The 140,281-nt window shown below is 55.0% G+C and overlaps 1 protein-coding gene across 1 annotated transcript; it reads left to right on the forward strand.

The window, feature by feature from the left end:
- Window positions 1-11,495: 11,495 nt before the first annotated feature.
- Window positions 11,496-62,620, forward strand: EFNB1 (ephrin B1). The gene is made up of 5 exons (XM_074147872.1): window positions 11,496-11,611; window positions 43,494-43,771; window positions 60,367-60,459; window positions 61,122-61,250; window positions 62,232-62,620. Exons 1-5 carry the CDS (start codon window positions 11,496-11,498, stop codon window positions 62,618-62,620), a joined length of 1,005 nt encoding a protein of 334 aa, XP_074003973.1.
- Window positions 62,621-140,281: the final 77,661 nt, after the last annotated feature.

A 140,281-nucleotide genomic window follows, 5' to 3' on the forward strand; every position in this document is an offset into this window, starting at 1 on the left:
CAGTGCCGGTGGGATGGCGGCTGTGGGAACCGCTGCCGGAGGCTGGCGGGGAGGGGGCTTCTCTGAACCGGGCCGGTACCTGCCGTAGATGCAGCTCGTTAAACGACTGGCTGGAGGCGAGACAGACAGATCGCTCGATAAAGATGTAAAGCGAAATAGAGGGTAAATACAGTAATCTCCAGAACTTCCCACCAGGGTGTTAGCATTGAGGTTGTAAATACACTGAAATCAAAGACTCATAAAACATGCAAATTGCTCTCTCTGTGTTTGTCTGTCTCCTTCCCATGTCTTTGCCCCTCACCCCTTTCCTCTGAATTTCTATCTTTCTATCTCTCTTCTTTCCATGTTCTCTTCTCCGCTCCTGATGAGCCTGTTAGGGCGAGGGAGGGAGCCTTTAAAAGACATTTTTGTGGTTCTGGGCAGCAAGTCAAAAAAAATCTGCTTTTTTTTTCCCCGCTACCCTGCCCCCTTCCCCGTTTCAGACTCAGGGACACGTCACCCCAAACCTACACAGCCATCAAAATAAACATTAATTAAGATATTTTCAGTGATGTTCGCTGTCACAAATTACCAGCCCCACAAAAGAAACGCTGCTGTGCAACTACTCATGATGTCAGTTTATCCCTTTTGCGATTGCTGAGATAAAGCATCATTTCTCTGCTTTCCTCTTCTGCTTTTTGCCCCGTCCTGCTCCGCGCCGGGAGCCAGCGTCTCAGCGTGGCTGGAAAAGCAACGCTGCTGCTGCTGCGGGGTCCCCGGGCTGCATCGGCAAACCCTGCAGTGGGGCACGGGGAGATGGTCCGAGCAGGCAGCACGACACCGCTATCTGCTTAAACGGGAGGATTTTATTGGCTTGGTGCCCCGTGGGAAACCGGGGTGTCCCCCCCAATGCCCAGGGCGGCTGGGGATGGGTTGTGGGGTGCAGGGGTGCTGGGGTGTGGGGATGCAGGGGTACGGGGATGCAGGGGTACAGGGATGCAGGGTGCAGGGGTGCAAGGACACAGGGATGTAGGGGCACAGGGATGCAGGGGCACAGGGGTAAAAGGGTGCAGGGTTGCAGGGACAGAGGGATGCAGGGGTGCAAGGATGCAGCAGGGATGTGGGAATGCAGGGGTGCAGGGTGAGGCGATTAAGGGGATACAGGGGTGTTGGGATGTGGTGATGCAGGGGATGCAGGGGTGCAAGGGTGGAAGGGTGCAGGGATGCCGGGATGCGGGGATGCGGGGATGCAGGGCTGCAGGGGTGCAGGGATGCAGGGGTGCAAGGGTGCGGTGATGCAGGGAATACAGGGATGCTTGGATGTGGGGATACAGGGGTGCTGGGATGAAGGGATAAAAGGGTGCAGGGGCACAGGGATGCAGGGGTGCAAAGATGCAGGAGTGCAAGGATGCAGGGATGCAGAAATGCAAGGGTATAAGGGTGCAGGGGTGCCGGAGCTCGCTGGCCCGGGGCAGTGGCTATGGTGCTGGTGTGGCTGAGCAGCCGCACGGGGAAGCAGCGTGGGCCGCCCGGCACAGGATGGTTGCCAGCGAGCCGGAGCTGGCAGGGCAGGGTGGGGAAGCAGGAAAGGGAGCCCCACTCCTCCTCCCCTCGGGGAGAGCCGTGGCTCTCAGCGGGAGGGTTGTGAGTACACACAGACTCTCTGGAGCCTCCCATGTAAATCCTGGCAGGACCCAGCCAGCTCTTAGCTCATTCACGTGAGATCACCGGCTTGTTCGGGGCACTTGCGCGGGTAGGTACGTGCTGGGATTTCTGTGGGGACCCTGCCCTGGGGGGCTACTTATGAGTTGGGAGCTGGGAGAAGAGTTCAGCCCGTCCAGCCCCTCTCCGTCCAGGTTCCTCCTGCAGCAGCATCGTGACCATGTGGCCATGCTCAGCAGTCCACCAGCCTCTTCCAGTCAGCTAGGAGAAACCCACTGTAGTGCCGATACACAGGCTCTGACCCTGGGGATGGAAGGTCTGACCCAGGGGACAGCAGATCTGACACTGGGGATGGCAGATCTGACACTGGGGGACAGCAGGATTTCACACTGGGGATGGCAGATCTCACACTGAGGACAGCAGATCTGATCCTGGGAACATCAACGCTTTTATTTGCTGTCTTGGCCAAGGGGCAGAGGCTGCGGCAAGTGGGAGAGCAGCCGCGGGAGCAGCTGAGGTGTGATGCTCCGGGCTCTTCCACTGGCAGCCGCGTGCCCCGGCACGACGCCGGCATGGTGCGAAGCACGGCCTCCGGGCTCCCAGCAGTTTCCCCTTGGGTAGGATACGGCCCGAGGTCGCCTTCTGTTCTTCTGCCACCCTCAATCATTTTTCCTTTGGTGTTAAAACCTTGTGGGATATTTGCATGCAGTTGTGACTTCCCCTAGCCGCTACCGCTCCAAAGAAAACAGATCCATGTGTTTTAAAATCTCGGCTTACATACCATTCCTCCAGCTTCTGCTCCTTTTTGGGGCTTTTCCTTCTTTCGGTGGATCAGTGACCTGAAAATGCACTTTATGTTTTCCCTGGGAGAGGTAGATGAGGAGAGCTCCGGCATAGCTGCATATTAAACCCGACCTGCCACCGCTGCCGTCCCCAGCAGCCTTTGCTGAGCTGCCGCTCTCCCCCCTCCGACAAGTTTTTAATCACTTGCTCCAGATAGATCCTATTAGATTTCCCCCCGTCCCCCCCCCCCAAACAAAATCATTAAGTTTCCAGCGCGTATTTCCAGCCATTTAGGCCCCTTTCATGTTTCCCTGACTCTGGAAGTATGCACAGCCCTGCACATCGGGGTATCCGCGGGAATTTCATTGACAAGCTGCTTATCTTCTCTGCCAGGTCATTAACATGCTGTTTACGCGTTCTGCCAGGTCATTAAGGAAGATGTTAATGAATGACCTCCGCAGTACCCCATTAGATACTCCACCTCCTGCCTCCTCCAGCAAGCTCTGCACAAGCAAATAGGTTGCTACCTTATACATATATATATATTTTCCCACCATATTGCTGTTGGGATATATTGTCGTGCAGTTTAGGGCTGCTCACGCTCCAGCCAATTTCAGTCATTTTCATTATGCTTTCTACAATATTGTTCAAGGAGCTAAAAATAGCTCCCTACTGCTTCTCACCCATTGCCATTACTCTTCAGAAGCGCAAGGCAATCTACTCCTGGTGGGGACTTTTAGCATGCATAGCTTGGCTTTTAGTAAATTATGGATGCTCGGGACTTTTCTCCCCCTGGTTTTCCTCCTTTTGTGTTTTAGGGTGATGCCAGCCACTTGCCAGGGGCACAGTTTTTGGCATTGCTGCTCTCTCCCCCTTGGCTCCCACCAGCTCCCCCTTGTCGAGGGCACAGCCAAAGAAATGGATTTGCTCCTGACATGGTGAAATGGGGAAATCACAGAATGGTTTGGGTTGGAAGGGACCTTAAAGATCATCCAGTTCCAAACCCCTGCCCTGGGCAGGGACACCTCCCACCAGACCAGGTTGCTCAAAGCCCCATCCAGCCTGGCCTTGAACCCCTCCAGGGATGGGGCAGCCACAGCTTCTCTGGGCAACCTGTTCCAGCGTCTCACCACCCTCACAAGAAAGAATTTCTTCCTCATATCTAATCTAAATCTCCCTTCTTTCAGTTTATAACTGTTACCCCTCGTCCTATCGCTCCAATCCCTGATCAAGAGTCCCTCCCCATCTCTCTCGTAGCCCCTTTAGGTGCTGGAAGGGGCTCTAAGGTCTCCCCAGAGCCTTCTCTTCTCCAGGCTGAACCCCCCCAACTCTCTCAGCGTGTCCTCACAGCAGAGGTGCTCCAGCCCTCTGAGCATCAAGTGATTTGTCCTGCCCTGGGGAGGAGCACGAGGGATGCCTGGGATCCATCCTGCCCGTATCGTGCCACCCCGGCCGGCTGCGGAACCAGCAGCTGCTGCTTCTCTGCTCATTCCTCGCAGAAGGCAGAGCAAAGTGGTGAGTTCAGTCTCTCTCACCCATTTCTGAGGCCTCATTAATTTAAGCCAATATTCTTTCCTCCCCAGAGGTCCTGATGAAAGAGAGCAACTCCATTGAAGATGCTTAAGCATTAAGCCTGTGCTCAAGTTCCATTAAAGTGCCTGATTAAAGCGGTGAATGGCTGGACTCAGGACAATGCTAAGTGCTTTCCTGAATCAGGTTCCCTGACTTCCCAGTGCCTGCGGCTTCACACCGAGCTCCCGCTTTCTGCCACTCTTCTTCCCCGCAGCCCCTGGCCGGACCCTTCTTCAGTCGCTTTTTGCATTTTCTTTTTCTTGCAGGGATTCTTTCCTTTTTTTCTTTTCTTTTTTTTTTTTTTCCATTCTTCCTTTTTTTTTTTTTAAACCTCAAATCCATGAGTGGCCACTTCTGTAGCGATAAAAATCTTATTCCTTGCCTTTGGTGTTTTGGGTTTTTTTTCTTTTTTTTTTTTTTTTTTTTTTTTTTTTCCAGGCAATTGTAGCTTACAACACCTTAATTATCGCGTCTCTGAAAACTGGTTAAAGATTTTAATACTTCCTTCCCCGGACCATTATGCAGTAGACTTCTCAGCCCCATAAAATGTGCCTTCTGGAACCCCATCGCCTTGTGCTGCTGCATTTCCCTGCTCGGTCCTTGCCCCGACAGTTCAAGAAGTGCCTCCAGCCACCCCCCTTTTTCTTCTCCCCCCAGCTCCTCCCCGGCACCCCGGGCAGGTGGGAAGCGCCGGAGGCGATGGCAGGGCTGCAGGCAGCCGTAGCAGATTTTCAGTTAGAATACGGGCTTTTAATTTAAATCATATTACACAGCAAGCGAATGTGTTGCATCATTTTAATCAGGCAGCACATCTGCAGAAGGTGCAAGTTTCCAGGAGTCGGAGCGCAAGAATGATGGGATAAATCACGGCGAAGGCAAATCCTTGACATCAGCTTCATTTCCGAGCGCCATCCTCTGATTTAGCAGCGCGACGCTGGCTTTCTGGCACCCGTTTTGCCTCGCTGTTTGCTATTTAATAGGCACGAGGCTCGTCAGACATCTCCAGGCATCCCACGTCCTGGCGTTTCAAAAATCCCTGTGGGTTTTTTTTTGTTGTGTTTTTTGGTTTTGTTTTGTTTGTTTTTTGGGGTTTTTTTGGTTTTTTTTTAAGAGGGTTGGATTAATCATGAATTTTGGCCCTATTCTGCGCGGGGCTGATCTCCCTGGAAACGCTCTGCTCCCTGGAAAAGCTGCGCCTCTCGGCAAAGCCGTTTGGGATACACGTGCCGCCTGAGCTCGGCCCGGTGAGATCTCATCCCTTTCATCCCAGAAAATAGTTAGGGGGAAAAAAAAACCCGACCAGGTCCCACGGTGCCCGTGCCTTTGGGATGAGTGAAGTTTATTCCCCACCGATTTTTATTTAGGTGAGTTTTAAATAACTCAAGCGCTTCCCTGGAGGAACCATCCCACAGCCCAGCAGATTTCAGCACTAAGCAGTTTCGTGGTGGTTTTTTTTTTTTTTCCTGGTGTTCAGCCTAAATTTCCTTTTGCTCCGTTTTAGCCCGTTACTCTTCCGCTATAACGTTTCTCAGGCAGTTTAAATACGAGGTGGCTGTGGAATATATTTTGGGATGCAGAACTTTGTTTGATGAGGACGTGATCGGGCACGGCGAGAAATCGCAAGCCACGGCTGCTCGGGAGGAGTGTGTTGGGGGGGTGATGATGAGCTCCCGGAGAACCGCAGAGATCGGGGGGTACAACAACATCTTCCTCACCCTGTCCCTTTAGAATGAAGCGGGTGGGGGTGAATCCCCCACAACACCCCCCAAAATTACATTATCATTTCAAATTAGGTTTCAAGGGAGGTGGAAGAGGGAGGAGGAGGAAGCCAAGAGGCCAGAGTCTACATGGAGCGATGGCGTGGGAAGGGGATGGTGTGTTGTTCGGGCAGGGGGAGCACTGAGGTACGTGTGCGTGTGGCACAAAGCGACTGCCAGGCCCCAAAAATATGAAGAATGTGGGAATTAAGTGATGTCCTTTCTTCTCGCGCAGGGTCCCCCTGGTTGTAGGCAAGGAGCCTGGGAGAGCGCCAGGTCTGTGGGCTGCTGGAGACCCCTGCACCCCTCCCGGAAAGGAAGCCCAGCACAACGTTACCCTCCTGGGAGCCTGCGTGGGAGCTGAGTCCCCTGAAACTCGTGACACCTGCAGTCATTTAATACGTCGGGCAGCTGTCCCTGCTCAGGACATCAAAGGCAGCCAGAGCTGCCGGATCGGGGAGCGGGGGCTACGTCCTCCATCGCCTCTTCTGCATCCAGAGCTGCATCACGCTGCGCCTGAGCCTCGGACCGCTCCCCCGGGGCTTTGGGTGGCCACGCCGTGGGAGAATGCCTCGCACAGCTGGTTCCGGGGCCGCGCTGCATGTGTGGATGTACTCACACCCCTCCCGTGCACGCGTACGTGCCCCTGGCGTGGGATCATGTAAGCGCTGCTTGCCCTGATGTACGGCACGCGAGCCCTGCGGACAGGTGGGAGGGCTGGGGCCGGAGCAGCCGGAGCCCTCTGGTCTCTGAACTTTGGCCAGGGCTGCTGGCAAGTGTGCCCGAGCTGTGCACACTCGCTCCGTGCACGCTCGCTCTGTGCACACCCTCCATGAGTACTCTCTCTCTGTGCACGTTCTCTCCCTGCACGCTCGCTGTACGTGCTCTCTCTGGGCACGCTCGCTCCGTGCACACCCTCCATGCGTGCTCTTTCCATGCACACTCAGTCCGTACACGCTCGCTGCACGTGCTCTCTCTGGGCACGCTCGCTCTGTGGATGCTCACTGCGTGCACACCCTCCGTGTGTGCTTGTTCTGTGCACGCTCGCTCCGTGTGCGCTCTCTGAGGGCGCTCTCTCCACGCACACTCTCCACGTGCACACTCCACGCACGCTCACCCCATGTGCACTCTCCACGCACGATTGCTCTTCAGGCACACGCCATGCACACTCTCCCTGCACGCTCACCCTCTGTGCACACTCCCTGCACACTCACTTTCTGTACACACTCCATGCACACTCCCTGCACGCTCCATGCACACTCTCCATGTGCACACTCACCCTTTGTGCTCTCTCCAAGCATACTCTCCTTGCACGCTCACTCTCTGTGCACACTCCATGCACACTCTCCTTGCACACCCACCCTCTGTTCCCTCTCCATGCACTCTTCCTGCACGCTCACTCTCTGTGGACACTCCATGCACACTCTCCTTGCACACCCACCCTCTGTGCTCTCTCCATGCACGCTCCTTGCACACTCACCCTCCCTGCATGCTCCATGCACACTCTCCATGTGCACACTCACCCTCTGTGCTCTCTCCATGCATACTCTCCTTGCACGCTCACTCTCTGTGCACACTCCATGCACACTCTCCTTGCACACCTACCCTCTGTTCCCTCTCCATGCACACTCCCTGCACGCTTACCCTCTGTGCACACTCCATGCACACTCTCCACGTGCACACTCACCCTTTGTGCTCTCTCCAAGCATACTCTCCTTGCACGCTCACTCTCTGTACACACTCCATGCACACTCTCCTTGCACACCCACCCTCTGTTCCCTCTCCACGCACTCTCCCTGCACACTCACCCTCTGTGCACACTCCATGCACACTCTCCTTGCACGCTCCCCTGCCTCTCCGGGTACGGGGCTGGCTGAGGCTGTGCGCGCAGGGATGTCCGTGCCCACCCTGGGAAGGCGCTGGGGAAGGAGAAGGACAGACAAAGGGAAGGGAGACGTGGATCCCTATGTCTCCCAGGGCTCACATGCCGGCATGGGCAGGGTGGCAGCTTCTCTGGCCACTTCACTCCTTCGTCCAGCTCCTTGCGAGCGCACAAAGGGGGCTCACAAGGCCTGGGATTTTTGGAGAAGGTTGGGGTGTCGTTGCCCCCCTGTATCTGCCCCATAACTGCTTAGGGACCCTTGCCTCGGCTCTCCGGGACAGCAATCCCTTCCTGCTGCCACTCCCGCTGCTCCCGGACGGAGCCCAACCCCAGTTCCCCGGTGTCACCGGTGCAGTTTAGGACGGGAACCATTTTCCAATTAGTTTATCGGGTGTTTTTTTTTACCCAGAACCATCCAAGGAACGGCCCTGGTTTGGCACCAGCGATTTCCTTACCAGGGCCGGGTGGGAAAAGCAGGATCTAGTCCCCGAGTGACTTTACTGGGTGGGCATTCCCTACTATAGGAGCGACACTGGGAAGGGCTGGGAAGGGTTTTTTCCCGTTCTCCCAGAGCGGTGCCCACCTCTCCGAGGGGCACCCTGCCAGGAATGAGACCTCTCCCCGTGCCGTGGCACCTTTCCCACCCTGCCAGTGTTTGGTTTGGCACCCGCAGAGGCGTTCCCATATGGGCAGAGGCAATAAACTGGGTGTTCGCCGGTACCCGGCCCCCCCGGCGTGCTGGGGGTGGCCGTGCCACTTGAACCCACAATAAGGTGTCACGGGGTGACCTTTGGACGCTCCTTGGTGAGTCTGCATTTCTGCGCCGCTTCCCCTCATCCCGGGGACGCGCCAGCACCAAACTGGTGTCCACTGGTTCGAGGTGAAGGGGTCCGGTCCCGAAGCGGTCCCGAAGTGATCCCACCTCCTTCTCCCTCCCGCCCGTCGGGGTGGTTTGGGGACAAGGTGGGGGGACACGGGCACAGCATCCTCCTCCTGAAGGATTCTTGGGCTCTGGATCCCCACCTGAGTCTGTGCCGGGAGAGCTGGCATCGCCATGGCAACCGGTCGTGATGTCATCAGCAGAGACGATGGAGCAGGAGTAGGGAGAAAGGGACAGGCAGGACAGGGCCAGTACCACCTCCCTTCTCCCGGCCACGGGACCCAGCCGGGCCAGGGCAGGTGGCCCTCTCCATCCACCCTCCAAAAAATGACAACGATCATATATTTTTTTCCTCCTTCCTCAAGTATTTTCATCTGCGTTGGGTTGGGGTGTCTTCAGAGCAGCTCCGCACCCAGCACCCCACCTGGGGATCTGGTTTTCGATTGAAATGCAGAAAGGTGACAAATCTCCACCCCAAAACGCGACAGAGTTTTGCCATAATTTCATAATTTAAGGTGCCGGAGGAGAAAGGCGGAAAGAGATAAACAACAACAACAAGAAAAAAAAAAAAGCGATGGAGACAAATGTGTCTCGGGGCGTCGCAAAACGAGGGCGTTTCACATTTTCTGAGTTGAAAGGGAACCAATTCCAGAGGTTTTTTTTTTCCAGTTTTTGTGACAGAAAGTGAACTGACTTGAGGTTTTTGTGTGCTTGGTGGGGTTTTTTTGTTGTTTGTTTGTTGGTTTTTTTGTTTTTTTTTTTTAATTTTCTTAATAAAAAGCGAACTGATTCCAGAGTGGGTTTTTTGTGTTTGGGTTGGTTTTTTTTTTGGTTTCTTCTTTTTTTTTTTTTTTTAATTTTCATAATAGAAAGCAAACTGACTCTGGAGGGTCCTTTTAATTTTTTTAATAGAAATGGAACTGACTCTGAAGATTTACTTATTTTTTTTTTTTTTTTTTTTTAATTTTTGTAACAGAAAGCGAATTGACTCATGCTTTAATTTCAATTTTCTTAATAAAAACAGATCTGGCTCCAGAGGTGGTGTTTTTTTGTTTTTTTTGTTTTTTTTTTTTTTGTTTGTTTATTTTTGTAATAGAAAGCGAAGTGACTCCAGAGTTGTTTATTTTAAAAATTTCCTTAACACAAATTAAACTGACTCCAAAGGTTTGCTTTTTTTTATTTCTGTATTTCAGCAAAATGATTCGAGGTTTGGGTTGGGTTTTTTTTGTTTGGTTTTTTTTGGGGGGGGGGGTTGGTTTTTTTTTTTCCTAATTTTCTTAATAAAAAGCGAATTGTCTCTAGATTATTTTTTTTTTAATTTGATTTTATTAATAGAAATAGAACTAACACCAGAGAGGTTTTTTATTATTTTTGTGGTAGAAAGTGAACTGACCCCAGAGGTGCTTAAAAAATTTCCTTAATAGAAAGCGAACTGATTCTAGAATTTGGGTGGGTTTTTTTTCTCCCCAAACTCCTCCAAAACTCAAAAAAAAAAAACCCCAAAACCAAAAAACCCTTCAAAAAACCTCAAAGAATTTTTAAAAAACTCCTAAAAAACTCCCAAAAAGCACCAAAAGAGAAAAAAAATCCTCCCCAAAATAAAAAAAATCAAAAAACCTCAGAAAATTAAAAAAAAACCTCCCCCACACCACCAGAAACCTCCAAAAATCCTAAAAAAAAATCAAAAAACTCTCAAAAAAAAGCAGCAAAACTCCTAAAAACCTCCCCAAACCACTAAAAAAACCTGTAAAAAACCTTAAAAAAATAGAAAAACTCTCCCTAACCTCAAAAAAACCTCTGAAAATTAAAAACACTGCTAAAAAACAGGAGAAACCTCCAAGAAACCTCCAAAAATCCTAAAAAAAAGTAAATCAAAACCCCCTCAAAAAAACTCTCAAAAAAAAAATCAGCAAAACTCCTAAAAACCTCCTTGAAACACTAAAAAAAACCCTAAAAAAATTCAAAAAAAATAAAAAAACTCTCCCAAACCTCAAAAAAACCTCCTACAAACCACCAGAAACCTCCAAAAATCCTAAAAAAAATCAAAAAACTCTAAAAAAAAAATAAAAATCAGCAAAACTCCAAAAAACCTCCCCCTAAAACAACAAAAAACCCCCCCTAAAAACTTCAAAAAAATAAAAAAACTCTCCCAAACCTCAAAAAACCCTCAGAAAATTAAAAAAAAAACTCCTAGAAAACAACGAAAACCTCCAAGAAACCTCGAAACCTCCAAAAATCCTAAAAAAAAATATGAAAAATATAAAAAAACTCTAAAAAAAAAAAATAAATAAATCAGCAAAACTCCAAGAAACCTCCCCAAAACACCAAACAAACACACACACACACACAAAAAACCCACTTGAAAACATGATATATATATATAAAAAAAAAAAGTGAATTTGTTTAGCATTTAATGGTCAATCGGTCTAAACCGGAGCCGTTCCCCCCCCACCCCGTTCCCCCCCCAGGGCGGGCAGCGCCGCCCGCTTTAAGCAGGGCGCTGGGGGGCGCTGTTGGACCGCGGCTGAACGGCGGGTGAGGCGGGAGGGGGAACGGGGATGGGGACGGGCCGTCGGGGGCACCCCGACGGCCCGTCCCCATCCCCGTTCCCCCTCCCGCCTCACCCGGTCACGGCTTATTCCGGGTGGGAGATAAAAGTAGCGGGGGGGGGGCGTTAAAAAAAAAAAAAAAAGAAAAAGGTACGCGCGCCCTTTAAGAAGAGCAAGTGGGCGTGTCCCCGCCCCGCGAGGCCCCCCCCCCGCTCCGCTCTGCGATTGGCCGCCCGGCTCGGGGCTGCCCGTGGCGTTGCCTGCGCGGAGGAGTAGAGCCATCGTCGCGGCGGGCGGCGCCGCTGTGAGGGAGGGGACGGCGGCGGCGGCGGCGGCGAAGGAGGAGGAGGCGGCGGGACGGGAGACGGAGGAGGGCGGCGGGGAAGCGGTATGGGCGCCTGACGCCCGTCCCGTCCCGCCGCCGAGGGACGATGGCGCGGCCCCGCGGCGGGCGGTGGTTGCTGGGCGTCCTCCTCGCCCTGTGCCGCTTGGCCGCGCCGCTCGCCAAGAGCCTGGAACCGGTCTCCTGGAGCTCCGGGAACCCCAAGTACGTGCGGCGGAGGGGCGCGGGGGAACGGAGGAGGTGGTGGTGGTGGTGGTTTGGGGCGGAGGGGGGGGGGGAGAAGCTGCCTCGCACCCCCCTCCCCCGGCAAAAATACCAAAAACCGGGCAAAAATTAAAAAAAAAACACTATACGTATATAAATTTAACCCAAACGGCGAGATTTTTGAGGGAAAAAAATCCCGCCCCGGGCACCGCGAGGAGCGGCTGGAGGCTGCGGTCGACGGACGGAGAGGAGCGACCCCCGGCTGGAGTACGGACCCCGCTGCCGCTGCGGGCTTGTCTTAAACAAAAAAAAAAAAAACCAAAAAAATATACTTTTAATTTTTTTTTCCCAATTTTTAGAGTCTTTGGGCTTTTAAAGGTTTTCCTATCTTTAAAAATATTTTTGATTTTTTAAAATGTATTTTGTTTTTTTGATATTTTCTATTTTATTTTTTTTTTTTTAAATTTTTATCTTTTTTTTTTTTTTTTTTCTTTTTTTCCCCGCGATTTGGGGAGGAGGGTGCCGGGGGGGAGGAGGGGGGGGCCGCCACCGGGCCGGATCGCCGCTCCCCTGTACCACGCCGACGCTAGAGTTGGATTTATTATCATTTTTATTTTTTAATTTTTCTTCTCTATTGGTTTTTTTTTGCTGGGTTTTCTCTTTTAAAAGCAGGCCGTGGAGGAAGGCCGGGGGGGGAGCCAGATTGCAGTGGGACCCCCCCCCCCCCAACTCTGGGTCCGAGTCCGAACAAAGCCGGCGGCGGGGCTGTGGCTATATATACAGCTAAATTATATATATATATGTGCATATATATATATATATGTTGTATGCGTGCGTACGTGTCTCTGCCCTGGAACAATGAGAAGGGGCTCTCTCCCAGCTCGCCGGGATGAAGGGCGAGGAGGAGGAGGATGAGGATGAGTGGAAGGTGCTCGGCCGCGGTCACTGCTGGCCGGAGCTGGTGGCGTCAGGGTGGTTTTGGTAGCCCTTCTTGCTGGCCTTTATCTTGTCCATCGCTGGAGTGTTTGTTTTTCTTAGCCCTTTCTCGGTTTAAAAAAAAAAAAAAATATATATATATATATAATCCTGCTTTTAACCTGATTTCTTCCCCCTGCCACATTTCGGGGGGGGGGGGGGGGGGAAGGACTTTTTGATGATTGGAGAGAACTAAAACAATTTATTTGGACAACCTTCCCGCTTGGATACTTCTATTCCAACCAAATATTCAAATATTTATTTATTTATTTATTTTTCCGGGGGGGGGGGGGGGGAGCAACTTTGCCGGGACGAGGGCTCCCGTACGTGAATTTTCCCCCTTGGAAAGTGAATTTTCCTCTTTTCCTTCCTTTTGGAGTTGCGTCCCTTGGCTGGGAGCGGAAAAAGAGCCTCGGGAACCGATGGGTTGTGTGTGTTTGTGATGTCTCCGAGAGGGGAGGCAAGTCGCTTCCAGAAAATACCCTTTTGGGTTTTTTTTTTTTGGTTGGAAAAAGGGTGGCTGGGGATAGGAATGGCTTTGCGGGGAGTGGTGGGGGACACCGTGTCACCCCATCCCGCTTATATTAAATCCTCGAGGCCCGGAGTCGGGTGGAGGTGGTGGTGGCGGCGATGGAAGCCGGGGATGACATGGTGGTGGCTTTTCCAACTTGGCTCTGGGTGCGGTGGGATTCGGGGGGAGCTGGAGGGATGCTGGGGGGTGTCTTGGTTCTCCCCCGGTTTGGAGCTCGGTGGCTGTCTGCCCTCGGCGCAACTTTTCTGGTTGCGTGGGGATGGTTCCCGTGGGTGCAGCAGAGATCCCCACAGAGATGGGAGAAGGTGGGAAGTGCCCAAAATGTCGGCGTTCCCACCCAGAAACGGCTCGGCCGGGGCGGGATGGGTGCTGGGGAAGGATCCCAGGAGCCATGGTTGGGTTTTACCATGGAAGGGGCTGTGGGTGCCCGGCCGTGCTTCCGCTCGTGCCCCGTCCATCTGTGCCCATGTGGCCTGACCCCGGACCCCTCATCCTTGGTGTCCATCTTTGGGGTCCCTCACTCTCTTGTATCCCTTAGTGCTCCTGCTTCCCATCTTTCCAGGTTGGGTGATGTTGGGCAGAGCCTATTCCCGACCGTTCCTGCCTTGCGAAGGCTGTTGAGCAACCCCGTCTGGGGAACCTCCTGCTCTACAGAGCCCGGGTCCAGCTTGAGGAGAAGCCGTGCTCTTTGTTGGACCGGGCTTTCTCCTGGATGGATGCATCAAAATCCCCCTCCGCGCCCCATCGCCGCTGTTAATTTGGGCTTCCAAGCCCCTTCCGCGGGCGATGCCGTATCCGTGCCAACCCTCCGCCCCGCTCCGCCGAGCTTTAACTCTTGTTTTTAGAGTAAAGAGAGCTAAAGCCTTTAAAAATAACGCAGCTAAGTGGAATTTTCCAACAGATAGAAGGAGAAAGCGTCCTGCGTTGGGCCGCCTGGCCTTGGCGGTGTCACTGTAAATAAGGAAAATATTTTTTTTTTCCTGCTCTTTTCCTCCCCTGGGCGGCTCGGGGCCGCGCTGACAAAGCGTGGGCTTAGAACTTTGGCTGGGAACGTCACCGGCAGGTTCCTCTCCATCTCGCCGTGGTTATCGGAGGGGGACGCTGATAAGGAACCCGATGGAAGGGAACGATTTCCTAATCGAGTTAAGACCGGCTTAAAGTGTTGTTGTGCCGGGGAAACGCTTCCCTTCGGCTCCTCGGCTGCCTGTGGGAAAACCAGCGGTGAAATCGCCACCGTTTCCCTATTGTGGATAATTCCGTGTCTTTAAAGTAGGGGGAAAATAGGCCCAGAAATGCTTTCTCTGGATAAAAGGGGATAATTGTCACAAATCTGTGCTTGGGACAAGCTCAGGCTAAATTAGATTCCCCCCCCCCTCAAGTGAATTTTTCCCGGGATGTGTGTGTGGAGCCCCGTGGAAGGGGTCTCGTGGAGTCGATCTGGTTTTAATTTTATTCCATGGCGTCCGAAGGGGGTTTCATGGGGTGTGTGTGTGTGTGTGTGGTGTGTGTGGAAGGTGCTTTTGGGGATTTAATCGGCCCTTTTGCTGCTCGGCCGGGGGGGGGTTGGTGGGAGCGTGCTCGTGTTGGACAGCCGGGAATTGCAGGAGAAATCCTGGCTCGATCCTTTCTGAACTCCCTTGGCTGTAATTTTGGAGAAATATTGACCCTGGTGGGCTCCTGTGCCGACCGTTAAAAGGAAGCATTCCTAATAAAATATGGTTTGGAAAATTCATTTTGGGCTGGAATTCGCCTCTCCAGAAAGTATTTTAATAAGGAGGTGGGGGGAAATGGGACACATCATCCATGTGGCTCTGAAGAACGGGTCGTTTGGGCTCTGCTTTTCTCTCTTTCCCTTATATAAAGTTTCACTCGACTCCACTCGCTCGCCCCATGGAGCAACCCAGGAACTTTTTAAAAACAAGACATGTGCTATTTTATTTTTTTTTTTAAACAAATAAGCGTAGAGGAGGGGGGGGGGATAAAAAAACCCAACCAGACAAAAGTCTAATAATAATCCTTTGTGGTATTTTTATTCTGTCTTTAATGACATTATGGTGTCCTGTTGAATTCTGCGAGTCCTGAGTTTGAAGCCTGCTGTACCTTTGCCTTTTTTTTTTTCTTTTTTTTTTTTTAATGCCTTTTATGAGGGACAAAGTGCTTGCGGGAAGGCTGTTTCCGAGGGGAACGGCTGGCCCGGAGCTCTGCATCGGTGGGCTCGCACTTGTCGGAGCAGATGTAATTTAATTACCGTACCAGTGGGCACATGAGGCGCTTTGCAGTATAAGGAGTTGGGAAATAGTGAAAACACGCTGCTTATTTTTAATTAAAAGCTGCGTTTGGCTCATGGAGCCTTCAGGGACTCCCTCCTCCCAGGGAGCGTGTGGGGCTGGGAGGTGGGTGCTCCCCGGGGATGAGTGAAACAGGGGGTCCCATCTGCAATCTGATGGCCCCCGCTTCTGCCTCCCCGGGGCTTTGCTTCATCTCCAAAGTCCGGTTTGGATTAAGCGAGCCTGGATGTTCTGCATCCCGGTTGGAGTTTCCCTCTGGAATGGAGGAGCCCTTTCCAAGGGGGGACCCTTTGGTGGGTGCTGGGGGGGTTGTACCGGTGGATGGACCCCGGTGTGGGGCTGTCTGGTACCTTCCCAGCACGAAGGGCTCTTGCTCTCGCTCCCCCCAAGGCAGAAACCCCCGTGTCCGTCCCACGTTTCGGGTGCGAGGTTACCCTTCCTGCTGAGCCCTGGGGGAAAGGAGCACCCAGGGCTCCTTGCGTGTCGTTTGAGAATGACTTCATTAACTTTAAATTAAAAAAAAAAAAAAAAAATTAAAAAAAAGAATAAGTGTCGGCGGGGCTGCGGCTATTGCAGTAGCTGGGTAAATACCACTGGATTCTATAAAATGGATTTAACTGCTTCCTTTAAAAGAAAGGGAAAAAAAAGAGCCGTGATGGGGTGGCTGATTGATTGTAAAAGGAGCCGTAGCTCTCTCCGGAGCAAAGCAGCTGCTGCAGGTCCTGGGAACGGGGATGGGACGGGGTGTTGGTGATATTGGTGACCGTGGAGGCACGGGGGGGGGGGGGGACTGCTGGGGGGCTGCATCCCTCCACCACCGCACCTGGGTGACTTCAGCACTTTGGGTGTGAAGCTCCTCCTTGGATGCTGGGCCCAAAGAGGCTGCGTGTGGCCGGGGCTGGGATGTGCCCGTGCCCTGGTCGGGTGGGCAGGGGTCCCCCCTAGAACAGCTTTGCTGGGTGGGCAGGGATCCCCCCCCCTCAGCCCTGCACACGTTTGTCCGGGTCATGGGGACTGCAAAGAGCCGTGATGCACGTTCAGCCCCTTGCACAACACACATCGGGAGGCGTTTGGGTTGTCTCCTGGAAACTGGTGGCTTAGCAGTAAGGATGGCCCCTTCTTTCCATGTAGGATTTCTGGGTCCCCCTTGCCCCACGGTTTCCCGGTGGCTCTCCGGTCCCTGCCCTGCTGGCAGGGCACTCCATAATCAGCTGCTGGGAAGCCGCTCTGCCCGAGGAGCACTGGGGTCCGGTGGGAAAACATCTTGTACCGATCAGTAGCACATGCTACTTGGAGTCTGGCAGCTGAAACAGGGTGGGGAGAAACAAAGCTGAAATCCATTCTGTGTCTAATTAATGATTGCTTGTATCGGGAGAGCAGGAGGAGGACTCTGGGCTCGGCGCTATCGCGGCGTCACATCTGGGCAGGAATGCGGCGGCGGTGCTGTGGGGCTTTTGTTGTGCTCGCCTGGAAAGAGCCGGGGTCCTTTCTACTGCTTTTTGTGCTTTTTCTCCTTCCCGTCCCTCGCTCTGGGGCAGGTGGCGTGGCAGAGAACCCTCCTCCGGTGAGCAGGAGGGGTGGTGGTGGTGTTTCTCCTGCTCGTGGAGGGGTTCGGTGCCTCTCGGTGCCCACGTGGCATCATCTGGGGAGGTTTTTCTTGCCCCTTCTGTGTCATGTCTGGTTGGAGCACCCATGTTCTTCTCATGGCCATGCTGGAGCCTCGGGATCCCGGTGCTCCCGGCTCCACCAGCCTGTCCAGGCTTGGTCCCAGATGAGTCGGACAAGCCAGGGCTAAGCGTCCTCCTTGGTTAGGAGCCCACGGAGGCTGCGGGCGATGCCTGGAGGGGAGGTGGGGCTCGGGGGACCTCCAGCATCCTCCTCCCTGAAGATGAGGGGCAAGTCTTGGGGGGTTGCTCGTGGTGTTTCAGCGAGTGGTGGCCTCTCCCTGTGGGTGCCCCCGGGCAGGATCCGACCCGGCTCAGGTGCTGGCGTGGCAGTGCTGCCCTGCTCGAGCCGAGCAGCTGCACTTCAAAAAATGCCAGCTATTTATAACCCTGGCTCGGCTGCTCTGGAATAACCTTTTCCTACCCGCAGCCAGCCCTTCCCAGGTGGACTGCTCCCCCTTCCCCAGGCCATGGGACCCGGCTTTGCCAGCGAGGCTTGCACGGGGAGCAGGGGAGGCTTCTTAATGTCCCACCGTGAACTTCCTTCGGTGTTTTCCAAGGAATCCGTCCCGCTGTGACGCTGCGCCTGCGTGGACATCCACATGTGCCGTGTCTGCTGGCCTGGCTGCGGTGAAGGCTTCGTGCTAACGCGGTATGACATGGGATGGCTCTCGCTGGTGCCAACACAGAGGTGCTGGGGGGGAGAATGTCCAGGGGACATTGCTCGAGCTCTCTGTCCCTCCCTGCTCCTTCAGGACGGAGCTTCGAAAGAGCAATGCCGGGTCCCTTTCCCGTGCAGAGCCCTGGGGTGGATGCCCTCCCTGGGAGGAGGGTCCCGCCTGGATTTGGTGCCACCAGAGCCTGTCTCACGGCTCCGTGTACGGTGATGGGACACGGGTGTCCCGTTTCCTGGTGGTCCCTTGCCTTGTGCTGGGGTGGCCAGCAGCTTCCCAGCTGGTGGGGTGAGCCCAGCCTCGGGGACCATCTGCCCTGCCTGGCTTTCAGCATCCGGCGGCTTCTGAGTAGGTCCTTTAGAAAAAACCCAAAGTGCGTTTTCACAGCTTGTCAGCTATAAATACCTTTACACCGTTAATATTGATCACCAAGCGTTTGCATGTTTTCCTCCTCGTTAAGGCCGGGGGAAACGTCTGCGGTCGCACATGCATTAGCGGCGAGGCCGAGGCTCGACGCTTTCTTCTCTTTGCTCCCGATTTTAACGTTTTTAATGGGTTTCTGAAACGCGTGAGCACCGTCCGGTGTGCGGGTTTGCGCGCGGGGCCGGCAGCCTCAGATCGGGCGGCAGCGGGAGGTGATGCTGGGGGGATGCGGTGATGCTGGGGGGATGCGGTGATGCTGGGGGGATGCGGTGATGCTGGGGGATGTGATGGTGGTGTCTGGGCTCCGGTGTTCTTTGTCTGGGCTTGCTGTAATATCGCAGCCAAACGCGAGGGGGAGGTCCGCAGCCCCCCCCGCCCCAGCTCCCAGTGGGATTTTGGGGGCAAATTGTCGATGCGAGTTGGAAAGGGAGAATGGGTGCAAAGGTGCTTCCCTCCCCCTTAAAGCCAGGGCTTTTCCCGGGAGGGGAGGGGGTCAGGGCAGGCTCCCCTCCCTGTGCCGGCAGCGATGCCGGCGTACCCTGCCTGCAGCCGGGCGGGCAGCATATGGAAAGGATCTGGGTGTAATATCCCGGGCTGCAGCGCGGCTTTGCTGAAGAGGCCACTTCAGGAGGGGACGCGGCGTGGTTAGTCCTCCCGGCTGACACATCCCAGGCCTTCCTCAGACTTGAAAGAGCTGGAGTTCGCCTTTGAATCTGAGGATTTATAGCCCTTTTAGGCCTCTCCAATAAAAGCACGGCTCCCTCCTCAGACAGAGCCCACCGTCTCCCTCCTCCGGGCTCATTATCCTGGGGATTTGTGTTGCTCGCTCTCGCGCGCTCTCGGTCTGTTGTTCGCTACTGCCGCTTTCTTCAGATGTGCGGCCGAGAACTTCAGAGCAAAAAAGCTGAGCTGGAGGAGCTGCGGGTCCTGTGTCCCCTGCCACGATCCTGACCAAAGGCGGCTCCAGACCCATCGCTGTGCGGGGAGAGGATCCTTCATTTGATGATGCTGGGGATGTGCCGGCATCTCCTTCTGCGGTTGGGGAGCATCGGCTCCCCCTTACTCTGCGTGTTCCCGGTGATCCCCCTGCCATCCCTTGAGGACTATGAGCAAACTGGGATGATCTCCCATCCCTCTGGGCGAGCGTGTGGAGAGAGTTGGGTACCCGGCTTGTCTCGGTGCATGTGGGCACTTAAAGCATCCTCAGCCCTACGGATCGTGTCTGCTTTATACAGGCACGTCAAGCCCCTAACTGTTTAAAGAGAGGCTTAGGAAGGAGTCCAGAGAAACGACATAATAATTATTGTATTACAAATTGTTTCCTTTAATGGGCCCTGTCGGATCGCTCAGTCTGCTAAACACATTGTGCCCTCCCCCCCCACACCAGCCCCCAGCCCTGCGCTGCTGCGGCCCCTTTCCACCGCTCCAGCCTCCCTTCCCAAACCCAGCCCCGCTGGAAAATTCCTCCTGCCGAGGAGCCCGGGTGGTGGGGTGAGGGATGGGGGCTGCCTTGGGACCACCCTGGCCCGCGGGGGGCTTTGCAAGGCCAGGGAAGGATGGGTTCCTCTCCCTGAGGATGGATGGTGGTCCCTCCCCCTTCCCTTGCTCCGGACCATTGGAACGTCCTGAACTTTGCACATCCCAAGGGCTTTTGGGCCATGTCACCTCCGGCTGATGCTCGGGGCTCAAGAGCACCTACTCACCGGTCAAAAAAAACTTCTTGCCCTGCCTGCACCGGTGCTGCAGGCAGGGCAGGATGGGCAGAGCGAGGTTCCTGCCCTTCCCCGGCGTTCCGGTGTTGGCGTGGTGGTGGTGATGGTGGTGGACGGCTCCCAGGCAGCTTTTTGGCAGCTCCCCACCCCGAGGGTTGGCGGGGTGTAAGGAGAGGAGGCAGCACGAATTTTTTCGTTGCCCCCAAAGACTAAACGTGTTGGAATTAAGCAGCAGGTTACGTTTCTTCAAGGCCGAGCAGCAAATATGTTTTAAATTTGGCAGCCGGCAGCAGAGAGCGGGTGGGAGAAATTTTCCAGGTATTGCGTTACACTTTCCCCTAAAAGGGCTCTGCTTTGGGGCTGGGGATTAAAGGGAGGAGGATGGGATGGGGGGGGGGGGAGCAGCCCCGGACGTGGGGATGGGGGCTGCGTCCCCTGGGGGCGCGGACCCCCTCCCTCACAGATGCTCACAGCCCCACGCTCTCCCGCTGCCTCCCGGGGCGCGGGGGCAGTGATGCTCCCCCCCCGGCTGACTCAGGCCCTGCCCCGGGGCAGGGGTGCGCTGCGGGGGACGGCCGGGATTAATTTTTGGGCTTCCTCCCTCTGGGCGCGATGGGAAATTTCCACCTGGCTGTGGGCACCGCCCCGCTCCCCCCCGGCCTGCCGGGCTCTGCCTTGCCCTCCTCGCCTCCTCTGATGTCTCTAATAACCGCTTCATGCAAGAGCGAACCTGGGATCCCCTCCCAGCACGGAACTGGGGCTCGGCCAATTAGTCAATTATTTTAGAAGAAGAAATTTAAAAAAAAAAAAAAAATCTTTTGGTGGTTTTTTTTTTTAGGGGAAGGTCTGGCCAATGCATCAGCCAGCAGCTCCCCTCCTGTGGGGGCTGTCCCCCCCCCCCCCCCCCCCCCCAGCATGTCCCTTGTCCCTGGGCAGCCAAGCGGGTGGTCCATGAGCATCTCCTCTAGAGCTGGCACTGGTGCATCCCATTGTTCCCAGCTTCCTTCACAGTGGGAGGAGGAGGAGATGCTTCCCCAGGAGATGGGGAAGGGCCATTCCAGTGCCTTTGGGGGGTGCAGAGCCCCCCTTCCCTTTTGCTGGGCAGAGTCACTGTGTCCCATGGTCCCCACCAGCAGGGGAACGGGAGGGCTGGCCAGGTTGGGATTTCAGGAATGCACTCGGAGGTGCAAAGGGCTGGAGGTGGCTGGAATATCCCCTTCAGCTGTGTTTGGGTTTAAATTTGTATTACTCTTTCATGTAAATTCTGTGAGGACACTGCCTGGTTGCACGCCTCTGCCCGCACATCCGTGCCACCGTGCTCTCTGGTGGCACGGCTCCCCTTCCCTCCCCTGCGCCCCCTGTTAGCAGTGGCTTGGCTGTAGCTAATTACGGGCTAAATAATTGGGGCAGTAGCAGCCTGGCAAGGCAGTGGTGCTGGGCTGGGGTCAGCAGAGGGAGAGGAGAAGAGGGTCCATCGTGCTGCCATGGCTCCCGCCCCCCTCCAAACCCTCTCCCACCCCTCCCTCCTGCGCCGGCCTGGCTTCGTGTCGCTGCAGTTGGAGAATTTCTTCCTGTTTTCTTTTTTTTTTTTTTTTTTTCCACTTGCCTGAGCTACGTGAAAACTCGTTGGGGGTATGGGATGGAGGACAGCCTGCTCGTGGGATGCTGGGCATGTTGACACCACCTTGGCTTGGTGTTCTCTGTGAGCGATGGGCGCTGGGGCATGGGGACAGGCTCTGTGGGACCACCCCAATGAAGGCAGGGAGATGGGCACAGCCGCTGTGGCTTCGGAGGCTGACAGCGCTTGGGGTGGCACGTGAAACCCCCTGTGTACAAGCCAGCCTGCCACCTTCCTGTCTTGGGCTTCTCCTCTTGTTTTCCTCTGCAAAATTAAACTTTGTTCCCAAAAAGGGCTGGGGAAGGGGTGGCATCCCACCCTGAAGAAATGGTGGGGAGCAGCCAGCACCCTCCCAGGCTCCAGTGACCATCCCGTGTGGCCAGGGTGAGGGAATCCCATGCAAAGCCCCTTCCCAGGAGCGGTTCCCGATCCCAGGGAGGTTTAAGGCTTGACGATGCTTTTGATCTCTGCCCTGACTTGGTTAGCGATGGGTGCTGCTTTCCTAATTACCCCCTTCATGTGGGGCTCTGCTGGTTGTTTGTGCTTACCCGGTCTCTCTCTCTCTCTCTCTTAAGAAAGAGAAGAAGGGAAAAAAAAAAATAAAAAAAAAATACCCTGGAAGGGTGTGTGCGGGGTGGGGGAGCGCAGCGTGTTTTCCCATAGCACGCAGGAATCCTACAGCACTCTTCATATAGCCCTGGGTGCTCCCACCCACGGCAGGCAGTTTCATGCTCCTTGGCTGGTTTCATAACGTGCAGGAGAGGCACGAGAAGTCTTCCAAAAACCACCTCCCCTTTGCTGCGTGCAGAGCCCATGGGCTCGGGAAAGCGGGCATGGGTTGCTCCCTTTAGGGTGCCCACCCAGGGCTGGGGGGGTTGCTGGTTGTGCCCCCTGGCTGGGAGAGCACTGGTGCCTACCTGACATTGCTTCTGGGCTGTTTTACAACTCCTTTTGGGGCACTTTGTGTACGCTGTGGGATGTGGCAAGGAGAGTATGGGGATATCCAGGGGTGGGCTGCGGCATCCTCCTGGCTCCTGCTCTCCCAGGCAAGGACCTTTCCTCCCTCTTCTGCCTCTTTGAGGATGGAGGCGCATCATAGAATCATAGAATGGTTAAAGTTGGAAGCGACCTTAAAGATCATCGAGTTCCAACCCCCCTGCCACGGGCAGGGACACCTCCACTAGAGCAGGTTGCTCAAAGCCCCATCATGGACCATCTTGTTGTAGAGCTCTGAGTTCCTCCATGCCTGTAAAAGCAGTTGGAGGCTTGTGGGCCATCATACTTGTGAGTAGAGCATTAACGTGCTGCAGCATCGTACCAGTGCGCAGACAGAGCAGAGAAATCTTTGTGTTTCTTATCCGAGTGCTCTTTCTCCTTAAAGTACCTACAGGTGCCCATCCCTGGTGCACCCAGTTCACCCCGTGTGCCTGCAGCCTGGCAGGAGGGACCTTGCCCGCCCCGTGCCCTCTGTTGGGAAAGCCTCTGCTGCCAACTTCTTGTCGGGGAGTGAGAATCTCTTTCCTCGTTTATTAAAGATGAAGAGATTTGTTGATAGTACGAATGGTTTCCTTACACGAGGATGGGGAGCGGGTGACAGATACAAGAAGGGTGGGATAATTGCTTCCAGATGCTGCCGGTGCTGTGTGTGTTCCAGCGCCCTGCCAGCTCCCAGCAAAACCCAGGAATCAGCCTGAAAAGCGGGGCTGGCCCGAGTGGTTTCAAAGAGCTCAACTCATGATGGCAAAATTGATTTCACCGCATCTTCTGGTGGCAGGAGCCGTTCTGTGTGGACATGGGAGCTGTGGCTGGGGCTCCCCCCCGGTTCCGCCAGCCCCCGAGCTGGGGTTTTATGGAAAATGCCAAGTGCGGCGGGACTGGGGCTGCAATCCGGACTTGGCAGCGCCGGCCGCATTGTGCACGGCAGGCGGCTTTCCCGGATCCGCACCGGAGGAGGCTGCCTCCTCTGCGCCCGGTTCCCCACCGCCTGGGGATGCTTGTGCCGTAAACACCCTGTTTTTTTGGCATCTGGGCTTTCTTGCAGAGAGCATCGTTGTGCTAGCAATAGCATTAATGATTATTTATTGGTTCTTAATGCCAAATAATGTCAACATCTGGCTAACGCAGCGCACATGTGGCTCGTGCGGTGGGGCATCTCCGGGCGTTCGGCGTTGGCTTTACGTGCTCGGTGACTTAGAGGAGGCAGCAGCCGTTACCCTGCAAATGGTGGGTTGTTTTGATAAACTCCCCCGAAGGTAGAGATTCTTGAAGGGCTTTGCTGCTGACCTTCTTGTTAATTACTGCTCTGCAGCGCCGGGAGGACCAGCTGAAAGGGAGTAATGAAGCGTTGTCATCCGGCGTGCTCAGCCCGGCCAGGGCCCCGCGAGGAAAGACGCCTTCCTCCCTTCTGCACCGGGGATGTGTTCCTCTCTCTGCATTATTTATCCAGCCGGTTCCCCGTGCCTGGTAGATCAGAGCCTTGACTCATAAGACCTATTTTAAGGTTACGGTTCTGACCTTGATTTACACCGGCAGTGGGTGTCCATGCAGGATTTTTCCCAAGGTAACCTCAATAGAGGTAAATCCAGCGGATGATAAAGGGGCTGGGGAAGAAAAGGGAGCAAAACGGGTTGCTGTCGTGTTCTTTGCTGATCGACATGGGTTTTACTTCCCCACGGGTTTCCCTGCTTTTAGCCCCAGACAAAGCTCGGTGGGAAGGAGAAAGGAAAATGTGAATGGAGGGAAATTTACTACTCCCGTGATTTCTGTCGTGCTTCTGAAGGAGAGAGTTGAGTCAGTTTGCCTGGTACCAGCTAAGCAATTCCACCTCGTCCCCGGAGAACGTCTGAAGTCACGCAGGGAGAAATAATGCCTGGGGTTAAAAATAGATGCTGACAATAGGAAGGGAGGACTGGAAAAGCTCTGTGTCAGGGGAGGTGGACAAAGCCTGGCCAAAGGCATCGGGGTTGTGCTGTGCTGCTAGAGCTTGGCTTTAGTGGGTTAGACTGGAGTTAACTCCTTTGCGCTGGTCATAACCTGGAGTGGATTTCACTCTTGGGTTTGGATGTCAGTCCATCAACCCCAGGGAAAGCACCTCTGTTTTTAACGGTTTTGCAGAAGTTTGTTAGTGAGGATGCGGTGCCGGCGGGACCAGGGCTGGGAGGAGAAAGCAGCTCATTAAATCCTAATTGTTTGAGGAGGGCAGGTGGGACGTGGCTTTGGCAGAGGAGAGCCTGGCACGGGATGGAAATTTTTCAGCTCCCCTGGCATTTTTTTTAGGACTGATCTGGAGAGCGAAGGACTTAAACTCGACCTGCTTCGTTGCCAGCTGGGAGTTGTGCCCTGCCAAAGCGCTCTGCCAGGCTGTCCCAGTGCCACCAGTAGCCGCCTTGCTGGGAGCGGAGTGTGCAGGGTGCCGCTCGGCTGGGGACAGTGGCAGTGCCGAGGGGACGGTGCTGGGCGGTGCAGGATGGTTAATTCTGCAACCCTTGCCCGAGGCTTTTGTTAGAACTCATTAAAACCATCTGTGGGTACCAGAGCCTGACCAGAAAGCCTGGGCAGTAGCAGAGACTGGGGCAGCCCGAGTCCCCGTCCCCGTGGTGGGGACACGGCCAGTGCTGTCCCTTCGGGGTAGCTGCCAAGCAGTGGGTGGGAGGAGAAGGGGGGGTCACAGCTCCCGCTGGAGCAGGACCAGGAGCGATTCCGGCTTCTCCCTTACTTTAAAGCTTTTTTTTTTTTTTCTTTCCCTCCTGTTTCTTTCACTCTGGCAGCCTGCTCGGCCCTCTCCACCGCGCGAGATGCTGCGAGTACAATAGGGCTGCGAGGTGGGGCGGGAGGGTGGAAGGAGATGAAAGGGGAAAAGTAAAATTGGAGCATGTCTGGAAGGGCATTTTGATGTAAATGGGACTTTTTGATAGACTCTGAGAAACACCGGGAGAAAGGGCACCGGCCCCCTTCGGAGCGCTGAGCTCCGGGCTCGACTCATTCATTTGCTGGGGGAAAAGGGTGGTTTTTTTCATCTCCTGTTGGGTGCACCCACAGCTCCTACCGGTCTTCCCCATCCTCATAACCACCCGTGTCCTGGTGTTGGGCAGCCCCGTGGGGACGTCTTAACAAAATCCAACGAGCAGAGAGTCCTGTTCAAAATGTGAAAAGCAGTGGATGAGCCTTGGGAAAGGCAGATGGCTTCTTGCAGCCCAGGGCACGGCTCCATCCCACCTTCCTCCCCCGGCAGCTCCTGTAAACCTTTCCCCTTCCTGGGGAGGGTGTGTGTTTAATCCACTCTAGTCCTTTTGATCCCAACCCCTCGTCCTTGGCACCGTCTTGGCAGCTCTCCTGTGTTCGTGGAGACGTGGCCTTGCCATGAGTCATTCTCCTTCCTTTCTGCTGCTTTTTTATTTTTTTCCCTTTTCCCTCTCCTGAGAGAGCACTTATTAAAAGGAAGCAGCATATTCATCCAGGAAACAAGAGCACAATAAAGTATCAACGACGTTTATACTTTAAAAGGCATCTCCATCATGGTTGTTGCTGCTGCTTTGACAAGCTGGGGATGGGAGGCTGGTAGTGGGGGGCCGGGGATGCTCCCCGTGCGCATCACCCCTGGGGTCCCTGGTCCTGCGTGGCAGTGGGCAGCCCTTGGGGAGGGGGTCACCGGTCTCCTGTCACCTTCCCATGTGCTCACGTGCTTCTGCTCGGCAGCTACTGACCCTGGCCAAGGCGAGAGGAGGAGAAATGAGGACGTTGCTGCTTCCCGGAGAGAAGTCTGACAGGTTGGGGGGGCTGGGAGGGGAGAAGCGGGAAGGTCGGTCGGAGCTGGCGTCTGTGTCCCCTGCACCGTCGCAGGCGATGGTTAGCCCGGGAGGAGACCTGTCACTTCTCATCTGCCTGTTCCGGGCTGAGCCCCGTGGCTGGGCTCGGTTCCTCCCTGCGCTTCCCCGCTGCCGCGTTTCGCCTTCCTTGGGTCGTCGTCGTTGCACACCGAGCTGTCGACAGTCGGAAAATTTACTGCCAATATAAAACCATCAAAAAAAAACCCCAAAGTGTTAGTCGGTAAAAATGGCAAGGCAATTACAGGGGAACTTGTTTCTTCCTCTGACAAACTTCTGAATCAGTCCTTTAATCTCTAATCTAGGTTTATGGTCATCTTTATTGAAATGCTGGGCTCTGCGGAGAGTTGACATGTATGACCATCATAAAGCAGGAGTTATGGGAGTCCAGAATTGCCTTGATGGTCCAAGTGTCTGCAGGAAGCATTTTTAAAATCCGTAATCGGGATTTATTGACCATTGTGGCTGAAACTGTCAGTAGAAAATAAAATAATCAGCCCGGGACTTTTTTTTTTTTTTTTTCCCTCTTTGGCATTTGACTCCTTCCACATATTCTTAAATCATTTTGTGTCTTGCCTACACGCTCAATGCCTTTCTAACTGGGGGGCTGTGGGTGAGAGGAGTGGGTCCAGCCCCGGTTGGTACCAGATGCCGTGTCTCATCCCATCCAGGAATGGGCTCCCTGGTCCTGTCCCGTCCCTGAGTGCTCTCTTGCCTCCCTGTCCTCCTCACCTTGGGCAGACTGAACATCTTCTAGTTGGTTGTACCAAGGTGTGTGGTGTTCGTGGGCATGTCCGTGGCATTCCCGTGGAGGAGTTGGACATGGGGCAACATGCTTGCCTGGAGGAGGTATCTAGGCTGGTTTGCTGCCCTGGGGTAGCTGGGTCCTGCGAACATTATGTGCTTTTTGGGTTTGTTTTGTTGTTGTTGATGTACATAACAGGAAACATAGGCTGTGGGAAGGTGTCCTCCTTATCAGGGAGGGGACCAAAGTGGCTCCTTGTGTCCGCCCTGGTCTCCCATCGCTGGCCTGGCACCGGGTGTGGAGTCTGTCCCGCTCCTCCTCACTGCTTCTGGGAAATGGAGACTGCCAGGACCTTTATCACTCAAACTATCAATCTCCATCCAGTTAGGGCAGCACTGAGACCAGCGCACGAGGCCAACAACGCATTTTTCTACAAGACAACTAATCAATGCCAGAGCCGCAATGGAGCCTGCGCTCTCCCTGGGTGGCGTGGGCGATGCTGAGCTGCCCTCTCTCCGCGGCGGCTGCGTTGGCCACCCCAGCGTGCCCATGGCTCTGTTCCCTGTCACAGCAAACCTCAGTGCCCCGGAGCTTCTCCTTGCGAAGGACCTTGGTGTTAAATCTCTTTTTTTTTTTTTTATCTTTTTGGATAAGCTAAACCCACTCAACTTCCCCCCCGCCCCCCCCCCCCCCCCCCCCACTTTTTTCCAGCCTTCAAATCACTTCCCTGCTTTGTAGTCGTTCCCTGTCCGACAGGGGCTGTCCAGGCTGTGGATGCACGGTATGGATCTCACCGGTGCCCGGTGTTTCCCTGCTCATGGCTGCAGGATGCATCCCAGAGCTCCAGGAATCCAGAGGCAAAACTCTTCTCCAGCCCAGAGCATCCTCCTGGCCCATCCCCATCGTCTCCAACGGCCCGTTTGCTCCCCACTAACCTGGGACCATAAGAAACCACCCGACGGTGCCAGGTCTGGAGTTAGCCTAAAATAGTCTGCTCGGGTTGATAAATATCTCTGTTTCCGTTTTGTTTAACAAATATCTTCTTTTATGGCAAAGCTTTTTGTTAAGCTCTCTCATATTATCATTGCGCTTAATCATGCAGGGTGACTTCTAAAAGTACTTTTTTTTTTTAAAATGCCAGTTTTTATCCAGGTTTTAAAATTGAAATTCATTTTTTATCCAGAGGCAGGATATAAATGACTCTACTAAAATTAGATTAATCCTAATAAGAATGTCAGTTATCATTTCTGAATACATTAAATTTTTTTTTTTTTTAATTTTACATGCCTCTTTAGCTATAATTGCTAGTGTAATTTCTTACATAGACATGGTGTGTCCTCACGGTTGACAGAAATACTTAATGCAATGTCGACACTGCAGTAAGTTCCAAATTAGTGCGTCGCAGTCGCTGCAAACGTTTTGAACTTTCTCCTTAATAAGTTTAAAAAAAAAAAAAAAAAAAAAAAAGGCACCTTAAATGCCAAGCAAAAGACTAAAAATGTGTTTAGCTCCTTGGAGTAAAGCAGGATGGTTGGAGGCTGGAGCCCTTCGGAAGGACCTTTTACGAGCTGGGAGAGGGGGGCAGAGAGGGAAGGGGGATCTGAGGGTCCTAGGGGACCCCGGGGAGGCGAAAATCCCTGTTGCAATAAAAGAGTTGGCAGCATCGGCTCCCAGCATGGTGGCATCCTGGGGATGTGTCCCCGTCCCGGTGGCACAGCGTGCAGTTGGGCGAGGACCGCAGCCGGGAACGCCTGAGTTAGCGGGATTTTGGGGTAAGGCTCTGGGGAATCGCATCTGGCAGCAAAGCTGGGGGGGATGAGCGGTGGGGGGGGGGGGGGGAAAGGAAGTGGTTGGGGGGAGACTTTGGTCTCTCCTGCGGCATCTCGTCAGCTTTCTTCCATGCGCGTGGGTGGCAACTCGGAGGTTTTGGTCTCGGGGGGGTGGAGGAGGATTGTGAACGCTCCCCGTCTGTGAGCAATTGGAAACTGCTGCACGTTGGGCTGGTGGTGGAGCGGCTGTGAGGGCGGCAGGCTGGGTCCTCTTCCTCCTCTTCCTCCTCTTCCTCCTCTTCCTCCTCTTCCTCCTCTTCCTCCTCTTCCTCCTCTTCCTCCTCTTCCTCCTCTTCCTCCTCTTCCTCCTCTTCCTCCTCTTCCTCCTCTTCCTCCTCTTCCTCCTCTTCCTCCTCTTCCTCCTCTTCCTCCTCTTCCTCCTCTTCCTCCTCTTCCTCCTCTTCCTCCTCTTCCTCCTCTTCCTCCTCTTCCTCCTCTTCCTCCTCTTCCTCCTCTTCCTCCTCTTCCTCCTCTTCCTCCTCTTCCTCCTCTTCCTCCTCTTCCTCCTCTTCCTCCTCTTCCTCCTCTTCCTCCTCTTCCTCCTCTTCCTCCTCTTCCTCCTCTTCCTCCTCTTCCTCCTCTTCCTCCTCTTCCTCCTCTTCCTCCTCTTCCTCCTCTTCCTCCTCTTCCTCCTCTTCCTCCTCTTCCTCCTCTTCCTCCTCTTCCTCCTCTTCCTCCTCTTCCTCCTCTTCCTCCTCTTCCTCCTCTTCCTCCTCTTCCTCCTCTTCCTCCTCTTCCTCCTCTTCCTCCTCTTCCTCCTCTTCCTCCTCTTCCTCCTCTTCCTCCTCTTCCTCCTCTTCCTCCTCTTCCTCCTCTTCCTCCTCTTCCTCCTCTTCCTCCTCTTCCTCCTCTTCCTCCTCTTCCTCCTCTTCCTCCTCTTCCTCCTCTTCCTCCTCTTCCTCCTCTTCCTCCTCTTCCTCCTCTTCCTCCTCTTCCTCCTCTTCCTCCTCTTCCTCCTCTTCCTCCTCTTCCTCCTCTTCCTCCTCTTCCTCCTCTTCCTCCTCTTCCTCCTCTTCCTCCTCTTCCTCCTCTTCCTCCTCTTCCTCCTCTTCCTCCTCTTCCTCCTCTTCCTCCTCTTCCTCCTCTTCCTCCTCCCCGGGCCCGAGGACTGTTTTATTTTTAGGTTTAAATCCCCAGCTTTCCATAGCGCTTTGTTAAAGCTCCCGCTGGAAGCAAGGGCCATGTGTCCCGGCAGTATCTGGGGACATCCCTGGGGAAGGGGCTGGAGAGGAGCACCAGTCCCGAGATCTCCGTGTCTTGGCAGCATCCCTGACACCCGAGCTGGCACTGGGCTTTCTGGTTCCTCTCCTTCTCCTGTTCCCAGCAGGAGGTTGTACATTTTATTAAAAGTTCAGCCCTACGTGTATCTGGCCTAAAAATAAAAGCGAGTAACGAGCCAGATCTCTTTCGGCAGGAGGAGAGGTTTAAACCTGACACTCTGGTGTTGTGCTGGCCTCTCTCCCAGCCCGGCTCTCAGCTCCCGCTCTGCTGGCTAGCCCTCAACTGGGTAAACTGGGAGCAGTGGAGAGACAGGCAGGGGGGAGCAGAGGGAGTCCTAGCCCCTTCCAGTGGGGAAGCCGTTAGGAGGATCTTTCTCTTTGCTCTAGATAAGTAGAAAATCGGGGCTTTTACACCTGAACGGGACCTTTCAGTGAAGAGGGAATGTGGGTAACCCTAGGAGGAGGTTTTGGGGAGAAATGGGCGGTTTTCTTCCCCATTGAGCACGGTCTGAGGTAGAGGCTGGATTCACGCTTTCTGGCAGATCTTGCTCACCAGGCTGTGGTGATCACTCACAGTTTGTGTGCAGGCTGAAAAAGTGTGTGTGTGGGGGAATAATCTTTTGAGGTTTTATGACTCATCTTTAACTTTTTCTCCTAGACCTAAACCAGACCTGTCCACCCCGTGGTGTGGGGCTGAAGGTCCCAAGACCAGCGCGGCCACGATAGGGCTGACTCAGGGGTGAGGAGCACTGGTGTGACCTGGTTACTGGGGCTGTAGTGGACATCTGTTGGGGTGGTTGTACCCATGCCCTTCGTTATAATGGGGTGGTTAAGAAGGTCTGAAGTTAGAAGGCGGGCTGCAGTCGAGCGAGTTCCCGGTAATGACATGAGGGCTGAGGGATGGTGATTTGCAGCTGCCTGGGAAGATGGCACTTCCAGGCTGAGCCAGAAAGACAGAACTCGTTTGGCCACATCTGGGAGCCGGGAGATCAAAGGGCCCAGGCAGTGAGTCAGGGCGGCGCGGCGAGGGGTGACGCCGCTCCCCCGGGGGGGGGACACAAGGGCTGGCCAAACCCGGGAGACCTGTTGGTACAGGGCAGGGCATCCCGCAGCGGGGCTGTGGGTAACCATCCATCCACAGGGTTCTCTCCTCTCCCTGCCCAGTTCCTAATGTTGGGATTAATCCTTCAAACCACAGCATCGCATCCCCGGGGCGAGCCTGAGCCCCAGCCATCCCAGGGACCTGCGGCGTCCGTGGACGATGGCTGTCACCCAGCCTTTGGTGGGATCTCTGGGGATGGAGGTGCAAACCCTGGCGCACCCTGGGGGGATCTTGGGTGCCAGGGCAAGGGGCTTCCCAGGGACCTGGCCGAAGGCAGGAGGTCCCTACTGCTCCCCACACGTCTGGGCTTTATTTTTGAGGAAGTCTTCAGAAAAACGGGTGAGGCTGGTTGCCCCGGGACTAGTTGCCCCTCTCCCTTGCTTTGGAGGTGGCTGTATGGCCAGTGCAGTGGGGAACTGGGGAGCCAAGGGCCTTGGGGACCCCTCGTGTACCCCTGGGGATGCAGCACTCGGTGTTGGCCGGGTCGGGGTGCAGTAGCACACCCAGCCACGGTCCCACAGGGGAGGTGGCTGATTTTGGGGCTCCCAGCTCCAAACTGGGTTTGTGGGGTGCAGGGCTAGCCAAGGTGTCAGATCCTGGGGTGCAGGGCTGGGGCGCGCAGAGGGAAGGAGCTTCCTCTCTCCCAAGGACTAACCACAGGCTGTAACTTCATCTCTTGGCTGTTTGCTTTCAGTTCTTCGTTTTTCCAACCGAGTTGGAAAAGTGAGAGGTGGGAAAGGGGCGGGGGGGGGAAAGGGAGGGTCTTCGGAAAACACCAGGGTTGGTGTCAGGTCTGGTGGGCTAAGCTCGCTCCCCCCACCTTCCCCTGGACACCCCCCCCCCCCCCCCCAGCCCCACATTGTGGAGGGCTGCAGTTTGCCTCCTTTCTGTCCCGGCTGGGGGATTAATCTGCATGACAATTAGCGGGGCTTGGCAGGGGAGGTCTTGCTCTTGGGTTCCTTGGGCATATTCCTGCCGCTGCCGCTTTCCTTTCCAAGTGGGCGCCCAGCCGCCGCCATGTCCCCTGCCAAAGTAATTCTTTGCTTTGGAACCGGGAGATGAAATCTCCTCCGTCTTACTTCAGAAGAGGGGTCAGGGGAAGGAGTTGGGAACCCCGCTGATCCAACCGTGTTCCCTTTTAACCTGCCTCTCCCTCTCTTCCCCTCCCCGGCCTTCGGATGAGCGGGGCTGCAGCCAGGGCACGGCCGTCCAAACCGAAGCAAAGTCAAAAAGGAAAGAAGTTCTTAGGAATTAGGAAGAAATTCTTTCCTGCGAGGGTGGTGAGGCACTGGCCCAGGTTGCCCAGAGAAGCTGTGGCTGTCCCATCCCTGGAGGGGTTCAAGGCCAGGTTGGATGGGGCTTTGAGCAACCTGGTCTGGTGGGAGGTGTCCCTGCCCAGGGCAGGGGGTTGGAACTGGATGGTCTTTAAGGTCCCTTCCAACCCAACCCATTCTATGATTCTGTGAAAAACACATGGAAGTGAACGGGGAACCTGATCTCCTTCCATCAGATCATTTAATATCAATAGCATCCCGCGCTCAGGCTTTGGGTTTGTGCCGCTTCTGGTGCCGTCTGGCTTTTGCGATGGCCTGCTGGGGTGCTGGGCTCCGCTCCTTAGGGCTTTCCTGTTTCCTTGGGGTGGGGGTTTTTTTTTGGGGGGGGGGGGGGGGAGGGGATGGTGGTCATGGCTTACAGCATCCAGCTGCCAACCTCTGGAGGGGCGGCCGGGGGGGTACGGGCAGGCAGAAGGTGAGCCGCTGGCTTGCCCACTCCCCGGCCCCCGCCGCCGCTACCCGCGCCTCATTGTCTCACTTCTCTCTCCATTCCTACGCCAATTAAAGAGCCGTGTTGCCATTCATGGCCCTTATGGTTTTGTTCAGTTGTCTGTCAGCTCTTGTCAAGCCCTGTCCCCTTCCCCTCCCCCGTTTTCAAAAACAAAACCCCTGACAAACCCCCCTTTGAATCCCCTCTTACCTCACTCCCAGCGTGGGGCCCCCATTGACGGGAGATGCCGGCGGCGGCGACGGGGAGACCGCTCCCCACGCCGCCTTTGTGGGCCACCGGCAGCCCCCCCCCCCCAGCCCCCCGGCCTCCCCGCTTCTTGACAGCATTAATTAGATAACTCAGCTCGTCTTTATTTCTCCGAGGGGAGGTGCAGGACGATATTACTTGAGGGAGAAAAATATGGCTTTTTATATATATTTTTTTTTTTCTTCCCTTTTATTTTTTTGGCCGAGCCTTTGGTTCCGTCACTGGCGGAGCTGCTTATTGTGTCTGAAAAATAATGAGTTTGCAGGAGTGCGGGGGGAGCACAGGGGACCCCCGATGCTCCTTATTCTGCCCAAACGGTGTCTGCACCCCGGGCTAGTGCTGGCGGGAGCTCGTGGTCCCCGGAGCCGCAAGCCACCGGCTGCAGAGAGCGCTGCAGGTGGCAGCAGCAGCCTGCGCCAGCGCTCGGGCCCCAATTAAATCTCCTCCAAACTCCCTCAATTACCAGCTCTTTTTTTTTTTTTTATTTTATTTTTTTTCACTCCCCCCTCGCATGGTTTGGATGAGTAGCATTTGTTTGGACGGTCCGGGTGCAAGATCTGAACGCAGGGGATGCTGCGGGGAGGTGGAAAGATGGAACAGTAGGTGGCTGCCGACATCAGCCCCTGGCTCCTGCGAGGGCTGTGAGCCTTCCTCTTCCTCCTCCTCGGGGCATTGGGGTGGTCGGCAGCCACGCTCTAATTACCCGGAGAAAGCCCTTCCCGAAGCCCTGCCGTGGCACAGGAGGGCTCTGAGTCACCGGGGCCAGCCCGGGCTGCCGGCGGCTGTGGGGCTGGGGACGTCGCCGGCTGCGGTGGCAACCACTGGCCGTGGGCACCAAGGTGTGGCCAGCACCCCACAGTGCCTGGGCTTGCTTGCTTGAAGCCTGAAGCCTGGCTGCTGACCTGTTTTCTGCAGCATCCTTGGTGGCTGGAGTCTTCTTCTGATGGTGAGGACCGCGGTGGAACCACTGCTGGAACCGCCTGGTCTGAAGGCACCTGGGAGCAGAGCAGCCTCCTGAGCTCGACGGCAGAAGAGACCTGTGGGGGATTGTCCTTTTTGCCCAGTGACCTCTGTTAGTTCTCCCTCATCTGGACTCCCCTGCTGTGGCATCTGGTACAGGGACAATAAAAGCAGAATCTGTATGGAGGGGCTTCCTCGCTGCTCGGTGGGTGGCTTTTTTGGCTGAAGAGCACCTCCAGGAGTGGATAATGTACTGTGGGCAGTGGTAGCAGGTGAACTTTTGATTCAGCCCTTGCCTGGTGTTGATCTGGATTCCTTCTCTCCTAGGAGAGGGGTCTGCCCTAGAGGGGAGACCAGACCCTTCTCCAAGCTGCAAGTTTGCAGTTGGAACGTGGGTCCTCATCCTGGCTTCCCATTGTGGAAAGACACCGCGGTTGCATGTGTTTTCATGGTCAAATAGGTTCTCTCTGGTCTTTCTCCATTGGCTAATCAGGTACAACTGGGCCACCCCACTTTACGTTTTTTATGGGCTTGGTCTTCAGAGTTAGAGCAGCCACGGTCCAACTTCTGAACCAAGCTCCGAGAGCCGTGATGGGATCTCTCCCGCTTCCCAGCCAGGGTGGGCAGCTCTGTATGGGGTAAGCAAGATGCTCACTTGACCTTCAGTGGTTGAAGCTGGTTTGGAAGAGTTGTGGTACGAGGCTTTCAATATAAGGCTTATGGATATTAGTGGTATCTGTGAAGGGTTGGAGGAGCCTCCTGGCATTGCCAAGGCCACCAGCTTCCCTGTGGAGAGATGCGAGGAGCGAGTCGGGGCTGGGGCTTCAGCATGGACTTGTCACCTTGACCATCATAACTCTTTCTGGGCAGAGAGGGGTATTTTGGTTTCATTTTTGCCCTGCAGCTGGTGTTTCCCGGCCTTTTGTTTAATTTGAACCCCGGCTTGACTGTGACCTGGAGTCGGTCACGGTGCAGAGCTTTCCGGGGTGTCTGCGCCAAGGTGGGGGACACGCTGGTTTGAGCATCTTTTAGCTTCATCTCGAAAAATGGCATCCCTGGCAACTGGGAAGGGGTGACTTTTGGGTGGGATGGGTGTTTTTATCAGCCTGCGCCGAGCCTTACGGCTGGTCCTAAAGCGACAGGGGGGTTTTGGGGAGCAGTGGAGTTAGAAAATGGCATCCCCGTGCGGGGGGAGGTCGGGGTGCGGGTTGCCATGGCGACCCGTTTATGCCTCACTGATGCGTCGTGTAAATCCGTTTGGAAACGAGAAGGGCCTTTTGTCTTTGGGAGGGTTGAATGGGCCTCATTAAACCCGAGATGTGGAAAAAAAAAAAAAAGAAAAAAAAAAAAGAGCCTTAGAGTGTGTTCTGGGAGGGGGGGACGGGATGGAACGGCCCCGTGGGGCGGCCGTGGGGGCTCGGCAGAGGCGGTTCCCCCTGCCCGGGGATGGAAACTGGGGGGGCTGGAAGGTGCCGTTGTGAATAATCGAAAAAATATCTCTCTGAGCAGCGGAGGCCAAAGGAATAAAGGAGATACGAGGCTGTTTTCAGAAAGTTACCTGAAATTGCTGGGTTCTCTGCTGACCATCTCGGCACCAAAAGGACGCAGCAGAAATAGCAGAGGTCTGCAGAAGGACAGTGGAAATAATTATACATAGATTAGCGGGGGAAAAAAAAGAGATCGAAGGCCCTTTTTAAAGGAGACTAATAATAGAAGAGCACATAAAAGAAGAGGGATATAAAAGTGTGGGGATTCGCGTGCTCCTATTTACCCTCTCTCCCAGTGACGAAGAACTCGACTGAACAAGCGAGAAGGCGACAGATACAGATGGGAGGCAGAGGAGAGCAGGGAAGCTTTTTATTTTAAGTTTTAATTAACTTCCTTCCATGGGATATCTTTGCTCACAAGAATTTAAAGGGAGTCAAAAAGGAGAAAGGGTCCTGTGCCTCCGGGCGCGGTCACTGCTACTGGAAAGGGCTGTGGATGCTGCTGGTGTTACTGGGATGAGGTGGGCCATTGAGTTAAGTATGTAATTTCTGTGTTTTAATTGTCCTTGGCTCTCGAGAGGTGAAATGAGTTGGCTGGTGGGCTGTGGTGTCCCACTGGCTGGGGACCACCACTGATGTGGCAATGTCCGTGGGCAGCCCAGCCCTGCCTGGGGTATCTCCGGAAAACTTGCCCCATCCTCATGGACCGAGATATCTGATGCTCTTGTGGTTCAAGCTCAGAGGGGACCGTGTGGTTGTCCGTGTGTGGTTTGCTGTGATAATGCTGTTTGACTTCAGCCATGGCAGCGGTGCTGTGAAGGTACCACTGTGATGGTCCCGGTGTTTGCTGCCAACTCCTTGATGTCTCTTTGCTCGGTGAAAACCCGGGCTTTGGCAAACGCAGATGTGGCTGGGTGCCACCAGAGGAGCTCTGGAACGATGGCCAGAGCACGAGCTCTGGAGGGACCCTCTGATGGCTGGAGTGTGACCTGGCTGTGTGGCACTGGGGATTCTAGAGGCCTCCTCCGGGGACAGGACTGATTTCTTTTAGCTGGTAGCCGAGTCCTGGGTAGGAGAGTCCCCTGTGCCTGGGCAGCTGCTGTGAAACACTGGTGCTGTGTCCCAGAAAAGTGAGTAAGAATGGGACAGAGAGGCAGCTGTTTAATTTTCCATGCAGCTGGGCATCGGCAAAAGCCCTTGCAGGTTTTGGAGTGTTTTCCAGGAGAACACACCCTGTTTGTACATAGAGTTCTGGCTGCTTTTTACTGGATCTTTTTAGCTCGTGAAGCCGTTTCCCCATCCCTTTTCTGAGATGGTTGCCAGCTGGTATGAGCTGTGGTGGCTCGTGGGAGCCGTGGCCCTGCTGGGAGGACCCATATGCCGTGTTGGTACAGAGAGAGGTGCCAACGTGTTCTTCAGCTGCCCAGATACCAGGGAAACACAGCTCCTGCATGCTAGAAAATGCCATATATACCTCAGTTACTGCTGCTCTCTTCTCGCAGCGCCTCGCTCTGCCCGGCATCAGCAGCCTTCAGTGCCAGAAGTAGATGTCCTCCTTGTAAGATCCAGTTATTTTTGGATTTCTTTGAAGAAAACAGCGTTTAGCATATGTCATCTTGTATGTATGTCAGCATTAATGCTTTAGAGCATCCTCTCCAAGGAGGAGATTGTTGTTAAATGTTGTTCTGTTTTCTGCAAAGCCTGAAATAAGGTGAGGTGCATCGTGTTTCTTGGAAATGGAGAGAGGTGATGCTGCTCCAAAGATTTTGTAGTTCATATTGTTCAATAAGTGCCTGGGCTCTGGGGGCGAGAGATTGGTGGAAAGTGTATCAACCTGTTCTTCTAAAAAAAAAAATTATATTTTCAAGCAATTTACTGGCTGTGTTCTCCCTAAGGAAGAGCTGAAGGACTGCTAACATGTTTGTAAAGGTGCCAGATACCTTATCTGCAGGACAGTTGTGTTGCAGCTATTGCTGTGAACGTGTTAGCTCGTCCATGTTTGACCATGACCCAGTCTGCTCGCCTGGACATGCCCACACGGAGAAGAAGAGGAGCCTGCATGTCAGTGTGTGTGTGTGGAGGAGGGAGGTATCATGCCCAACGCGACTCCTGAGCTTGTTCTGGCCAAACTTGCATGGTTTTCCCTCTCACCCCGTGTTCCTGGGCTTGTTGAGCCTCTAGCAGCGGTGGGATGGAGCAGGTCATGCGGGTGTGATGCTGGTTGAGGTCTGCTGGTTGCAGGAGCCCTGCTGCTGGAGCTTCTTGGCATGACTGGTGTCCCATGGGCCAGCCCGGCAAGCCATGGGCTTGTGATCTGGCAGGAGGCTGGAGGCAGCTGGCACTGTGGGGCTGGTCTTTGCTCACCCGGGGACCACGATGGTGCCATGGTGTGGCTTCAGCTCCTGCCTGGGCACAGCCCGGTGACACGATGGCTGTGATCCATCCCTGGTCCCCAGGCAGCTCCACTGCGTATTTCAGGGCATTATCATCTCTTATCGCTCCGTTCCTCTTCCTCTCCCAGCAAATCATCTCCGTGATGCCAGGATGGCTTCCTCTGACACCGGGCACTGGCCGAGTCCATGGCCCCTCCAGCAAGTCCCACTTGTAGCCCTTGGGTCGCTCCGTCAAGTCCCACTGAAGTTTTTTTGAGCCTTGAGTGGGGTCTAGCCCTCCACCTGGTCTGCAGGGGATTCGGGGTCCCCGCCAGCAGCCCCCCAGCTTGGGGTAGAGGAGAGGCTGGTCTTGAATCCAGTCTCTCTGCTCCGGCATCCCGCTGCCAACAGAGCTCCCCTTGTTTACCCAACTCGGAGGAATCAATTTACAAGGCTCACAAATACCCTTTTCACCTTTCCCATCAGAAAACACCTCCCGAAACAATGAGGAAATTGGATGCCGCCACCTGATCGCTCCCAAGGAACCTGCGGGGCCAGGAGCTGGGGGCCGGGGGGCCTGGGAGCTGGGGGCCACGGGCTGGGAATGCCTGGCTGGGATTCTCCTTGGCTGCTGGCACGGCTCTGCAGGTGGGCAACCCGCAGAGGGGCTTTAAGTGATGAAGCTGGTGATGACCATTGTGGAGGCCAGGGCTCCTGCCTGGCACACTCTGCTCAGCTGGGTGCACTTTGCAGCACCTGCACAAAAAAAAAAATACCTTTTTTTTTAAAATTTAATGGCTGTAGTTAATCTTTCCCACCACCTTTGACACCAGGAGAAAGGATGCTGTGATGTTATCTGGGAGCTGCTAACTGGTGGTAGTACCAATGCTGAGTAAATAGAGCCAGAGCCCCCATTCTCCTCCCAGGTGAAGGGAGAGGAAGAGGAGGGAGTATGTGTGAAAGGACCCCCCCCCCGGGTGCTGGGGGTGGTTGGGGTGCCGGGTACCTGCTTATCACCTTCCACAGCAGGGCTCCAGCACATTCTGTGTATGATTAGCACCGAAAGCACTGGGCTGTCACTGGTGGGACACTGGTGGTGGGTCCATCTCCCTCCTATTGTAAGGGACATGCTGAGCTGGGACAGATCGTGAGCAGGCGTCTGCTCATGTCCCAGGAACGGGGTCGGAAACAGGGTTTTCAGGAGGTTATGGCTTCGAGCAGCAGCCATCCTCCCTCTCAGTGTCCTGTCCCTCTGCCGGACCCAAATTCAGGTTGTCTAATAGACTGTGTGTGTGTGGAGCTGTGTCCTGGAGCGTGTCATTGTGCAGTTGTCAGTCTTAGGCTCAGCATTTAGGATGAGTTGAATTTTGATTTTTTTTTTTTTTTTTTTTTTTTTCCCTCCCCACCTTAAAAACAGGGAAATCAAACTGCAGTGTATGGAGGATACAGCAGATCTCCCCCCCAAATTACTGTGCGTGCTCTGAGGGCATGCTGAATTTCCCTATTAATTTAAAAGATCTGTGCATTCTTCCCAGTTAAGATAAATTTGAAGATGTGTCCTTGTTAAGACAAGTCAGAAGTGTAATTCTTTCTTGCCTTCAGTGGTCCTTCTGAAGTAAAATTTCTCATACTCTGCTGTAACACTGCGTACAGGCGACTTTTGACAATTTTTTGGATGCTTTTTTCTCTGCTGTTCTCGTGACAAATGTTGCTTTTCACGTTCTGTGTTTTAAAGGAGAATTTCCTGGAGAACTGACCTCTTGGAGGACGGGAACCATTGTCAGTCTTCCCTAGGACAGCTGTCACAAGCCGTTGCTTGTGACAAAATAACATATTTTTGGGGAAAAAAAAGAAAAAAAAAAAAATCTCACTGTAGGGTTAAGAGCTCGAAGAGCAATGAGGGAGGTGTTCCACTTCAGGGGTTTCTCATCACCGCTCGTGCTGCCCGGCCTGCTTTTAGAGAAGAGAGGGAGGACACTAAGGGGGAAATGGAGGAGAAAAAATCAGGGAAATTGGAGGACAAAGGGTAAAACGTGTGTGTGCGGGCAGGAATGCGGCTGGCAGGGAGCAGCGGTCGGAGGGAGCACCCCCAAAAGCCCCCCCGCTGCCTGCGATGATGGGCTGCCTGCTTTGGCTGGTAGCTCTGTCTTGCTCGATGATCCCGCAGGAGATCTGGAAAACGTTCCTGGGCGAATTCCCAGGCAGAAGCTGTGTGTGCTCCTGAAGCCGAGACTGAGCCTTCAGAGAAGAAATATAGCTCGTAATTTTATCCTTAAAACTAATAAAACAAACATAGGCCTTCTTTCTGGATTTTCCTGGGATGAAGGAGTGCCAGCAGGATGTGGTGCTTGAGATGTTCTCAGCTCCCTTGATTGCTTTATGGCCTCTCCCCTGCTTAAAAATCAGCTTGACCTGATCCCAGACAGCCGTGCCGTCAGTGCAGGCTGGTGTCGCGTGGACCGGTCGGTTTGCAGGTGTTGGCCAAGGCTTTGGCCAAGGAGGTGTGATAGTTCCTCCTGGTATGGAGATGGGGGATGGATAGGAGCCTTCTCCTCCCGCTCCGGCATTGCAAGACATCTGCATGACTTGTTTGTGGCTTCCTGTTTGGCATCTCCTGGGCAGGAGGGAGCTGGCAGGGGATGGAGGATGGGAATTTGAGTCACTTGGGAGTCCTGTGCCAGAAAGCCTCTGACTCAGCCCCGCCGTGGAGAAACGAGTGTGGGATCCAGCTGCCTCTCGGGGTGGGAACCCGTGAGCGAGCGTGCAAGTGTTCACTTGCGCGGCATGTCTGCGGCCCGGCGTGGGGCGGGGAGGCTCTTCTGCATCTCCTGGGATTGCGTCAGGGCTCCGGCCGTGGGTGGGGGAAGCCTTTATCGCTCCCAAGGCTTTGGAAGCGGCGTGCTGGCCGGGGGCCAGCTGACCTACTTGGTAGCCTGCAAGCCGAGCGCGGCGCTCACCTGCCGGCAGCACAGCGGGGATGGATGGAGCCGGGCTCTGCTCAGTCAGCATCCCACCTGCGCAAACCCTTCAGGGGCTATGTTTCTTAGAATGACAGAATGGTTCGGATTGGAAGGGACCTTAAAGATCATCCAGTGCCAACCCCCCTGCCCTGGGCAGGGACACCTCCCACCAGACCAGGTTGCTCAAAGACCCCTCCAACCTGGCCTTGAACCCCTCCAGGGATGGGGCATCCACAGCTTCCCTGGGCAACCTGGGCCAGGGTCTCACCACCCTCACAGGAAAGAATTTCTTCCTAATACCTAATCTAAATCTCTCCTCTTTCACTTTAAAACTGCTACCCCTCATCCTATCACTACACTCCCTGATCAAGAGTCCCTCCCCATCTCTCCTGTAGCCCCTTTTAGGTACTAGGAGGGGCTCTAAGGTCTCCCCAGAGCCTTCTCTTCTCCATGCTGAACAGCCCCAACTCTCTCAGCCTGTCCTCATAGGAGAGGTGCTCCAGCCCTCTGAGCATCTTCGTGGCTTCCTCTAGACGTGCACCAACAGGTCCATGTCCTTCCTGTGCTGAGGACTCCAGAGCTGGACGCAGTACTCCTGCTCTTTCCATGAGGCTGCTGCATCACCCTTCTACCACAAGTTACGGTTTTTACAAAACTTCATTGCTCCCTGAAAGCTTGGGTGGCAAAGGCGCAGCCACCGTACCCGTGGTGCTGGGGTTACGACGATCCCGACTGTGTCCCCCCACCCCGCCTGATGCCCCATGACCATGGTGCTGCTTTGGGTGTCACTGGAGCCGCCGTGGTGGAGGCAGAGCCGCAGCCGGGCAGGGAGGATGGGGCAGGTAACCCGCCTGAATTCAGCTCCCACCTTTGGGTGAAGGGGACCATTCCCACTGTCCCCTGTGCCTTCCCTCCGCTCCTGGGGCTGGGCAGGTGCAAGGGTTTCACCCTCTGACCTGGCGAGCTGGTAGAGAGGTGCTGCTGGTGTCTGGCTGTCTGTCCTGGCTGTCCTTCTTGCTGCTACAGCTGGCACCGAGCTCCGGAGCCCTTGCCAAGGGCATCGGGGTGTGCGTGGGCTCAAGCTCCGCCTGCCGCCTCTGAGCCCGGTTGGTTGGTCGCTGTGTGGATCTGCTGGGGTTCCTGGAGCCCAGGCTGCTCAGGAGCTGGTTTCAGCTCCCTGGCTTCTTGCTAAGACTTGTACCAGAGCCACGGAGCAGGTTGGTCTTGTGTGTGTTTGATCTTCCTTCCATGGTGCCTGCAGCCCCAGCCGGTGCAGCTGGCTGGGGGGTAGAAGGTGTCCCATCTAGCCATCCAAATGCTGGGGTGGGATGGAGCAGGGACCGGCCGTGTCCGGCAGCGGAAGGGAAAGCTGCGGATGTACAGCCTGCCAAAGCACACGCTTCGGTTTTTGCTGTGCCCAAATTACACGAGGGAGTTGGAGCAGAGATAACTTTGCAGGAACATCCATTCCCACCTTATCTTCCATCAAGAACGCGTTACGTTGCTTACATCAAAGTAGATGCTCTGCTGCCTCCCTCCTTGTTGCCCTAATCCTCTACCTCACATTGAAAAAAAAAAAAAAAAAAAAAAAAAAATCAGAGTCTTGCTCCACAATAATGAAATCTAAATGCTAATTATCAGCATATTGCCTTCCTTCCCTTTGCAGTGCCCTGCCTTCCAGCCCCAAATAGCTTTCCTCCCTCCTTGCTCCTCTCCATCCGGTCCTCCCACGCTCCTGGGCACGCCGTTGAGCCTGGCTTGGTAGAAGTTGTCCTGCAGGATGCTTCCCTCCCTTCCATTTAAGGACAGGAATTCCTCGGGGAGCCAGGGTGTGGAAGGGATCCCTCCCTGTGCCCCATTGTCAGGACTTCTCCCCATACCTAATTATCGCCTGTCCCTGCAGGAAGCTCCTTGCCTGGCCGTCGGGCAGAGCCACGGCGTCTCCAGCCTGCCCGCTCCATAGCTCTTTGTGGGAAGGCTCCATCCCGCTTTGGGTGCCGGGCTTGGGTCTGGGAAAGGTGCTCACCCTCATCATGGAAGGAGGGCTGGGGAATGGGACTGAACCAAGCGAGTTTTTGTTGGTAGGAGCCTACGCTGGCTCCTTGCACGTGCGGTGATGGTGAAGGAAGAGGAGAGCTTTATTTTGGTGTCAAAAAATATCTTGTGGAGAGAAAGTAGCAGAGTTTAAGCACACCCAAAAAAAAAAAGAGAAGTTGTGGATGCTCCGTCCCTGGAGGTGTTCAAGACCAGGCTGGATGGGGCTCTGAGCAACTTGGTCTAGAGGGAGGTGTCCCTGTCCATGGATGATAGGACTGGATGATCTTTAAGGTCGCTTTCAATTCCAACCATTCTATGATTCTATGAAAATAAATGGTGTGAACGTGTGGCTCTGCGGGGGGTGGGACGGGCTGGCATGGCCCCCGCTGCTCGTGCTCAAGGCTAACCTCTCGCTCTTCTCTCTTTCCAGGTTCATGAGTGGGAAGGGGCTGGTCATCTACCCGGAGATTGGGGATAAACTGGACATTATCTGCCCCAAGGCGGAGCCGTCCAAGCCTTACGAGTACTACAAGCTGTACCTGGTGAAGAAGGACCAGGCAGATGCCTGCAGCACCGTCATGGACCCCAACGTGCTGGTGACGTGCAACCGGCCCGAGCAGGAGATTCGCTTCACAATCAAGTTTCAGGAATTCAGCCCCAACTACATGGGCCTGGAGTTCAAACGACAGCAGGATTACTTCATCACATGTGAGTCGCCATCCTCTTCCTCGCTGCCAGCCCCGGCTCAAGGGGGGGTGCCGTGGGGGCCTGGAGAGTGTCGCCAGGCACTTGTTTGCGACTTGGCTGGTGCAAAGAGCTGACACGTACGGAAAATATTTCCCGCTGGATGGGAGAAGAGGGAGGAATGTGTCGCTGGCCAAGCAGGTCACCGGCCCGTATCTGGCTGCTGGGCTGTGCCTTGTCCCCCTGCCCTGAGCACATCCCCTAGCCGGGGTCACCCCTGGCCTGGAGGCGCAGTGTGTGTCTGGAGCTTACTTTTTGCAGCTATTTTCCTCCCAGGTGTTGCAGGGCATTTCTTGTAGGGTTTGCCCTGGGGAGCTCCCAGTGGGACAATTGGGATCGTGAGGAAGGGGGACCGAGGAGATGCTCATCCTCCTCCCTGGGCGCTGCCTGCGAGAGCATCCCTGGCAGTGGGAAGCTGCCGGTGGTGCCTAGTCCTTGCTGTGCTCTAAATGGCTGTAAAAATTCCACATACTGGCCTGTTCCTATTGTTTCTTGGCATAAAATGGCACTACAAAGGGGAGAGTGAAGGAGGGCTGAATTTTCTCGGAGCCCGTGGTCTGTGCGTGCAGGGGACAATCGCACAGGGATGTATCTGCCTGTGCCGGCTCCGGCATGGATGGAGGGAGGGCTCCGGGGGGTTCGGCCTTCCCTAGGTCTGACGGCGCTGGGCTCGGTGATTCCTGCCATCGCTCTCCCCCTGCTCGGCTTCTCCTCAACCCTCCCTGTTTCCGCCTGGCTCGACCCATCGCGTGCGAACCCGCGGCGGAGCAGCTGGCAAAGGGCACGGTGGCCACGCGGCTCCTCTCTCCCCTCGCCACCACGGCCCGGCGCAGAGGTCAGCCGCCGGCGTGGGAGGCGAGTGCCGAGCCGTGGGAAGCTGGTGCTTTCCAGTCGGTAAACAAATGTATTTTTAGCCTGAAATCTTCACCCTCGGAGGGGGTGGGCGAGGATGTTGCAGGCGGCTGGGGGCAGGAGGTGCTCTGCCGTAGCGCGGTGATACTGCCAGCTTGGATTTCCTTCAGGCTGGGGCTGGGGCTGCCTGAAGTTTTGCTGCAGAATAATTTAAGAAAACTAAGTGCACGGAATGCAGCCCGGGATGGGGTCCAGGAGGTCAGCCCTGAGCCCACCCTTGCGTCCTTTGCGGTGAATTTTGCTTAGTGCTTCCTAACGCCTGGCTGAGCAGTCGGGATTGGGAGGAGCAGGGACCGAGGAGATGCTCATCCTCACTGGGGTGGTCATGAAGGGGCTCGCAGGGGTTTCTAGTGACCCGTGCCCGGCATGTCATGGCTGTAGGAGGGGTGACAGTGGGGAGGACCTGGCACAATCACCCCCTCAGCCTGCTTGGCACCGTGGTGGTGCCAGCAGAGACCGAGGGCTGTGCAGGGCTGAGTCACCATTTGGCGGGGCCGGTCTCTCCCGAGAGCTGCTGTCGCTCTGTCACCCTTGCTGGCCAGTTCTGGGGCCATCTGCCTGGTGTCACTCAGGGGGCACAAGTGGGGTCACCAGCTTTGCAGCCATTGGGGCGCGGGCAACCCTGGCTGCAAGCCCAGGGGATGGGCTGGGGATGCCAAAAGCCCTGGCACAGGTCCACCGCTGGCTCCCATCTCCCTTACTGTCGGTAACCAGGGCTGGCTCTAGCCTGGTGGCTCTGGGACCCTGAAAGGTCAGCCCTTCTGCTGTCCCTCAGCTGATGCAAGGCTTAATTCAACAGCAAGATTTTCCTGCAGTGAGCAAAGAGGAGGGGAGAGGGGCTAAATGCACGGCCATGAGCCTTTTGTACGTCGGGCAAACATCTTGAAGCACTTGGTCAACGGCTCCTCCATGCTCAGGGGGTCAAGTTCAAGCAGTGGCACGGTTGTCAAGCTAATGAGAGCTGAAAGCGGGGTCCTGCCTCGTGCCCCACTGGGACCCTCGGGCTGCAAATAGCCCCCAAAGACAAATATGTTGCCCAGAAGGAGCTCGGGAGGCTGACAAAGCTCTGGGGAGGAGAAACGCGGGGGTCCCTCGCATTGCAAGGGCAGTCTGGCAGGAAGGTGCTGGCAAAGGGAATTTCCCGGAGCTCTGAATTACACAAGTTTTAAGGAGCTGCTTTGCATTTCACATGAAAGCTCTTGCTGGAGTTAAATCAACCAGCCAAGGGCAGGTCGGAGGTTTGGCTGAGGCTCTCAAACTCATTGCATTTTTGCCCAATCTCTCTTTTTTTTTTTTTTTTTATGATTCTGCTATCTAGAAATTTTTTCTACATTTGTAATGCAGTCCTGCATTCATCTCAAGGCGAGGTGACTCCACACAGACTGCCATAAACTCCTCTTTATCCTCTTATTTCCCAGTCTCCCGTTGCAGCATCTCAGAGCCTGCATAGGGATGTAGTGAGCGGGCTGCACAGCATCTCTGTGGGGTCCTCCCCTTCTCTCCTCGGGGGGGCTGGCAGTGTCCTCTGCGTCCTCCTCGGACCGTTTCTGACTTTAATTTCTCTTGACTCCTCCGTGCTTTGATGCGAGCCCCCTCGGCGCTGGGAGCGAGCGGCCGCTGCCAGCTGAACTTTGGCCCCTGGGTGGGCCGAGGATGCTCCTGTGATCTGGCCGTACCCTCTGCCGAGCAGCCCCAGGAGCTCTTTCTGCCAAGAAATAAAATAGCCAAAAAAACAAAGTCAAAAGTCTCCTGAGCAGACCACCCACGTGTTGTCTTTTTTTTTTTTTCTTTCTTTCTTTTTTTCTTCCTTTTTTTTTTTTTCCCTTACCCTCCCCTCTCCCCAAGCTTTGCTTTGACACACAAAAGGGTGGTTTTTTTTCCTTCCCTTTTTATTTGCCGGCGGCCCTAAGCTGGGGGGAAGCGATGCTGAAGCGCAGGGGAGCGGGGCAGCAACGGGACGTGTGCCGCTTGTCCCCCACCTTCCCCAGGCGGCTGGAAAACCTCCCCGCTGGAGCCAGGGGGCTTCCCGGGGTCCCTCCCCATTCAGGGTTGCTCCCCCCTCTCCTTGCCCTCGCCTTGGATATGCCAAGCCTTGTTTAGGGCCACTTTTATCACGGAGGGACATGGCCCCAGCCCTCGGCTTAGCAATGAAAAAGGCTTTTGAAAGCAAACGTAACCTCTCCCCGTCCTCTCCGAAGCCTCGCACCGAGCCCCTCCGCGCCAGCCCCAGCCTTCGTTAAAACCATCTTTTCTTCTGTGGGTGATGCCTCTTCCTAAGCCTTTTCATGTAGAACAAGATGTGGCAGCTCCTGCCCGCAGGTCCACGCTGGAGACAGAAGCTTGGTGGAGGATGTAGGGCTCCAGCAGGACATGGGGCACCGTCCCCAGGATGGGGCTTGGAGAGTGAAGGGAAGCTGGCAATTTGGGAATTGGGTGTTTTGCTCCATGGCAGACTTTGAGTTCAGGGCAGCCCATGGTTTCGGAGGGCCACAAAGATGATCAGAGGGCTGGAGCACCTCTGCTATGAGGACAGGCTGAGAGAGTTGGGGTTCTTCAGTCTGGAGAAGGCTCCAGGAGACCTTGGAACCCCTTCCAGTCCCTAAAGGGGCTCCAGGAGAGATGGGGAGGGACTCCTGATCAGGGAGGGGAGCCATAGGACGAGGGATAATGATTTCAAATTGAAAGAGGGAAAATTTAGATTAGATATTAGGAAGAAATTCTTTCCTGTGAGGGCAGTGAGACAGTGGAACAGGTTGCCCAGAGAAGCTGTGGCTGCTCCATCCCTGGAGGTGTTCAAGGCCAGGTTGGACGGGGCTTTGAGCAACCTGGTCTGGTGGGAGGTGTCCCTGCCCATGGCAGGGGGGTTGGAACTGGATGATCTTGAAGGTCCCTTCCAACCCAACCCATTCTATGATTCTTCTGTCCTTGGTCTCCTGCGGCTTTGCCTTTGGTGTCTGGTGGGAGTCTCCTGCCCTTAGCATCCTGTCCCCTCCCTGCAAAACCATCATACGCTGCGGGCAGATGGGGAGAAGGGTGTAATGGTGGCTCTCCCGGGTGGTTCCTCCTGCTGTGCTGCGTGGGAGGTAGGAAGGTGAGGTCCAACAGGAATGAATTCTTGCTTTTTGCCTCAAAAGAAAGTCCTTTTTGGGGGGTTCTTGGCCAAGCACAAATCTGTGGCAGGCTGCCGGAAAGGTCAATGGGGTCTCCAGAGTAACCTGGACTTGCAGACCCATGCATGGATGTGAGTGCTGCCGCCCTTCCCCAGACCAGTGGTGAGGTTTGGATCGTTCACGCTGTCCTCATCAAGGCAGAAGGTGCTTCTGGCTCATTAGCAGGTGTGTGGTTCCTCCTCCCTTTGTCCCTGCTGAGCTGGTAGAGAAGCTGGTTGCTTGTGGATGGCTGAAATGGGAGGGAAAAACATGTTCAAGTGCTTAAAAATAATCCATCTGGTTGCTTTTTGGGCTAGCAGGAGCAAAAGGCTATAAGAAGATGAAAACTGAAGACTGTTTTATGAAGGTGATGTCCCAGAGGTGGAGTGGGGGTCCTGCTTCATGCCTGTGGGTTGGTCGTCTGCCCCAGGTCTGAGATCCTGACCATACCAACGTTTCTCCTCACCTTTGGTTTTTACCAATTGCTGGTGATTTTCTCTGCTTCCGTGGCTGTCTGTGCCCCACTCAAGTAGACTTCCCCCCCTCCCTGGTGTCTGTGCTCCTGCGATGCTCGTGGGCAGCTCTGGCCCCCACCGTGGCTTATCCAGCCGTGCAGGTTCGGCTCTTTCCACCTCCCCTCCTAATTCACTCTGGTTCTTAATTGCGTTTGCTGCTACTCTTTGAACTTGCTCCAGTTTTACTATCTCTGGTAATGAGGTGCCTAGATAGAGATGCATTAATCCCGATGTCCTGGCAGCGGGGCGGCGTGAGGAGGAGCTCCCGCCGTGGCTTCCCACCATGCAGGATCCCTGGATGTGGCCCAGCGGTGTCCTGCCTGCTGCTGGTGCCACTGTGCTCTGCCTCGGGTGACGTGTTCTTCAGCCTAGGGCTCACTTTGTCCTTGGGCATGGTGGTGGTGGTCCCTGGAGCCCTTTCTGTGTTTGATGGGGTGTGGAAGAACAAAAGACCCTCAAGCAAAGCCTTGCTCACCCTTTTGATGCTCTTCAGGCAGCTGTTTGCAGATGTGATGGGCAACACCTTGGCCAACCAGCTCTGTGATGGTTTTGCAGGTGGGGTCTCTTGCCCATCCCTCTGCCAAGTCCCACCTCTCCTGGGAGCCTGTTATAAGGCGAGGAGACCTCATGTGATGAAAGCACTAAAGCAAAAGTGAGGCCCCGGTAGATGTTTGCCCCATAAATCTGTGCTGGTTATTGTTAGTCTTTAAGCCCTTCAATCCATTTTTGATGTAATAATGTTTGTAATCCAATCTAACACTTTTTGGCAGCAGGATTCAGCGAGACCAGATATATTATCCCGAGTGTTTCTTTAAACCCCTTGTCTTGCATTTCTGTTTTTAGATGCAATTAGACTTAACCTGGCAAGAATTATTTGTTGTAAACCATCGCTGCCTCTGCGACGTGGGCTTCGTTCCTGGGCCTTTCTACGTCAGCATTTTTCTATAGCTTGCAGTTGAGCGTGGAGAAGGGGGTCACCTATATATTGCCAACTGCCAGAAGCCACCTTCCTTCTTTTTTTTTTTTGGGACGCGTTGCCATACTTGCTTTTCTGGCTGTACTCTTCCAGCTTCCGAAATAGCTGCCGTTGGTTTGGGAAGCCTGTAGCCCATGCCAGCGTGTGTGAGAGTGTCTGCGGAGCCGCTTGAAGCTCTTTTTTGCAGCCCTCGGTATATAATAACTTCCTCCCTGGTTCTTTCTGCCCCGGTTGCCTGTCTCTGATGGGTGCTGTGCTGGGTGGGGGGGGGGCCAGGCGCAGCCCCCCCGGGCGGTTTGTCACCCCGCCAGCTCTTTGCTGGCTTTCTTTGCTGATTGCATTTGAATGTGGCCACTTTCATGTGCTCCTCATCTTCCGTCCCACAACTTGTTTGGTGAAGATGAGTTGAAAGCAAAAGTGCCGTTTGATGCCGTGATGAGAGCTATGAACTTCTGCTGATAAAAACCTAATTAACCGGCTTCCTCATTCTTCACCCAAATGGGCCGGCGCTGTCCTCGTCCCACCAGCTTGCGACATACCTGCGGCGACGCGGAAAGCCTGGGTGAAGCAAAGCCGTCCTGGTGTCACAACCGTCTGGTTTTGGGGACTGGCTTTCCCTCCTCCGTCCCCGTCCCGCTGGGAGCTGGTGGCAGAGGGTGGATGAGACCCGCTCCCCACGGGAGATGCTGCGTGGGAGCCGGCGGGCTTATGCCGGAGACAAACGGGTCTCTAACGGTGTCCCACTCCCAACTTCAAAGCCTGGGCGCTGGACATGTCAAACCCAAATAATGGCCCTTAGACAACACGCGGTTCCTTGTCTTGGAGGCTTGTCTGAAGACCGTGACCACAGTAAATGCGATTTTGTTGAGCCCTGTCCCTTAAGCCTCTGCCTCTTTTCTCTTCTCCTCCTCCCTCCTGACCTTTTCGGCTCAGCGCTGTCCCCGGACAGCCCCTGGCAGCTGATCTCATAGCTCAGCCTTTCACGGCCCTAATAGGGATGAAAAGCCCTATCAGAAAGGGCCAGTGTCCTGCACCCAGCCAGGAGGTAAATACCCAGCGCTTTGATCTGCTCCTGGGACGGGGTGAGGCGGGAAGGGGGGGGCCCCTGCCTGCAACAAAGACCCCGGCTGGGGGTGCCGGTACCCGCTTAACTCTCTGGCTGCTGGGCAGCCTGGCCCCTGCCTGCACCCGGCAGGCAGCTGCCTGCAGCTCTGGCACGGCCAAGGACTTTCCTCGCCACTGGGAGCTGGGCACCAGGCTGTCTGCCCAGGGAGCCGGGCTCCTGCATCCGAGGATGCTCTTCCCCAGGAGAAATGATTTCCAGGAACATCTCTTTAACGCTGACACGACCCATTAGTAGAAAATAAACCACGTTTAACTCCTCAGCGCTCCTGAAAACCGAGGTGACGTGCAGAGGTGATGTGTAGCCCAGGCCATGGCAGCAAGGAGGTGACATCCAGCTCGCACCCGTGCATCGCCTGCCCGATCCTGCTCTGCACCCCTTCAGCCTGCTGGAACAATGTCACTCTGCCTGCACCCCCAAAAAGAGGTGTCCCCTTTGCAGCTCTGGTAGAGGACCAACACTAAAGCAATCACAGAATCACATGGGATTGGAAGGGACCTCTGGAGATCATCTAGTCCAACCCCCCTGCCAAAGCAGGTCCACCTAGAGCAGGTTGCACGGGAACATATCCAGGTGGGTTTTGAATGTCTTCAGAGAAGAAGACTCCAATGAGAGTCCTTTTAGTTTTGTGGTGCACATCGTGTCTGTGCCTCTGCCTCCATCCTCTTCCTCCCTGTCCAGCCCCTGCTCCCCCCAGCAGCGGGACACAGGGACCCCACGGAATCTCCTGAAGCTGCACGTGCATGGACCCTGATGGACCCTGCTCTTCAGTGATGGTCACCTCTGAGGGTTTTCTCCATAACTCTAGAAGAGACTAAAACTTGGCTCCTTTTGGACTGAACTTCCAGTAAGAGACTTGAAAGGCAGAAGAAGCCTTCAGCTTGTTGAAGACTTGAAAAAAATCGTGGGTGCTGGGGTTGGCACTGGTTGTCAGACCAAGAGCACGCTGGGGGCTCCAGGAAGTGATGCCAGGCTTGGACCGTGAGACATGCAGAGTGCAAGCAGGTTTGGCATTAATGAATCGCTGCCCAGGTTGCATGCGGCACCTTTAAAAGCTTGCCTTTTTCGGGAAGAATTGGTTTTTCTTGCCATTTGAAGTTTCTTTGCCCTAGGAATGATGGTTTTGCTGCTGCTGCTGCTGCTGCGTAATGACGGTGCTCTTTGATCCCGCCTGGCAGCATGGAGCGGGTGTTAACACAGCTAATTGAGAGCCGGCTGGCGGGGAGCAGCGGAGGTGGGGGGGCTGCTGCTTGCCCCTCTGCAATGGGGGGTCAGCCCTAAATTGGGGGGCAAAGAGGAGCATCTCCATCCTTCACTCAGTGAGAGGGCAAGTCCTCCTCTGGATACTCAGGGGCGTGTTTAGCCTATATCAGAAATCTCCACGTTCTATAACTTGGGGTGTTGCTGGAGACCGTTAGGTCCATGTTTATTTAGATTAGATATTAGGAAGAAATTCTTTGCTGTGAGGGTGGTGAGACCCTGGAACAGGTTGCCCAGAGAAGCTGTGGCTGCCCCATCCCTGGAGGGGTTCAAGGCCAGGCTGGATGGGGCTTTGAGCAACCTGGTCTGGTGGGAGGTGTCCCTGCCCATGGCAGGGGGTTTGGAACTGGATGGTCTTTGAGGTCCTTTCCAACCCCAACCATTCTATGATTCTATGTGCAGGCATGAGGGCTGAGACCATCTCTGGGGTCCTGCTGGGTCCTGAGGGTGGCGTATGGAAGCAGGGCTGACTCCTCTCCCGGCTGTGGGGTTATTTGCAGCTCTGGTTCAGGAGTTACACCGATGTAAACTTCCCCGCTGCCAGCAGATTCCCGATGCTCGTGCAAAGTTTACCTTTAATTACATTGGGGTTTCCTCCTGGCTGCCCCACAGTGCACCCCAAGTCCTTCCTTGCTGCCCTGCACCTCCTTGGCTCCCCACGCTCTCCCAGGCAGAAGATTTCCACGTGAATCAACCTCTCCGGTCCCTGATAACTTTGATTTTTTTTTTTTTTTCTGAGCCACCTCCAGCCCAGCAGGATGGAGCTGATGTTGACACTGGCCTCGCCGGCGGGGGACTGTCACTGTCCCCCTGCGAGTCTCCCCCTGTCCTCTTCCCAACAGATTTCTCAGTCGGAGTCGCAGATGTTTTGCTACCTAACTGAAGAGATTTACACCCTGTTAAAACGCAATAAGTGCTTTCCTCCTCTCCTGCTCCCAGCGGGGCCCACAAATGACTCTGGCAGAGCATCAGGTGGAGAATTACATGGCACTTTTTCCCTGACCTATAACCAGCTGCTTGGGGCTACCGCAGAGACTGTGCAAATAACCTTTCTCTTCCACCAACGCTCTCTTCTTTTTGGAAGGGGGTGGGTAGACCTGGAGACAAAGGCTTTATTTAGTGCCCTGTCCCCCCCCCCCCCGTTCTGTGCAGGGAGCGAGGCTGCGTGTCCTCCCCAGTACCGGATGGGACGTGGGGACCTTGCAAATATTTTCTACCTGGTCATTTCAGCAGCTTTGGTGCCAAAGGGCTTGCAAGTGGTGGTCTTGCGACCAAGAAGTGCTTTCCAGCCTTGATGAGGTTACCTGTGATGTAGCTGTGGCTCTTAATTATGATGCTAATTAGGATTGGGTATAATTTTTCCATCAGACGCTGTTTTTAATGGGAAATTAGGTTTTCACTGAAGTGTTAACTTGTGTTAAAGTGTCGTGGTCCATGCAATACTTCAGTGTTTCCCTGTTGTTCTCCATTTGCCCCAGGAAAGTGCCCTCCCCAGTCCCAAACCAGCGCTTAGATCTGGAAGTGGTGCCGTGGGACACGACGATGTGCGTGGGTGTGTGGTTTCCTCCTTTCTTACCCCCTTAACCTGGCTGGACCTGCCCTTTGTGAATGTAGCTGCTGTTCTTTATAAGGAACGGGTCTAATTTAACATTTTTATTTATCTTTGTGGGCGGCTGACCCTAGCCAGGAGGAGGTGAACTCCATCCCAGCCAGTCCCAGTGCTGTCGTTTCATTCTTATTTCCAGAAGCGTATTTGAACCTGGTGATTTTCACATTGTGGTGTGTGTGCTGGAGCAAGAAGGGCAGTTGGGGATGTCTGGATTCCCCAGGGCATGGAGCGAACTGTTTGTCCTCTGCAGTCACCCCGGCTGTCCCCTGCTTGCTGTGTGCGAGGGGAGGATGGAGGTAAAACCCCAGGTTCCTCCACTGTGATTTGGCCCTGGCTGGTGGGAGCGGACCAGAGCAGAACACCAGGCTCTCCTTTCGGCAGCAAAAATTTGTGCAGCAACACAGAATTACTACTGTAGACAATTCAGCCCGAATCAGCTCTGTTAGGTCATTTCCTCATGCCTTGCTTGGAGAACCACCAGGGCTTGGCCATACCTGCTTGGAGACCCACCAGGGCTTGGCCATACCATGGCTATGCTGGAGGAGCAGCGTGGCCATGAACCTCGGCATGCCATCGCCCAGGACACGGTGGTGTGGGTCCCACCACTGCTTCTCCATCAGCCTGTGTGATCAGCCCTTGGTTCGCTGGGTGTAACCTGCTGGGACCCCTGTTTGTCCCCTCCAGTGGTGTTTCCCTGACCCCAAAAGTTGCTGTGCTGTGGGCAGAGGGAACCTGGAACCGATTGCTGGGACATGAGGAGGGTTCATCATTCAGTGCTTCAAAACCCCAGCTCCAGCAGTGCTGGAATAGGGTGTTTTCTAGAAAACCGCATGTTTTTTTCTGAGCTGTTTGTGTTTGTGGGACCCTGAGACTGTAAAACCCCAAGGAGCAAAGAGGAGGATGGAGATAACGAACGGGGATATGTTGCTTGTGAAACTCAGGTTTGGGTCTCGGGGCGCTTTGGAAGCTGGCAGGGAAGAGCAGGAAGGTTGTGGTAGATGTCCCCAGCTCTGAGAATCTCTGCGTGTTTCCCACCCCATGGCGGCATGGAGCGGCCTGAGCAGAGCCTTTTCCTGCCAGAAAGGGATTTTTTGGGGTAGCAGGGAGTATATAATGGTGGCATCTGCCCGGCGGCCAGGCTGAGTACCCCTGCCCACGGTGGTCATCATCTGCTGCTCACCAGGGCCGGTGGGGAGAAGGGATGGGGGGCTGCATGGGTTGTCTGCAGGCTGACCCGTGGTCAGTTTTGCGTGTCCAGTATGAGAGTGGGAGACTTAGAAATCCCAGTTGGCACCATGTCATCAGTCCTGGATGGCTGCAGGGACCCGCCAGTGCCCTCTGACAGCGTGGCACGGCTGAGAGGTGGCCTGGGGAAGGGGACAGGGGTGGGCTGGGGAGGGGACAGGGGTGAGCGGTGCTGGGGGGGGTCGGAGAGCAGGCTGCTGGGCTCTTCTCTTTCCCTGGCAGACTGGGAGGCTGGAGCAGGAGGGGGTGTGAAACCCAAGCCTTGCACCTCCTGCAGCCGTTTAGGGACGGGATGGGGCTGGGCTGGCTTGCACACACATTTCTGGGGCTTTAGGGCCCCTTCCCGCTGCAGCTGCCTCTGGGCTGGAAGGCGGCTGCCGGCCTCGCTGGCAACGTGACAGCGTGGGGGGCTCGGACCCCCCCCCCCCCCCCCCCCCCCCCGGCCCCACACAGCCCCTTGCCCTTGCTCTGGCAGCCGACCCAGCGAATGTGCTGGAGCTGATGGAAAGAGCTTGGGGGGGGGATGTGTTGAGGGGAGGGGGCGGCGGGCTCGCATCCCTTCAGTGGGGCCTGGCAAGGAAATAATAATAATAATAATAATAATAATAATAATAATATTAATAATAAGGGTGATACCGTGAGCGTGGGCTGCAAACCGTGGGGCTGCGTGCCCCTGCTGCCTCCCTGCTCAGCCGGGGAGGAGGAGAAGGGGCTGCAACCAAGCCATGCTCTCTGGGCAGCCCCAGGGGCTTTGTGTGCAGTGGAGCAGGCTGGTTCCTCTGCTCGGTGACCTGGAAGTGGCTCTGCAGGTCCCCCCGGGCACCAGCTCTGGTCGGGATGGGGGGAGGAAGGTGCCTATGATGGGGCTGGGCACCGGTGCAGCTGATGGAACACCCATATTGGTGCAACACCTCTACCAATGCAGATGCTGCGAGGGCTGGAGCCCCTCTGCTGTGAGGACGGGCTGAGAGAGTTGGGGGTGTTCAGCCTGGAGAAGAGAAGGCTCCAGGGAGCCCCTCCATTATAGCCCCTTCCATTTCCTAAAGGGGCTATAAGAGAGATGGGGAAGGACTCTTTATGAGAGAGTTGGAGCCATAGGATGAGGAAGAATGGTTTTAAACTGAAAGAGGGGAGATTGAGATGAGATATTAGGAAGAAATTCTTTGCTGTGAGGGTGGTGAGACCCTGGCCCAGATTGCCCAGAGAAGCTGTGGCTGCCCCATCCCTGGAGGGGTTCAAGGCCAGGTTGGATGGGGCTTTGAGCAACCTGGTCTGGTGGGAGGTGTCCCTGCCCAGGGCAGGGGGTTGGAACTCATTGATCTTTAAGGTCCATCCCAACCCCAACCATTCTATGATTCTGTGCAACACCCGCACCTCGATACTGAGGGTGCTTAAACCAGCTGGAAAGGCTCGGAGGAGAGGGAAGTTGGCACAAGCTAGATTTTTATTTTAAATAGAGCCTAGTTGCAGATTTGTGCAAGGGTCTTCTGGGGGGGCCACACCGGAGATGTGTGAGGCACATCTTCGGGGCCTCCCGTAGGGTCTTCAGCCAGGCCAAGAGGGGCTTTCAGCCTGGTGGGGTTGATCTGAGCCTGTTCTACACCAGCTGCCCCTCAGCAGGGTCGGTCAGTGCGTTCCCACCACCCTGTCTGCTCTGGTGGGATGGGGGTTATGCTCGGGGGGGGGGGGTGTACCCCGAAGCCCTGGCAGCCAGCGGCGGTGGTGCCGGTGGGATGCTGCCGCCTCCGCCTAAAGCTATGTGATGGAAACGTGAATCTTGGGACGGATCTGGGAGCGAGGGGGGGGATCATGGGCCGGGCTTGGTCTGGAGCAGGGCTGTGGTGCACAGATGGAAGAGTAATTAAGAATAATAAAAGGAAAGAGACTTGGATTCGCTACAGTCTCAGCACATTAATTGTGCTTTGGGGCCCAAATCATAACGGAGTCCTGCCAGAGGGAATCCAGAAGAGAAACCAAACGTCTCGCTCTGTCCAAAGCTGACCATTTAAGAGACCCTTGCCTTCATCTGCTGCCAGGTATTACTTCCAGAGCCTCCCATCTGCCAAAACCCAAGTTCTCGTTTGAAATATTTTTAGGGGAGGAAGAAAAGCTGCGGTGACACTCTGAGTGCTGGCGGTGGGGAGGCAGAGTGTGATGCGCCGGGGCCAGCACATGGCACCGCTTGCTGCTGGAGGTGGAAACGTGGGGGCTTGGGGGGCTCTCCTCCCCGCAGAGCCGTCTGTCCCAGCTGGCTGGCGTGCGTCACCGGGCTGGGACTTAGTGTTTTGCTGGTCTTGTGCCCAAGGACCGGGGTGAGTTGTGCCAGCACGCGGAGGTCCTGCCTGTGCTTCCGTGCAGGCTGAGCATCTCTTCTAAATTGACAAGCAATTACATGGTTAATGGTATCAATGTTAAATCCTCATCACTCAGCAGCCTAAGGCTTAATGCTTCATTAAGGCGAAGGCATCTAATAGCTCTATGGGCTGGGAGCTGCCTTTTCTTTAAGCTTGAGTAGAAGTCATCTGTCCAGAGGCTGCTTTTGCTCTCCTGGTCCTACAGCCAAACTGTAAGTCCCTCCAGAATGGAAGGGGGACAGGAGAATGCTCCCGTTCGCTCAGTGCTGCTGGGACCAGCCGGATCAAGCCTTGCTGATGTGACATGGCCAATGTGGCGTGTGAAAAGCACGGCCGATGTTTGAGACCTGCCATTTCCTATTCCCCATGGAATCCCCAGCTCCCTGCCTGTCTTCCTTCGGCGTTTTGTAGCCCTGCCTCCTGCTCTCATCCTTCGCCCACCTCTCCTGGCCTCGGGGCTGCCTCTCGCCTCTCCCTGCAGCCCGCTGTCGTGCCTATGGATTTAACCTTTATCTCCCCTGCTTTACCGTGCATTTGTTGATGGTGACTCATCCACCGCTTGAGGATCGGTGATGCCTCCACCGCCCTTCCGTGAGCTTTGGGCTTCGGTCTCATTGATCATCATGTGCCTCCCGGATCTCGTGTCTCTGCTGGAGCGGTGCCGGCCTCGGGCCTGATCCTGTGACCTTCTGCTGGTAAATCTTCCACTGAGAAAACAAGAAACAGCGTGAGGATCAGCTCTCCCATCTCTGAGCTTTGGGGCGAAGCACAACGGAGAAGCCTGCAGTGCTTTCACTGCAGCCCCCCAACCCGTGGGTCATTGGGGACCCCCCGGCCGGAGCCCCCCACCCACCTCTGGACCTGCTGCTCAGCAACACATCAGTCGTTCTACCTGTTTATATTAAACTCATGCGAAGTTATACTCTTTTAGCCATTTGGATGGGATTTTGACTTTGGGAAGCCTGACCGGCTGCGTGGAGCATCTTGCTTTGCTTTGCTTTGGCCCCTTTTGGATCTATACAGAGCGTGGCAGCGTTGCGTCCCTTGTTTCAAGAGCCTGTACCAGAGACCATCACCATGGTTTTTGCAAGTGTTTTACCCTTTTAGCTGCCCTTTTTATGTTCCCTCAAGTAGCTGCTTCATTTATTTTTTTTTTCATGCGGTTCCCTTTCAAAGGTGCTTTTTCCCCTCATCATTATTATGATCAGAACAAGAAGAGGCTTCTTGAACAGAGTCCTGCGTGCGGCGCGGGAGGAAGGATGCTCGGCTGCGTACCCTCGCCCGTCCCTGTGGCTCCAGCTGCCGTTCCTCTGCCCTCTTTGGATGTTTAATATCTTTGTCACATCTAAATGCAACGTCTCCGTAGTTATTTTGGAGGAAATTATGTCCCCCGTTACCGCTGCGTGCTCTACCTTTGCAGGATCTCCTAGTTCCCCACACTCAAGCCATACTTACTCTGTAGATTGTTTTGATATAATTATGTTATAACCTTATAAATAAGACCTTATGAGGTCTTGCAGGGGCTGGTTTTTACACACTGCTCTCTTTTTCCCTGCCCCGCTCTGCTGGAGTGTGAATGGGTGAAGCCTATTTGAGATGGAGCAACTCACGGCATGGTGCTCCTGGAACTGCTTCAGGGCCATGAGCTGGGACGTTACCGGCTTATTTCATCCCAAAACCGGTGCCTCTGGCCTGGGAGAACTGGGCTGCTGTGCCTTCTGTTGTTTTTATGGGGAGTTTTTACGCAGGCCCCTGACTCCGGTTCGCGTTGGGAAGAGCTTACAGAGGCTGCAGGGGGGGTGTTTCTCCATTTTCCCAGGCGCTTGCAGTGGGATTTGTGCTGACGGTGCTCCTGACAAGACGCCTGCCAGCGAATCCCAGATGCCTGGATGTACGGCTCTGTCCGGGGAGGTGCTGGCAGGCAGAACCCCGCCGCGGGAGAGGTGATAACTCAGCAAATGGCCCAATGACTTTTCTGATTAATAAAACACTTGCTGGCGTTTCACACGAGAGCCTTGATTGCACAGAGGTGTTTGGATGGAGCTGATGGACTTTGAGCTCCTATCCCGGAGTGATCCAGGCTCGCTTTCCGGCGTAGCTCAACATCGAGTCCTCATCGAGGCACCCGAGGGTCCTGCAAAGGGAGTGCAGGAGAAAAATTAAGACCTTGCTCCATAATCAGCCTCTTCCCATCACCTCCTCCCAGACGCCCAGCGGGATCTGATGGATTTGTCCCCACTGGCCATCAGTCACCTCCTCTCTCCCAAACCTGAGTTTTTGCGGGATGGGGGAAGGAATTGGGCTGCACAGGCAACCTGAAACCCCGGGGCTGAGTTTTGGCATTCAGGCTCGGGGTAGGTGTTGGCTGCGCCGTGCTGGCCGAATCCTGCTTTTCCTCACTGCTTTGTCTCGGTAAAATTATCCCAGTTGCTTCATGATTCTCATTGCATCGCCTTTCCTCAGCCCCGCTCCTGCCATGCTTCTCCCAGGTTTTTGGTGCTTCCCTGGGTGAATAAATCCCCGTGCCTGGATTTGGTGGAGCACCGGGATGATTTGTGTTTGCCGTGATGGGTGGAGGTACCGGCTTGATCACCGGGGAGAGCAGGCTGCGTGCCAGAGCCCCCCCTGCACCCGGTGCATCACCCGTCCGCTCGGCACAGCATCGCCCTTTTGAGGGCCCTTTTTGGGGTAAGAAGCCAGACTTTTCGAGTATGTTTAGCAGAATCTGCCATTTAGGTGCTTAACCCTGTAATCCTCTGGTTTGGCTTTTTCGTCTCTCGTGTCCCCCCCTGCCCCGGGCTGGCCCCGCCATGGCAGAGGGCTGTCGGGTGCGTGGGTGGGGACCCTGTCCTGCGCGGTGGCAGCGGGAGACGTGTGGCTCCCTGTGCTCCCGCAGGATTGAAAGGCTTAAAAAACTGTGCCGGCTAAAGCAAAAAGTTAATGTGAATTTAACTGACTTCTGCCCTGCAATTAAAGCCACTCAACCCCATTGGGGCTCTGAGTTTACATTCTTTACTGAGGCGCACTGTGTAATTATATATGTATAATTTAAACTGTGCATATGCATGTGTTCCTATTATACACCAAGGAGCAAAGGAAATTATCCAGGAATTAAAGGGGGAGGAGGGTGCGGGCGCGGAGAATGGCTCGCTTGTGTGGATGTGGCAGCGAGGGGAAGCTGGAGGGATCACATCCTCACCGCTGCAAACATCTTTGGAAGGTGCAGAAAACGAGAACTCTGTGTATTAAACACTTGTGGTGGGCTCCGGACTGGGACATGAAGGAATGGCCGTGGCAGGGGGTCAGGAGCTCCTGCCGGGTCTCTCAATGGTGCCTGGGGACAGAGGAGACCTGCCCAGCGGGAGACCTTCCAGCTCCCAGGAACTCTGGTTAACCCTCCCTCTCTTTTCTTACAGCCACTTCCAACGGGACGCTGGATGGCCTGGAGAACCGGGAAGGAGGAGTCTGCCAGACGCGCTCCATGAAGATTGTCATGAAAGTGGGGCAGGGTGAGTCCTTCTGGGGTCTCCCGTTGCTGAAACGCTTTTGCCCAGCAAAGCACTGGCCCCTGTCCTGCTGTGGTGGTGGGTTTTTTGGATCCTGGGGAAACTGAGGCCTCTTGGTAGCGGTGGCTGCTGCGCCGTGGTGGCAGCGTGACACCAAGGGTATCACTGATGGCATTGCTGTGGCAGAGTGTGCTCTTCTCCCAGAGGGAGTCCCCCAACACCTCCCATCCCGAGCTGCTGGGTGCCTTCCAGCCCCAACGATGCCCCGGACTCGGATGCACAGCTCCTGGTGGCTGCTTTTCATTATTGTGTTTTCACTTTGGGGCCAATATTTATAATAAACAGAAGAAGCAGCGCTGCAGCCTTGGCAAGCTCCCTTCCCGTTCCTGCTGCTGCCCGTGTGAAAAACTCGCCCCAACCCACGCACAGGAGCTCAGAAAACATAAAAGCAGGAGGGGATTAGGGTGGGGAAGCTGCTTCCCACAAGCCCTGAAGCAGCTCAGCCTTGTTCTCTTGCTCTCGGCAGCTCCCATCGCTCCCACTTCTCCCCTGCACCCTGTGGGAGGTGGCCAGCTGGGATCTGGGGGGGGGGGGGGGGGTGAACGAGCTATTTCCATTCAGGTTGAATCGAGGTTTCTCATCTGTCCCTTCCTTTTCCTCCCCAGATCCGAACGCGGTGATCCCAGAGCAGCTGACAACGAGTCGGCCCAGCAAGGAGTCTGACAACACCGTGAAAATTGTCACGCAGAGCCCACGCAGCAAGGTCCCCGCGGTGGAGGAGCCTGGCAAACCAGGTGGGTTTTACTGGGGACACCCCAGCAGGGGGACGGGATCGGAGGGGCCGGAGGTTGGCCACCTGCTGCTCCCAGCTGGGCTTGTCGCATGGATCCTGGGGATACTGGGTGCTCCTGAGCAGAGATACAGATGGGTTTCCCGTAAAATGCCCGTTTCTGCCATCCTTGCTGCTCACAGCATCTCCTCGCCCCAGTTCTGTGCTTTCTGGCCAGGGACTGCTCGGGGCCCAGCCAGGCTGTGGTGCGGAGCAGCTCAGGTTTGTTTTCCCAGCTCCGGTATGTCCTGGCAGGAGCTTTGCAGGGAAATGCTGTTTAAGCACTCTCTTCCTCCTCCTCCTCCTTGCTGCCCATCTGTTCCTTGCAGTACGTCTGAGAGGGCTTGGAGGAGGTGAGGTCCTTGGGTTTTTGAGCTGAGCCAGTGTGAAAGCCCTTTGAAGGTGGTTTCCTGAGTTCCTGACCCTGCTGAGAGAAAAGTGAAATCAGATGAAGTGGGGAAGAGTTGCTCTTTTCTTCTCGCCTGGTACGGCCAGCCAAGCGCTCTCCCCTCGGGGGGCTGGGGCTGCCCCGGCCCGGGGGTCAGGAGGAGGCAGGGGGTCAGTAATCAGATATCACAGAGCTCCGGGGCTCACAGCCCACTTTCAGCAGAGCATCCAGGTCTGTTGCGGAGAGAAAGCCTCCTGGGGTCCCGCCTGGTTGTCACCCGGACACGAGCGGCGCTCTGCTCCATCGGCTGGGGGATGGAAAAGGGGGAGCAGTGATGTGGGGTGGGGGAGAAGGCACATGGCACTTCATCTGTGGATGCCCAGGGCTCCTGCCTGCCCTGCCCAGAGCCTGCTGTGACCGAGGGAGGGTTTGCCCACCCACAGGGTGCGATCCATGCGTGGAAGGAGCATGGAACCAGCCGTGTGGAGACCCTCGCAGAGGTGGGGCACAGTCTGTCCCCACTGTGGGCTCTGACACCCCTGTCCCCTTGCCTTGCAGGCTCTGTCAACCAGGACGGCCAGGAGACCCAAGGTCCCAGCGACGGCTTCTTGAGCTCCAAGGTGGCTGTCTTCGCAGCCATCGGTGCCGGCTGTGTCATCTTCATCCTCATCATCATCTTCCTCGTGGTCCTCCTGATCAAGATCCGCAAGCGGCACCGGAAGCACACGCAGCAGCGAGCCGCAGCCTTGTCCCTCAGCACTTTGGCCAGCCCGAAATGCAGCGGGAACGCGGGCTCTGAGCCCAGCGACATCATCATCCCCTTACGGACTACAGAGAACAACTACTGCCCCCACTACGAGAAGGTGAGCGGGGACTACGGGCACCCCGTCTACATTGTCCAGGAGATGCCCCCCCAGAGCCCAGCCAACATTTACTACAAGGTGTGAGGAGCAGCCTGGGCAAGCCGCCGATGCAGGAGCACGGGAGCGCCGAGCGCAAGGATGCGGGGGGGGGGCAGCCCGCTCCCCACCCCGGGTCTCCCCACGGGCGGTCTGGCGCCGGGAGGGAGGAAGAGAAACGAACCCCCACGGCACGGCGCAGGGAGCGCCAGGGTCCGGCGCCGGAGAGCGGATGGCTCGCTCGCCCGCTGGTTCTCCCCTTTGTATTTAGTTTTGTAGTTCTCAGCTTTTTGTAATCCCGAGACTCGAGGGTGAGCCTTCAGCATCCTCCTCTTCTTCTCCAGACTGCGGCCGGCCAGGGCAGGGGGGGCGGGCGCTGTGCCTTTCCGTGCTTGTTCGGACACCGCTGGCAAACCCGGAGACTCCACCTCCCCTTTTTTCGTTTTTGGGATTTCCCTGCGTCACCCCTACGTCCTTGCGTCAAGTGCCCGTGCGCCTGGCGCCACGTCGGCCACCGCTTGGGTCCCGGAGCCTGGACCAACGCCGGGGCCGCGGCCAGGAGCCTCGGTGCGAGGAGGAGCAAGCAGCCGCGGGGGGGGGAGGAGGAGGATGCTTTTGCCTAGGTGCCAAGATGCAGACAACTGTGCAGGGAGGAAGCTGGCAAACCCGATTTACTACTACTACTATTATTATTATTATAATTATTTTAAATTTTTTTGTTTTGTTTTGTTTTGTAACATTTTTATTTTTGTGAATTCCGGGCGGGACTCTGGCCCCCGCCGCCTTCGGGCACACGCCGTCGCCTCCTTCCAGCACTCCGTCCCGCCGGCCGCGGGGCAGACCCCCCTGCTCCCCGCCGCTGCCCTTTTAAACTTTTGTGTTCGTAGCTGTTGACTCTTTGTTTTAGTCTCTTTATAAAAAGAAAGAAAGAAAAAAAAAAAAAAAAAATTATATCTATACCATGTCTCAAGCATTCAGTGCGTGAGAGTCCGGGTGCTCCTCCTGCCCCGCGCGGAGCAGCAGCCTCGGCCCGGCAGCTCTCCCCGACCCCCCCCCGGCCCCGAGGGGGTCCCGCTGCGGAGAAAAGCCTTTTCTGGAGGTTTCCGTGAGGCTGGGGCTGAGCCTGCTGGAAGAGAAGCCTTCGGGGGGTGGTGGGGGGGGGTGGTGGGAGGGCAGGGGGTAGCGACAGACCCCTCCTGCCCTGGGTCCCGTTCCTCAGCTGGTGATGCTGCGGGTGGCTGTCCTTGGAAGGGAAAACTGGAAAACAAACATTCCCGACCCGCAGCCCATCCCGGGGGGGAGCTGGGGGCTGGAAGCCCCCCCTGGAGGAATCCATCGGGCTTGCCTTGGTTGGGAGCCGAGCCAAAGGCTTCTCCCCCTCCGGCCAGTTTACCAGGGTGACCTGGTGCCCCTGTGTGGACCCTGCCTTGGGGACCGTCCCCACCCTCCGTGCTCCTGGCGCAGGAGTGTCACCTGCTGCCACCTCCCGGGGCTCGCTTTGCCCTTGCCTTGCCCATCTCCTGCCCAAAACTGGAAGGGCTTGAGCCTTGGGCTCTTCTGGTGGCATCGTTCCCAGCTTCCTCCTCCCGGGAGGACCTACCAGCGCCGTCGCTGATGCCGGCGAGCACGGTGGGGCTGGCGGTGCCCTGTCACCTGCCCGTCCTCGGGCTGTCCCAGCCTGGGGCCCGGCAGCCGTCCCCTCCTTCCTCGCTTTCTTTTCCTTCCAGAAGTAGCTGCTTTTGCTCAGGGAGCAAGCGTGGGGCGGGCGGTGTTGCTCCCCCGGGAGCGGCAGGTTTGCGGTGGCAGGGGGCTGCCCGGCCTGGTTTGTCCTCGCCTGTCCCCCGGAGTCCCCAGAAACCTGCCTTAGGAAGTGCCCAAAAAGCGAGAGAGCTGCTCTGCAAAAAGTGCCTTGAGGAGGAGCGGGCAGGAGGGGCAGAGCAGGGGACGGTACATCCCGGCGGCTCGCATGCTGCGCTGGGGGTTTGGCTTCGGTCCTGAGCGGGACGGGAGCATCCCTTGGTGTCACATTGTTGGGTTTTATTGTTTTGGTTTTTTTTTGTTTGTTTTTTTGGCTGGAGCAGAGCATTCTGCCCCAGCTCTCCTCCCACCCCTCGGCATCCCGCAGTGAGGACGGCTTCCAGGGCCCTAAACCAGTTACCACGCTCGGGGGAGAAGAGCCACAGGGGATGTTCCCCCCTACCCAGCCCTTCTCCCTGCTCCCCTGGCGCCCACAGTGCCCTCCATCTCCATGTAGCACCCTATGGTCCCTCTCCATGGCATCCGTGCCAGCGCTGCCCACCCTGGGCTGCTGCTGAAGGGACGGGAGCCACCCCTGCCAGGACCCCCCCCCCATTCCCTGCTGGGGAACGGGGTCTGCTCTCAGAAATCACAGAAAATCGTGTCTTAAAGAAAATCCCCCTTTTTCCCTCACCCTCTTCCACCTGCAAAATCACAACCTGCTGTTCCCGAGGGGGGGCAGAGCCCCAGCTGGGGGTGGTGGCGGCAGCGGTGACGGTGGCGGTGGAGGACGCTTTATTGATGGAGAGTCGGGGGCAGATGGGGGATGATTTAGTTTTGGTTCGTTTTTGGAGGGGAAAGGAAGAAATCTGGCCACAGGTCGTACCAAAAGCAAACTGATGGCACCGGATGGCTTCCCACGGTGGCTGTCCCCAGCCGGGCTGCGGCTCAGTGGCCCCCATCAGCTCCATTGCTGTTGCTGGGGGCAGTCGAGAAACCTTGTAAATATGTGAAGAAAGGGTGATATCTGAACTCTTGGTTTTTGCTGAGCACCTCGGTCTGCTGGGTCCTGAAACGGAGTGTGTCCCTTCGGTTCTTTTCATTGAAAGCATTGAAGTTTGGTTGGTTTTTTCTTTTCTTTTTTTTTTTTTTTTTTTTTTTCCTCCGTTTTGTTTGTGTAAATACTAGTCTTTTTTGGAAGAAATAATGTAAAGATGTTTTGTATAAACTCTGAATTATTTTCTGGTTGCTTTTTCTTAGAAAAACAAATGAGAACAAAAAAAAAAAAAGAAAAAAAAAAGAAAAAGAAATTTTAACCACAAGAACGGGTGTAAAACATTGTCATACTGTGCTCAGCCCTGGAGCTGCCCCGCAGGGCTGTGCTGGTGTGTGGGTGCAGAACGGATGGGGGGGCTTGGTCTCCCCTGGAGGGGGCTCAGGACGGGGTGGGGGGGCTGTGCCCTCAATATAATGCAGGATCTGGCGGGCCCCAAGCAGAGAGCGAGGTGCAGGGGGGTTGGTTGCGCCCCTTGCTGTGGGCACAGCCCCGATGCTCGTGACAGGGGGAGACCTGGCTCATTCCCAGCGAGTTTCTGGCCATCCTGGGTCCGGGCAGAGCTTTCAGCCCCGGCCTGAGCACAGGCAAGAGACTTGATGAACTAAAGGAGTATCGATTTTATCTCCTTTTTTATCTTAAACCAAAAAAAAAACCAAACCACGGGATGCATAGCTCAATGCAGCATCCTGAGATCCTGATCCGCTTTTCCAGACCTGTGTAGCTGCTCCTGTTGCAGATCCCTTTTCCCAACTATCCCTGTTTTCCACTTGCCAAACGCAAGCACACGGTAGCCCGATCTCTGCTTGGTGCCCAGGCTGGGGGGTGACTCGCTCCTCTTCGGCATCACCCACATTTTGTACAGGGGATGCTCGGGGAGGGGGCCGTGCCACCCAAAGCCATCTCCGGTGGCACGTGTGGCACTTCCCAGGAGGCAGCTGGGAGCTCCCAGTTGCTCCCAGGAGCTGGGAATTTGCTTGTGAATCTGCATTATATCGGCAGAGGGTGAGGGGGGGGCTCCCTCAGCCTCCGCTGCCCCCAGGGTGTGGGGGGGGTTTGGAGGTGCTGGTCTCCCTCCCGGCTGCCCCGCACACCAGCACACCCGCACCGTGCGCTCCCACATTTCAGAGCTGTGACCACGTCTACATCCCACGGTGTCGCATCCGCACCCTCGCCGCGGTCCCGAGAGAGATGGGGGGAAAGTCCCCCTCGGTCCCCGGTGTCCCCGCCTCACACGATCAACCAGCCGTGGGGCTGCTGCCCCAAACCCCGTGCCCGGCTGCCGCGGTGCCGGCATCGCTGGAGCATCCAGGTGGCCAGATTTTCCCTGTCCGCCCTCCGCTGCCATTAGCCGGGAGGTGGGTTTGGACTTGGAGCCCGGATGTGGCCGATCCCGGTGCTGGTGCAGGGATGGGGGGCTTTGGCCGAGGGCCGGGAATTGCCACCGGCGAGCAGCAGGAATGATTTGGGCACTGTGCAGCTTGGCTTCGGCCATGTCCTCGCTCCCTCCGTGCCAGCACCCCTTTTTGGGTTGGCTGGTCCCCAGGCTGTTGCGGGGGCACATCCCGGAGCGGGGCTCGGCAATCCCGCGCTGGTTGATCGTCCTTGGCTCCTGGTGGGGCTCCGGCGGTGCCGGGCACCGGGGTCCTGTCGGCCGCGCTCCCCGGCACTGCAGGCTTTTGTTTCTTCGTGTCATGTTCCTCTTTTTTGATTCCTTTCACCTTCTCCCCAGCTCTCCCGCCCAGTAGCATATCATCGGCATCGGTAACCAGCTCTGTGGCATCTGAACTCCATGGAGCCGTGATGGAACCTGATATATTGTTAAATAAAAGGGTTTTTTTCCTATGGAAACCCGGCTGTCTCCCGTGTGCTTTTTTGCTGCCCCAGGTTGCCTTTTGAAACCGAAGCCTGGTCTGAAGAGATCTGGGACAAATTAGAGCCCTCACTTCATCACAGGCTTTTCCTGCTGGTGTTGGAGGAGGCTGTTGGCTTTATTTTGGTCAGCATTAAAAATTTGGGGATTTTTGACTTAATACTCGCAGCATCTCATGTGGCCCCCGTGACTCGATGGACTTAGGACTGGATATAGATGGATACTTGATGGATACAGTTGGACTCAATGGTCTTAAAGGTCTTTTCCAACCTAAATTATTCTATGATTCTATGGCTGTCCTTGCCGCCGTGCCTGCATGGCCACCAGGCTCATGGTGTATCTCGTAGCCCCCGGGCTTGCGGTGTGTCTGGTAGCCCCCGTCCCCTGGGAGCTCGGGGGCCGCTCCTGCTCTCTGGAGCAGGTAGAACCTCGTGGGATCCATTTGTGGACGATGCAGGGCAGCGATGTTCAGCCCATCTAGTGACTGATAACTTTTTTAGTCATTCCTCAATGTAACTTCATTTGATAAGTTATTAAAAGGTCATTTTAGGAAATGGGTTGGTGATAAATCCTTAACAGATGGTGATTTAGCCGGTTCCAGAGTGGGCTCCACCAGAGTCCTTGCTCTTACTCTTTATAACCAGCTTTCATACGGCACTTTGCATTGCTGCAAAGTACCACCCAACACCATCAACCATGGATGAGAAGTGGGATGTGGATGGGAAACACTCGGTGGGTTTGTTTGGCTTTGTTTCTCCAGCCTGGAGCCCGTATTTCTGATTTTGCTGGGCGTTGGACACGGCTGCAGGCCCTGGACGGTTCCCCTGCCCTCTCTGCCTGCTCCGCTGGCGAGTGCAGCCCCTTAGCTCCGGCCGATGCCTTGTCCCAGGATTGCCTCTCCCAGGGGCAGCGCTCCGGCAGCATGGGATATGGGGTGGCATGGAGACAGCTAAGGGAATCTGGGACATCTGAAGAAGAAAGGTGCTGGAGAAGGGCACTGCTGGAGCGGTTACATGTCCTCCTCGTTGCTGGTGTGGATCTGGGATGTAGAATGTGGGATACAGGATGCAGGAGGTGGGATGCGGGATGCTAGATGTGGGATGCTGGATGGGGGATGCAGGACAGGAGGTGAGATTTGAGCTGGGGACAGAGCAGAAAGATGGATGGTTGCTTCCCAGTTAGACTGAGCTCAAGATGATGCAGGAGCGTGAGTCCCGACCACCGAGGTCCTGGGCAGAGGCTGCAGCCTCCAGGTGTCCTCTCCCTGCAGATCCCAAGAGGACGACCATGGTGGTGTGGAGGCTGGGGGACCACGGCCTCACCAGCCTCCAGCCCAGAGCACCAGGAAGACTCTTGGTGACCTGCTGGTAGGAATAAGCCTCCTCCACAAACAGGCAACGGGAAAAACCAGGGTGCACCAGGGCTCCCAGAGGAGGGGAGCAAGGCCAGCTTCCCTCTAGCTTGCCCAGCAGTTGCTCTAGGAGAGGACAGAGGAGTCCAAGCTCTGCCTGCCTGGTGTAAACCACGTCTGCGTCCGTCCAGGTTGTCCCATCAGGGGTTGTGGGTGCTGGATTGCATGGTTTCTGCAGAGATTCATCGAAGGGATGGGTCGGTTTATGGGGTCTCGGAGGAAAAATGAAGCTGAGGCACCAAGAGAGGGGTGGAGGATGAACTTCTTCTTGGCCAGGGTGTGAGGGGTGAGAAACGAGGTGGGCCGAGGAGATCAAACGCGGCAGAGTGTTTCAGAGGTGCTTGGGGCGCATCCCAAGCCGCGGGGACCATGCCAAGACGTCTGCAGGAGCGAGCAGGGGCTGCTTGGGATCGGGGTCAGGGTGGGGGGAGTGGGCCTTTGGGTGTGACAGACGTGCTTATATGTGGTTTGCTGGTTTGAAAAATCCTTCTTCTCTGCCTGCTTTGATCCCAGGGTGAATTAAATAATGCTTTTAATTTTAAACAGCTTTGCTGGTCCCTGATGCCCAAAGGGTAAAACTGTAAGCGCCAAACTTGCTCGGACCTGCCAGAGAAGGAGAAAAGCACTTTAACAGGTTCCTGTAACCCAGCACCCGGACGGGGAGCGGGAACACGGCGGGTTCCTCCCGGCTCCGGTGCCAGGGACCCAGCTCAGGGACACCCACAGCAGGACCTGGAGGGACAGACCCTGTCCGACCAGTGGGATCTCCCCCGGTGCCCCTACCTGTGTGTGTCTGAGGCTGCTGCAAGGGGGATCCCGTGGGACATGGGTACGACGGAGCTGCATCATCCCCATTGCACGGGGCTTGAGGGAGCTGCCACGCTCCCCTCCTGCTTGCACCCCAACACAAGGTCCTGCAAAAGCACCCAGGCTGGGAAGGGCTTTCCTTGGGAGCATCCTCACCCCTGGCTGTGTGGATGTGGGAGAGGACATCGAGCCGTGGGTGCCAGCGCCCGTGGGAAGACGGGAGCCAAGGGCATGGAAGCGTTGCACAGCTCTGATCCCAAGCAAGAGGCATCACCAGGATCTCGCTCGGGAGCCTCCAGATCTGGAAAGTTCATTAAAGCTGCGAAGCTGCTGATGTTTTTGGACATCCATCAGGACTGGAGAAGTTATTTTAATTATTTAACATAAAGGAGCTTTCTGTCAAGTTTATTAACTTGCCCTTGGCCGGATCCCACTCGGGTCTGAAGCAGCTGCCAGGTCAGCAGAGCTGGAGTATTTGCGAGGGCTGGATGCTGGGGTGCACCACGGCCCTGGAGCAGGAGCCAGCCCATGGGTGACATGGCCAGGGTGACACCCCACATGTGCTTGCTCTGCTCCGTGGAAAGGGCAGCTCATACGGGGAGCACCTGTAAAACCTGGTTAAATGATGGGAAGCTCAAACCGGCCTGGGCGGTGGGTGATCAGGGAATAACAGCTCTGCAGCACTTCCAGCTCTGGTTTGAGAGGAGGGGGGACTGGAGATGGGGCATCGGGATGTGGGGCTGAACCCTGGCATGGGGAGCGCAGAGCGGGAGCACCCTGGGCAGGCACAGACCGTGCAGCCCCCGGGGGTGCCCAGGACTGTCTGAGGCTGCCAGAGGTGCTGCCAGATGTGGGGTGGATGCACGCCTGGGGTGCAGCTCCCTGCGATGGGGCTGTGGTGTCACCTCCCTCTCATGCTGGACACCCCACAGCATCCCTGTGCTGCAGGGGAGGGTCCGGCTGTTACGGATGGGGAGATCAGAGCAAAGGCTTCCCGGGCCACCTCTGGCCTTGTAGCCACAGACTCGCATACCAGCGGGTCCATGTAACCTGGCAGCAACCTCCCCGAATGGAAAGCAGACCGCAGAGAGAGACTTGATGCTTTTCAGATGTTTTTGGTGTATTCTGATCTCTCCGTTTATGTAGGCGCCTCCCGAGGATCGCCCGGTTTGTGCCGGCACGCCGGGGGGTGCAAGCAGGGGAGGCAGCAGCGCTGGGGGGGGGGACCCAGCCTGCAGCAGTGGCTCCATGCACCGGTGGCACTGATGCTCTGCAGGGTGCTCTCACGGCTGCACCCACCCTCCGCACCGCTCCTCACCCTTCTATTTCCACCACTGCCAAGGCACTGCTTCCTCTGGAGCTTCCCTCTCCCTTCAGTGCCCTGAGCAGCGGTTGCTGCTGCCCATCCCCGGGATCAGCCAGCCCTGGGAGGCATCAGGGGTAGAGCCAAAGCACCGGTGCCTTCAGCCCCCTTCTCATCCCAACCTCGGCTGCGTTGCCCTGGGTCTTGATTGCACCAAGGGTAAGCAGGGCAAAGGAGCCCCACTTCTCATGGCAGCTCCGGGTTCCTTCTCCGTTATCATACCCCATTGCCCCCACTCGCTGCAGCCCTTTCCTGGACACAGCCGCCCTTCCCAGCCCTCCCCTTCCACATCCACTCCAAGGGGAGCATCTGAAAAAAAACCCCAGCCTGCAAGAGGCTGTATAACAGCAATCCCTTTTAATAAACCTTGGCTGGGCCAGCTGCTGCAAGGAGGATTGGGAAGTTTATCCTCGTTGTCCCTGTAGTATATCCCAAATAACTAACAGGTTCCCCTGGTCGAGGCGATGGGCTTTTCCCACAGCCAGGGTTTCTGCGGCATCCACCGGCTCGGGCTGCACCTGGTTTCCACGCTCGCAGGGAGAGGAGCCTGGAAGATCCATTAGGCCGTCGTGGTATGCAACGAGTCCCGCGGGCTCCGTAATGAGAGCAATAACGGCAATGCACCGGAGGGCCGTTTGTCACCGACCCATGGCACAGGGACGGTGCCGGGGCGTGTGGGACAGCTGTCCCTGCCCCAGGGCCGGCGGCTGCTGCTGGATCGCTCTGCGTGGGAGAGGAGGAGGAGGAGGGGGAAGAAGAGGAAGGAGAGAGCGGGGCTTGTGCTGTCAAGGCAGCGGGTCGGGATCCGGCGCTTGCTCCGTGTTTCCGTGCAGAGATCAGCGAGCAGCCACCGTCCGTAGTGACAGCGGAGCCATCTGCGCCCCAAGGCAGAGCGAAATCTGGGACGAGCGAAAGCCCAGCCCAGGCTCGACACAAAGGACCGGCGGTTTTCTGGAGCTAAAACCAACTGATCTCAAGGGCTCGAAGAAAAGCCTCACGTGCTGCCAAGGTTTTTTTTCCTCCCTCCGCAGGCAGGCCTGAGGCCAGGGTGATGGTTGCAGGCTTGTTCCCCTGGCAAGGCTTCCAGCATCCCGAAACAGCTCTTCCCTGGATGTGTCCCATCGGGGGAGCCTGTGTGTGGGGAGGGGAGAGCCAGGCAGCCGGGACACAAAGGGGGCCTACAGGAGAGATGGGGAGGGACTCTTTATCAGGGAGGGGAGTCATAGGATGAGCGGGGACAGTTTTAAACTGAAAGAGGGGAGATTTAGATTAGATATTAGGAGGGAATTCTTTCCTGTGAGGATGGTAAGACCCTGGAACAGGTTGCCCAGAGAAGCTGTGGCTGCCCCATCCCTGGAAATGTTCAAGGCCAGGCTGGATGGGGCTTTAAGCAACCTGGTCTGGTGGGAGGTGTCCCTGCCCAGGGCAGGGGTTTGGAACTGGATGATCTTCAAGGTCCTTTCCAACCCAAACCATTCTATGGTTCTATGACACACGCAGACATGCAGGGGCTGCCATGCAAGACCTCCCCTGGGTTGTCGGCATCCTGGTGGGGCAACCATGAGGAAAGGGCTGGGCTATAGGGCTGGGAGAGGCAAAGGACCTTTGTGAGGGTGCTGGAGAACTGTGGAGCGAGGAGGGAGGGAGCTTTCTATCAGTGACGTGATGACTGGCAAAACAGGGAGCTTCAGGACAAATCCAGTAGTTTTTCATTCGTTAAAAAGGAATGAATACAAGTATTGCTCTACAGCAAACGTAAATTAATTATGTGCAAGGTTTTAATGTTACTGAAACACAACCCTTGGAGAGAGTCCCCTGGCTGCTGGAGCAGGGTCTGAAGAAAACACAGAGCTTTTCCTTTTTTCTTGTCTTGATGGAGGATGAGAGATAAATGTGAAATGTTGGCGCTGTGGCCACCCCATGAGCTGGGGGAGGGGGGGGAATCCTGCCTCTCAGCCAGCCTGGGACCCCGCCAGGGGGGGTTATCCCATTTGATTGCTCTGTATAGCAGCGGCCTGTCCCCAGAAGTGTGTGTGTGGGGGGAATAAAAGCACTGTGACCACAGGGCAGATGTGTTCTTAGGTGAGGGTGTGTGTGTGTGTGTGACATGAGCCATGCACCCATCGCTTCATCTCGCCCCCATGGAGAGATGCGAGTGAGCCTTTCCTGCATCCCCGAGGGCAGCACCCAGAGCACAGGGATGTGATTTGGGCAGAGCCGTGACAAAGAGCCTGGGGTTGGGGTGATGCCTGGCAGGTCTCCCACAGCCCCCATCCCCGTCCCAGCGCTTCCCTCCAGCCTTGGACCCGCACTCCCTGCCCCGGCTGGGAAGGGCTGAGCGAGGGCTTCGGTTTCAGCCGGGCTTCCCCCCCTCCTAATTCCTGCAGCCTGGTGTAATCCTCCCGAGTGAGCCCAGCGCCAGGTTCCTGCTGGAAATTGGCTCTTGCTGTGGCTCTGGGGTCTTTGTAAGTTAGCTGAGCCAGAAAGAAAAGAGAGCCGGCGATTCAAAAGGACAGGGGATGGGGAGGCTTTGCTCTCTTCCACCCGGGTTTGGAGGAAAGAGGGACCTCAGGTGGGGATGTGGCCCAGCTGGTGTCTGGTGTGGGGTGGAAAATGCCCCAAATCCTGCCAGGGGCTGGGGTGGGGGTGATCCTGAGACGTGGGGAAGGGGATGGGGTGACTGTGGGGTGCCAGAACTACCCAGCAGCAGGAGGCAAAGGGCTTCTCTGCCCCCAGGATGTGCCTCAGCTGGAGGTGGGTTTCTCCTCTTCTCTGCAGGGTCTTTGTCCTTCCCCTCTTACAGGAAGGCAGAGCCATGGCGGTGTGGATGGAGCTGGGGGGATCCAGGGAAAATCTGGGCAGATGAACCAGCGTGTTGGCCAGAGCCAGGAGCACAAAGGCAGCTGCCTGCAGGGTTTATTTTCCTTTGCATTAATGAGAGGAAAGGGCCAGGAGGTTTCCTGCTGCCCCAGCCCCGCAGCGGGGGCTGCCCAGGCTGCTGGTGGGTGGCTTGTGCCCAGCGCTGCCCACTGCCCTGCCCAGGGCTCGGCCCTTCAGAGCCGGGGTCTGGCTGCTGCTGTTCCCTGGGTACCCCCTGGGGTTTTGCCGGCTGTGGATGTGAACCCCTCTCCATGAACAAAGCCCCTCTGGGATGGAAGGTGAGCTTGATGCTGTCCATCTCGGATGGAAAAATCTGGGCACAAACTTCCTCCTGAGAAAGAAGGTGCTGTTTCCTTGGCTGCCCCTTGGGAGGATGCTCTCACAAGAGCAGCTGTGGTCCTGGCCCTCAGCCACAGGCACTGGAGTTGGCCACTGGTGGCCGTGCTTTCCCACCACCAAACCAACAGCTCTTGGGCAGTGGTGCCCGGCTCCGTGCCCACAGCATCCCAAAACGCTGATCCTCAGAGCTGCCTGTGTGTGTTGCAGGCCAGCGCTGCATCAGCCACAAAGCCTGGAGCTTCCCCTTGGGCAGTCTTCCTCCTTGCCTTGGGGACATCGAGAAACCAATGAACTTGTGATGGACGTGTGACCTTGGTCAATGTCCAGCTCCTTCCAGGTGCCGGTGCTGTGCCGGGGCAGTGGGACCTTGCAAGGATGACAGCTCCCATCCCCGCATCGCTTTTGACTGCGTCTAAATGAAAAAAACAGCTCATAAGAAAGATGCCTGATGAACTTTGGCATCCTGCTGCTTAATGTAATAAGGTGTCGGCCGTTAATTACGTCCTTAACAGGCCAGCCTGGGGAGGAACCTCGAGGAGCGAGTGGCTGGATCAGGAAGAGGGCTGAGCCATAAAGCTGGAGCCATGCTACAAAAGAAGAGATTTTTTTGGGTGAAGGATGGACGGGGAGGGCTCAGCTTCACCCCAGTTGGAGAAGGCAGCTCTGGGGAGGCAGAGGAGAGTGTGTGAGTCCCACAGCTCTGCCTGTCCCTGTCCCCACGCCACCCACTCCCACCTCCCCACCGGCGAGGTCCCTCCCACGAACCCACGGCTGCAGCCTCGCCAAAGCCTGACGCCTCTCCTCGCCCTCCCCGGACTTCCAATAATAAATCCCGGTGCCTGCTGGGCTTTGCTGCTCTTGGACGCCGGGAGTGGGGCTGGAGCGTTCGACACGTAAGGCGATACTCCATCAACAGCCGCAGCCTGCGCGGCCGAACAAAGCCCCACTGTCTGCGGGCCGGCCGCGCTCCCCCCGGGCACGCATCGCCCAGCACGGGGTCAGCAGGAAATTAATCCCAGCCCGGGGTGAAAGGGTTAATGAATGCTGATTTTACAAACATCGCCACTATCCTTCCCCAAACTAATAGAGGGATAATTAGCTCTTAATAAAAGGGAAAGATGAGCCCTTGCCATCCTTGGCGGGGGATGCCGAGCGGTGCGAAGGGATGGGTGTCCGTGGGGTGTGCAGTGCTTGGGAGCTGTGGGGCATCCGAGGGTTGGGGGGGGCTCATCCTGCACCCCAATGAACCACCTGGGTCATAAACATCTTGCTTGCAGCTCAAGAAAAGGCAGCAAAGCCGGGGGCGGGGCAGGAAGATGGGGTTTGTTCCACGTCCTGTGGGGTTTATGTGGTGCCAGACCTGGCTTTGCACCTTCCTGGGCAGTCCCAGTTGACGGAGGGGGGGTTGCAAGAGCGTGACCCCCTGTGTGGGCTGAGAGGGGCTGTGGAGCACAGCTGGGGGGTTGGCAACCCCATCATCTGCCTGGGGATGGGGTGGGAGCCTTGGCAGAGGCCAAAAAGGTTACCCAGGGGTGGTGGTGGGTTTCCTGGTGTGCCCTGCCTTGGTGAGATGCTCCAGCATCACTGGTGCCGGCTTTTCCTCCTGCTCTTCCCTGCGGCACCGCTGCCTTGCGTGCCAGCCGGGATGCGTGCGCGGCGGGGAGGGCCGGCGAGCAGCGGTGACCGGGCCAATCCTGCCGGGGCCAGCGTGAATGGGAGAGAAAAGGCTTTTCAGGGAGTGCAGCCATGCACGCCATGCGGCCGGGGCCGGCGCGGGGGCCCCCATGCCCTGAGCAGCGTGGGGCAGGGAGGTGGGCACCGGCTGGTGCCCCCACCATCCTGCTGCACCGTGGCTGGATTTTGTGAGCCCCCAGGGTGAGTAAAATTTGCAGGGTAAGCGAAAAGACAGAGGAGGCCCGTGGCTTACAGCCGGTGGGGGTTAGCTGGATGCTTTCCAGCATCCTCAGCATGGGTTAGCTGGATGCTTTGGAGCATCCCGACTCAGCACCGGGGCTGTTCCTGCTGTGGATGGGGTGGTCCTGCTCTATCCTCCTGCAGCACCGCAATGCCCTGGTCATCACCCGGCCCCAGTCTCCCTCTGGTTTGGGAAAATGGCACAAAACCGGTGCTGAAAGCCCATTGCAAAGGTCTGCCAGGCATTTCGGTGGGTCGTGGCAGCCTGCAGAGCCCTGGTCCTCCCCTAGCGCTGCAGCATCACAGTGGGATGCTGGTGGAAGCAAGCAGGGTGTTCAGCCGTGTGGGCTTCATCTCACCAGAGCTTCGGAGCAGGACCAGGCAGCCAGGGATGCTTCCAGCATCACGCTGATGGCTGGGGGGTGCTGGGGTGGTGGCAATGCCGGGGGGGGTGGGGTGGGTGTCTCTGTGGGGCAATGACTCTCACTGGGTCTCACTCTCTGCACTGGAAAATCAACTCACCCTTGGCAAAGTGACCCCTCTGCCTCCCGCCTCCCTCCCCCGCCAGCAGGTTTTTAAAGAAATGCTTTTGCCGTATAAATCACATCTATTAGGATTTCCCACCAGCGCCCTTTATTGCGTCCTCGCCCACCTCGTCGCTCAGGGAAGCGTGAGGGGCCATAAACAGCCGATTTACCCCCCCAGCACTGGGGCTTCCTGCCCAACTCCCCCGTCCCCCCCCCCGATTTGCAGCCTGGACGATGGAAGCGGCTTCGCTGCGGCCGCTTTTGTTTCGAGCAGAGCGGGGTGAAACATTTCCGATGAATGCTTTGCTCGGCAAAAATATGCAGTTTTGGACTGGCCTAAACTATTCATACATTCTGGGTTCGTGGCCAAAATAATGGATTTTTAAAAATATAAAAATGTCTCACTTGACATTTTTTAAATAAAATATTTTGGCTTTGACTTTGGAGTCAAAACTAGGAGATCAGGTTAAGATATATGGAACATTTTTTCAAAGATAACTCTCCCTTCCCCAAATAAACTTTGCTTTCTCTTTTGGCTGTATTCAGCGTGTGTTTGTTTGTTTACCCTCGCGGAGACAACGGCGTTCGCTTTTGCGGTGTTTCTTGTTTGCTCCGGGTTGCTCAAAAGGATTTGGTTTTTATTATTATTTGGTTGCTGAAGGAAACGCCAAATCAGTTATTTTCACAGTTATTGTTGCAGTGGGTTTTTTTTCCTCCCGCATTGTCCCAGGATGGTGCATCACCCACCAGCAGGAAAAGGGGTTCGGATCATCGCTTCCCGTGGATGGATTTGGGTTGGATGGTCGTTTTTCGGAGGGTGGTGGGATGTGTGTCCTCTGTGGTGGAGGAGTTCCTGGCTGGCACACTCAGGCCCCCAGGATGGGGACCAGGATAAGGATGCCTAGAGGTGTGCCCCTCTTCCATCCTGGTGCCCCTGGGACCGGGAAGGCATCAGGGTGGGTGATGCTCCATGGGGAGCAAACTGGGGGCTCCCGTGTGAGCCGAACCCGACCCCCTTCTCCCCACTCTGCCCTGCTCTGCCCCTGCCTGCACCCTCCCTGCCTCGGCGGGTGCAGGCAGCGCTGCCTAATGCGTGCTGGCAGCTGCTGCCGCCGGCTCCCCAGGGACGAGCGGCCGCGCCGGCTGACGAGATGCGTCCTGACGGCCCGGCCATGTTATACAATGGGCTGTGGCGGGGGCTGGGTTCTGCCCCCTCCTCCATGGACAGCCCCGCACAGGTTGTGCCGGGGCCCATGCTGCATGGTGGGGGTTGGGGGATGCGGGAGGGCTTCCCACACCCAGGTTGCAAACTGGTGTTGCATCGGCCGGCTGCTTTGCTTTCTGTTCTCTCCGCGGGGTTTTTCATGAGGATGCTGCGATGGGCGCTGAGAATGCTCTGACGGTCACTGGCCTTATGAGATGGGGGCACCCAAGCCGCTGCTGATGGAGAGGATGGTGGAGGAGGAAGGTCTGCCTGTGCCTGGGTTACATAAGCCCCTTTGGACCCACTCAGCCCCACTGGACCAGCACCTCTCTGGCACTCCCCAGCATCTCCAGGCTGGCGGCATCTCCCAGGACTGGCTCCGCTGGTGTGACAGGCGTGAACGCCGCAGCAGTGACATGGCTACGTGCCCTCATTCTTCACAGTGGCCTCTGTGTGCAACTTTTAATTGCTTTTGTGCCGTGGGTGGTGAGCTGGGCTGCCCAGGATTCGCGGCGCCAGCGGGAGCCAGTTCTTCCTCGCTATTGTTAGTGCTGACGGTGCACTGGGTCCCAGCGAGCCCAGGCACCGTCCCCCTCTGCCAGCCAGGACGGTCCAAAGGGGACCTCGGAGCCAGCTGGAGAGCAGAGGGAGCAGCCCCCTAGATTGAGGTTCCTGGGTACAGGAGGCAGAGTTATTCCAGGTGCAGGAGAGGATCTACAGCTCTTTCCATCCTTCCTGTCCCTGCATCTGCTCTCCTCCAGCCCCAGGCTGATGGCAGGAGACGAGCGGGTGATGCAGGGAGCTGGAGCGGCGGGGGAGATGCTCGTGGCCAGCTGAAGATCTCTCTCTCCAGCGCCTGGACGGACTTGGCCGAGCTGCAGGCATAAAATATTAATTGGAGGCAGCAGCACAGCTCCATCCCACTGGCCAAGGGACAAGCCATCAGCTGGCAAGGGACACAAACGGCAGTGGGAAGGGGCTGCATCCCTCGCTGTGGGGACGGGGGGACAGTGCCGGGTGCTGTGGACGTGGTGAACCCCCGCAGCTCTCCTCTTCCCAAATGGTCGCACCTGGTGTGAAAAAGTGGTTTCTTTCCGGGAGGAGCAGAAGGGTCCTGCAGCTCTCAGCATCCTCCTTGGCTGGCAGTTAGGCCACCTGGAAGATGACGGGAGTCAGCCTGGTTTGGAGCGGGTTGGACCCCTTCTCCCCACTCGGTTCATCACCACCAGCACAGCGGGGCAGAATGGGGGCCGGGTCCTGCTTGCCACTGTTGGGGAGGTTTTGGGGGGCAGGACAGGGTCACCTTTGCTGTGGGGTCAAGCCTCTCCTCCTTGGTCAGACCCCTCTCTCAAGAGGGAGTGAGAAGCAGAGGACAGTGTGGGAAGGACACAGCCCTGCTGATTGTCCCCTTGGCAGAGGACTCTGGCAGTGGGGGGGGAACACTGCTGCCTCATGTCCCCAGCAGCTTGGGTCCTCAACGAGTCTGTGAACATGGAGACAGCCTGCACTGACATCCCCTGTGTGAGGTGATGAGCAGGATGCTCCTGCGTGGATGTCTCATGACACGATCCCTGTCCTTCTGACTGCTGGCTGTACCTTAAGGACCAGCCACCCCCATGAGTCCCCAACCCCCTGGGGAGCCTGAGCAGCCCCAGATGCGCGTTTTCACAGCAAATCTCCAAGCTCAACGGGAGCCCGGGGTGAGAGCACGCTGCGGCGTGTGGCAAGGAGGCTGAGTGACCTGGTGGAGCCCCTGGAAGACTGTGAGGGCTTCTGAGCCCCATGCAGCTTCGTGCTTGGTGTAATTAGTGTTACTGGGGATTTCAACCTCTCCTCCACTCCCTGCTGTTCCACGAAGCGTGTCTGGGCTCCGTGATCCACAGCTGGTGGCTTCCAACTTGCACTTCCTTTTAAGGCTGAGGGAAACAGGTCTTTTATTATTATTTATAGCAGAGAGCTGGGCCTGACACCCCCCTCTAGCTCTCCTCTCCCTTTGGAGCTTTGTGCGATGGCTGCTCATCTCAGGAAAAGCGGGGCTGTGGCATGCTCAGCGTGTGGCCACCAAGCCCCTGGCTCCGGTCTCGGAGAGCCGCCTGCGGGGAAGGTGCCATTCCCCATCACAGGGCCTGCGGGAAATATATTCCCTCTTGGCTTTTTCAAGCTGAAGAAGTGCCACAGTCCTTCCTGGAGCCCAGAGCACAAAAGCTCAGGTGGCAATAATGAAGGTGGCACAGCCATGTGCTGTTTTATTGCCATCCTCTAACCCTGCCCACCAGCCGGCACTGGGGACACTGATCCTGGGATGGATGGTGCCGGAGCAGGGTGCTGGCACGGATGCCCGGATGCAGGAAAATTACAGGAGAGGATGTACAGAGCTGGGAGAGAGCGACTGGGTGGCTGTGGGGAGGAAGCCCTGCTCCCCCAGCGCTTTTGGGGACAGAAGAGGGGTTTTCAGCTAAGATGCTGCCTTGGCCGTGGAGGTGCTGAGTGTGGGGCTTGGGTGCTACTGGCCCTGGTGATGGCCTGCCCTCCTGGCAGCACCAAAGCTGAATAGCAGGAGCTAATTTGACCTGGAAATCGTGAAGAGGCATTGCCAGGCACCCTGCCGAAGTGAGCCACACGTTCCTTGCTGCACTCATCCCGTCCTGCAATTCTGCGTAGCAGCTTTTGTCCGAGTGATACCGAGCTTCCCAAGGCAGCGTAGGCTCCTGGCGGCACGAGTCACAGCGAGCAAATGAAACATTCCTGTCCCCAGGCTCATCGTGGATGATGGGGAGGGAGAGAGTAGGGAAAGATCTTCCAGGAGCTGAAAAGACAGCAGAGGAGACACATGGGGCTCTTCTTCTCTGGAGAGAAGGATGCGGAGGAGAAGGCTCTCATGGAGGAAGACAGGGAGGGCCATCCCTAAATCTCCCCCAGCCCTGGCAGGGAGGTTTCTCCCCCAGTTTCACACAGGGAGTGGGAGGCAGAGGGACCCCCTCTTCCCAGGGGATGCTGGTGGTCGCCCAGGAGGACCGTGTCCAGCAGATAGGCTGTCAGCAGATGTTTGCACCAAGCTCCACATCTGCCTCCGTGCCTGTCCTTGCTGTGGCTCCCGTCTGTTCTGGCCCGGCGCTCGGCTGCCGTGTGAAGGAATGTTAATAAGTGCCGAAACGAGAGAATAAAAATATAATTGTTCCCCTCTCCAGCGCACGTCGGCTGCTGAGTTGATGTAAGGGCTCCTTTGTGCTGAGTCGGGAGCAACACGAGCTCTGCTGTCCTCGGAGCCGCTTTGCCGGGTAATTGCAGGTGTATCGCCGGCTCTCCGGAGATGGTAATTGGAAACACTTGCAGGGACTGTGGCAGGGAGGGTGCTGGGCCACTCTGTGCTCCAGGAGGAGCACTGGTGTGGTTGCCACCACTCTCCACCCACACCGTTTGCCCCTGGGGAAGCTCCCATTCCCGACCGGAGCAGAATCCCATGCTACTTGCGGACCCGGCTGCTTCCCGGTGCTTATTTACACCTGAGCGTGGATGGTTTTTATTCCTGCCTTCTCTAATTTGCACAAATCAGGAAACTAATGAAATAAAAGGAGCAAAGCCCACAGGTGGATTTTTGGGGGGGGTCTTGCATTTCCCAGGCACCCCATGACTCCTGGGCAGGAGCGGTGCTGGAGCAGGAGGCGTGAAGCCAGTGGTGACTCCTGCTCTCTCCAGCGCCCTGCCACCAATTCAGTCCTCAAGAACAAGTCCCAGTGTCCTTGTCCTGCTTCCCTTGCTCAAAGACGACTGAGTCCTGTGTCTCCCCATCCTCCTCTTGCCCCATCCTCCGCAGCGGGTGCCGGCAGGAGGCAGCTCTCCCCGGAGGGAGGACAGCTCTGGACACACCGTGCTGCTCCTACTCTGCCCCATTTCCTGGGGCTCGGTGCTGCTGCATTGCCTCCTGCACCGGGCTGTAATTTCGGCTCTGTTCCAGGCAGCCCGAGCCTCCACTGGGGCTGGGGGCCGTGATTTACCATCGCTTAATCGACACGAACAGTGCTACCCTCACCCCCTTCCCTGCAGCTGCTTTAATGACCTACTTTTAATCCGGGGACTGGGATAAATTAGAGGCAGAAAAGGCCTGGGAGAGGTTTTGTTTGGCCTTTCTGGGTTGGTTTTTTTTTTTTTTTCTCTCTAGCTTGGGCAGTGCATCTGGGAGCCCCCTTCACTCTCGGGGACTCTTTAAACTCTGCTCCTTGAAAGACTCCCCCAGAACAGCTTCTCTCCCGCTCTCTTTACTGCTGTGATTAAGCTCCTCTCCCCACCCCTGTATCAAATCCAGCTGCAGAGCTGAAGAGATTCTTGGCAGGAGACCGAAGACAGAAACAATACTTCAAGTGGAGAAGGGGGGCCGAGGGCCAGAGCTCTTCCTAAAGCCCTAGAGAGCTGTGGGGCTTCATTAAGGGGATTTTTGCAGCCTGTGGTCAGAAAATCCTTCAACTTTGTAGCTATAAAAAGTAAATTTCTATAATCTGTTTTGCCCAAGCAAATTAACATGAGCATTTCATGGCTGGCGCCTCGGCTGTATTGATCTGTGTCTCACCTGAATGATGATGGAGCCCCGCTCCCGCAGCATGCTCACTCCCAACGTGCCCGTCCCTGGGGACCTCCCTGTGCCCTGGCTTGGTCCCTGCCGGGTAGGATGCTTGGCATGAGAAAACACTTTGAGAGGGGGCTCAGCCGAGCTGGGCAGAGTGTGGAAGGTGGGGGGGAGCATGCTGAGCACCCACCCAAGACATGGTCCTTCCCCCTGCCATATTCCCCAGGGATTTGCTCCATGTATATCTCTGCTGCTAAATGCCCCTGGGAAGCTAAAGGCATCTAAGGACCCAGGAGATAGAATCATAGAATCATAGAATGGTTTGGGTTGGGAGGGATCTTAAAGGTCATCCAGTTCCAAGCCCCCTCCATGGTTTGGGGAGCAGGGATTGCCCCGGCTGCCGAGGTGAGATCCTTACCCACGTGCTGGGCTCTGCTGAGGGGTCCTACGCAGGGACCGGCAGCTTGGGTGGCTGGCTACAGGGTGCCGAAGGATGGGTGACACACTCCGCACGTCATGGCTAGGAGAAGCCTTGGGCTGCCTGGGGAGATGTTGCCTACAGGAGCCTTCCAGGCCTTGGGGATGCAAAGGGGAAGTCATTAGTAGTTGGGTGGGGGGACAGGAAGGGGTAATTAAAGGCTATCCGTAGGCTTGGCAAGGAGGGAGAGGGGCAGATCCCTGCCAGTGGTTGCCCATCATTGCAAGACACAGGTGGAAACAGGAGGAGCATGGCTGTGCAGCGAGCTGGGCTTGGTGCAGCTGCCAAAGAGCCCCAAAGGTAAAAGGACAACATAGAATCATAGAATGTCTTGGGTTGGAAGGGACCTTAAAGATCATCTTGTTCCAACCCCCCTGCTGTGGGCAGGGACACCTCCCACTAGACCAGATTGCTCAAAGCCCCTTCCAGCCTGGTTTGCAAGATGAAAACCAGGAAGGTTTGTAAGTACAGTGACAGAAACGTTGGCCAGCCAGGACAGCGAGTCCTTCTGGAGATGCCCATGTATTCATGCCAAGACCCTCTCTGCCCCCAGAAGTGGCACTGGAGGGAAGGGGAGCCGGGGAGTGAAGATCAGGGGCATCTGCAGCCTGTTTGGGAGGTGAGACCGCCTCGGGCAAGAGGCAAGAGCAGACCCAGTGCAGGAATGAATGTGAGAAAAGCAGACTTTGCTCTGGGTGGGGAATCACCGAGGGATTAAAGGTTTAATAAGATCAGAGGGACAAAGCAATAATTAGCCTAAATTATGCTGTAATTTAGGAAATTAAAAACAAAGCCTCTAATGTCAAAGTAATAACTATGCCAGCAAACACAGGGGAAGAGACGAAGAGCAAAGGGGGACGTGACAACTTGGGGCGAGGAAATCAGAGGAGCGGCCGCTGTTGGGAGCTGGGAAGGGGTGATGGATGAGCAAGTGGAGGGAGGAAAGCACAATTGGGCCGGGGGGCTCGGCTCTGGGCCCCCCCCTCGGCGGCGTGCAGGCTGGGGCAGGCGCCTGGGTGCAGCCCTGGCTTTTGCCTCCCTGCCTGCGAGGAGCAGGCAGTGGGGCTTGGACCCCGGTGCTGCCTTTCTGCTCCCTACTTCCATCAGCTGGGCACAGCGTGGCTCCTCTGCACCCTTGTCTTGGGGGGTTGCTGGCCACCAAAAGCTTTCTCCATGCCTGGGAAGACCAGCCCCCACCCTCCAGCCAGCAGCTTGCCCAAGGTCCCAGGGATGCTCAGCACTGGTGTTTGCCAAGGTCCCACACCAAAGGCTACCCAGGGACACTATGGGACCCCCCTGTTCCCCCCACCTCACACTGAGGCAGGGAGGCGGGGAAGCCACCCTTGGCCGGGAGCAGCATTTTCACTGGTACTCAAGAATTTGCCTGGAGAGACAATCAGCTCAGACCCCAAGACTTAGCTCATTACAATAACATCAAGATTAAATGGGATATAGAAACAGCTGTCCTAAAGCTCCTTAAAGGATCTGAACAGATGTAACAAAAATAGATTTACATTTAATTTATTAAGTTTTTCCTCCCTTAACATTTAGATCATTTGATTTTTCTAATAGTGTTTTATCTTTGCCTGGGCCTCCCCAGCTACTGCCGTCTCCCCTGTTACCTTGAGACTCTCATTCTGCAACACAGTCACGAGGAAAAGACCCATTTCAGGGGACTGGGGACATCGAACTGGCTGTTTGGGGTATGTTCGCATGCGGATCGGATGCCCAGTTGCACATGAAATAAATGTGAAGAGAAGAACTAGGGCAGCGTGATGCTCAGAGCAGCTTTGGACTTGACCTTGCTCAGACTGGGCTGCTGAAGGCAGCTGCCTGTGGCTGAAATAACTGATTTTGAGCTCTCTATCTTCCGTATCTGCTGTAAGATGAGAGATGAAGAGAGAGTGGTTTGTTCAGCCCTGCCAAACGGAGGTTGAGAGAGGATATAATGACTCTTCGTAAACATATTTGGGGGAGCAAACACCAAGGAGGGAGACAAACCGTTTACCTTAAGCGATAGTATCAGCACAGGATCAAATGGTTGTAAATTAGTCATGAATTAATTTAGGCTGGAAATGAGGAGAAGGTTTCTGACCAGCTGAGGGGTGAAAGTGTGGAGCAGTCCCTGGGAAGAGGGATGTGCCGAGTGGGGACCAGGACCCTGGTTGGGTCCAGGAGGGATCTCAGCAAGGTTTATGGAGGGTGTGGAGCTTCAGCCTGCCTAGGCAACCAGCACTGGCTGAGGGCCCCTGGGCTCCCCTTTTGCTCTCCCGGGGCCCCCGGCGATGCTCCCCGTCCCTCGCCCAGCACATGCTTCTGCTGCAGAGCAGGATGTTTTCCTTTTCCTTTGAGTTCCCCCGTTTATGTTTTGATACTGTTTGTAGCTCACTGGTTGCTGGTGTTTCTACAGGCACATGTATTTACTAGGATGCTGTTTTGGACCGTATTTGCTAAGGTGCCGGAGGGCTTGGGCATAGGGAACCTGCAGAATAACATCTATTCAAGCCTCTCCTGCTTTCCCTTTCCTTCACTACCTAGGCTGCATTTTTCCCTTTCTTCTCTTTGTCTCTTTCTTCCCCCCTTCCCCTTGCTCTCCAGCCTTTTTCCTTATCTGTACTTTCACTTCCCTCCCCCCGCTCCGCCTTGAGCAGGTAATTTTGCTCAGATGTCCTAGGCATCCATCACAGGCACAGCCGTTCTCCCAGGCCCTTCAGTGGGAGTCCGCTTTCGCTGGAGGATCTGCCGAGTAAATTGCTTGGATGGGAAATGAGCACCTGGGCTCATTACGACTGAGTCTGGGAGATGGTAATTATCTGCCTGCGAGGGGACAGGGCATAGGACTTGCCAGGGAAGTGGCACCAGGACTGGGCTCTGGTGATATTAACGGCCAGGCAGCGCTGGCAGGGGACCTGCGCCAGTGACCAAGGATGCTCGCAGGGATGGATACAGGCTTAGTGACAAGCCTGTGCAGAATGAGACTCTGAGGGACTGGCAAATAAGAAAATTCACCATCTGACCAGTATCCCAGCATGCCAAAAGCTTGCAGCCCTTGCTGGGAGGACAGTCGGGATTTTTCCCGCAGAAAGGAGTTTTTCCAGCTGGCGCAGCCCCAGAGTGGGTTGTCTGCCCCATCTCTCCTCTGGTTCTTCCCCTCTGCCCCCCAAGCAGCTTCTCTCAGCCCCTGGAGAGGAGGTTGGTTGGGGAATGTTGCCCAGCCTGGGGCACTGCCCGGACACGGGCTTTTGTCCTTCCTGGACCTGTGGCCAGCCATGGGGAAACAGGAGGAGGTTATCATCTCTCTCGGTTGTTATCAAATGACAGGCTTTTCTGCTGAGCATTTCTTTCTCTCCTTGATGACGGCTGCTAAAAGGCTGCCAGGTTGGGGTGGTGGCTGCTCACCCTCTCCTTCTCCTTTATGAAGGATTTCAGGAGCATCTTCTGCGGCTGGGCTGCTCTGGAACCGACCCTCCGCTCCTCTGGCTGGGGAAAGCAGCAGCTCAATGCACCGGTGGCCCGGCTCGGGGCCAGCTCCTCCCCAGGACAGATTTTAGCCCAATTTCCTGCCCCTCCGCCACAGACGCCATCTGCCAAGCCCACCCCGGCATGTCTCACAGTCCCTGGGCTCAGCCTCCGGTCCCGTGTCCTCTCCAAACACAGACTCACCGCCGTGATTGGAGCCCAGTTTCCCAGAGCTGCTGGGCACACGCCGCACGCTCAGTGTGTGCACGAGCGTCCATCTGTCCCCCCGGTAATAACTTTGAGTCCGCTGGCTAATTTTAACCAAAACTGACAGGTCTCTCGAGCACGTCATTCCAGCAAGTTTCCAGCGAGACAGATGCATGGTAGTGCAAGGCAGCTACTCGATGGGAAGCTCCAATGCCCAGGATCAGGGAAACGCTATGAGGGATCTGGGGCTGGAGCTGCTTTTTCAAGGCAGGGGAAGGAGCTGTGTAGAGATGGCCCCCGCCGTGTCCCACAGCCAGGTTGCTCCAAGGCCCCCCATGGGTAAGGAACTTAAAAGGGGTCTTTGGATAAAGATAAAGTGTCTCAGCTTTCCCGTAGCTCCCTGAACCCACCCCTGCTTTCCCAGCCCCCTGCCCGTCTGTCAGCTCCTCTCGCCTGGCCAAGGCGTTCTTCAGCACCAGCCTATTCCTCGGTGATGAAACGGCCACTCAGCCGCTGCCGGGCGAGAGACAGTGACCTTGTGTCTCCCCTCTCAGTCTCCTGAAACAGCAGCTGAAAGATGGGGACAAGGTCAGTGACTCCTGCCGGCAGGTTTATTGCTGAGGAGGGGTGAGAGCTCGTCTCCAGGCTGAGCTGTCAGTGCTGGCGGGGATGACTCCTGAGATGCTACAAGAGCATGCAGAAGTGTGTCTGCACCTCCCCAGCTTGTGGGGTGCTGGTAGGACAAAGGGGAGCGGTGTTTCATTATAATTTAATGGGGCTGGTTTGGGATGGAGGGGTGGAGAAGTGTTTACTCCTCTCCATCCCTCCACTTCTCCATGCTTTTCTCCACCCTCGCTGGCTGCTGTCACGCTCGGAGCGGTGGGGCTGTGGGGGACCCATCAGGTGGAACACCATAGTAATGGCAGGCAGCATCCATCACCTGCCTTTTGGTCCGTATAGGGTCTGTGGGATGGTGTGGTAGGTACAGCAAGGTCTGTCCCCATCCCTCTCCCTCTTGCCTTGCCTCCCTCCGCCTTACGCCAACATGATCTCAGTCCTTTCTCCCCTGCGGGCACGCAGGGTGTCTGCAGCGTGATGGCCGGGGTGGATAATCTCCCCGTTTTTTCCGTGTGAAGTGGGAACTGGGTCACCCGCGCCACGATGGGAGCCGGGGCAGGGGAGCCGGCGCTGGCGGGCACCGGGGGGGGGGTGACTCACAGGGTGGTGGTTGCTTCCGCTGAGCCAGGGCTGATTCAGCAGTGCCAGGGGGGCTGCGCCGCTGCAGGCCCCGTCTTTTGGCCATTCCCTTTTTGTTGGAAACAAAGAGGGTTTGTTGTTGTTTTTCTTTTCCAGTAATTGTAACCATTTAAAGCAAACCGGTTGCTTTTATGTTGGAGAGGGAGTGTGAATCCCAGTGCGGCAGCCAGGCATCCAGCGCATCCCCTGCAAGTACCGGGCAGCATCCCACCAAGCCCAGAGCATCGCCCGTCTCCCTGGGGAGCAGCCATGGCACGAGGCCCCCGGGCAGAGCAAAGGTCTTGTCCTTGCAGCGATGCTTTCGCTGGCGTGCGGCCCCAGGTGCCACCGCACGTCCTCCGTATGTCACAGCTCAGGAATGTCCCCTATGGGACCTCCCCTGCCCAGCCAGGTCTGTCACCCACAGCCAGATAGGGACATTGCCATGATGGGACCTTGGGGACAAATAAAAACCCTGTTTGCAATAAAAACCCTCTTCAAAGAGCTACCATGACTCCCCCGCGATAAAAAAAAAAGAACTTGACTGTCTGTAAAGAGTTTTAAATCCATCACCGGGAGATTAAATTCTAAAGGGATTTTAGCTTTCAATATAAACAGCAGATTCTTAAGTACCTCTTCATTTTCTGCGTTTGGGAAAGACACAGAAAGGCCCAAAATCCTCCCAAATCCCTGATCGTTATTGCAGAGCCGGGCTGGGCGTTGGGCGATGGTCCTGCGCCCGCAGCAGGGTGCTCCCCGGGGAGCTGGCTGGTGACAGCACTCGGGGCCGCGATGACGGGGCTGCGTTTCCTGACAAACCGCATGGGGAACGGGAGAACTGGAAGGTCCCCAGCTCCCTCGGGGCAAAGACACATCAGAAATACCAGGAGTATTACGACTGCACTGGGGAGCTGCCTGTCTGGAGCCGGGGAGAGGGGAAAGGTGTTGGGAAATCTGCTGGTGAGGAGGGGCTGGGGATGCAGTGTGGAGCACCCTGGGGGGCTGAGGAAGGTATGGGGCAGCTGCCCCCCAAGGTGGGAAGGTGCGGGGTGCCCGGTGCCTACAGTGATCTGGCTGGAAATTTCCCATGAGCTGTGCGCATCCCAGACGAGGCCGGCGTGACGATGCCTTGACGAGACACCAGCCTGCAGTCAAATTCCTGCTCTTTGTCTTCACCTGGGTGCGGACCCGAGTCGGAAACCAAGCCACCGGGCGTGCCGGCATCCCGCTGTCTGCGGGTGCCTTCCACCACCCCGCTTTCATCTCCTCTCCACCCCCAGCTACGCTCTCATGGCGGGTGGTTGGTGGGTTGATGGGCTCAACACCTCCCGCCGCAGCCTCGGAGGAGGGGAGATACCAGACATTCCCCCTCCCTGGGCCAAGATGAGCCCAAGTCTTGCATCGCCTGAGTCACCCCTGGGCTTGCCCCACTGCCGGCACTGGGACTGGTAGCAGCGAGGGCAGAGCTGGCACTGCCACCATGGCTGGCACTGTCACCACGCTGGTACCAGCTGGTCCTGCCCATGGGGAAGTGGCAGGCAGCGGGACACCGGGCGACGACAAAGGTTTCCTCCAAGGCCAACAGCTGGTTTCCCTTCTGGCTTTTCAAAAGGTTTTTTTTTCACTTTTACCTTGCAAAACTTAAAGCCAATAATAAACTGCAGCAGGTCCCCACAGGGAGACCCGTGGTGTCCATCTCACCTCTTCTTTTCCACATCTTGGATGCTCCAGCAGTTCCCCAGCAGCAGAAGCCAGTGTGGGGCTTAGGGGGTTCCCTAATTTCAGGGAGATGGGGGACTTCTGATCTCCTCACTCATCTTTGCCTCTCAAAAGCTACCACCACTGGCCTCTTGCCTTGCTGCATGCTAGAACTATCCACTGAACTAGGACTCACAGGCAGTCAGGGGTTAACGGAAATGCTGCTTTGAAGGTGATTTCTCTTTTATATAAAAAAAAAAACCCAAACAAAGCAATGTATTCCTGTATGAAAATAACCCAACCAATGAAAGAGGAACCACCTGAATGCTAAAAGCTCTGAACTTCTTCTCCCCCTCCACCAAGTAGCTTGTTCTGCATATTTGCCACGAAAGCCACAAAGAAGAACTGTTTGGTCTTGTAAAATCCTGCACCGGTGGCCAGAGCCCAAGTCAGAGATGCCCGTGAGCAATGTTACCCCAGACGCCTTGGCTTCCCGGGGCATGTCCCAGGCTGGACCCACCTGGCAGTTTCACCTGAGCCCGGAGGGATGGGGAGCGGGATGAACCCTTTGGCTTATTGCTCCTTCAACCTCTGGGCCGGTGGGCAACCGGGACCTGCCCATGGAGATAGTAAAAAGGCTCCTTCTCATGGAGAAGCTGAACTTAATGCAGCTGGAATGGGGCTTTGCATTTGAAGTCGGGTCCTTGGGCATCCCACTGGCGGGAAGATGGAGCCCCGTCCTCCCTCCAGCGCACTCAGGCTGCCGGGTGAACCTGGGCTCTGGTCCCTTTGCCTCATATCAGGGACAAAACAGGGCTGAAGCAGCAATCCCGAGGCTGGAAGCAACAAAAATAGTGACTGGATGTCACAGAAGCTGTTTGCAATCAGTCCGCGCGCTGGAGTCGATGCACATGAAACGTATTTTGAGCAATTATGAAGAGCGAACAAATTAGTAAAGAATCAGAGTCTGTTCATGAACAATTCACAAGCAGGAAGAAAGAAAAAAGGGCAAAATGCTTTGAATAAGTTGTTTGCTATAAATAGTTTGCTCAGTTCGAAGAGCGAGTGACAAACACAGTCAAGGGAAGGCAAGGATAATACATCACAAAATGTACTTTGTTCATTTATTTGACAAGTGTAGCTAAGTTTTAATTATTTATGATTATACTTCATAATGTGCTAGCACATGTTCTGAGGAATATTTTAGTCTCAGTAATCCGAGACCTCGCTCCGGCACTGTCCGGGCTATTAAATCCCCGCGGCTCAGCGGGGAGCGGAGGACCTTCCACGCATGTGGAGCCCGGAGCGTGGGAATTAGCGAGGAGCTGATAAAGTCCCACTGTGTTTGTAACTCAGGTAAGGAACTGCATTGTTTGAAAATACCGAATTGTGAACCTGACAATATGCCTTTAATCTTTGTCACTTCACATGCCAAATCCCAGAAGTGCTGAATTATTAAGTCTAAAGTTCCAAAATAAACTCTCACTCAGAAGATTATTTCCATATCATTTGAAATTTCCTGCTCTAATAACTCCTGCTCTCGGTCTGTCTCTTGCCCTAATCCTGTTTCGAAAGGCTGAGCCCAGCCCTGGGCCGGAGTGGAGCCCCTGGGGTGGGCTCACCTTCCCTTTCCCTCCCCAGATAAACCTCCGTCCCCCAAACTGCTGACGGCTTAATTATTGCACGGGATAATTAGCACGAGGAACCAGACTGAGTCCTCTCCAAACTCATTTCACTGAGGAAATCAATCTGATCCCTCCCAAAGGGCTCCACTGCCAAACTTAATTCCAAATAATTTAACAGAAAAGTTCTTTAATGTTTCAGAGGGGTAAACGCAGTGAGACGGTGACCGGCCCCTGGCACTTTGCAGATGCTGCTGGCTGGATGCCTGCACTCACCTGGGACCATGCCACGTTGGGGGCCTCGGTGGGCAGTGGGTGCTCAGAGTGGTGTGAGCACCTGGTTCTCTCCGCTCCAGTAACCCCAATCCCACCTGGGGATGCTCCAAAGGCCGGGGTCCCCCAGCGGGCGAGGTGCTGGTGGAGACGGGGTGGGCAGCGCTGCTCGCAGGCAGGGAGCAGGCAGGAGGTGGGCACTGTGGGACGTGGGTAGGCGCAGGGAAGGATTGGACCCAGACAAAGCTATTTTTTGCCATGAAAAGGAAAACTACGCCTTTTCTCCCTGGATTATATATATATGTATGTTTTTCCCCCTGCAGTAACTGGAGAATAGAAATAAAATACAGAATTATTAACTCTAATTACCCCCAGAATTACTTCAATAACAGTGCAATTTCACAGACGGCTGCTGTGAAGACAATATGCAGGGATAAAAGGAGGCAGAGAATCCACTTCCACCACAGGAATGTTTGCAATTTATTATTTTCACATTAGCCCTTTTTTTCTTCGTCGGTTTCCTCATCTTTTCCTTAGTGGTGGTCAAATTTCAAACACTCCGAAGCATCATCCTGATGTGTGGCTGCATCTCGGGAGTATCCTGACCCCTCCGAGCTGCAGAGCTGGGATGGAGGTTGGGCAGGAACCGGCTCACTTGAGAGCAGCAGGGATGGAGTGGCAGGGATGGAGTGGCAGGGACAGAGCAGCAAGAATGGAGCAGCAAGGATGCTCCTTCACTGCATCCTTCTCCGCTTCACCTCCCACCCATCCCAGCAGCACCGGTGGGTCTGGGGGTTCCCAGCTGCAGGGGGACCTGGCTCTTTGCAGGCTAGCTAAGGTGGGGGACACACTCAGAGCAGCATTTCTGGGCCTGAAACTTCTGCTTTCCCGCGGTTTGTTACAAATCCGGAACTGATCCTGTTTAATGCCATTTTGCATATGTTATGAAGGATATTGTGTTATACACTAGTCGGTCCCCTCCTCCCTCTGTGCAGGTGTAGCTGGTTTTGTTTTTATTTGCTTTCTGCATTTGCGCTGGTGCTATGAAGTTTTTCAACAACCAGAAAACTTTGGGAACTTGAAAAGATTAGACGTGAAAAGGGGAAAATGTCCCCTGGTGCTTGTGGTCCAGCCTCAACAGCAGCACTGGGACAGCCTTTCTCTTCTCCAGGTTCCAGAAACCCTCACAGAGCTTTTGCCCACACCATTCACTAGCACTTGGGTGTCTGACTCCTGTCTGGGGGCGGGGGGGGGGGTGTCGAAGTGGACCTTTTGCTTTTGCTCCCAGCCTGGCTCACCGTGAGGTACCAGGGCACAAGCAGAACTGGGCATCGCAGGGATGCTCGGGCCCCATTTCCACAGGCAGGTTAATCCAGAGTAATTTGTGCTCTGCTCGGCTGCTCTGTACCTGAACCGCAGCTCGGGGCCATGTCCTGCAGCTTTTCACAAGCACTAAATCAAAGGGGGCTTCTGGAAGGGGGATGGGGGTGTGTGTGTGACAGGGGGGAAGGGGAAGAGGGGGGAAAAAAAATGCACTTTACACTGGAATGTGACCAGCCTGGGTAACTCAAACCAGAAGGCAGCCAGTGGCAAGCAGGCAGCTGGCAAGCGGCTCGCCGTGCTGGCATGGCCGCAGAACTGACCTGCCAAAAGCTTCTCAGTACTGTATTAAAGAAAAATAAAAAAAAAGAAACCCAGACCAAAACCCATGCTGAATTGGAGAGCTGTATCGTGCTCTTCTTTCCGCTCTGTGCTGGTGGCTCGGGGATGGGAGCCCTGCATCGCCACAGTGGAGTGAGAGATTTCAGCGTGTGGCCCAGCAACAAGGGTCCAGAGTCAGCTCAAGGGGGGAATTTTAGGAGTGGGAAGGTGATGGGTGCTGCGTGAGTGTCACAGGGTGAGTGATGAGAGCTGCAGAGGGGTGAGATGTATGCCCTGACAGGGCTTGGGAGGAGAGCTGGGGTCCCAGGGACCCCCCCGCCACCTGCAGGGCCACAGGGACAGGGGGTGGGACGGAGCGTGGGATCCCATTCGCACTCCTGCTGGAGAGTGGTTGGGTGTCCTGGTGCTCTCGGTCCTCGCAGGTGGGATGACAGTAGCAGTTTGTACCACACCACACCCAGGGGATCCTGCCATCTAATCACTGCCTGCGTCCCCTCCTCGGGAGCAGGGTCCCAGCCTGGCACTGGGCATCCTCTTCAGGGCCGCCCTCCCTCCCCTTTTACCTCTCCAGCTCCCAACAGCTTCTGGCTCCCAACAGCTCCGAGGGCCTCCGGAGGTTGAACGAACCACCAGGACCAGGGCAGAAACTGCACAAATACAAGTGCTGGCATCTCTGACGACTCCATCCCTGGCTCCCTCCTCTTTGTGCTACTGGTCCCAGTAAGGAGTGGGAAGAGAGCCGGCAGGTCTCCCCCCCTCCCTCCACGTGCGCTGCCCTTGCCGTGCCGTGCATCCCTCTTGCCAAGAAGCACTTAAGTGGAGTACATCCAGCTTTCCCTGGGGAGCAGACGTTTCGGCGGGGATCAGCTATTTGAGTAGCTGGCTTTGAAACGGGAAGGGAAATCCCCAGACTCTGGCAGGCTGCTGCGGATGCTGCTGCCGAAACGCTGTGAACTCTGCACTCCAGGGCTTTCATATATTTTTCTCTTTTTTCCACATTTTCCCCTTCATCTGCTGGTGAGCAGCCGCTGCTTCAGAGGACACAGCTGGCTCCAAGAAGCCTTCTGCATTAAGAGGAAGGTTATTTTCTCTCCATGAAGAGAGCGGGTCTCCCTCTCTGTTTTGCATCTCCCCTTCCCAAATGGAAGAGTTAATTTGTGCCTCTGCCTCTCCTGGTGTTTCCCTCCCAAAATCCAACCCAGCCCCTCCTGCAGGGGAGGGGATGCAGAACCCCAACTTCCCAAGGCGGGTCCCGGCACCCCAGGACTGCTCTGGCTGCTCTGCTGACTCTCAGGGGATGCTGCATGCTGCCTTCCCGCAAGCCCTGACGGCTTCGCTCCATCATCCTTTTGCCACTAGGAAATAATTTTGCTTGATAATGCATTAAAGTGATTGTTATTTTAGTGATCGTGCTCATATTTCCCCCTCTTTGTTTTCCTGCCAGGCTTTAAGAGAAACCTAAGTAGATAAATCAGTGCTGCGAGCAGGTGTGGGAGATAGCTTTTCCCATGCTGCTGGGAGCCGGAGGGATGCTTTGAAGAACAGACCACTGGATCCAGCAACACCTGCACAGACCCTTGGAGGGACAGACATTCCCTCTGCCCAGCAGCCACCTTTGTCCCCCCGAGAGCTGTTTTCCTGCAGCTCTATCCCACAGCACGACGGACACAGCTCCGAGCTGCCACGCTGTGCTGCACCGGCTTGTGTGGGGCAGGAAACAGGGGCTGAGCTCCTGCCATGGGGCTGGGCAGGCTTCCCCCCCATCATCTGCCCATCCACGGTGTGATCGTGGTGGGAACGTGATGCTCCTGTGATGGGTGGGAGCTGCGGTCTCTACCCCAAGGGCTGTGGCGAGATGCTCCATGGTCTGGACACCCCTCTCCTGGGAAAATGCCACTCGGGGGGGGGGAAGGCAGCCCTCCAGCCCAGGAGGGAGCCAGTCTGGGAACTGCCGGGGCAGGGACATGCACAAAGCACCCAGACGAGCCTGTGCTTCCCCACGGCCAAGCGCTATCCCGGAGTCAGCCCCTTCAATGGGAGCTTTCAGTCCTGCCTTCTCCTTCCCTTCTCGCCGTGCCCTGCAGCCAAGTCAGAACCCTGCCTTTGTTCGCGTTTTTTAAAATAAATCATTTTTTGGGGTGAATTTCATGCCATTGAACAATGCCAGCCGGGCCGTAGCAGGGACTATAAGGGCTCCGTTATTTGCAGCAGACTTCAGTGTGGCTGAAGGCCAGCTACAGGCAAAGCAGCTCCCTGGGATGCTGAGCATCCTGCCTTGCCCCAGTGGTGAGGAAAGGCTTACGTATGTCCCCTAGGGGGACACTGTCACCCCCCACCCCCCCGTGCTGCTGAGGGGAACCCAGGCCGTTCCCTCAGGGCTGGGACCCCAGCAGCTCCCACCAGACAGGGCTCAGCATCGCTGGTGCTTTACTGGCAAGGACTGGGATACACTGGAGGAAGGACTGGGACTGCAAGGCAGGGTGGAGCGGGGAAGGGGCCTAGGAGTGGGGCTCATTCCCGAAACACAGATAGCTTTGATAATTAGCCAGGACTGTGAAGGGAAATGATGAAAGGTAGAAAGGATTTGTTTAAGCACGGCATGTTTTATTGCTTTCCTCTCTCAAAGTCTCTCTTTAAAGTGGTTGGAGGATTTTTGCTCTTATTTTGCCTCAGATGTTGAACTTTAATTACAGCCAACGCACCGAAATACCTGTAATATGAATAAATCACGTAAAAGATTTTCCCAGGGATTCCTGGTCTCCCTGAGCTCTCCCCCTCCTTGCTGCCACACAAGGGGGTCCCGACAGGTACCCCAGCTCGGCTCCACGGAGTGCCTGCACATCTCGGTGCTGCCACAGAGTTCTTGCCCCGGCTCTCTTACATGCTCTTGCCCATAAGCCAGAGCCAAGGCTGGGCAGATGCTGGCAGCTGGGCACTGCCTGCAGTGCCGTGGGGCTGCCATCACCCACAGGGTGCCTGCATTTGTTAGGGAAGACCTAGGGCAAAACTTGCCATCCTTTTCCAGCCCAGAAACACCACTATGTGATGCTTCACCTTCCTTTGCTTCTTGGTTGTGCCCGGAGGCAGCAGCAGGACTGAAGGCAAACTGTGTTTTCTAGAAGCCAACGTTCCTTTTCTCAGCCCCACCATCGCCTCTGGCTGCTGCCACCCAGGGCTGGTAGGACAAACCCCTCCGGCACGGGGCAGCCCCACAGCCTGGCGCTCTCAGCACCTACCTTCACACACCTCATTCCTGCCCACAATTATTGCAAGGGATCATTAGAGTCTGTGTGTGCTAATTGCTGCAATAGTTCCTTTCCTGGGAGGAAATCAGAGCAATAGTCCATGGTTTGTTTCTCTTCCCCTCGTGGTCGGTGTAGATACGGTTGAGCTTTCCCCACCGGGGCTGGGGCAGCGATGCTGCTCACAAGGTTTAGGCTCTCTGCTCCCACCAGGGATGGTCAGAGCTGGCAGCAGAGCAGGAGGGACAACCACTGCACGCCAGGCTGGCGAAGGGCTGCTTGGCTCAGCCTGCCCCAGCTGGGACTCTGGGGGATAGGGGGGACTGAGGGAGGTCTGGGGTCTGGCACTGGGGAGCCTGCAAACAGGCGCAGGGTGGTGGAGCCGTGTCAGCTCCGCCGTGGATGGTGAGGGAATGTCCTGCCTCGGCTTGGTAGGGGCATAGAGAGGAGGAGAAGCACGATGCTGTCACATGCCCCCGGCAGCCCTGACCTAGCTATTACCCTGTTATCGATTATTCCTATATATTTGCTATTCATACTACACCATAAGTGCTCAGGGTTTTTTGCAGACAAACAAGGCTGGTGGGTGATGTCCCCAGGCGCTGCGCTCCCATAGCGACCATAGCGACTCCCAAACGACTCTGATAGCTCCCAGTGCTTTCCAGGGCTGCCCCACTACCCCCCCCTCGCCACCCCACATTGGGGTGTGCACAGACATGGGGATACCCCAGCAGCGAGGGGACCGCGGGTCAGCAACTCAGCACCACTCGCTCAAAACCGGGGAGATGCAGTAAAAGGCTGGATAGGAAAGAGCCCAATTAAGATAAAATCACAGGGAATTGATTAATAATTAGTGGGTAATTAGTTATCTCTCTGCCATCTGGAGGGCTGAATCTGCTTGTGAGGCAAGCGGCTGTCTGCTGGGTGTCCCCCACCACCTGGGCTGCTCCTGCCGTCCCCACAGCTCTCCTGCCCTGTGCTGCTGGTGGGAGGCCAGAGCCCAGATCTCCTCCAGCATCTCCGCATTGGGCACCTCTCGCTTTCCTGGTTGCGGAAGTCATGGAGGCACCCATTTGCTGCTTCAGCTCTTATTTTCCAGGTTTATTCTGGCAGGCTGGAAAGGGAGAGCTCTTCCCGTGGTCCCATCCTTGGTGTAAGGTGGCCTGAGTTATCGAAGAGCACACGTGCATCTTCTGCTCGAAGCTGGAACAGCCGATGCTCAGCCTCTTCCCTGAAGAAGCATTCATCTGTGCTGGAGACACAGGCTGAATTTTCAGCTTCCTCTGTTTGAACCAGCTATTTTCTTTATTTATTAGGTGGGGTGGCTGGGGAGGAAAGAAAAGATGCCAAAGCCCTCCCCTTTGCTGGCCGAGGTTTGCAGGGGCTCAGCCCAGCGAGTCCCCCTTGTCTGGGAGGCAGAGTGGCCAGGAGCAGCCATGCTGGCTCCTCTGCTGTCATGCCATGTATTTTAAATGCGATCATTTCTAGGCGGCTGGCTCTCTATCCTGCCCCTGCTCCAGAAATGCCATCAGGCACGTGACTTGCCCCAGCCCCAGCCTCTCCGTCCCTTCTCCTCGGGCTGGGAGAGGGTTCCACCTCCCTGCAGTCTCCTTGGGAGCGCTCTGGGAGGCTGGGCTCGCCTCTGATGCGGGCTGTGTTGTTTCCACACACATGAGCAATCGATGGCACGCCTGAGAGCACCCAGGGAGCGGGGAGGTGAGGCAGCGATGAGAGAGTCTGATTTCCCTTAGAGAACTTCTCCGGAGGGGATTTGTCTGACAAACAGCACCAGCACAAAAACCTGAAAGCTTTCCTTTTAGAAGGAGGAATAAAAGGGCTTTGAAGACACAGTGAAGACAAACACCATCTGCAAGCATCCAGAGGGTCTATGAATTATGGGGTGCAGCCCGTATCCCACTCTCCAGCAACGGGGCTGGAGATGTGACCCATCATCATGGGCACTACGTGGGGCTGGTGGGGCAGGAGGGGGCCACCCACAGCTGGGGACTAAGCGTGAGGACTTAGGGAAAGCTGTCCTCTACCTGTCTGGCTCTGTCATTGAGAGACTGGATACTGAGAGCTCCATTTCATCCTCCCCCAGCCTTGGTAGATGTTGAGGAGGTCTTTCTATGGGTGGCTCATCCTCCGTGGGTGTACTACCCACAGGGGCAGGACTTGATGTTGGCAGAGCTGTGCTTTTCTGCGGCACTGGGGAGCTCTGGCCCTTCCTGCCCGGTTTCAAGGCAGTCCTGAATTGGGGCCAGGGAGTTTTCTTTAGCTCTCCCCGTGGTACAAACATGCTGGAGAACTTGAGGGCTTTTCAAGACCTTCCTGGGGCTTTGCTAATGAACCCCTCCCTGTGCCACATATTTCATCACAAACCCAGAATGAAACCACAGAAGTCCACGGAGAGGCATTTCTTCTGCTCCAGAGACAGCAAAAATGTTCACATGCAAATGTGTCTGGCTCTTGCTTCCATTTTGGAGCCCAAAGTAGCTTTGTGCCTCCTATTTTCTGGTTAACAGAGCTGCCCTGGGCAGAGGCTTGAAATCTGAAGACGTGTATTGTCTTTCTTCTGGGAAGAAAACAGAAGGGAGCAGCTGACTTGTAATTTGGAGGAAATCAAAGCCCTACCCGAAGGGAAGGGGTGAGCTGCGCTGTCTTTCTATCAGCCTCTGCATTATCTCTGTGTCTCTTATCCCTTGGATCAGGGGCCCTGCGGACATCCCTGAACAAGACACGGGATTTTTCCACCACCACTGCCAGTCTCCCCACAGCAAGGCACACGTTGGCCAGCTGATTGTATACTCCATGTCCTTGGAGATCTGGTGCCCCAGTTTGAGAGAGAGCCTTTTGGTGTAAATTCAGTGGCGTAATGTGGCATGTCCTTGGGCAAGCAGAGCCGACCCCTGTCCTCCTGCTTATGGGCACTCTCATAGATTCACATCAGCCTTCCCAAACTTCCCAGGCTCTTCGGTATCCCATCATCATGAATCCATGGGATCCCTCCCTCCCTGGTCTTCTCCATCTCACACAGCATGCTGTGGTACCCAGCACACTCCATAGACTAAGCCTTGCCTGAGGTCCACCTGGAGTGTCCCTCATGGGGTGAGGGAGCTCGGAGGATGCTCAGGGAGTCGCCTGCATCTTCCCCCTTCCTTGTGCTAATGGAATAATGGAAACCTTAAGTTTCATCCACATCTTACTGAATAACAATTTAATATTGTATATTAGTTACCATTCCTCTCAGTTCCTCCTCCTTTACTCCATGGCTGGTTGTTGCTTTGCTAATTATTCAGCACCTTCTTCCCATCCACTGGAGAGGGGATAGTCTGTGAGATGAAGTCCATGGACCATGAAGACACACACCAATGTGGGACCAAAGCCTTGGCCCCAGAGGGAGAGCGAGGTGGCCGTTTCCTGTCGGTCCCTGGCTCCTGAGCTCAGGAAGGTCCTTGCTGCCCATTTGGTAGCCCCGGAGCAGGGCAGCCGGCTGAAGGAAGGTCATAGAAGAGAGGAGATGAAGGCTGGGAGAGAGCCGTGGTGCTGGCATCTCAGGGATGCCTCTTCTTCAGCCTCTGCCTTGATCAGCAACACGATCAGCTGCTTTCTGCTCTGCCCTTAATTTCTGCCATTTGTAAAATCCGAGTTGTGCCAAAGTGGTCGCGAGACTTAATTCATATTTATTACTCCTTTTGAAGGAGAAAAACGTCTCCATGAATACTGAATATTAGCAGCTTGGAGAGATGGACTGATGCCACCAGAAATCCCTTGCCTGGCGAGGACGGGGTTTGCGAATGCCGGGTTGCATTCTGCCCCACCACCACTCCAACTGGTCCAGCATGGCCAAATTTCTGGGCTCGTGTGGGTTTGCTTCTATTTTTTGGCTATTACTTCACCCCTGACTAAGTTTTGCCCTCTGCAAATGGAGCAGGGCCGAGCCAAGAGCAGGTGGCAGGGCATCGGATAAATCCATCAAATAAATGGGAAATTTCCTGCGAGCACCAGTGAGCCTGGGCTGGAGCCAGGTTCTTCTGTTGATATTTTAATGACGATAAACGCAATTAAGGATGAGAGAGAGGAGCATTAAATTAAATAAAGTATCAAAAGCTTGAAGATTCTTAGCTGATGGGGTCATAACCGTCTCTTGGGTTTCCGTAGGCAAGTGGCAGGTGTTGCTGGATTGCCTTCCACCCATCAGGCTCTCAGCCTGCCTCTGCTGCCTGCTGTGGTGTAGACTGTCTAATCCTGACCTTGTGGCACATCTACACCTGAGCGCAGAGGCGCAGCACCAACTAACCCCATGTCCCCCAGCATCCCGCCCCACTGGAGAGGGGTATTTCAACATGTGCTGTCTTGCTGCTGTCCCCACCAGGCTGAGCCCCATGTCAGCTGGCGATAGGACATCCAGTAACCAGCCGCAGGCATCATCCTACAACTGGGAAGCTCCACTGATGGGGTTGATGGGGTTTAAATAGCTCATCTCCATCAGTCCCCAGAGCTGTGGTGGTACCAATGGCTCCTGGAGGAGCTGGAAGAGCCAAGGACGCCCAGCACCCAGCTGGAGCTGTGATGGGCCAGTGGTAGCATCGTGTAGGGGGATCACTGGTGGACCTCAGTGGTGGTGGGCTTGGCAGCTCAGTGTTTGCTGGATCCCTGCTCCCCTTGGGCATGTGTCTGCCCGCACTGTATCGCCTGTATCTGCTCCTTGAGCCTTACCAGGGGGCAAGGACAGGAATAAGGGGTTTTTTTGGTGGGCCTGTGCTAATTGCCAGGCTTCACTCACGCTGGTGCATGAGGCGTGCTGAGCGGTGGGCTTATGATCAGCATTAGCGTTCCTAACGAAGTCCCGTGGGCTTCCCACCTTCCCGTGCCCCCTTTATAGCAGTCATCGCTCCTAGAGACTTTAAAGCTCCTTTTGTTAGGGACTAAAAGCGGCCTTAAAATAATCATTAAAAATGGTATTAAATTAATTTAAAAGGGAGCTATTCAAAGCTGGCTTTCTTCTGGCCCTGACAGGTTTTCCATCTGGGTTTGCCTCACCTTAGGCGGGCCAGGCGTGAGGCCACATCTCTCAGACCTGCCTGGGGGAGGTTTCTTTGCCCACCCCCTTGAAGAGCACAGTGCATGGGTATGTCTGCCCTGGGGATATGGTAGCTGTCCCCCATCCTGGCACTTCTCGTGGCTGCTGGCCATGGGGACACAGCGGGTCGGAAGAAATCTGCGGTGGTGGCTTGGGAGCATCGCACCAGCCGGGAGCACCAGTTACTCTGGCCCTGGCTTGTCCTCGCCTTCCCAGTGCAGGTAGCTCTGCCCTGGGCAGCAGGACTGAGCTCCAGCTCTGAGTTTCTGCAGGCAAAACCCAATGCACAGGGAGATAAACGCGCCAACCTGGTCCTGGGTTATTTTTTTGCCCATTTCAGAAAATTATAGCACAACTGATGGATTTTCAGTCCAGAAGGGACCACTGTGACCAGCCAGACTGACCTCCTGCATTCCACAGCCCGCTGCCTTGGCAGAAAACTCATCGCTTTTGCTCAAGCTGAAACGTATTTTTTAGAAAGATACTCAGTCTCCATTAAATGACTTTGAGTGATGGAGATCCCACTCTGTCCCTGGGGATTCGTTCCAACGCTTAATTGCTCTGACTGCTAAAAATGTGCTTCTTATTTCTAATCTGGATTTGTCTTGTTTCGGCTTCCAACTAGGGATGTTGTAATGCCTTTTCCTGCTAGATTAAAGAGCCGTCTGCTATCAGAAATCTCTTCCCCATGCATATGCTTGTAGACCGTGAGCAAGCCACCTCTTGGTCTCCTCAATAAACTAAACAGCCGGAGCTTCTTCGCTCTGTCACTGTAATGCATATTTTCCACTGCCTTGACTCACTCCCAGCTCTTTTCTGAACCCGTTCCAAGTTCTCCTGCTCTGGTTGGAAGCGCAGATGAAAGCACTGAAGGCAGCATCCTTGCAGCGGGCTCCTCATGCCATGTGGCCGGGTAACAGTGTTTTTCCCTCCTCCTTTTTGGATGTAGCCAAGGATGACGCTCATCTCCTGAGCCCCTGTGTGTGCTGCTCGGGCTGCGGGGCTGTGCTTGCTACTCAGCGGTGTTGCTTGCCAGGGTAGCCACGAGCAGGACAGGGTGGCTTGTCTGCGGACCCGTATGCACCTGCCAGGTTTGCAGAACCTGACAATTTTGGGTCCACTGAGCTGGAGGCAGGGATGCTCAGGATAGGCTGAGATGCGCCACCAGCTCTGCTCAAGGCTTGGCTCATGGAGGGCTTCCCAAGAAGGGAAAGGAGAGGGAACCCAGCCACCCATGTCCACCCCCGTAACTCCCTTCTAACCCTGTCCTCTTTCGCTTAGTTTCCCCAGTTTGGTGCTGAAAAGAGGTGGGATTTATAAGGGCCAAGCACAGCTCGGCGGGGTTTGGTAGGGGTGGCTGTGGGAACAGGGAGGGGGAGAGGAAGGGCTGGCCATAGTCCAGCTCGCCGTTAAAAGCCAGCGTGGTGGGATTCACCCGCCGGCTCATTAGCGCCAGGACTCTTGTAGCTGTTGGAGCTGTGAGAGCGGGCTCCCTTGCGAGATTAATCATCTGTGACCCATCCGGGCTGTGTTTTGGTCTCCTTTCTGAAGCCCGTCCTGTTCTTGCTCCCTACCCACCGAGCAGGCTTGGCTCTGACGCCGGCCAGAGGTCGGTATTTCTCTTCCCTTCAGAACAATGGAGCACTGGGCTGCAGCAGCCGACACATAGCAGCCTGCTGATGGTTGCCAGCTGCGTTGCCTTAACATCTTCCCATTATCTCCGTACTGCTGGCTAACCCTGTCTCGGGGGGGAAAGCTTCGTCCTGACTTTGGCAGAGGAAGGAGTCTCCCTCCCAGCACGGAAAGTTGGCCGGGTGCTGGCTTGCTCTCTCTGCCCTGAACATCTGCTGCCGGCTTGGCGGGGAGCGGGGCTGCACGCTGGGACTGACACCAGGGGTGTGCAGGAACACACACAGCCGTGCCACACCGTGCCATGCTGCCTGCCACCCCCCAGCCAGAGCCTGGGATGGGGGGTTTCAGATCCCTGCACCACCCGGGAAATCCATCACCAGCACCTGCCACAGCACAGGCTCCACGTGCTCTCACCGACTCCTGTGCGTTGCCACCACACGTCCATCTCTGCTCATCCCCTGCTGTGGGCACCACTCGTGTGCACACACGCGTGCACACACATGTGCACACATATGCACCCCTTGCTGGTCGCATACACGCACGGCTGCAGAGCAGAATTAGTCTTCGGGCGCACGAACTGCCCTACATCAAAGCAAGGAGCAGCCGCAGCCTTGGATAAGTGCAAATAAAACCCTTTTTTTTGAAGCCCTTGGTGGTTACGGGTGCATGTATTTCCTCCTGTTACTTTCTCATGACTTGCTTCACCATGTGCGGACGGGGACCAGACTGAGAAAAGCGGAACTATGCCAAAAAAAGCCCTGTCTGCTTGATGCGAACGCCTGAAATGCAAAGGGTTGAGTCTGTACACAAATAGCTGGGTGGTCTTTGCCAAGGGGAAGGATGTTCACCTGGGACATCCCCCTTGTCATGTCTGCACCCAGGGGTTTATCTCAGCCCCTTGGCAGGAGCCTGCTTAGTGGGGAATGGTGCTTTCTGGATGAAAGTGCCAGGGCCTGAATCAATTAAGGGAGGAATTAAGCCCCCGAGCTGGTCCTGGCCAGCGAGCCGCAGCGTTGGGTGGGACATGGAGTGGCCAGACCAGCAGGTCTGGATAAACCAGCAATGCCTCTGGCCACGGACCTGCTGATAAGGATGGCCGGGTGCTGGGTGGGAGCATGAGCAGTGTTATACCCCTTGGAAAACAGGGAGCTGCGGGGATGGGACCAATGGATATCGGTCGAGCTGGGTGGCTTGTTGCTCTTCCCGCTGCAACACGCGTGGGGACTTTGTCTGACGATAATGCAATACGCTGCACATGGCTGCAATGTCCTGCTGTCTTGCAGGGATACCGAGTTGCTCTTTGCCCCACGTTATGGAGTGGAGCCGGGCTGCAGCATCCCCGGTGTCCTGCCCTGCCAGCCCCAGCCTGCTCCCGTGAGAAAACCCGAGATCACGGAGCCAGCCCTGCCTCTGGAGGTGGCACTTTTGCTGGGGCAAAACAGCAGCCTGGAGCCATGGATCCTCTCTGCATGGCTCTCCCAGTCTGTGGAGGAGCCGGGGGGAGGCTGTGCGGAGGGGCCCTGCCAAAGTTGTAGCACGAGAGAGAAAACGAGAGTCCCAAATAATTTGAGAACCTGAATGTCTCTTGCTGTTCAGGTTTTGTGAACATCCTTAACGGAAACACATGTGAAACACGCTCTCTGTGGATCTACCCGAGAAGCCTTTTCCGTTTTTGCTGCGTTAGCAAACTGCAGACGACTCTTTCTCTCCACCGTGAACTACTGAGCAGGGACCCTGGACTCTCTCCTCCATTTTCATTCAGAGCCTCTGCCAGCGTCATAAACCCAGTAAAACGTTATGGCACTTTGCACCCACTGGGAAACCAAATGTATTTTAATGTATATTTAATAGATTTCAGGTCTTTCTGTTATTAAATTTGCTTTTCGTTCACCCCCTCCCCCTCTCTTTGGTGCATGAGACTCAATGGGAAATTCTAAGTGTATTAAACCGGCATCTCACAGAAACAAATCCAGATGGCCTGGTACAAATCAGGAAAAAAAATCGCATCAGAATCTATTAGAATCTCAGCCCAAATGCAATGCACATTTCACCAGGCAGAGACCGCCCCGTTACTCAGCTCCTTGCTACATGACATCCAGGAAACATGTGCTTTCTTGTCTGGGCTTCTTGGGAAGGTGATGGATTTGACAGCCTGGAAGCTGCGGGCCAGATTCCCCTTTGGTGTGCGCTGGTGGAAACAGGCACTGAAGGGGTTGAGGTCAACTGGGGTGTTCTGGTTTTCCCTTGCTCTAACTGGGGGCTGAACGCAACCCTCCAGCTCTGGCTCCATCAGAGGAGGGGAAAGGACAGTGCAAAGCTCCCGGTGCCACAGTGTGGTGCCCCAAGGACTCTTCTTCCCTCTGGATGTGGAGCAGGACCAACCTGCCCAGGTCAAGTCCTACCTGCACCAGCAGACTCCATTCCCATTGGTCTTCTACTGTTGATGCTTGATGTAGAGGAGTTGGGCTCTGGGATGCTGCTTTTAGGGTAGCAGAAACAGCTCAAAGGAGAGGTGAGCCTGAGGCAGGAGTATTGATGGCTTTGGCAGGGGTTCCTCTCCCAGCTGCCTCCCAGTAACAGATCATAGAATCATAGAAACATAGAATGGTTTGGGTTGGAAGGGACCTTTAAAGGTCATCTAGTCCGACCCCCCTGCACTAAGCAGGGACACCTTCAACTCGATCAGGTTGCTCAAAGCCCCATCCAACCTGATCTGGAATGTTTCCAGGGATGGGGCACGTAACCACCTCTCTGGGCAACCTATTGGAGTTGGAGATGGATGGGAATCACCATCCTGCCTGGGACTCTGCTGCCAGCAGACGATGCTCAACAGGTCACCCTGACCATGCCCTGCCAGCTTGTGTCCCAGGAGCAAGGGTCCTCTGGGGCACGTGGGGTAGACGGAATTGCTCACAGATGCTTTCCAAGGTAACTATGACCACTGCTCCCCAGTAACTCATTTTCCATGCTTTATTGACGTTTCAAACCACAAGTCCTTCCGTTCTGGTGAGGAAGGACAGCCCAGATTACCAGGTGACCACAGATTGCTTTCCTTTCTTCTGGAGCAAGTGCCGGCAGCCGGCAGGTTGCAGAGGCAGGAGGGAGTGGAGACGAGGGCCCAGAGTGGGCAAGATTATTTATTTCATCTGCACTGACATTTCTGAAGTGCTCCTCGGTGGAATTTCCCCCCCCGGTCTCCGTGCCCGTTCCTGCAGCTCTCTGAGCCAGGGCTCCCTGCACGCCCCTGCTCTGTTTGCCTTCAGTTAATATTCAAGCAAACAGAATGAGTTACGAGGAGGAATGTCCATGGAAACAGTGAATTTTAAGGCACTCTTGTAAAATATTCATAGAAAGCAAATTTTGAATTAATACAAAATGTGTGCACTGAAGACCCAGTCCTAAGAGTCATCTACTCAGGGAACGGAAATAATCCCATATGACCTATACGGCCAATAAAGCAGCTTGACTTTTGAATTCTTGCAGTAAACTGCCTGTGAACAAGACACAGGCCAAGAATTATTTGCAGAAATTATTCATTAAGGGCCTAATCCAAAACCCAGCTAAGTCAGTGGAAAGATCCCCCTATGTTAGGCCCCAAATAATTTTGGATAATGAATACATTTGAGAAAACAGTGATCCTTTCCCGGATAACTCACCAGAAAAAAAGAAGCAAACTTCACTGAACAAAGTCATGGGCTGTAAATAACTGGCTGAGCGGCTCTCGCCCCAGATGTATCTGCTCTTTCCTGGCCACAGAAGATGTGTTGGGTGCCATAGGATGCACAACATCCTTTTCCCTGTGTCTGCAGCTCTCACAAGGATGGGGACCAGCACAGGACACCTCCTGTGGGGACAATGCTGACCTGACCCCACGCATCCCCTTCCACAGGGTCCCATGGGGTTCCTGAGCATGGCAGGTCATGGAAATAGATAGGATAAGGCCACATCCTGCATGCTCACTGCCCCCCCTAACACAGAGCTCATCCCTTCCTGAGTAAATCAGGCTGAAGAGACGGTTATTTGTTGTGGCTTCTCCAAGTATCTAATTGCAAAGTACCCCGGGAGAGTCAGGAGGAATAGTACGGAAAGAAAATGTATTATTATTGTTATTGTTGTTATTATTATTATTATTACTATTCCTATTATAACACGGCAGTAATTCCATCAACAGATCATGGTGACACCATAAAACAGAAGAGCAAGGCTTGAAATCGCCTGAGGCCCTCAGCGCCGGAATGACACAATTAATAGCTGTATATTTTTATTGCCACATTTAATACTATACATTAAGCCCCACAAATCTTGCCATATTATTAGATGCTGCTTTTTATCCTGCTTTGGTTTCGTTTGCGTTTGTTTGTTGTTCAGGATGATGGGTGGATGATGCCTGTGGCTGGGGAAGTTTGCTTCGCCTCTGAAAATCGCATCCCATCTCTGGGGGTGATGGAAGGGAATATATCCAGGGCTGAAAACAACCGGACCACGAGAGCTGCTGTAGCATTGGGAGGTGGAGGGAATTGTTCCCAAATGCCCTTGTCCTAGTGTGACGGATTTGGGATCAGCCAGGAACCCCGAGCGGGTAGAGACGGGGAACCGGAGACATGGGAATTGCAGCACCACGGGGACGGGTGGGGGAAATGGCTTAAAAAAACTCACCCGAAACAACACTGTGCTATATTTGTAAGCTATCTATATAAAACATATCTGCATTCAATATCAGTGTAATGGGAAGCCAGTGTCAGGGAGTGTGACCCTGAGTCCATCTGGATGCAATTCTAGCTTAACATCTGAAAATCAAATACATATTTTTGAAGCCTATCAGACAGAAAGGGCTCTTTTTTTTTTTTTTTTTTTTTTTTGGCTTCTCCCTTGGCATGTGCATGCCTCTGATGTGCGCCCACGTTAATGGGGTTATTGTCGTAAGGCTGTGACACCACCCTTCGCAGGAGACCGAGCTGCCTTCCCCTGTCTGGGTCAGCCTCGTGCCTGCCGAGCCCTCGGCCACATGGAGGGGGCTGGAGTCCCCCAATTTCCCCCCACTGTTGATTCACTTCTGGGTTCACAACCAGGGCAAGGCACCCCTCCGGCTCTTCTTGGGACCCAGGACTGGGAAAGGTTTCCTTTATTTTACTTGAGGTCATGGCTATGCAACGAGAGTGGAAATTCACGTTCGGAGACTCCCTTGTGCTCAGTATAGCTCAGAAAAATGGGGAGGAAGAAAAGCTGTTCCAGCGTGCGGGGTTGGCAAGTCCTCCCCGGCTCCTCTTCCAGCGCTGCCCCCGGACTTTATGGGATTTCATGCACTTGAATGTTCACAGAAATATGATTTCCTTGCTGGCTGGGCCCAACCCCTGACTCAGAGGAGACGGCCGGGAGGAGCGAGGCAAGGGCTACTTCCAACAGCGGGAAATCTCGGCAGCCGGGGAAAGGCTGAGCCGGTGCGTGTGAGCATCCACGCCGAGCCCCGCTCCGCCAACCCGGGCACGGCGCAGGCACCACGTGGCTGATGGCAGGCGGCCAATCCAAACGCCATGGTACATGAACTACAAGTAAACACAGCTTGAGTTTCACATGTCAAATATGCTCAACAAACTGCTGGCGGATAATCTACAGGCCAAGAAACCAGACATAAAAAGTAGATGATGAATCAGTTGCAGTGATGAATAAATTAGGGACTGTAACAGTTTGCCCATAGGCGGCTCGGAGAGGACGAGGAGGAAAAACCCAGCACACACACCACTCGCTGCCAGTTATTTGCCCGGAGATCGGTTTTCCTCCTAGCCAAACTTCTCCCTCATGGCCCCAAGGACTGGGGCAGGTCCTGCTCCACGCAGACAAGGCTGGGGTTGCATTCTTGCTTTTCGGGGCTTTGGATAAGAGAAAAAAAGAGGTTTGTGCTGAAGCACAACTTAGCAGCTGCACAGTAGGACCCTCAGCATCCCGTGCAGAGCCACCCAGGTGGCCGCCCACCCAGGTGGCATCGCTGTGGCCATGAGCATCACGAATGATGCTGCTGCCCTCTCCTCTTTCTCACCCCTCTTCTCAGCAGATCTTGTTTTATTCTGGCGCAGCTCTTGGGGTGATGGGTAGGTGCAGCTGTGGGTTGAGTAGTTCTGGTGGTGGGTGCCCATGGAGGGGCTGGCAAGGAGGGTGACAGAGGATGCACCCAATGTTCTCCCACCCAACGTTCTCCCACCTAACACTCTCCCAACCGATGTTCTCCTACCGGACGTTCTCCCATCCAATGCTCTCCCACGCCGGGGCGGTATTTCCAGCCCCCGTTGATTTAATTGGCCAGAGCCGCACATGGCAGCTGGAAAGCAAAGTTCCCATCTTCCAAACTCAAACAGGAAGATTCATTAACCGTAAAAATATACAGAGCCCCAGCCCTTCAAAAGCCTGCAATTTATTTTACTCAAGGCAGCCAAACTTTATATAATCTGAGATGAATGCAGGGATCAGGGAGCAGGCGAGGAGGAAGGGGGCCGAGAGCGAGTGCAGGGGACGGCGGCGGGGACGGAGGTGGAAGGGGAGGAGGAAGGCGGCTATTAATGAAAGGACAGGCACCGGGGGAGCTGGGAAGAAGGGGGCTTTCCAGGAGGACGGCTAACGTGGGGGCAACGCTGAATGATTGATGAACAGGCGAGCCGAGCAATCAACATGCCACTTTATCCAGCCAACAAACCTGGAGCCGTTGGTATTTATACAGGCCCCAGCGTGATTATTATTGTAAGGGAGATTTCTCTAATCAAAACTCCAAAATTACACACAGGCCTTTCTGATTAATATTCCATGATAACAGCAATGGGGCACATCTGGCAAAGGAGCCGTGATTTTTGCACTCCCATATTTGCCTGATGGAAGAATAACAAACGCCTCCTCCGGTGCTGCTGGTGCACCCCGGGGTGGCAGGTTCCCATCGTAGGGTGCTTGCCATGCTGGCTACCACACGTTGCATCTGAAATGATGCCTGGCTGGCACAACCCTCTGCTGCAGGGCCTGGATGAGTGGTGCCAGGGCTGGCAGTGGTGCCGGTGGATGCTCCGGCTTTGGGAAGCTCCTGTTGAGCCGCTCGCCGGCCGCGCCGCTCCGCTTATCCCTGCTGTGATGGTGAGCCATACTAATGTGATTTTTTTGGAAGCCAGGGTGGAAAGAGTCTAACCTCATATTTTAAAAAAACCCGACAAATACGTGCAAGGCAGCAGGGCAAGGAAATTCCGTCTGGGCTTTCAGTTCCATGAGCTCCGCTCTCGGGCTTCATGGTATGTTCAGGGACGTTGGGGCCAGTGACAGCCTTCGCCTGGTGTTACATGGCTGTTTAGGGATGATTCTTCTTAGCCCATGGAGGCTGTGGGGTTGGAGCTGGCTTCTGAAATGGCCTCAAGTTGTGCCAGAAGAGGTTTAGATCGGATATTAGGAAAAATTTCTACACCGAAAGGGTTATCAAGCATGGGAACAGGCTGCCCGGGGAAGTGGTGGAATCATCACCCCTGAAAGCATTTAAAAGACAGGTAGATGTGATGCTTAGCAAGGTGATTTAGCGATGGTTTTTGTCACTGTTAGGTTGATGGTTGGACTCAATGATCTTAAAGGTCCCTATCAACCTAGACAATTCTATGATTCTTCCCCAGCATGGCTGTGGAGGGGGGCCCTGCTCATAAACCCCTGGGAAAGGTCTGGGATCCTCCTCCTCCTTACAGCCGGTGGGAGGCTGGGTTTGATCCGAGCATGATGTGCTCCACCGAGAGGAACTGATAACCCACTCCCGCTTATCGCAGGTAGTGAGAGGTACATTCATTTTTCAGAGGGATACGTTAAGAGGCTCGGGCTGGAAGATGGTTATGCCTTCCCTCGTGCTGCTGTGTGAGGGAGCGTACTTTGGACTAGGAAGCTACTGAAAACCAAGCATAAATGGTGCTTATGCAAATCCTCCCCACCCTACACGCCTCGCACGTGTCTGTTGGAGCAGGTCTGGGCAGGTCCTGGCAGAAAACCTGCCCATGATGGCACCGGACCACGGGGGAAGGTGCATCAAAGGAGAGATGCTCTTTTGTACCCTTAAGACGAGCAGGCGGGAAAAGAGTCTTGTTTTTTCCGAATGGAGGGATAAAGTCGCTCCTTTATTTTCTGAGCAGTAGGCAGCGGAGCAGCACGAGCAGAACTGGAAATGCCTGTGGGGTAGAGTATACTCATGGGAATCTGGTGTAATGGGAATCTCACAAGATTTCCAGCTCAGCTGGAAAGCTTAAATGGGCTTAGGAGAAGCTTTGGATGAAAACTGGCTGCTTTTGGATGCTTTAACCAAACATCCAAAGAGTCCCTTGACACAGAGTTCTGTTGCTCACCAACCGGCAATGGTGGTCCTGGATGGAGGACTATAAATGTACTTTCTCTGCCCAGAAACATGACTCTTCCCACTGCCTCGTTTCTTGTGGCACCGTATCTGCAGGCAGCCCCACTGTCCCACCAGCTACTGCTGGGTGCTTCTCCTCCTGGGGCTGGGAGCTGCCTACTTGCCCAGGGTAGATCATCCTGCCCTCCCTGGCTTTTCCAGGCAGTGCCTGGATATAATAAAACACAACTCTCCATCAGCTTCCTCCTGCCCTTCATGTACCAGGCTGTTTGGTTGACCAGTCAGTGAGGAACAGCGACTGTTTTGAAGCATGTGGGGAAAAGGTCCAAGTCTTGCATGGAGCAAGGAGAGATGGTGATGTCTAACTCCAGATGAGATCCCTTGCGACTTCAGGAGGATGGGCTCCAGGTGGGTTTCTGCTGCAGGCAGCCAGACTGGAATTAAAATCTGTAGGGGCAAGAGAAAGAGGAGAGAGATGGAATTGGAAACCAATTTACTTCAAGTAAATTTACTTCGAAGTTACTTCATGGGCATTGAGGGCAAGTGACGGTGCTTTTGGATGCTCTCTGGCCTCAGCAGCCTGAGACCATGCAGTCTGCAGTCCATTCACCCCCTCTGATGTCTTCCTCCCCAAAAGCTGTGGTTGGGGTAGCTCAGAGGAGAGCAGAGTGGAGGCTGGGACACTGCTGGGCAGGGCGTGCTGGGGCAGAGGGGTGAACGGGGTAGGTCTGTCCTGTCTCTGATTTCCACCTCGCTGCCGAGTTTGGTTCCTCTCCAAGCTGAGTTACCTGGCAGCCAGCACGCAGGTTATGCATTATCGGAGATTTATGAGGCATGATTTATGGGGCCGGTTGCTGTGCTGGTGTTATATACCCTGACTGAGGAGTCCAATTTTATGCATAAACTCTGTTCTTGGATCACTGTGCCTCCAGAAATAGTGGATTTTTTTTAAAAAAGGGCTTTCCAGTCACCCACTGTTCCCAGGGCCAGGGAGTGGAACAGGGTCTGGTTTGGTGCCATCTCATGGGCTTCCATGCCAGGAGGGAGCTCCAACAGCTCTGCAGCCTGAGGAGCTTCACTGGTGGGGTTGACCCTGTTCTCCAGACAGCAAACTTGATCCCAAGACCCCATCTTTCACAACAAAAGGCCCTATGGGCTGCAGCCACTTTGGGATGCTGCAGGGCTGGCCACGGTGCTCCAGGAAGGAGGTGGCAATGGCCACAGTGGGTGGCTTGTCCCCAGATCCCCATCACCTGCTGTTCCCTGGCAGCTGCCCCCGAGCAGAAAGCAAATCCCCACAGGCAGCGCCGAGGGGAAAGGGCCAAGGACTGCTCCATTCCCTGATGGACACAGACCATCTGTCCCCTCCGCCCTTGACATTCCAGCAGAGTTGCTCTCCGGCTGTGACCCACTGGCAATTTCTCCTGTCCTGCAGTCCATTAGGAACCGTGCCACAGCCTGGGGACACAGCTGCTCCTTGTGCCAGAGCCCTTCCCGGAGGGAACGTGCGCTCGGGTGGGATGGAGCCGCCCCATCCCACACCTGTTTGCACTCGCTGGGGGACGCGGGGGCCAGGGACGGCTGCTTTCATCCCCCAGACAAGGTCGTGCTCACAGCTTTGCTCCGGAGAGACCCCGGGGTCAGGGCTGAAGGGGCATTGCCACCTGGCTCCCATTAGGAGGGCTCCTTTCTCCGGAAGAGGGCTGTGTCATTCCTCCACTCATGCCAATTACCCCGCTAGGTCTCTATTAGCCTGCACAAAACAAACCCTCCCCGTCCCGCGCCCCAACAGCCGAGCAGACACGTCCTTGCCGAGGCGCTTTCCCACGTGCCGGCTGTCGGCCGCTCCCTCTGGCTTGTGGATACAGCAACCGGCCACTTTCACCTTCCCCTTCCTCTGCTTGGGGCAATCGGTCTCATTTTTCTTCTGTTTTACCTTTTTTTTCTCTCTCCCCTGTTTGGCTGGGGTGAGATGTGTTTCCTCCACGAGGCTGGCTGTGCCAGCAGCACAGGGTGCCAGCCAGAACCATGAATTTAATGGTCCAGAGCCCTCCAAAATTAAGGCAGAAGCATGGTCGTGAGTAGAACAAAGGATATCTTCTCACTCTCTGCAGCATCCCGGCTCAAGGGGACCAATGTGCTCTCAGAGATCTCATCTCCAAGGCCCTTGTATGGTATTTAGAGCAGAAAAGGGCTGAAAGGGTTTTTTTCCAGCTGCTTTTGGACTGCTCCACCATCCGCTCTCCACTCCTGGGGAACAAATCAAGTAGCAAACCACTGAGGTTTGCTGCATGGCTGCCCTCCCCACTGCTCCCCAGGTAAGCGTTGCTGTAATAGGATTTGGTCCACATCCCTGGAAACCCTTCCGAGGAGGATGTGGGGTTTTCAGCACGTTAACTCCTTCATGCACCAGAGAGGGTGAAACCCCACCACAGCCACATCAAGCCCCGGGGCTTTGCTGAAAGCCTTGGCCAAGGCACTGCAGCTATGGGAAGCAGCTTTTTGGGGACTGGGGGATAAAACCCCCTTCTGCCAGTGATGAAGGGGAGAACAAGCCCTTCCTCAGGGGGAGAGAAAAGACATGGGGAAAATAATCCTGTGGGGACCCAGAAGCGGAACCTGAAGTGGGGCTTGGACCTGCTGTTGCTGCCCCAGAGACCACCGGCTTCTCCCTCACAATGGTCACCCTTGGTGGGTGCCCTTCGTGTGACAGGCTTTGCCCCCAACGCAGCCCTTGGCATCCCATGCTGGGCTCGCTGAAGTCGTTGAAACTTTTCTGCATTTCTCTGTTCCCATCCCATTGCGGGAGCCATTGTTTAACAGCAGAAAATACCAGATCAGATCCCTTAAGCCAGCGGATTGAATCTGAGAATAAATTGCCTTTCACAAAGAGGGGTTTTCGGCACGCCTGCACGTGTGGCTCTCTGCCTGCGGGTTTTACTGGTTTGGCTGGGAGAATTCCCCGGTGCAGAGGGCTGGTACTGGGGCTGTGCCCATTGTAATCAGGGAGCACCCACCCATTGTGTCTGGGGAAGTGCAGGGAAGAAGAGACCTCACCATCTGATGGGTACGGAGGTGGGAAAGCGGTATGGGAGCAGAGATGGGTGCTCAGCGCTCCCTATCCCATCCTTGGGAGGGGATAGCTCCCCTCCCTCTATCCCTGCATCCCTTCCCAGAGCTTCCCCACTTTGGGCTTGGGAAAGGGCAGCTTCCTAATAGCTTGTGTTTATCCCAAACAGCCGGGACTTGCTTTCATGCCAAGCTAGAGGTTATTTGAGGCTGCTGTCTTGTTCATCAGATCCTCATGTTCCATTTAAAGAAAAAAATTTTAAAAAATCCTCCAAATCAGAAAAACAACAGCCTGTAACATCTTATGAGAAAACCCCTCCATGCATGAAGCTATGATACGCAGCATGGAGCACCTCATGTGAGGCTGAAACCCCAGCTCTGAGCCAAGGTTCTTCTGAGCTCAGCTCAGCTGTATGGCTCTGGGTACCAAACCGCAGAGGGATGCCCGAGGGGCGCCGGGTCCCACATCGCTGTGTCCCCTACAGGGGCTGTGGCACAGCCACCCTCTCCCCCATCTCCCCACTGTGGTGGTTAGCCTTGCCCAGGTTCCCATGCAAGGGTACAGGAGGTGGATGGGAGCCGTTGGGGGGTCCCGTCCAAGCAGCCCACGCAGAGAAACCCGTTGGGCTCTGAAGCGGCCGCCCACCATGGGGCCGTGGGACCCTGGGGCTGCTGGGCCCCCAGACTGGAGCGACTGGAAATGGGGAAGATTCACAGCACAGAGACTGAGACTATAAAGGGAGCTGAGGAAACTCATAAGGAGGTGTAAATTGGAACAATATGGTCTGTGTCGTGTCCTGATTTGGCTTCAGGGAATTAAGAGCTAATCTTTTCCCTGAGACTGGGATTGCTGGAGTTGTGCATGCAGCACACAGGGGAGTTTGTGATCTCCGAGTAAAGCCAGCGAGTGCCAATGCAGGAGATGCAGGGCTGAGACTTTAGATGATTGTTTTTACATTTGGTCTTTCTGTGGTTATTGAGGTGCATGTTTAAAGTAAAAGCCTCCTTCTGCAGATTTGCTTTTTTAATAAAGGATCCCTGTGTGCGCTCAACAGAGAGAAGTAGGTAACAAATTGGTGACAGTGGGTTGGAAATCAGTGGCAGCGGGTAGTAAACTGGAGGCATCTAGTAGGGCTCGTATGCTGGTAATAAAAGCAATTCCTGCTTGGCAATGGGAGAACTGGAAGTGGATGGAGGCAGCTGGTCCAGGAAAGGAGTGGCGGACGATGCTTGGTCTCCTGCCCTTGAACTAACATGGGATTTTAACTTCTGGGAGAGAGGTTAGCTTCCCTGCCTGCATCCCTCCTTCACATGGAAATATGATATGAGAGTAAACATATATGTGTGCTTACATCAATGTATACACAAAAAGACATTAAGAAACTCCAAACCTCACTGAAAACTTGGCACTATAATGATATATTACAACAATACAACATGGAATCCATCCATCTGAATGCTCTTCAAGAAAATTTGTGCTGATAGTTTTTTTATTTGTTTTTTCTCACAAATTTCTGTTACTGCTGCCATGAAGGGCTCCATTTTTGGGGTCTGCCCTTCGCTGACCCCCACGCTGTCCCTGTGATGTGCCCTGGAGAGATGTTGCCTACTGCAGCCCTTGTGCCCCAGCCCTGCCAGCCAGCCTTCCTCCTCTCACGACAAGTTTCCTTGCTATCTAGGTCAAAGATTAGCAAGAGCAATAAAAAAAAAAAAAAATAATAGAAGAGAAAGCAAAAACCAGCATCGTGCCTTTCATGCGGACATTATTTGCTGCTCGTAATGGAAAACGCATCCCCCCTGCACTTCAGTCTCCAGCCTTCCCCACCTCCTCACACAAACAAGGTCTGAGGAGGAGGAGAAAGAGGAGGAGGAGGGTTTTGTGCCTGTGGAGGATCAGCATGGCCAGCCTGGAGGCAGGACTTTCCTGGCCCCAGGAGCACGCTGCAACCCTCCCACCACCTTGACCAACCTGGCTCATGATGCCCATGGGTGCTCTGGGGAGTAGGATGAGCCTGGACTTCCCGGAGCAGCCCACCATCCCCCCTGGGTTATACCCACATGGAGGACCCTGGTTATGCTCACATAGGTTATATCCTGGAGATAAAAGCCCTCCGCTGCAAGCACCAAGTCCCATGTGTTCCAACCCCTAGTCCTAGGAGATGCATAGCAGCCTTCCAGTACCTAAAGGGGCTACAGAAGAGATGGGGAGGGACTCTTGATCAGGGAGTGGAGCAATAGAATGAGAGGGAATGGTTTTAAACTGAAAGAGGGGAGATTTAGATTAGATATTAGGAAGAAATTCTTTCCTGTGAGGGTGGTGAGACCCTGGCCCAGGTTGCCCAGAGAAGCTGTGGCTGCCCCATCCCTGGAGGGGTTCAAGGCCAGGCTGGATGTGAGCAACGTGGTCTGGTGGGAGGTGTCCCTGCCCAGGGCAGGGTGGCTGGAACTGGATGGTCTTTAAGGTCCCTTCCAACCCAAACCATTCTATGCTTCTATGAGATCAATGTCCTTGGACTGTGCTGGGTGCTGGGGTGATGCAGGGTGGTGGGCACACCCCAGAAGGGTGCTGGGGTGGTGGGAAGCCCCCCAGGAAAGTGCTGGTCAGGGATGGGATGTTGTGCAGGAGTGGCTCAGGCAGTGCCAGCTGAAGGCAGCGCAGCCGTGCCTGCCAGCCCAGATTGTTTCAGCCCAGCGACCGCACAAGTGGCTTTGCTAAAGCTGCAAGTTGATCTCATGGAAGGAAATTGAATTGTCGTCGGGGCTGGGTTTTATCTGGGCTTTGGGCTCCGCTGCCTGGCTCGGCCTATTAACGTTTGCTCGTCTGATTACAGACACAGCTTGGGGTGAGAGGTCAGGTTTAAATCATGCCTCTTCCCTTTCTCGTCAGAAAGTGTGTTGCTGAGGGGCTGGAGATGTGTGGGAGGAGTGTGGGTCGGGTGCTGGCGGATGAACCCCCAGACAGGTCCCCATGGGCGCTCAGGGTGAGCTGGGGCGAGGGGGGGCTGCTAAAAGGGAGCCTCGGCAAGGGCAGCAGCTTCTCCAGGCTGCAAAGCATCACCGAGCATCCTAGGATGTAGGATGCCATGGATTCTCTGCGGCCAGAAGGAGCCCAGGAGGTGCAGAGTGTTGCTACAGGTCCAAAGATCTTTGCCATGATGTCCCCCATCCAAACTGCCCCGCTGGCCAGAGGGAAGATGAGGAGGGTCAGCTTCTACGGCCAGGGTTTTACTGGTATCTCTGACCCAGAAGAGCGGGGCCGGAGAGAGGGACCCACAAACCCCCAGATGGCTCAGGTCATGGCAGCGGGTGCTGAATCAGCCCCTCCTTGGCAGGGGGGGTGGGCCTGGGGGCCTCTTGGTCACAGGCAGCATCTGTGGTGCCGCAGCGAAGCTGAGCGGTGGCATGGCACTGCTGACACCGAGCATGCAGGCACTGCGAGATGGGCTTTGGAGCACCAGGTGATGATGATTTTTTCCCTGATATGAATGCTTTCTCTTACGCTCACCTTGTGGTGTCTGGATCTACAGGCATCTTGTTTTGAAAAGTGTTTTTCTTCCAGCCACAAACATGGGTGACCTACTATTTTTACTCCAAAAAACGGAAAGGGAAAGGCAATGCCAAAAGTGACCTCTCTCCTATAATCACAGGAGTGGAGATTTAAGTAAATATATAAATACAGCAAGAAGGTGCCCACTTTTAAACTGCCTAAACTGAGGTGTAAGGGGAGACTTCTCCAGCATTCTTTGGGAAGCTGTGACTGCTGGGGCTGGCCAGCAGCATCCCCGTGGGGACAGGACTGGGACGGCTGGTGAGCATGGCTTGTTAGTGCCGGTGGAGCCTGGCCGTCCCCCGTCCCCTTCCCATCCCCCCAATGCCCCTCGGTTAAGATTCTTTAATGACCTTAATCACCAGTTCATTTACAGCAGTCACTTTCCCTGCCGCTGCCCTCCCCCAGCATGGGAATAACATCTGCTACCCAGCATTGCCCCTATAAACCGCTCCTATTTCACATCACAAAAAATATACAGGGCATTAAACTAGGTATGTTTTATAGGGGAACTGTCAGGCAGCTTAAATCCAGGCTCTGACCTACTTAAAAGTTGTCCTAATCAGGGGAGGCATGTGTGTGTGTGTGTGTGTGTGTGTGTGCTGAGTTCACATCTCCGCTTCCGTGTGTCACCCTGGTGCTAAGAAATGAAAATGGGAATTATTTACAGAATGGAGGAGTCACATTGCAGTAGACAAGGAGGCAGGGTGGGCAGGCAGAGCACCGTCCTGTCCTACGTGATGACAACCCCGTGGGGACAAGAGGCAACAAGGATGGGGAAGGGAGGTCTCGCCCAGCCTTCAAAGTGGCCCCCAATTCTTCCTGCTCCATGTTGTGCAACACTGGAGACATCCATAAATGTGGGGTGCTATGGAGGCTGTGCCCTGCTGAGGAGGAGGAGGGATGCTTTGCTGCATGGCAAAAGCAAGGTTCTTGGGTGTAGCGGCCTTTTCTGTCACAGAGTTCATGTGGGATGACCCCACCGATGAATGGGAGCTCCCAGCCCCACAGGGGCCATGTGAGGCATCTCCCAACAGGGAGGAGGCACCTGGGGACATCACCAGTGGAACCCTCCAGGGCTTTGTCTCACTCCGTGGTCACAGCTCCTGGTCTGGTGTCCCCCAGAGCATCCCCAGTGCCCTGTAGCACCCCATTGGCTGCCCACATGGCTTCGTGTGGGACCCAGATTTGTGTGGGACCCAGTCTTGTGGGTGCATGTGGAGCAGGTGCTGGCCGTGAAAAATTGTTTCCCTGGGGAGCAATCGTGCTGTGGGGCAGCAAGGAAAGGGCAAGACATTCAACATCAGGGCTCACACAGCAAAGAGGGAGCTGCAGCCACCCTGCTCTGAGCCAGCAAGTCCTTACCCAGCCTCCTGGGCATCACGGTACATGTTGGACTCCTTGCAATATTTGACAAATGCCCTCCAGATGCTGTGAGAGGAGGATCCCCTGGCTGGGGGGTGTCAGGCTGTTCCCCTCACAGCACTGGCAGGGGAATGGTTGAATTTCCCTGCCCTCCTCTGCTGTGGCCATCTGCAGCCTGCGAGCTCTTAAATGCTGGATATTTATGAAATGTCTGTAACTCCTCTGATGGTTGGCAAAGCTGCCAGCAGAAACACCCCTTCCCTTCCCCGCACACTCCCGGCCCCCTCGCCAGCCCAGGAGGAAGAGAAATGAGGCTTTGCCACTGTAATTCAAACCAGCCCTGAGAGTGAAAGGGATGGTGGTGAGGAGGATGCTCCTGGGGCTGCTCCGTGCATCCTGAGCCCAGCCCTCAGCCCTGGCCCATGCCCAGCCTGGGAAAGCTGCTCTCTGCAGAGCATCCTGCCTATGCACCCTCACATTGGGGTGAAAGGGGGGGGTCTTAGCTTGTCAGGCAAAGAGGGTCACCTCCGTCCCATTCCCAGATGTGTCCTCAGCCTCAGGAGCACTCTGAGACACAGATCCCTGAGCGGTGCCAAGGGGCTTTGTGCATCTCAGCTCTGGTGGGGCAGGTTGGTGAGCGCCACCAGCCTTGGCTCCTTGGCATGGGTGATGTGCTGGATCCAGTGCCTCTTTGAGCTGGGACCCTCCTGTGCCCCCCCACCCCCGGGCCCCCCGGCTTGTCGTGCGATGGGTGGGATGAGCAAACCCTGACACAACAGTGCTGATTCCCATAACATGTGCCTGCAGCCCGCAACAAGTCGGGAGACGGCGCAGGGGTAGGTCAGGATGTCTTCCCCGGTGCAAGGGGAGGGAAGGGCCCCTTCCTGCCCCCGGGCCACTGATTCAGCCTCCTGGGACCATGTGCCCGGCTCCTCCATGAGTCACAGGGCGAGGAGCAGGCACCCGCCCGGTTGCGTGGGAGCACGGTTCCCAGCCCGGCGGGGGTCCCAGCACCGCCTGGCACCCACTGCAGCCATACTGGGCTTCTGGGAACCCCCCCAGTGTGACCCAGCACCCCCTGACACCCATGCTGGGCTCCTGGGACTCCCCCCCCCACCCCGTGTGGGACGGACATCAGGGGCTGCATCCCGCTGCAGTGACCACAGAGAAGAAAAATAGTTTAGCCTGTGGCCTCCTTGTCTGGACCAGGGATCTGCTGTGGAGGGTGTCAGGAATTAAAACGTTCCTGAGGCCAAATCCCATTTCCGTGTAGCTGCTCTGCATCAGGCAGGGAAGAGCAGCACCCAACCCTGGGCTGCCCAGTAGCCAGCCCAGTAGCCAGCCCAGCCCTTGCCTGTGCCCTGGTCATGGAACCTCCAGCTGGGACCTCGAGTTGTCCTCAGGCGTCTCATGGCCTGGCCACTCTCACTCTTTGTTCCTACTCCCAGAGATGTTCAGACAAAATATAAAGGCAGAAAAAGGAGCTGGGGAAACATGGAGCTTCATCCCTTGGAGAAGGGACCAAACCAAAGTGCCATCCCATAGTCTTGTCCCCTCCATGGCTCCGCAGGGTGGCAGGTCCCCTCAGGCTCCTTCATCAGAGGTTTCACCCGGGGCTTTCCCCCTGAGCTCTGAGCCCAGCACATCCCTCAGGAACCCAGAGCCCTGATTTCTTCCCCCTTCTCTCCCTTGGACGCTGATTTGTCCTTTGTCTCTCCCATCACCTGCCCAGACTCCTGGGTTTGCCAGACCCCCACCCCCAGCACAGGGCTCTGGCTGTGCCAGGGATGCACCGGGGGTGCACCAGGGCTGGGGTATGGAGTTAGATGTTGCCTGGCCGTGTAGCCTCCCATGTCCTCCCTGGCTGCCGATTCCTTCCCTTGCCCTTGGCCTTGCACGGTGGGACACGGGGACTGCAGACATCAAAGGGGCTGCTTTAATGGGGGATTGAGTGTTCGGGGCTAGTGCCCAGGGTATCCGCTGCTTTCCGCTCCCCCCTCCAAGGCACTTAGTCCCTAATTAAACTGTACACAGCATTCCTTCCCCATCGCACCTCGTAAAAACGAGGGACCCACAGAAAACGGGCTGTGTTACACCGAGGATAATGATCATGGCACGGTGCAGCGAGGGGCTGCGACTCCAGCGGAGAGCAGAGACCCTGCCAGGGAATGCGTGACCCGGGCAGTGGGGCTGCGCCCTCGTTTCTGTGTCAGTCACTTTGCGTTGGCATATGTGCAAATAAGTAGTAATCCACTATAACGAGCAAAAAAAAAAAAAAAAAAAAATAGCAGATTTGCAAACATGCCCTGGTGGCTGGGGGGATGTGTGATAGAGGTGTGAGCTGCCCGGGGCAGGCTGTGTGTGGTGTCACACAGAGCTGGACGTGGCAAAGGCTTTGCTGCTGAAGGCTCCATAAGCAGGGAGAGCCCATCACGGGGGTTTCTGGTCTGTCTACCCTCGCTGCCAGGATCAAACATGGGAATATGGCAATATTACCAATCCTTGGTACTGCAGGGGTGTTGGATGTCAGGGATTCAAAGGAGAATACAAGGTGGGGACCATAAAATTCATTCTGTAAAGTGAACCAATATAGGTAGAACTGAAATCTTCCATTTCAGAGGTTCTATTTAGACCAGGAAAACCCGAATCCTTCCTGCTCTCTGCAGACATGCAGGACGTGAGGCAGTTTGTCCTGAGCTGCAGTTTCTCCCTTTGTCCGGAGCACCCCAGTCCATCCGGCTGCCATCCCAGCTCTAGACAGGGCTGCCTTCTCCAGGCAGTCGTGTTCCACCGCAGCAGTAAAATGCATTATTTGTTTGGTTTTGGGGTCTAGTAGGGTGAGAGGGAGCAATCAGACAGATGCTGTTGATTAGTGTTCCTCTTGGCTTTGCTATCAAACCAGGGCAGGTTTTCAGGACGGTCAGGTACTTGCTCCCAGTGAGCTCTGGGTCCCTGTCCTCTTCCAGCCCTGATGGGGACACGGGGTCCCCCAGGTGGGAGAAGCTCTCCCTGATGCTTGGCCACATCTCCCAGAATGGGCAGAAGCCAGAGGGCTCTGCTCCTCCGACCCGGTCCACTGGCCTCCTTTAATGTGTTTTACACATGTGATGAATATCGAAGGAATTTGTTTTTTAAAGCCTGTTTTGATTGAAATCGCACACAAACCGGCTCATGCTTGGGGCCTTCCTGTAAGTTATTATTATTTTTTTCATTTCGGGGGAAGATTATGTTTCTTAGGCAAACAGGAAAAACAACAGGGAAAAAAGGCTCTGTTTGTTTCTTTAGCTTGGAGCTGGATCTTGGAGCGATTCCCCGTAGTGGAGATGATGGTGCAGGCAGCACCGAGGCATCAGAGGGTCTTGCTGATGCGCAAAGGGACATTGGGGTTACTCTGCCACCCCCCAAAATACAGGTGACCTTACAGGAACACAGCATTGCAGAAAGAGCTTCCCCATCCAAACCAGGTGGGGACATGGGTCTTCAGAGACATGAGGCTAACAAAGCCCACGTCCATGTTCAGGTTTTAAATAGTTTTTAGAGACATTTTGGGTGTGATGTTTCTTTTTTAAGGGGACAGAAAGAGCCCAGTGTGGAGCAGTGTGCCCTGGAGGGATGGCCATGGAGGAGAGAAGCCCTGCTGAGGGATCCTCCCCAGACACATCTCCAGATCAGCACAGCCTCTCCTCTGGCTTTGAATAGCCCACGTGGCCACTGGCACAGCAGCACACAGGGACAAATGTGCAGCAACCACCGGTGACCTGGGCATGTGAGCCCACCAGACCAGGCAACCCGGTCTTGCGTCCCCCATCCTTCTCCCTTGCACCATGATGCTTGGACCATCTGTGGTCCCTGTAGCAAGGATGTGCCTTCAAATCAGAAGCTGTAGGTAGCCCTGCAGTGGTGTCTGCAAGACCATCCAAGTGACTTTGGCATGCAGAAAAACAGGACTGAGCCAACAGGGTACCTGGGGAGGTATTTTTCTCTCTCTCTTCTCCTTTGGAGGAAGGGAAGGGGTGGATAGAGCTGCTGGAGGCCCTGCAGGGTTTGGGGACTGCAGGCAGGAACCCACCTCCTAACGCCGTGTGTGAAAGCCGCTGATGGTGGGAGCAGGAGCCCCTCTTGGTGGGAACGAGGAGGCGTTTGCAGGTCATTTCAGCATGTTGTCCCAGTCAAATATTTGTCTAGTTAATAAATATATTGTTGGTTTTTTCAGTGAGGAAATGAGGAGACTGCAAAGAAAAATAATGAAAGGCCTTTCTTGTGCAGTCCTGCTCTGCAAGAACCTGGATCAGGCCCTCCGCCTTCTCCTTGGCCCTCACGCTATAAGAAACCCTGCTGTGGATTTCACAACGGCATGATTGACAAGATTAGAAATTATCTCCCCCTCTCTCTACATATAAGGTTACTGCCGCTCCAGGCACAGTGTGAAATTCCCCTTGCCGGAGCTCATTAAATGGGTCAATGGACGCGTTCCAGCTTCTCTGCAGTTCACAAAGGGCTGAGTCCTGGCCACCCCACCAAACTCTGTCCCAGGCTGTTGACGAGTAAGTGCTTCCATATGGCTCACCTCAGCATCTCTAGAAAGATAACAGAAAGCTAATGGCTTGCAGATTCCACGGATGCTCGTCGTCAAACGTGCAGAGGAACCGGGGGCTCGGGGCTGCGTTCAATCACAGCTGATTGGGACAGAGGGAACCCGCGGGCTCCTTGCCAGCCTTCAACCCCTGCAGTCCTTCCCCTTGGGCTGGGGGGCACCAGGAAAGGGCAGCACATTCACACAGTGGCGTCAGGAACAGGGAACAGAGGGAAGGGCGAGTGGGCAGCTACTGCCCCAGATACTCCAGGGGCCTGGTGGGTGAACTGTTGCCCTCAAACACACAGATCTGAGCTTTCACAGCATCTTCATGGCCCCTGGGACAAGCAAGGACAGGTATCAAAGAGTGGCAAGACCCTTTTTTTGTACTAGATGCTTTCACAGGCCATTTTAGATGCCTTCAGGCCAGAAAGTCACCGATATGGTTTTGGTGATGTGAAGATAGGGAGAAATGCTGCGAAAGCATTCCTTCGGAGATATTTATCCTTTTCCTCTTCTTTTGTTTGTTTGTTGTTTTTTTTTATGGCACTTCAGTGGGAGGTCGCTTCCCTGAATCATATTTACTGTGAGGAATTATTTACAAATTTCTCCCTGACATTTATTCCCATCTGTGAATCTGCCTGTAGACCACATGCTCGGAAGCTCATCCTACAAGTTCTGCTTGTGTTGGCCGGCCATGGGCATCACCTGGCATTTCTCCGCTCCTGCAGTTGGGTGGCTCCGGTCGCTTACTGGCACAGGGAGCATTTCAAATGCATCCAAACATGCTGTTCAAAATGCTGCTGTTGAATATTTGAGTATAAAATTTATATTTAATGAGCGTGTGTGCTGGGAAAGTTGGAGCTCTGACATTATTCATGTGGAAGAGACACAATGGGGTCAAGAGCACAGGTGAATGGAAGCGCTCCCCATGTCAGAACAAGTGCTCGTGGGACCCGGTTTGCTCTGCTCAAGCTGCTCTGTCACCTCCTGGCAGTGCTGCCATCCTGTCCCCACCTGTCCCCCCTGTTGCAGGGAGGTATTTTCGGATGCTCTGGAATATGGTCCCCTAGGCTCGAAGAAGTTAGAAAATGACTAAATTTTGGAAAGTGAGCTCGGCTCTCCCATCACCAGGCAGCCTCCCAGGACCACTGTCGTGATGCCAAGGATGGAGATGAAGTCTCAGGCCAAAGGAGGAGTTCCTTTAGCCCCAAGAAGTGTCTATGTGTGCCACAGAAGCAGGAGGGCTCGGAGAGGATCGCTGAGCTCGTGGAGCAGTGATTGAACGCTGCAGGAGCTGTGACCTGTGTGGTTTATGGGCTCCTAATTACCCAGCTCATCATCATCGCCATGCAATTAGGTCCTTTCAATCTGGGATATTTGTGTAACTAACCACCAGTTAAAGTCCCCACTATCGGCTCCCTGGGACTGCTTCCTTGGGGTCAGGCAGCGATGCAGGGTGGTGGTAGTGCTTCAGGAGCTCTTGACACTGCTTTGGGGGGGTCTACTCCCTGGGAGCACAGTCCCTGCTCTCGTGCGAGCCCATGGGTGAGCTGCAGGTACAGATCTGCTGATCCGAGCTGGCACTGTTTCAGCGAGCATCACTCTGCATTCCCTTTGCAAGGGAAATGCACAGCTCCGGGATGCTGTCCCTGCTCCACACCTCTCTTCAGCTGCGAAACAGGGTCATTCTTGTGCGGGATGCTCAGGTGTTTCCAGCATAGGTGTCTCAAAGGGAAGGGTCATCCCAGGGACAACCCCCCTTCTCTAGAACCATTCCCTGAGTGGCCCCACGCCACTGTGGGAGCCCATCTCCCAGGTGAGCCCCACAAACAGCTGGATCTGGAGACAGAGGATGTGGCCCCAGGAAGGTAAAGGGGGGTGCCAGCGGGTCCCGCTGCCTGCGGGCATCTCAGCTTCAGAGCTCTGCTTTCTTCCCTTCAGTGAGAAGCTGGAAATCCCCCATCCCCGTCTGCTTTACACGCCGAAGCCGAAATAAATGAAATTACCTTTAATTATTCTCATTACTTTCCTTGGGAATGCTGGAGTGAAAGGCAGCATTTAGCTGTGAGCTACAGCAGGGCTCTGCCCTTCCTCCTGCCCCCCAGCCTGCTTCCAGGGGAGCCAACCCCCCCGGCCCCCCGCTACAAGGCATGACTCACTCCTCCAGCGCCCTGGACACACACAGAGCTCCCTTCTCCACCTCTGCAGGATGAAAGGAGGGGACAGGAGGGGAAGAAACAGGATGGAGCAGGGGGCAGGCATGGGGGGGAGAGCTGAGAGCAAGAGGGTCCAGGGGTCAGGGGCTGGAGGCTCATGGGGGTCAGGGCTCGCAGCCAGACAGGCATGACCTGCCCATTTCCAGACCACCTCTGGGCTCGGGAGGCTTGTGAGGGGGGCAGTGGGGCAGAGTGGGAGTGTGGGGGGCTGCTTTTGCACCTTCCTGGCTGGCTGTGGCTTGGCAGAGTCCAGGCAGGAGGGTGTCCGGCTGTAGGGCACTTCCATCGTGCCGCAGCCCCCTTTCCCTGCATCCTGCGAGACGCCAAGGGCCGAATCCTGCAGCTCCCAGGGATGCTGCCTGCAGTGGGACGATGGGCAGGACATGCTCCCAGCCGGAGGGTGCTGCCTTAGATCCCAACCCCGGCAATGCCAGAGAAAAGCTGCCAATTATTCTTCCCTTGTTTAATGATTTCTGGACCTGCAGCTTCGTTACGTGCCGTCTGGCACCTTTCAGCAGGTGCTTGCTGGGATATTTATGTATACGGGTCAGGCAGGCTGGCTCTGGAGATGCTGCGAGGCTTCAGGCTGCTTTTCCTGGTGTGGGTGCCCCCCTCCTGCCCATCCAGGGGTGAGCTGGGAGCAGGACCACGGGGACTGGCAGCCGGGTGCTCCCACTGGCTCCCCGGAGCAAGCACCGCTCTACAAACAATTTTTCCCCCTTGTCTCTTCTCTCTCCATCTACTAGGCATGGAGAAGGAGGATTTACCTCTTCCCAGCAGCAGGGCTGGAGAGAAAACCCATATCTCCTGAGCTGCAAAGGAAGGAGCACCCACCCTTGTGCTCAGTTCACGTCCCACAGAGAAGAAAGAGCAAATAAAGCACCATTCCTGGGGAATCTCCCAAAATAGACCTTCTCTGGGCACTCTGGCAGCAGCAGAGAAAGCCCCGTCATCTGAGAAGTGGGGAAAGGGAGTAGGGGGGCTGGGAGCCCAGTCCCAGATGGACACTGGGCCATTCTTCTGGAGAAGGTCTTGTTACCCTCCAAGGTCAGCCATAAGTGACACTGAAAACGCTGGGGCCTTTGGGAACGAACATTGAGACACGTTTGCTGTCAAATGGAATCTATTAAAAGGGATTAGATGCTTTTTTTCATCAATACCCCTGTGACACCATGATGGGTTGAAATTGCTGCAAAAACATCATTATTAAAAATGGGCCTATTAGTATTAGAATGGACAGAAGCTCCTCACTAATTTTAGAAGCAGCCACCGGAGCTGGGACGGGAGGGGAAGCAGCGGCGGTGGCCCTGGGAAAGGGGCTGTGGGAAATGTGGGTGAGGTGGGAGCAGAGCGGTGCTGGGGGGGCTGCGGTGGGGTGGGCATCCCCTCTGTGGCACTGCCAGTCGCACCAGCTTGGTACGGGGGCACGTGTGCCGCAGCGCTGCCTCGGCCCGGGAAACAAAGTGATTGCTCAGAAATAGAGCAAACAAACACATAATCGTCTTTTTTGCTCCAAAGTGCATCCATCAGCCACAAGAGATGCTCTGGACACCATCGGGCACATGCGCTCCTTCAAAGATGACAATCCAGCTGAGGGCATCATCAAGGATGAAAGACGGCTGGAACGTTGGTGGTCCATTACCTATGAAGGGATTTAAGTGGAGACCAGAGACTCTTGGGAGCTGGCAGGGCTGTGACCGCTGGGCAGGGATGCTGCGTGCCCAGGAGGACATATCCCATCCTTGTGGCTCTTGGGGTGGAGGCTTGGTACCACCTGGAACAACCTCCCTGCGCATCCCGGGATGCCTCGAATCCGAGGAGCGTTACCTGGGCTGGGTTGGAGGGGAGGCAGCAGGCATAGGGAGAGCTGGGAGAGCCTGGCACGCTATGACCCTGACCACACTGGGGCAGGCACGTGGACATCTCCAGGCTGGAGTTAACTCCCTGATGAGGTGGATTGCTGGTTAGCTAGTTTTTATTGCTAGGAAAGCAAAACTCAGCAGACAGAACTGCACTGATGGTTTCTGCCCATTCGATACATGGAGGGACTCACAGATGTCTCTCACCACCATGCTACACCCACCCCCTGGTGTGTGCAGAGACCTCCGAGGAGTCCTGGGGGGCAGTGACAGAATGGTACCGGGGCTTGGACATCCCCAGGGGATGCTGGATGTGCTATTGCTGTGCCCCATCCCAGCAGGAGCTTGCACTGGGCTGCTGAAGCAGCGAGCAGCATCTCTGAGGCTTTGCCTGCATGGAGATGGGATGGACACAGCACCACTGGGTGCTGGAGCTCAGTGGACTCGCACAACTGTCACAGGGACACGATGTGTAACCCCCAGGGGGGACAGGGGCAGCCCTGGGGGGACCACCAGGCTCCCACAGCCCCTCACAAGGATAGGAGCCCCCACAATTAGGGAAGTGCCTCTCTGGAGCCAGCTTATTTCTTTATGAGCTCTCAGGCAGTGTTCAGCAGAGCTGGCTGAAACTGTTGACAGGTTGGTTTTTCTACTGAGAAATGTAGTTTTATTGAAATCAAAGTGTTCCCAGGGAATGAGCTGATTTTGACAAAGTTTTTGAGAGAAATGCGTCTGAACAAATCACTTTAACTCTCTTGCTTTATTTTTCAGAGAGGTAAAAATAACTCCTTGGATCTTTATGTGATATAAATTCTATACAATACAATTAATCTAATATTTATAATATCACATCATGCATTGACTATGTCAACCAAAACATTTAGCTGTTGACAAAAGGATTCAAAAATTCTCTTTTATAAAGCAGCCGGCTATCTCACCAGCGCAAATCCTGAGCGCTGAATTTCTCAGGCAATGCAGATTTCGCTTTTGGAAAAACCTGAGTACTAAATGCAGCACCCAGAGCCGGGGCTGGTGGTTCAGAGGAGAACCTGGGGGGTACAGCCCCGGAGGGTTCAGCTCTGAAGGAGTGGATCTTGAAGGCAGGAGGGGCAGAGGACATGCTGCAGCCGCCAAGGGAAAGCTGAGCCCCCAGCACAGCCCCCCCCCTCCGCATCCAGCACTCTCAGTGATTTAACCTGAGTTTGTTTTCTCCCAGCCCTTCCCAGCCTGCTGCAAAGCACCAGATGGTATCTGATAACCAGCCCTAAATGTTAGCTTTGATAATCAGCTACATACCATTATTATAATTAAGCCTCATTTGTGTGCAGGCTTTCCTTCTTTATTCTCTCCTCTCCTTTTTTCTTTTTTTTCTTTTTTTCTTTTTTTTTCCTTTTTTCCCTTTTTTTCCTTCCTTCCTTCCTTCCTTCCTTCCTTCCTTCCTTCCTCCTTCCTTCCTTCCTTCCTTCCTTCCTTCCTTCCTTCCTTCCTTCCTTCCTTCCTTCCTCCCTCCCTCCCTCCCTCCCTCCCTTCCTTCCTTCCTTCCTTCCTTCCTCCCTTCCCTTCCCTTCCCTTCCCTTCCCTTCCCTTCCCTTCCCTTCCCTTCCCTTCCCTTCCCTTCCCTTCCCTTCCCTTCCCTTCCCTTCCCTTCCCTTCCCTTCCCTTCCCTTCCCTTCCCTTCCCTTCCCTTCCCTTCCCTTCCCTTCCCTTCCCTTCCCTTCCCTTCCCTTCCCTTCCCTTCCCTTCCCTTCCCTTCCCTCTTCTTCCCTCCTTTCTCTCATGGGACCCTGATCCTGGCTGCAAGCCCAGGGCAAGTTGACTACCAGGGTTGACCCTTACCAGGCTGCAGGGATTAATCCTGCCCTTGCAGACAGTGGCTTCTCCAGGGATCCCCTCTGGAGACCCTGGGTCCTCCATGCTCTCCTCTCCAACCTCCGTTTGAGGAGCTATAGGATTGTCTCCTGAGCAAGGCATCCAGTGCCCTGAGTGCCCCCACTCCTCCAGCAGTGGCCACAGATGGTGGGGAGGGGGCTACTGGTGCCGGGGTGCCTGGCCAGCTCAAGGGACCGAGGTTCCCCCCGGCTGAAAGGCACTAAAACCATCCTTGGAGGTAAATCACAGCATGTCCTCAGTGCGAGGAAAGCCAGGACCTCCTGCTGCTGGGGTCGTTTGTGGGCAGCGCTCGGATGGGGCTTATTTCTCCTAATTGGGCTGATTCCGGTAATTTGCGCCCGGCCATTTTTGGAGCGTTGTTTGTTTGCATTTCCCCACGGCTTGCTCATTTTGTGCACTAATTAGGTAATTTCCCACATAACTTGGCCAGCTCCCCCCAGCTCCCGTTCCCCGCGAGGTCTGTCCGGCAGCACCCGCTCTCCTGAGGGTGTCCCTGGGGCTGCTGGGGAGGGAGGGGTGGTTGATGTCCCATGCCTGGCTGATGGCATTTGCTTCCTCCCACCCTGCTGGTGGCTGCAGTGCAGTGGGATTCATCCGGGAAAGCTCAAGGGGCTGGAAGGGCCATCAGTAACGCTGTTTGTGAAGGAAGGGGAGGAAGGATTGTTTCACATGGTCTGTCACAGCCCGTCTGATCTCGCTTCTCTCTCTGCTCTGCTGCACCCTCTCTGATATTGAAGCCTGTGGCTCCCAGAGCCAGATCCTCCCTGGGACTTTCTCTCTACTATCGTCCTGCCTGGGAGGGTGGTCTTACAGCTCTGCTGCTAGAAGTGAGCCCAAGGACAGCAAAACATCTGCCTCTGCTTTGAACTCAGCCTTTTGAGGGCACAAAGCTTCTGAAAGGGCCATCCTACTGCCTCGAGCCCCATCCACCAGTGGAGAGGACCCTCTTCTGCTCAAGGACCACCTCTGGAACATCCATGGGAGATGGACAAGCAGCTGAGGAGACATCCCCCTATGCAATCCCTCACCTGCTGTTGGCCCTTTTGTTTGCAAAAGCAAAATAGAATCATGGAATCATAGAATGGTTCGGGTTGGAAGGGACCTTTAAGATCGTCCGGTTCCAACCCCTCCTGCCATGGGCAAGGACAACTCCCACCAGACCAGGTTGCTCAAAGCCCCATCCAGCCTGGTCTTGAACACCTCCAGGGGTGGGGCATCCACAACTTCTTCCTAGTATCTAATCTAAATCTCCCCTCTTTCAGTTTAAAACCGTTTCCCCTCATCCTGTAGCTCCACCCCCCGATCAAGAGTCCCTCCCCAGATTTCCTGGAGCCCCTTTAAAAGGGATTGGAAGGGGCTGTAAGGTCTCCCCAGAGCCTTCTCTTCTCCAGGCTTAACGACCCCAACTCTCTCAGCCTGTCCTCACAGCAGAGGGGCTCCAGCCATTGGAGCATCTTTGTGGCCCTAAACCCTCCCCTCAAAAGCCCAGCAGCCCCACATATGGGATGCCCGTCCCCAGCAGCATCTCCCACTGGCTGCGGGTGCCCCGTGCCCACCGGCAGAGCGGGGCAGCGGTGGTCGTGTGGAGTTGGCGGACTGGCATCAGAAAGGCTGGCGTACTGGCGTACCCCTGGGCATCGCCGCCTCGTAAAACAGGCTTTTTAATTAACCGTAGGAATAAAGCCGTGGACAGTCCGTAACCATGGCGACGTGGAGCCAATCCCAGAGGATCCCCAGCCAGCTGGAATATTTGCTGGATGGCAAAGCTTCAGACCAATGTTTAATGGTGTTCGACTCTATTCGGGGAAACAATTACATGCTCCATTTTCAATGTAGTCAGCTGAACAATAGATTAAATGAAGCAATTTAGACAGAGGCTTCTCCACTGCTGCCCGGTCCATGGGCCTGCTCCTCCACCAGGCTGGACCACTTCCTTTGGAGAGCAGGCATGGAGGAGACATCGGTGCTGCCCATGGTGAGAGCCACCCTTGCAGGGATGGGAGAGGTCCTTGCACTGCTGGTAGCCCCAGCACTTTCTTACTGGACTTCTTTGGGACTAGCAGAGAGGTGGCCACCTATGCTCATCTCTTCTCTCTGACCATGACCAGTGTTGGATAGTTGAAAGGACTACAAAAGCCACCATTGCTGCCTACTTAACTTCACAGACCTAGAGTATGAGGTCACCCTTGCTGATTTCCTCCCAACTCAACCTCTGCAGACTGCTGTCTCCCCATGCTGGTGGGGCCATGCAGCAGGTCCCAGCATGGCTGATGCTCTGTTCCCCTCCCCGCCTGCTATTGCCCTTCCTCCTCCATGACACACGTCTCTCTCTTTCTCACCTCCCTTTCTCAGAGCTCACCCTTCCTCAGCTCCGTGACCTCCTTTCTCGTTCAGGAATAGCCTGTTCCCGTACCGGTGTGTCATCGCCATTGCACAGAAACCACCTCATGGAAAGGAGACGCACCGTCGACAGAAATGCCTTTTAAGGCATGCTGGGATTTAATTAATTGCTGCCTTTATTTTATGAGTATAAAAAATGCAGGTCTTTTAAATATTTTTGAAGATGACATCAGTGTCTTCAGTTTAGTTTGGATTCTATTATTGTTATTATTTTAGCTATTCAAAGAATGTGAGGAGTAGGGGAGGTTAGTGACTCCTTCCCTGCTGCCACGCCTTGCTTAGGCTTGTTTTTCCTTCTCCTTGACCTTAGCACATCCACTGGCATGACAATCCACTCCGACCTTCCACGTTATGTCTTTTTTTCTGCGAGTAATTGGTTTGCTCCCTCGGTGGTTCAGCTTATCAAGCCCGATCTGATACTCTCAGCAGCCTTTTCTCCTCCGCAGTGTTCTGCAAGGTTTATTATTCCCCCCTCTTCCTCAGCTGGCTGCTCCATCTCAGCCATTTCACCTCCGGTTTTATAACCATGGGTAGGGCTAACAGTTTAATGGACAAGCCCGCTCTTGCACAATTGCTCCATGAAAAGGTTTCTTGGATTTGCAACGAGTGTTCCCCTGGCAGCTGAAAAGCAGAGGGGGTTTTTTTTGGTGCCCATCTCAAGACCTTTTAAAGCCACCTGACGTCGGGAGGGTGAGCACACAGAAAAAACTGCTTTCTAAGTGCCATCAAGTTGGGCTCACAAAATGACTGGTTGTTCCTGAAAAATGTAGGCTGTTATTCTTCTGCCGATGACTCAACTAACACTAAGCATTAATGGAATAGTGTTATTAGGTAGGGTTACTCAAACTAGGGTTACTCAACTAGATATTTATCCCCATGAGAAGAGCTCTTCCTCCTCACTCATCCTTTTCTGCCTCTTTTGTCAAAGCAAACTCAAGGGCTTATTTCAGGTTCCAACGTGTACCATCTTGAAGAGAAAGATTTGTCTCTAGGGCAGGAGGAAACCATCCAAAAGCCACCTCCTCCTCTTCCTCCTCTGACTCTACCCTTTCTCCACCTGACCATGGACCTCTGGTACCACCACACTCTTGTAGCATGGAAAGGTCCTAGAAAAGAAGGCAAAAAGCAGTGTTTCCTGAAGTTTTACAAACAGCTGCTGCTGCTCCCTGGCCTGAGCTCTGCCTGAGGATAGTGACAGTGGAGGGAACAGAGAAGCTGCTCGGGGGTAGCTGTGGTGGCACCACCAGCCCCTCACATAACCTGGTTCTGGCATGAACCGCTAAGTCCCACCACACCAGAAATGAGTTTGGCCTCTGTTTCCATTCATGGAGCTCAACAGTTGAGGACAAAAGAGAAAGAAACAGGGAAGAGACAGGCTGTGCTTGAGAACAAATTGTTTATCAGTATTTTCCATGAGGCATCAGCAGTTCTTTAAAGAGGACAAAACCAGAGGGACTTCACAGAGAAATCCTTGTAGAGGCACCGGTGGTATAATTAGTTTCTATATTTGACCAATGTAAAAGTTTATCTTTAAGTCTCCTATATTTTTTAAATATGACATCAATGTCTTTGGTTTTGTTTTGATTGTCATTAACTACCAGGTTTTATTATTATTATTTTTTTAAACTATTCCAAAAAAATTGAGAATATTTACTCAGGGCATAAAAATACCCCTGAATTCTGATGTCTTTGGCAGAGAAGTAGTGGTCCCATTTGTTTTGCATGTGATAAATACTTCTGCTGCCACGTTACTCCCACCACAAATTCAACGATTGTTTAATTTTCAGCTCAATTTTTAAAAACCGAAATGTTCTGAGCTGACTTAATGTTATATTAATTTTTTAAACCAACAAGGCAAACTGGCTCATAACATAAATATTTTACCGAGCATTTCTAAATATCGTGGCTGCTAAAAAAAACCAACAGAATTGGTCAAAAAGCATCAGAGGCTTCATGCTTGGTGCGAGCTGTGCCGGCGGCAGCGTGGTCTGGAAGGATGGAGGGATCCGATGTGGGAGATTGTGGTGGCAACTTGGACCTGCTGGAGAGTTTTCAGACCTGAGGGTGTTTTGTTCCTGTTTCGCCACAATCTCTCTGTTTCTTGGAGCTGAATGTGGGCAAAACTCTTGCAGCTGCTCCCAACTACTGGGAAATCTTTGCTTGACTTGCTCCCATCCCTCTCCTGCCTGGTTGTGGGTTGCATCCTGCCAGCACCGCTGGGATGGGCACGCTGCTTGGCACAGAAGACACTGAGGGCACCACACCTCCTTTCTCCAGACGTTGGTCCTCTGACCCCAACTTGGGGACTGGACCAATTTTTCTCCTGTTGATGCTGGTTTTCTTTTCAGTCTCATCAGCAGCACTGACAGCCCCCTCTGCACCATACTCACCCCAGGACCTTTCAGTGCAACCAGTAATGGGCTGGGGTGGGGGATGTAGATGAACTGGGAACCTTACACAAAGTCAAATCAAATTCCCAATCTCGGTGTGGTTTTGAGACCAGTGTTTCCAGCAGGAAAAACTACAGGTGACCGGGGCTTGCCCCGTCCATGGTAGGAACCCGAAGGGCTGGAGCCAGGAGGAGACGCAGGGAGAGAAACAGACTTTATAAAATTCACTTTCAAACAAGTGAAAACAGAGTTAAACAAACATGTAGCCTTTTGTAAGGGAGGATAATCCCTCCATTCAGATGTTAACATTAAGGAGTTATAACAAGGCTTTAGCTGTTTTCTCTTCAGAGTGGGAACAGTAATTCTGTAAGTACATCTTGGGAAGGTTTCCAAAGGGTTGGGAAGTGACAGTAATAAAACCGGACAGGTACCTCTGAGAGCAAGCGCGTGATCTAATGGCCACGAGCCCACACAGACCCGTCCTGGGCTTCACTGATGGGCTTCTCCTCCCGCCGCAGGACCAGAGCAAGGGAGAGATGCTACAGGGCAGAAAAATAATAATAGCAAGAGAAAAGTGCATGGGATGGGCTGAGATGGGCTGGGTTGGGCTGGACTGGGATGGGATGGGAAACCTCTTCACCAGGCTGAGTTCTGCGTGGGCTTGTGCAAACGGTGGGAGGTGTGGGATGCTGGTGGTGGCAGGAGCACAATGGAGGGAATGGGATGGAACCTTTGGAGTTTGACCAGCCGGATCAAGGATGCCAACCCTCTGTCCCTGACCCTCTGACTGTTTTCCTTGAACTGGAGGCTGAGCTGATAGTTTGCTCCCTTGTGAAAAGACACCAGGCAGGCAGAACTATTTCCTTTTCAGATAGGGTGATTTTTATGGCTGTTTGCATGTTTCCCAGCTCCCTTCGGCTGCGAGCCAGCTTAGAAGAGATCCCCACCTTTCTGGGAACACGTGGGAAAAGCAAACACAAGGATATCTCCCTTCCCTCCCCTTGCCCTGTGGGCAGCTCCTGCCCATGCTGCCACGTTGCCAGGCAGGCTGGTTTCACCTGGCACCACCGTGAGCTGTGCACGGGTGACTGGGGGCTCGGTTTTTCTGCAGTGTGATGAGGGAATCTCAGCCCCCAAGTGTCCTGTGCTCCCACCACCCTGCCAGGGTCTGGTGCGGCTGCCTGCAAGTCTGCTTGCCTTCAATCCCCATCCACCCATCTGTAGACAGTTTGTTGGCCATTTCGCTGCCCAGGCTTGTCTTTGCCATCACTGGGTTCATGCAGATGACAGTTCTCTGCAGCCTAAAATAGAAGGAAATGCAGTAGCCAGCCTGGCAACACAGGGAACCCCTCTGGGAGTGAGCAGAGAAGTGTGCCCAGATCCCTGTGCCCACCTTGAGCCTGTGTGCCAGCTGCTTGTGCCTGGCATGGGGCAGCCCCATGGGCTTGCCCAGGCTGGGAGCAGGGCTAGCTGGGGCCAAGCACACAGGCAACATCCTCCTCTCCGGACCTGAGGCTGGGCATCAACTGCAGGAGCTGTCCTTTTGCTCCTGGGAGAGCGCCGGGGGGAAGGCTGCGGTGGAAAAGGCGTCACGAGGAAGATGTCAGCCGATGACGGGAAGTGCTGGGAAGCTCCATGAGTGTGGTCGAGGAGGGACAGTATCCAGGCATCCTGGGATGTAAACACCAAACACACGCAGGGTTGCCAGAGGAGATGGGATGAAATGAAAAAAGCAGGCTCGGTGCCAGGCTCCTGGTGGCGCAGGGCGTTTGGGTCTAGCAGAGTGTCTGGGAGGGATGGAACACATTTGGAGGGCTTGGGGGAAACTGGGAAATGTTCTTCAGGCCCCCCAGGCCCCCCAATCTCCACTGCCTAGCCTGAGGGGGGGTCTCCACCAGCCCCCTCCCACCCGAGCGGTGAATGCAGAGGGAGAGGATCCCTGCGAAGCTTTCTGCCAACGTGCTGACAGCGCTCTGGGCTCCATCCGAAATGTGGCAGCTGCCTTGTCCAGAGCAACTGAGGCAGGAGCAGGATTTCTGCTTCCCGACAATAGCCGAATTTGGGCCAGCCCGCATCCCCTGGGGCATTCTTCCACCCTGCTGTCCTCCAGACATGCCGGGACAGTGGGACATGAATCCAAGCCTGGATGTTTCCTCTCCGCCTTCCTCCTCCCCAGCCTGTCTTGTCTGCATCCGATGCTCCAGTGAGTATTAATAGAGTTGCAATGTCTGACGTCTCAAAGGAATCCCCTGTTGGGAGAAAAGCTGCTCCAGGGGCTGGCAGTGGGACTGGCACATCCCTTTCACAGCAGCGGAGGGCTCCAACTGCTCCCAGCACAGGACCTGGCCTTTACGGGGCTCCTGAATTTAAACCTAAATTATAGATCCCCGTACACCGGATCCGTATATTTAAGCATTTAATGGGGTTTTACGCAGGCTATTTTTACAACTTTAATGCACTTAGCACTAATTTGGGGAAGTTTAATGCAAAACACATAAATGTTGGATGGGAGACGGCCGAGGTGTTTTACGGCCTCTGGGAATTACACAAAGTATGTGGGGCTCGTTTCGACTTCTGATATCACTCAGCACAAAATTACCTTTGCCTGGCCGGGTGCCAGGGAGCTGCGGGCTGCGGCTGGCAGGCGTGATGTATTACAATGTCACTCTCAGAGCGGTGACCGTGGCCATATATAAACCCGAGACCCAGGCAAGGGCTCAAAGCCTCGTTAATGCCTTCCCTAATCTGGCAGGATCAGATTTGCCCGATGCACTCGGAGCCGCTCCGACTCACATCCTCTGGTTTGTGTGGTCGCCTGATTACGTGGTGTGGGGAAAGTGGAGACATCTTTGGTGCAAAGAAAACACCCTGCAGCGCCGGGTGGCTGGAAGGGGGGAACCCACCGAGAAAACTGAGTAGGACATGATGGACCAGCCAAGCCAGCATCATGTCTCTGCTCATCTCTTCACACCTCTTCCATCTCCACAAGTCTTTCTTCTTCTGCATCTCATGGTCTGAAGGATAGAAAAGGCTGTTTTCACTCATCTGCCCTCTATATGGTGGTGTTTCTTCCATGGCATGAGGGATTGTTTCACTGTCAAAGCCAAAATGAGCCACACCTAGGCTAATGTTAAGACAAACTGGTTGGATCCTGGACAAAGCGTGCCTGGAGCAACAGGGAAACCAAGAGGTACAAATCCACTGGGCTGAAGGACATCCGAAAGCCTGGGGGCAGGAGAATGGACCCACTGCTGACCATGTCCTCAGGAGAAGTTTTGGAGGCAAGTTTAAAAGTTGCTGGCTCTTTTGATGAAAGGATTTGAGCCCAGCCTCACTCACCGGTCTCTGAAATCTGCCTCATTTAAACTGTCGCAGCTCAAATGCTCTGGGAAACTACACTCTAAAGCTGTCGGAAAAGAGATGGTTTGAAAAAAAGAAGCTTTCAGCAAAGACCCTGATGGATGCTGGGATACAGACGCCAAGATGAGATTGCACCATGGCAGCCAGGCCATGTCCTGAGAGCAGGAGTCTTCCCTGGTGTGGGGCACACCACGGGTAGCGCTTGTAGAAGCAGCTCACATCGTGGATGCTCCTCTGTCCTAGGGAAGGAGAAAACCACAAGCCCATCCTCCACCAAGGAGGGATCGCTGGCTCCTACGTGCCCCCCACATGGTAGCAGCACAGCCACTGGGTTCTGGTGAGCCATGAAAACATGGCTTGCCTTGAGCACAAGCAATTAGCAGGGTAAGTACCATGTATAACAAAGTGAGAAATTACACCCCAAAAAATTGGTTTCTCAGTTAGTGCTTTAATTTATCAAACGAGTAGCTTGTCTCGGGGATAAACAGTTTTTCCCTTCTTCAGATAATCTCAGGGAAGCTGTTATGGCTGTAGGAAGTTTTGCACAGTCTTCCCTTCCCAAAGTCACTCGTTATGAGTCAGAAAAATCTCATCTTTTTCCTACCGCAGCCTTCAGGTAACTACCTTGAACAGAGCCTACCAAGCAGACACCAGCATTAACTAATCAGGTCATGTCCATTAGACCCGCAGTGCTATTTCCAGGACTCAGAAGATGAGCTAAGAGCCAAAGGCATTAAATACCTTATCCAGGGCCAGCAGCAAAGCCAGCCAGGTCATCTGGGCCACCTTCTCGCAACCCTGTGCTTACTCCAGGGAGGCACGGCCGCTCTGGCTGCAAAGGCTGGGGTAGCTCCAGTAATGAGACAGCTTCAGCCACGAGGTGAGATGAAGCCTGGGGAGCAGTCAGCGACTGCCCAGGGTCTCTGAAAGCCAGTGACCGAGGTCAGACCAGCCACAGAGGGACTGAGCTGGAAAGTGCTCAGCTGAGGGTGAAGGAGGAGGCAAGGTGAGGAGTCAGGCAAGTCCGAGAAGTGATGGGGGGATGCTGGGAATGGGAAGGGGCAAGAATATCTGAAGTGGCGGAGGAATGGCCAGCTGGCAGGAGCCTCCCGCCCCTGGGACCCATGTTGGCAGGGTGGCTCTGCAGGCAGGGCTTGGGGAGCACCAGTACAGCCGCGGGAAGTGACTGTGAGGAACCGGGATGGGCTGTGGCATGGAGTTCTCAGCGTGGGGGCCTGTGGCTGAGCTGGGTAGAGCTGAATTAACATCAGTGTGGCTGCAGATGCCTCATTGCACCCTCTGACTCTGGTGCAAAGGGTGGGCACACCTGGATCCTCAGGTGGTCCATGCTATAGCCACTAGCTTGCCAGGAAAAGGGAGATGGGATGGGATGGGATGGGATGGGATGGAATGGGATGGGATGGGATGGGATGGGATGGGACGGGAGTGGATGGGATGGGTTGGCATGGCATCATGGTGTGGGTTAGGTAGCCAACAACATCTCTGTCGTCTTTGTGAGCTGTTAGAGAAGGCGTCTGTTGGATCCCTGGGTATGTGGGCTGCTCCTGACATTGCAACAGGGTTTTCCCACCTTTCTTTTTGCTCCAGGTCAAACCTGCTACTTTATCATAACAGGCCAAGGGGCATATCAGCCCCGCATCTCCGGCTTAGCAATCGCGATCTGTTGTCCCCACACAGCCTAGTTAATCTAGTTATCCTATAACTAAACAGTTTATCTATTCCTGGAGTGCAGCCAGGGACTTCTGCTTCCTCAGCACACATCCCCAGGCAAGAGACGGGCCGTAGACTGTGCAGTGACCCCAGCAGCGCAACTTGTCTGAGCAATCCTGGCACTGATTTTCATCAAGACACATCCCAGACACTCGTCCAAGCGGGGCAACTTCCCTGTTCCCGGACAACCCTGCCAAATTCCACCAAAGCAGCCAACCTCACCGTGCACGGTGGTCTGCCGCCCACCGGGACTGCTGGCTCATTGTTCATCCTTGCTCCTCAGCTCCGGAGGGAGTCCTATCAGGTCCTGGCTCCCTTCCTGCAGGCAGAATTTCCTCCCTCTCCCAGTGAAAGGAGAGGCATGGGGAGTTCTGGCAATACCTTGTGCCTGGTACCTCTGACAAACTCTGGTGCTTCAGCCTCCGGTTATGCAGACCAGTGTAAAATCCACTTCTGTTTAGAGCATATTTTAAGCCTATTGCACTAGGGCTACTTTCTCCCTGAAGAATACCCTCACAGCCCTGGTAATCCTCCCTTTAATTTTTCGCCTTTTCTTCCTTCATTTCTTTTAATTACTTAAAAAACACCCCAAAATGAAATTACATCAAATAAATTCATGCTCTCAGGAGAGCCCCAAGAAGCTGTGTGGCTGCAGGAAATTCAGAATGATAGACCACATCTCTGAGATGCT

This window comes from Numenius arquata, chromosome 5 (genome assembly GCF_964106895.1).
Source record: "Numenius arquata chromosome 5, bNumArq3.hap1.1, whole genome shotgun sequence".
NCBI lineage: Eukaryota > Metazoa > Chordata > Aves > Charadriiformes > Scolopacidae > Numenius > Numenius arquata.

Excerpts from the sequence above, each read along its gene's own strand:
- EFNB1 (XM_074147872.1), top strand. The coding sequence starts at position 11,496 with ATGGCGCGGCCCCGCGGCGGGCGGTGGTTGCTGGGCGTCCTCCTCGCC. Across the intron at positions 11,612-43,493 it reads TGGAGCTCCGGGAACCCCAA|GTTCATGAGTGGGAAGGGGC; the intron begins GTACGTGCGGCG and ends CTCTCTTTCCAG. Across the intron at positions 43,772-60,366 it reads GCAGGATTACTTCATCACAT|CCACTTCCAACGGGACGCTG; the intron begins GTGAGTCGCCAT and ends CTTTTCTTACAG.